The sequence below is a fragment of the Spinacia oleracea genome, chromosome 6, assembly GCF_020520425.1.
Source record: "Spinacia oleracea cultivar Varoflay chromosome 6, BTI_SOV_V1, whole genome shotgun sequence".
NCBI classification, from domain to species: domain Eukaryota; kingdom Viridiplantae; phylum Streptophyta; class Magnoliopsida; order Caryophyllales; family Amaranthaceae; genus Spinacia; species Spinacia oleracea.
In genome coordinates this window covers 9743678-9861830 of record NC_079492.1, presented here as the reverse complement: position 1 = coordinate 9861830, position 118153 = coordinate 9743678, and the positions used below count along the sequence as shown (strand labels likewise).

The 118153-nt window shown below is 37.3% G+C and overlaps 5 protein-coding genes across 15 annotated transcripts; 1 reads left to right on the top strand and 4 right to left on the bottom strand.

Annotated features, from left to right (window-relative positions):
• Window positions 1-22447: 22447 nt before the first annotated feature.
• Window positions 22448-34712, bottom strand: LOC110797261 (uncharacterized). Its single transcript, XM_022002354.2, has 3 exons — window positions 34438-34712; window positions 33204-34296; window positions 22448-22678 (listed from the first exon to the last, which is right to left on the bottom strand). The coding sequence occupies exons 1-3, from the start codon at window positions 34710-34712 to the stop codon at window positions 22448-22450; spliced, it is 1599 nt and encodes a 532-aa protein (XP_021858046.2).
• A 2893-nt stretch (window positions 34713-37605) lies between these two features.
• Window positions 37606-51699, top strand: LOC110797269 (RNA polymerase II C-terminal domain phosphatase-like 4). 10 transcript variants are annotated; one of them, XM_056831530.1, is made up of 10 exons: window positions 37606-37870; window positions 39589-39696; window positions 40202-40350; window positions 44471-44571; window positions 44997-45109; window positions 45562-45742; window positions 47151-47440; window positions 50028-50216; window positions 50299-50337; window positions 51042-51238. In XM_056831530.1, the coding sequence occupies exons 2-10, from the start codon at window positions 39598-39600 to the stop codon at window positions 51063-51065; spliced, it is 1185 nt and encodes a 394-aa protein (XP_056687508.1). In that variant the 5' UTR covers window positions 37606-37870; window positions 39589-39597; the 3' UTR covers window positions 51066-51238. The 10 variants fall into 10 exon arrangements, with proteins under 10 accessions (XP_056687508.1, XP_021858054.2, XP_021858056.2 ...); XM_022002362.2 differs by having other exon boundaries at window positions 37608-37870; window positions 45000-45109; window positions 51096-51699; XM_022002364.2 differs by having other exon boundaries at window positions 37609-37870; window positions 44471-44535; window positions 51096-51699.
• Window positions 51700-56067: 4368 nt separating this feature from the next.
• Window positions 56068-64203, bottom strand: LOC110797267 (cysteine-rich receptor-like protein kinase 6). 2 transcript variants are annotated; one of them, XM_022002358.2, is made up of 10 exons: window positions 63776-64203; window positions 62645-63051; window positions 61387-62083; window positions 61015-61091; window positions 60261-60416; window positions 59997-60118; window positions 59357-59567; window positions 58440-58677; window positions 57248-57398; window positions 56068-56563 (listed from the first exon to the last, which is right to left on the bottom strand). In XM_022002358.2, exons 1-10 carry the CDS (start codon window positions 64159-64161, stop codon window positions 56234-56236), a joined length of 2775 nt encoding a protein of 924 aa, XP_021858050.2. In that variant the 5' UTR covers window positions 64162-64203; the 3' UTR covers window positions 56068-56233. The 2 variants fall into 2 exon arrangements, with proteins under 2 accessions (XP_021858050.2, XP_056687399.1); XM_056831421.1 differs by lacking the exon at window positions 63776-64203 and having other exon boundaries at window positions 61387-62102; window positions 62645-62767.
• A 13043-nt stretch (window positions 64204-77246) lies between these two features.
• Window positions 77247-85937, bottom strand: LOC110797268 (cysteine-rich receptor-like protein kinase 15). Its single transcript, XM_022002359.2, has 10 exons — window positions 85767-85937; window positions 85371-85648; window positions 84180-84604; window positions 82606-82673; window positions 81077-81208; window positions 80560-80690; window positions 79579-79789; window positions 78608-78845; window positions 78318-78468; window positions 77247-77723 (listed from the first exon to the last, which is right to left on the bottom strand). The coding sequence occupies exons 1-10, from the start codon at window positions 85840-85842 to the stop codon at window positions 77406-77408; spliced, it is 2028 nt and encodes a 675-aa protein (XP_021858051.2). The 5' UTR covers window positions 85843-85937; the 3' UTR covers window positions 77247-77405.
• Window positions 85938-90075: 4138 nt separating this feature from the next.
• On the bottom strand, window positions 90076-93333 carry LOC130462674 (uncharacterized). Its single transcript, XM_056831422.1, has 4 exons — window positions 92615-93333; window positions 92396-92430; window positions 90990-91373; window positions 90076-90852 (listed from the first exon to the last, which is right to left on the bottom strand). The coding sequence occupies exons 1-4, from the start codon at window positions 92668-92670 to the stop codon at window positions 90401-90403; spliced, it is 927 nt and encodes a 308-aa protein (XP_056687400.1). The 5' UTR covers window positions 92671-93333; the 3' UTR covers window positions 90076-90400.
• Between the last annotated feature and the right edge of the window lie 24820 nt (window positions 93334-118153).

The window sequence follows — 118153 nt, the reverse complement described above, 5'->3', positions numbered from 1 at the left end:
AGTACCTTTCCGGTTGAGATCTATATCTTTGCGATCTACGCGGGGTAACATTTCTAGATTGACCATGATTCTCACCAGATTCTTCTAAAGATCTCTGGGTTTCATCCTGAATGTCGTCTTGAGCATTCTCTAGAGTTTGTTGTTCGACTCGAATTTCTTCGAGGTCTACTTTTCTCCCACTTGTCATTTTGGAAATGTGATCTTTCTCCAAAAAGACACCATCTCGAGCAACAAATACCTTGTTCTCAGATGTATTGTAGAAGTAATACCCCTTTGTTTCCTTTGGATAGCCCACAAGGATACATTTTTCAGATTTCGGATGAAGTTTGTCTGAAATTAATCGTTTGACGTATACTTCACATCCCCAAATCTTATGAAAAGACACATTTGGAGGCTTTCCAAATCATAACTCATATGGAGTCTTTTCGACAGCTTTAGACGGAGCTCTATTTATAGTGTGTGCAGCTGTATTTAGTGCATGTCCCCAAAATTCTATTGGAAGTTCGGCCTGACCCATCATTGACCTGACCATGTCTAGCAAGGTTCTGTTCCTCCGTTCCGACACACCATTCCATTGTGGTGTTCCAGGAGGAGTCAAATCTGACAGAATTCCACATTCTTTCAGATGGTCATCAAATTCATAGCTCAGATATTCACCGCCTCTATCAGACCGTAGTGCCTTAATCTTCTTGCCTAATTGATTCTCTACTTCACTCTAAATTCCTTGAATTTGTCAAAGGATTCAGACTTATGCTTCATTAGGTAGACATAACCATATCTACTGAAGTCATCAGTGAAAGTGATAAAGTAGCTGAAACCACCTCTAGCATTTGTACTCATTGGTCCACATACATCTGTATGGATTAAACCCAATAGTTCAGTTGCTCTTTCTCCAACTTTAGAGAAAGGTTGCTTTTTCATTTTGCCAAGTAAACATGATTCGCATTTACCATAATCCTCTAAGTCAAATGGTTCTAGAATTCCTTCCTTTTGAAGTCTTTCTAAGCGTTTCAAGTTAATATGGCCTAATCGACAATGCCACAGATAGGTGAGATCTGAATCATCCTTTTTGGCCTTTTTGGTATTTATGTTATAAACTTGTTTGTCGTGATCTAATAAATAAAGTCCATTGACTAATCTAGCAGATCCATAAAACATCTCTTTAAAATAAAACGAACAACTATTGTCTTTTATTAAAAAGGAAAATCCCTTAGCAACTAAGCAAGAAACTGAAATGATGTTTTTAGTAAGACTTGGAACATGGAAACATTCTTCCAGTTCCAAAACTAGCCCAGAGGGTAACGACAAATAATAAGTTCCTACAGCTAATGCAGCAATCCGTGCTCCATTTCCCACTCGTAGGTCGACTTCACCCTTGCTTAACTTTCTACTTCTTCTTAGTCCCTGTGGATTGGAACGTAAGTGTGAGCCACAACCTGTATCTAATACCCAAGAAGTTGAATTAGCAAGTATACAGTCTATAACGAAAATACCTGAAGATGGAACGACTGTTCCGTTCTTCTGATCTTCCTTTAACTTCAAGCAATCTCTCTTCCAATGCCCCTTCTTCTTGCAGTAGAAGCATTTAGATTCAGAAGTGGGTTGACTGACCTTCCTCTTTTCAGACTTGGCGCCAGTTTGCTTAGTTGGGTTGGCCTTGTTGCCACCTTTCTTAGCATTCCTCTTCTTTCCAGATTTCTTGAACTTGCCCCCACGCACCATAAGCACATCTTGCTTATCACTTTTGAGCGTCTTTTCAGCGGTCTTCAGCATACCGTGAAGCTCTGTGAGCGTTTTGTCCAGACTATTCATACTGTAGTTCAGTTTGAACTGATCATACCCGTTATGAAGAGAATGGAGGATGGTGTCTACAACCATTTCCTGAGAGAATTGCTGATCCAGCCGACTCATATTCTCAATGAGTCCAATCATTTTGAGAACATGTGGACTTACGGGCTCGCCTTTCTTAAGCTTGGTCTCAAGAATTTGCCTATGAGTCTCGAATCTTTCGACTCGAGCCAGATCTTGGAACATGTTCTTCAACTCACTGATGATTGTGAAAACATCTGAGTTGATGAACGTTTTCTGCAGATCTGCACTCATGGTGGCGAGCATTAGACATTTCACATCCTTGTTGGCATTAATCCAACGATTGAGGGCTTCCTGAGTGACCCCGTCGCCTGAGGCTTCGGGCATCGCCTCTTCCAGGACATACTCCTTTTCTTTCTGCATAAGAACTATTAGCAAGTTCCTTTGCCAGTCAAGGAAGTTTTTCCCGCTCAACTTCTCCTTTTCGAGAATTGATCGAATGTTGAATGAATTGTTGTTTTCCATAATTAAAACTACAATTGAAAAGAATAAACAAATAAATAACCATTCACAGTTTCTCTTAATAAACTTAAATTCTAGCATACATGCATAATTCAATGTTCATTAAACATTTTATTCAAGTTATGTGTTCCGGCAGGTGTGAATAAAATGATTCCAAGATCCTAAAATCCATTGAAGAATTAAGCACAGTTTGTCGACTCAATCCTAAAATATTTTAGGTGAGCAAAAACCTTTTGCTAATAGTCTAGAAACTATTCTTGGTTGATAGGCACGTCTAAGAACTTATTAGGTAAACCTATCGATTTTGCCACGACATAAAATGACTCCTTACTTATATCGTTGAGTTTCACCAAAACTAACATGTACTCACAATTATTTGTGTACCTTGCCCCTTTAGGACCAATAAGTAACACCTCGCTGAGCGAAAACTATTACTAGATTGATGTAAAGGATATCCAAGCAAGTGTATATTTTGGCATGGCACCTTTTAACTCAATTTTTAAGTTTGGAACTTAAGGCTCTTACTATGTTGGTTAGATTTTAAGTGAACTAAAATCCTTAATCATGCAACATAATCAAGCCACAATCTCATGTATAATTAAGACATATTTAAAGCAATAAATAACTTAAAGCATGCATAAGATAAATGTGATCTAGTATGGCCTGACTTCATCTTGAAGCTTCAACTTCAAAGTCCGTCTCGAAAATCTCCGTGGGAGGCACCATTTTCTTCAAATAGGATAAGCTATAATTAAACTAATTACAACTATTTGATGGTACGCAGACCATATTTGAATTGAAAAACAATTTTGGTACTTTAGACCAATTACATTCAAATTAATGGTACGCATACCATATTTTCTATCCTATTTGGGCCATACTAGTCACTTCATAACCTGCAAAACAGTACATATATAATATATACCATTCACCCATTCATTATCATGAATGGCCCATATAGCTGGTTAGTAAAACACGTTATGCATCACATAAATATTTGCAGCAATTAATCAAGGGCACCAATAATCTACAAATTATTCAGTCCTTATTAATTCTAATCAAGTTGTTTTAACCTTAAGGATTTGTAGACCTAATCAAGAGTTTATGACTAAAAGGGCTCCCACTTAAACCAATAAATTCATATGCTTTACTAATTTTAAACATAAAAGTGTATTTCTAGTCTAACCGGAAACATACAAATTTAATTAAAATTTAAAGCTCATATAAATTTATAATTGAATCCGCTTATTTAATTTATTTTCAGTCGTATTTAAATTAATTCATGATTTTAATTTTAGTAAAATAATTAGAATAAATGAAATTTATTATAATTATAATATTCAAAATTAAAATCCAAGAAAACAATTTAAATTATTAATTTTAAAATTAATTAAAATCACGTAAACTGAAAATTTCAAATTAAAATTTTAAAACGATCTAATCGTAACTCAAGGCACGCACCATCACCACGCAACGCACAGCCATAGGCCACACGCACGCAGCCATCGCTGGCCATGTGCGCGCAGCCTATGTGCTGCGTCGCATCTGCTACTGCTCACCATCGCAAGGCGCGTGCCAGCGCTCGTCGCAACACGCTCGCTGCTCACCATCGCTGGGCGTAGCACTCGTCGCACGCGAGCTTGCGCTCGCTGCGCGCGAAGCTTCGCACGTTGCGCGCGGCAGTTGCGTCGTGGCGCAGCTCGCCTGCTGCCCACACGCGACTGTCGCTGCCTTGCTCTCGCCCTTGCCCACTCGCCCATCGCACACAGCACACGACACAAGGCAGGGCTGCTGCCTTGTGCTCGTGCACCATAGCCTTGCTCATTGCATTCGTACCGCATGGGCGACGAGCTCCCTTGCTCGTCGTCGCATGCCCGCACTATACAACACCCCTTAAGGGTAACACGTAGCGTCCATTGCTTTGTGCGTGCAAGTTATATGAGCGAATTGCATAAAAATTAAAAATTTTATTTTCAAAATTAATGACAAATTAATAAATCATATTAATTTCATAATTTTAGGGCGAAAAATCGAAAATTTATTAATTAGTTGATTTCCGATTAACATGGATTCAAGTCTAGGTCATAAAAATTTAAAATTTAACATAAATTTACAATTTTTATGGTGGTTTTTAATCATAGGTATCTAATTAAATTACTAACTAATTATGAAAATCAAATTAATTCTAAATTATTCCAATTTTCAACAAATTAATCATAATTACAAATTAGATTGCATAATTAACAAGGCTAGGCATTCAAACTTGTTAAACATATACAGTAGGTCAATAAAAAATTCAAGATTTAACAACAAGAATCGCAAATATTTAATTTAACATCTTAAATTTACAAAATTTTGCGTTCGAAAAACTAAAACCTCCGAAAAGTCATAGTTAGGCTTCGAATTTGAGAATTCTGGGTTCGGCCGAAAAATAACTATTTTTGTAAAAATTTTAGAATGCCTTTTACATGCGGAATTGACACAAAAATCACTCGATTTGGATGAGTAACGAAGACACTGCCGAAAAACTCCGTACATATAATTAAATAAACGCAATTTGCAATTAATTAACAATTACGAAAATTAATCACCCCTTTTAATTCTTGCAAATTTGTAATATTTAACCATGTTTATGCAATTTAGATTATGAAAATAATAAGAGGCTCGTGATACCACTATTAGGTTATGATACATATGATAATACATAAATCATGCGGAAAAACCATAAAGCCAGGAAAGCATATTATTTACACATAATCATTTAGCATAGTATAGATGCATACACTTTGTAGCGTGCCTTCCCTAGCTGCGCCCGAACCGAACAAGAACAAGTCTTTAGGACTCCAAATGTCGTCCCTCCGTAGATAGTCCACAGTACGTCCGGATCCGCCTCAAGATTGACCAACTAGAATCGCCCTTAAGGTGCTAGGAATTTTCGGCTATTGTTGTGCAAGTGTATGGCTGAATTTTCTTTCAAAAACTTACCCTTTGAATACTTCAATCGTATCTGTAAATAATGACCCTAGGCACTTATTTATAGAGGTATGGAAAAGGAACTGGAATCCTATTAGGATACTAATTAATTTAATTAGAATCCTGCTAGGACTCTATTTAAATTAACTTTATCCAATAGGTTTAGGATTTAATCTTTTATCGAATCCCGATAGCTTTAGGATTCGCACACGAGCATCGCACGAGCACCGTACACCCGCGCAGGCCTTGCGGCCCATGCTGCTGTCCGCGAGGGCCCATGGCTTCGGCTGGGCCTGGCTTGCGTTGGGCCTGGTCGAGGCTTTGGCGTGTGTTGGTGATGCGTGTGGCTTGCTGAGCGATGGCCTGGCTTCGTGCTGGGCCTTCGTCTAGCGAGCCTCGTCCGATGCTAATTCATACGATACGCTTCCGATTAAATTCCCGATTTCGGAATTCATTTCCAATACGAACAATATTTAATATTTTCGATTCCGGAATTATTTTCCGATTCCGATAATATTTCCGATTCTGACAATATTTCCGTTTCCGGCAATATTTCCGATTCCGGCAATATTTCCATTTCCGATAATATTTTCCGATACGTACCATGTTTCCGTTTCCGGCAACATCTACGACTTGGATAATATTTATATTTCCGATACGATCCATATTTCCGTTTTCGGCAATATCATCGTTTCCGGAGTATTCATTTCTTGCTTGTGACGATCTCAGCTCCCACTGAAACCAAGATCCGTCGATTCCGAATATCCATAGATAGAGTATTTAATGCCATTAAATACTTGATCCGTTTACGTACTATTTGTGTGACCCTACGGGTTCAGTCAAGAGTAAGCTGTGGATTAATATCATTAATTCCACTTGAACTAAAGCGGCCTCTAGCTAGGCATTCAGCTCACTTGATCTCACTGAATTATTAATTTGTTAATTAATACTGAACCACATTTATTAGACTTAACATTTGATGCATACTTGGACCAAGGGCATTATTTCCTTCATTTGAGTCACGAGGCGAGACTGAGTGAGCCTCGTTTGGTAGGCCTATAGTGGACCTTTAACTTTAGTAGGCCTAGGGTGGACCTTTAGCTTTAGTAGGCCTAGGGTGGACCTTTAAATTGTCTTACTTTGCAAGCGTATTTAGTCGTTTCTTAAAATGTGCAAATAGCGTTGATTCAAAATGTTGTTTTTACCTTATTGAAATTTAACGAAAGAATTACATCGAAAATAATTTTTTGCTTCTTTTCAGATTCCAGTTTCTGGGATTTAATTGGAAGTTGTGATTTAGACTCGAACATTCATTAATCTTTATGATTATAACCCGTGTATGAATACAAGGAGGTGGCCTAGACTCAAAATAATGACGTGGCGTAAGCCTATAATACTTGACCAAGCAACTCTCAGACTTAGGGTAATTGGACCATAACTTTCGTTGGTTGACACTTTAGATTTTAACCCTTGGGTGTTCATTTGTCATGCGCCATTTTGCTTAATGTTGGCAAGGTAGTTAATTGGGGAGATCGAATTTTATTTTTGCAAGACTAGAATCATTAGTGCGGCTTCCCTCTTAGTGTGTATTGCTTTACTCCAATGGTAGCCTTATGGCATGCCTATTCGGGTATTTTCATGGTTCGTCACGTTGCGTTCATGGAAAATCTTTCAGTCCGTACTTAGGAGTATTTAAAGGAGAGAGTGGCTCGAGAGGACTATGATAGTCGTGACCCAATGTGATCATAACCCTTGAGGCCATTAATTTTTGCTAATGGTATTGACACCTTAGGCTCACTTTTGGGGGTTGTGCGACTATGGGGGAATGATTTTCAGAATGTGATTGTTTCCATTTTGCAAATACTATGATATATTCTTTTTATTGGTGAGAGAGAGTATTGAGGCCGTATATTCTTAGCAAGGGATGACAATTACATATGGGTGCTTATTGATTTAAATGTTAGGAAGGGAGACTCAATATGGTTTAACCTTTTAACTTGCAGAACGACACCAAGCATTAGGACCGATTCTATGGATAAGACAACTAAGACTTAGGATTTAGATTGTACTTTGGCATAGCCTAGTCTAGACTCGGATTTATTTTTTTTATTCGAACATTATTTTTCCTTGAAGACTCTATTTGAACATTATTTTTTGAATACTTTGCCCATGTGACATTCAAGGTCATTTAATTAGCATGCTCGGTTTTGGTGCCGAGCATTGTCGTCGTAGGAGGCCTAACAACGACACAAAGAGTTATTTATTATTATTTTTTTAGTCGCTTTTAGAATCGAGTGCCTATACGCCCTCGCAGCACTTTTTACGAATGGTTTTTTTTTTGCTACATATTTTTTGCGCGGGCACCGAGGCTGTTGTGCCTGACCAAAAGGCCAAGCAGCAACTTCAGCGCCCAGTGGTGGGCGTGAGAATATTTGGCGCCCAGCCAGGGGCGCTGAAAATGCGTCCCTGACTGGTACTCGTATTCTTGTTTGCGTATACTTTTTTGTATATGCGACTTAATTTTGCGTGCTTGCCTAATAACGCCCTTTACGCATTGTGCAGCGTTTGTGGGATTCGTTACGGGCCATCCCGAGCGTCGCTTATTTTTTTGGCGATCGTTCGGGTTTGCGGAACACGTATTTTAGTATAACTCTTTGGCCAATTGGTTTATGAATGTTTGGGCAATTTTTAAAGGTCGTTGGTTTTCTAGGATTGTTTGTCACACACAATCACATATTTCGCTACACATAACTAACATTACTGTTAGGTTATGATACATATGACATTTACATAAATCATGCGGAAACAACCATTAACCCAGGAATCATATTATTTACACATAATCATATAGCATAATTAGATGCATACTCTTTGTTGCGTGCCCTCCCTAGCTGCGCCCGAACCGAACAAGAACAAGTCTTTTAGGACTCCAAATGTCGTCCCTCCGTAGATAGTCCACAGCACGTCCGGATCCGCCTTAAGATTGACCAACTAGAATCGCCCTTAAGGTACTAGAAAATTCGGCACTTTTATGAGCAAGATGTGTTTTAATTTTCTCTCAAAAACTCACTTTTGAATACTTTGAAACTTGTATTTAAATTATGACCCCTAGGCCTTTATTTATAGAGTTATGGAAAAGGAATCGTAATCCTAGTAGGATGCGAATTAATTGGAATTAGAATCCTACATGAATTCTATTTAATTAATTTATCCAATTAGGAATAGACATTTAATCATATACTGACTCTTGCAGATTCAGGAATCACGCATGAGCACAAACTCACACACACACGGCAGCCACAAGGACTGCCCATGCGTGCGAGCTGCAGCCCACGCAGCAAGGCCCACGCATCCGTGGCCTTGGCGCGCGCTGGGCTTGTGGCGTGCGTGCTTGCTGGGCGACGGCCTGGCTTCGTGCTGGGCCTTCGTCCGGCAGGCCTCGTCCGATGCTAATTCGTACGATACGCTTCCGATTAAATTTCCATTTCCGGAATCTATTTCCGATACGAACAATATTTAATATTTCCGATTCCGGAATTAATTTCCGTTTCGAACAAATATTTAATATTTCCGTTTCCGGAATTATTTTCCGATTCCGGCAATATTTCCGATTCTGACAATATTTCCGTTTCCGGCAATATTTCCGATTCTGGTAATATTTCCATTTCCAATAATATTTTCCGATACGTACCATGTTTCCGTTTCCGGTAACATCTACGACTTGGATAATATTCATATTTCCGATACGATCCATATTTCCGTTTCCGGCAATATCATCGTTTCCGGAGTATTCATTTCTTGCCTGTGACGATCTTAGCTCCCACTGAAACCAAGATCCGTCGGTTCCGAATATTCATAGATGGAGTATTTAATGCCATTAAATACTTGATCCGTTTACGTACTATTTGTGTGACCCTACGGGTTCAGTCAAGAGTAAGCTGTGGATTAATATCATTAATTCCACTTGAACTGAAGCGGCCTCTAGCTAGGCATTCAGCTCACTTGATCTCACTGAATTATTAACTTGTTAATTAATACTGAACCGCATTTATTAGACTTAACATAGAATGCATACTTGGACCAAGGGCATTATTTCCTTCAGTCTCCCACTTGTCCTTAGGGACAAGTGTGCATTTCCTAATTCCTTTGTCGCTCGATGCTTGCTCTTGAACATAAGGTAAGAGTTGTCATCCTTATTATGTCCAGAGGTGTTCCTCGGTTTCAGAGTTCAACTGATCAAATAAACAGATAATCATAGCCTATGATTCATCCGAGCACGGCCATGCATTTCACAGTTTCTAGCTCTCCGAGTGGCCTTGTACAACTTTTAAGCATCTCATCCCGATTTATGGGAGGACAATCCCAATCTTGCGATCTTGAGATTAGACTTCGTTTGATAGGTGATTACCTGAGCGTTGCCTTTATAGCCTCCTTTTACGGTGCGACGGTTGGTCAACGTCAAAGCAACCAGTTCTCAAACAAGTAATCTCAAATCACTCAGGTATTGAGGATTTAGTGTCTAATAATTTAATGAAATTTACTTATGACAGACTTTCATCTCTTACAGTAAAGTTTCATAGGTCTTGTCCGATACTAGTCTTCCCAAAGTAAGTATCTATGCAAATGATTATGACATTGCCATGTCCACATAGTTCAAGAAACAGAACTACTAGTCATCTTGCATTCTAATCGTCTAACGTTTTCTATGCGTCCAATTTTATAGAAAACTCCAATTAGGGACCATTTTCAACCTTTGACATTCAAGTTCACTTGATAGACATTTCTTAGTCACAGGACTGGTCCTGACAGTCTATCTTGAATATATCGTCAAGTTGAAGGGACTCATCATTTAATAAACCACAAATTAAATGGAAAAATGAATTTCTTTCATTTATTGTGAATGATTAACCAATAATGTTTTACAAAGATTTAAACTCTAAAACTTTAAAACATTAAACAGAGACATCAAAGCCATTCTCCAATATGCTTGATTCCCATAGCTGCAGTGTGCGAGTTGTGCTTCGCTTGCGGCAGAGGTTTAGTTAATGGATCTGATATGTTGTCATCAGTTCCAATTTTGCTTATCTCGACTTCTTTTCTTTCAACGAACTCTCGTAGAAGGTGAAATCTACGAAGTACATGCTTGACTCTCTGGTGGTGTCTAGGCTCTTTTGCCTGTGCAATAGCTCCGTTATTATCACAATACAGGGCTATTGGTCCTTTAATGGAGGGGACTACACCAAGTTCTCCTATGAACTTCCTTAGCCATATAGCTTCCTTTGCTGCTTCATGTGCAGCAATGTACTCCGCTTCAGTTGTAGAATCCGCAATGGTGCTTTGCTTAGCACTTTTCCAGCTTACTGCTCCTCCGTTGAGGCAGAAGACAAACCCAGACTGTGATCTGAAATCATCTTTGTCGGTTTGGAAACTTGCGTCCGTATAGCCTTTAACAATTAATTCATCATCTCCACCATAGACCAGGAAGTCATCTTTGTGCCTTTTCAGGTACTTCAGAATGTTCTTGGCAGCAGTCCAATGCGCCTCTCCTGGGTCTGACTGGTATCTGCTCGTAGCACTGAGTGCGTACGCAACATCCGGGCGTGTACATATCATAGCATACATTATTGAACCAATCAATGATGCATATGGAATCCCACTCATTCGTCTATGCTCATCAAGTGTTTTTGGGCACTGAGTCTTGCTTAGAGTCATTCCATGAGACATGGGTAGGTAGCCTCGCTTGGAGTCCGCCATCTTGAACCTATCAAGCACCTTATTGATATAAGTGCTTTGACTAAGTCCAATCATCCTTTTAGATCTATCTCTGTAAATCTTGATGCCCAATATGTATTGTGCTTCTCCTAGATCCTTCATCGAAAAACATTTCCCAAGCCAAATCTTGACAGAGTTCAACATAGGAATGTCATTTCCGATAAGCAATATGTCGTCGACATATAATACTAGGAAAGCAATTTTGCTCCCACTGACCTTCTTGTATACACAAGATTCGTCCGCGTTCTTGATGAAACCAAAGTCACTGACTGCTTCATCAAAACGTATATTCCAGCTCCTGGATGCCTGCTTCAATCCGTAGATTGACTTCTTTAGCTTGCATACCTTTTTAGCATTCTTTGGATCCTCAAAACCTTCAGGCTGTGTCATAAACACAGTTTCTGTTAAAACGCCGTTTAAGAAAGCAGTTTTGACATCCATCTGCCATATTTCGTAATCGTAATATGCAGCGATTGCTAACATTATTCGAATAGACTTTAGCATTGCAACTGGTGAAAAGGTTTCATCGTAATCCACACCGTGGACTTGCCTGTAACCTTTTGCAACCAATCTAGCTTTGAAAACTTCAAGTTTCCCATCCTTGTCCTTTTTCAGTTTGAAAACCCATTTGCTTCCAATGGCTTGGTAGCCATCTGGCAAATCGACCAAATCCCATACTTGGTTTTCAGACATGGAGTCTAATTCAGATTGCATGGCTTCTTGCCATTGCTTGGAGCTAGGGCTCGTCATAGCTTGCTTGTAAGTCGCAGGTTCATCACTTTCAAGTAATAGAACGTCATAGCTCTCGTTCGTCAAAATACCTAAGTACCTTTCCGGTTGAGATCTATATCTTTGCGATCTACGCGGGGTAACATTTCTAGATTGACCATGATTCTCACCAGATTCTTCTAAAGATCTCTGAGTTTCATCCTGAATGTCATCTTGAGCATTCTCTAGAGTTTGTTGTTCGACTCGAATTTCTTCGAGGTCTACTTTTCTCCCACTTGTCATTTTGGAAATGTGATCTTTCTCCAAAAAGACACCATCTCGAGCAACAAACACTTTGTTCTCAGATGTATTGTAGAAGTAATACCCCTTTGTTTCCTTTGGATAGCCCACAAGGATACATTTGTCAGATTTTGGATGAAGTTTGTCTGAAATTAATCGTTTGACGTATACTTCACATCCCCAAATCTTAAGAAAAGACACATTTGGAGGCTTTCCAAACCATAATTCGTATGGGGTCTTTTCGACAGCTTTAGACGGAGCTCTATTTATAGTGAGTGCAGCTGTATTTAGTGCATGTCCCCAAAATTCTAATGGAAGTTCGGCCTGACCCATCATTGACCTGACCATGTCTAGCAAGGTTCTGTTCCTCCGTTCTGACACACCGTTCCATTGTGGTGTTCCAGGAGGAGTCAATTCTGATAGAATTCCACATTCTTTCAGATGGTCATCAAATTCATAGCTCAGATATTCACCGCCTCTATCAGACCGCAGTGCCTTGATCTTCTTGCCTAATTGATTCTCTACTTCACTCTGAAATTCCTTGAATTTGTCAAAGGATTCAGACTTATGCTTCATTAGGTAGACATAACCATACCTACTGAAGTCATCAGTGAAAGTGATAAAGTAGCTGAAACCACCTCTAGCATTTGTACTCATTGGTCCACATACATCTGTATGGATTAAACCCAATAGTTCATTTGCTCTTTCTCCAACTTTAGAGAAAGGTTGCTTTGTCATTTTGCCAAGTAAACATGATTCGCATTTACCATAATCCTCTAAGTCAAATGGTTCTAGAATTCCTTCTCTTTGAAGTCTTTCTAAGCGTTTCAAGTTTATATGGCCTAATCGACAATGCCACAGATAGGTGAGATCTGAATCATCCTTTTTGGCCTTTTTGGTATTTATGTTATATACTTGTTTGTCGTGATCTAATAAATAAAGTCCATTGACTAATCTAGCAGATCCATAAAACATCTCTTTAAAATAAAACGAACAACTATTGTCTTTTATTATAAAGGAAAATCCCTTAGCATCTAAGCAAGAAACTGAAATGATGTTTTTAGTAAGACTTGGAACATGGAAACATTCTTCCAGTTCCAAAACTAGCCCGGAGGGCAACGACAAATAGTAAGTTCCTACGGCTAATGCAGCAATCCGTGCTCCATTTCCCACTCGTAGGTCGACTTCACCCTTGCTTAACTTTCTACTTCTTCTTAGTCCCTGTGGATTGGAACATAAGTGTGAGCCACAACCTGTATCTAATACCCAAGAAGTTGAATTAGCAAGTATACAGTCTATAACGAAAATACCTGAAGATGGAACGACTGTTCCGTTCTTCTGATCTTCCTTTAGCTTCAAGCAATCTCTCTTCCAATGCCCCTTCTTCTTGCAGTAGAAGCATTCGGATTCAGAAGTGGGTTGACTGACCTTCCTCTTTGCAGATTTGGCGCCAGTTTGCTTAGTTGGGCTGGCCTTGTTGCCACCTTTCTTAGCATTCCTCTTCTTTCCAGATTTCTTGAACTTGCCCCCACGCACCATAAGCACATCCTGCTTATCACTTTTGAGCGTCTTTTCAGCGGTCTTCAGCATACCGTGAAGCTCAGTGAGCGTTTTGTCCAGACTATTCATACTGTAGTTCAGTTTGAACTGATCATACCCGCTATGAAGAGAATGGAGGATGGTGTCTATAGCCATTTCCTGAGAAAATTGCTGATCCAGCCGACTCATATTCTCAATGAGTCCAATCATTTTGAGAACATGTGGACTTACGGGCTCGCCTTTCTTAAGCTTGGTCTCAAGAATTTGCCTATGAGTCTCGAATCTTTCGACTCGAGCCAGATCTTGGAACATGTTCTTCAACTCACTGATGATTGTGAAAGCATCTGAGTTGATGAACGTTTTCTGCAGATCCGCACTCATGGTGGCGAGCATGAGACATTTCACATCCTTGTTGGCATCAATCCAACGATTGAGGGCTGCCTGAGTGATCCCGTCGCCTGGAGCTTCGGGCATCGCCTCATCTAGGACATACTCCTTTTCTTCCTGCATAAGAACTATTTGCAAGTTCCTTTGCCAGTCAAGGAAGTTTTTCCCGTTCAACTTCTCCTTTTCGAGAATTGATCGAATGTTGAATGAATTGTTGTTTGCCATATTAAAACTACAATTGAAAAGAATAAACAAATAAATAACCATTCACAGTTTCTCTTAATAAACTTAAATTCTAGCATACATGCATAATTCAATGTTTATTAAGCATTTTATTCAAGTTATGTGTTCCGGCAGGTGTGAATAAAATGATTCCAAGATCCTAAAATCATTGAAGAACTAAGCACAGTTTGTCGACTTAATCCTAGAACATCTTAGGTAAGCAAAAAGCCTTTTGCTAATAGTCTAGAAACTATTCTTGGTTGATAGGTACGTCTAAGAACTTATTAGGTAAACCTATCGAATTTGCCACGACATAAAAGGACTCCTTACTTATATCGTTGAGTTTCACCAAAACTAACATGTACTCACAATTATTTGTGTACCTTGCCCCTTTAGGACCAATAAGTAACACCTCGCTGAGCGAAAACTATTACTAGATTGATGTAAAGGATATCCAAGCAAGTGTATATTTTGGCATGGCACCTTTTAACTCAATTTTTAAGTTTGGAACTTAAGGCTCTTACTATGTTGGTTAGATTTTAAGTGAACTAAAATCCTTAATCATGCAACATAATCAGGCTTTTGATCTCATGCATTTTAAGACATATTTAAAGCAATAAATAACTTAAAACATGCATAAGATATTTGTGATCTAGTATGGCCCGACTTCATCTTGAAGCTTTGACTTCAAAGTCCGTCTTGAAAATCTCCGTGGGAGGCACCATTTTCTTCAAATAGGATAAGCTATAACTAATTACAACTATTTGATGGTACGCAGACCATATTTGAATTGAAAAATAACTTTGGTGCTTTAGACCAATTACATTCAAATTAATGGTACGCAGACCATATTTTCTATCCTATTTGGGCCATACTAGTCACTTCATAACCTGCAAAACAGTACATATACAATATATACCATTCACCCATTCATTATCATGAATGGCCCACATAGCTGGTTAGTAAAACACATTATGCATCACGTAAACATTTGCAGCAATTAATCAAGGTCACCAATAATCTACCAATTATTCAGTCCTTATTAATTCTAATCGAGTTGTTTTAACCTTAAGGATTTGTAGACCTAATCAAGAGTTTATGACTAAAAAGCGCTCCCACTCAAACCAATAAATTCATATGCTTTACTAATTTTAAACATAAAATTGTATTTCTAGTCTAACCGGAAACATACAAATTTAATTAAAATTTAAAGCTCATATAAATTTATAATTGAATCCAAAAATTTAATTTAATTTCAGTCGCATTTAAATTAATTCATGATTTTAATTTTAGTAAAATAATTAGAATAAATTCCATTTATTATAGTTATAATATTCAAAATTAAAATCCAAGAAATTAATTCAAATTATTAATTTTAAAATTAATTAAAATTACGTGAACTGAAATTTTCAAATCATTCAAAACGATCTAATCGAAACGCAAACACCCTACGCGTTGCACGCCCATGGGCCGTACGCACACAGCCATTGCTGGCCATGTGCGCGCAGCCCATGCGCTCGTCGTATAGCTGCTGCTGTCTCATCGCAAGCCTCCGCACAGCGCCCCATCGCACGCGAGCTATCGCTCGCAGTGCGCGCGCGAGATCGCTCGCTGGGCGCGCTGGCTCTCTCGCTGGCGCGCGAGATCGCTCGCTGCGCGCGCCGGAGCCATCGCTCGCTGGGGCGCGAGATCGCTCGCTGGCGCGCGAGATCGCTCGCTGCGCGCGCGCGAGCCATCGCTCGCTGGTGCGCGACATCGCTCGCTGGGCGGGCGACGTCGCGCGCTGTGCGCGCGAGTGATGCTGTGCGCAGCGCTCGTGGCACGCGAGCTTGCGCTCGCTGCGCGCGAGGCTGCGCGCACTTGTGCGAGGCAGCGCGCGTTGTGGCGCAGCTCGCTTGCTGCCCACACGCGACTGCCTTGGCTCGCCCCTCGCCCATGCCCATACGTTCATTGCTCGTGGCACACGACACAAGGCAGGGCTGCTGCCTTGCGCTCGTGCACTACGCCCTTGCTCATTGCATTCGTGCCGCACGGGCGACGAGCTCCCTTGCTCGTCGTCGCATGCCCGCATTATACAACACCCCTTAAGGGTAACACGAAGCGTCCATTGCTTCGTGCGTGCAAGTTATTTGAACGAATCGCATAAAATTTAAAATTTATATTTAAAATTAATGACAAATTAATAAACATTATTAATTTCATAATTTTAGGGCGAAAAATCGAAAATTTATTATCCAATTGATTTCCGATTGATATGGATTCAAGTCTAGGTCATAAAAATTTAAAATTTATCGTAAATTTACAATTTTTATGGTGGTTTTTAATCATAGGTTTCTAATTAAATTACAATTAATTATGAAAATCAAATTAATTCTAAATTATTTTAATTTTCAACAAATTAATCATAATTACAAATTAGATTGCATAATTAACAAGACTAGGCATTCAAACTTGTTAAACATATGCAGTAGGTCAATCAAAAATTCAAGATTTATCAACAGGAATCGCAAATATTTAATTTAACATCTTAAATTTACGAAATTTTGCATCCGAAAAACTAAAACCTTCGAAAAGTCATAATTATTCAAAATTTTAGAATGCCTTTTACATACGGAATTGACACAAAAATCACTCAATTCGGATGAGTAATGAAGAAACTGCCGAAAAACTGCGTACATATAATTAAATAAACGCAATTTGCAATTAATTAACAATTACGAAAATTAATCACCCCTTTTAATTCTTGCAAATTTGTAATATTTAACCATGTTCATGCAATTTAGATTATGAAAATAATAAGGGGCTCGTGATACCACTGTTAGGTTATGATACATATGACATTTACATAAATCATGCGGAAACAACCATTAACCCAGGAATCATATTATTTACACATAATCATATAGCATAATTAGATGCATACTCTTTGTTGCGTGCCCTCCCTAGCTGCGCCCGAACCGAACAAGAACAAGTCTTTTAGGACTCCAAATGTCGTCCCTCCGTAGATAGTCCACAGCACGTCCGGATCCGCCTTAAGATTGACCAACTAGAATCGCCCTTAAGGTACTAGAAAATTCGGCACTTTTATGAGCAAGATGTGTTTTAATTTTCTCTCAAAAACTCACTTTTGAATACTTTGAAACTTGTATTTAAATTATGACCCCTAGGCCTTTATTTATAGAGTTATGGAAAAGGAATCGTAATCCTAGTAGGATGCGAATTAATTGGAATTAGAATCCTACATGAATTCTATTTAATTAATTTATCCAATTAGGAATAGACATTTAATCATATACTGACTCTTGCAGATTCAGGAATCACGCATGAGCACAAACTCACACACACACGGCAGCCACAAGGACTGCCCATGCGTGCGAGCTGCAGCCCACGCAGCAAGGCCCACGCATCCGTGGCCTTGGCGCGCGCTGGGCTTGTGGCGTGCGTGCTTGCTGGGCGACGGCCTGGCTTCGTGCTGGGCCTTCGTCCGGCAGGCCTCGTCCGATGCTAATTCGTACGATACGCTTCCGATTAAATTTCCATTTCCGGAATCTATTTCCGATACGAACAATATTTAATATTTCCGATTCCGGAATTAATTTCCGTTTCGAACAAATATTTAATATTTCCGTTTCCGGAATTATTTTCCGATTCCGGCAATATTTCCGATTCTGACAATATTTCCGTTTCCGGCAATATTTCCGATTCTGGTAATATTTCCATTTCCAATAATATTTTCCGATACGTACCATGTTTCCGTTTCCGGTAACATCTACGACTTGGATAATATTCATATTTCCGATACGATCCATATTTCCGTTTCCGGCAATATCATCGTTTCCGGAGTATTCATTTCTTGCCTGTGACGATCTTAGCTCCCACTGAAACCAAGATCCGTCGGTTCCGAATATTCATAGATGGAGTATTTAATGCCATTAAATACTTGATCCGTTTACGTACTATTTGTGTGACCCTACGGGTTCAGTCAAGAGTAAGCTGTGGATTAATATCATTAATTCCACTTGAACTGAAGCGGCCTCTAGCTAGGCATTCAGCTCACTTGATCTCACTGAATTATTAACTTGTTAATTAATACTGAACCGCATTTATTAGACTTAACATAGAATGCATACTTGGACCAAGGGCATTATTTCCTTCAATTACATCATGAGGCAATAATAATATGTCATGTAGTTTATGATAGGCTTCTATGGGTAGTATTTGCGCCTGGCTTGGTACCGCTTCTATCGTAGATCCAACACATGCCCCAGTCGAGGTAGTGCCTTCAACAGACGAATTTCGCCCAAGAGGCCAATCACGATGTAAGCCAAGGGGGCATGCACCAATGAGAGGGACCTAATGGGCGAGCGATTGGGTTTGGGATGGGTGTACTACTAGCGAAAGTGCCGAGTGGACAACATTCGATGCGTTTGCACCCCCCGGTTGACGATGGGTATCCTTAGTCCCAACTCCCGAGATGAAACATCCCAAGGGAGCCAAGATTCGTTATGCGGTTCTGTCCGTTCACATTAATATGCTGATTGTCGTCCCAACTTGATAGGGAAATAAACGCGGGGTAGGATCGTTTCACCCTTCGGCTATTTTGATTACCTACGAGCACGAGTATTTCCTTCACTATTCCCCAGCAGAGTCGCCACTGTGAGGGGGTCGAAAAAGCACGAGGCTAATGCGTGACCTTGTCCCTCGTGGGTGTGACGTTTCTTTTTGTCAAATCAAGTGTAATTGGATTTCCTGTGAGTTTACACCCAATTGACTAGTAATATAGGAGTCGCCATTCAGTTTTTAACGACAATGAGAAAAACTGACAAAGCCCGGTTATCGTGACATAAAGGGAGTGCAATTATGTTTGACCACGACGGCCGTAGGTTCCCTTGTGATCCCTGGTGTGGGGATCTCTCAACATACACCCGCAAGGTAGAGATTGAGGGTTCGGGGGACTGTAACTACCGAGAGGAGTACTCGCTCTATGATAACTCCAGAGGCAGGATATCCTTACTAGCTCAGCATAAATAATTGAAGGGACATGTGTTAACTATTAAACTAATCTGAGTCGATTTTAACAATATGCAACACATAATACTAGATCGATCGCGATTATCTGATTTAGATTGTATTAAGGGACCTAGCATGATAATCCAATTTCCCGATAATATTATCTTTATTAGGCGTGATAGAACAAGCAAATTTAATTAGTTTAACAGTTCATAAAAGGCGAGGAAAGCAATTAAATCGTGAAAAGGGACACATTACGACGCACCCTTGAGAGGTGCGTCACGGTTCTCAGAAAACTAACCACTTTGACTTTGTTATTTCTCCTTTTATTTAACGAATCTCAAGTTACGGGACAGGATACGTTTTGTTCGATTTTTGGATCGATTGCGACAGAACGCGTGATCAATTTTGCAGCATGAGGCTTAGGCTTAGGGGTTAGAGTCAATACTCAGAATATGAATTGTGTGTTGTTTCTTTCACGTCGAACTTGGGGCTATATTTATAGAAAAGAGTTCGTGGAAAGATAGAATGGTAGAACTCTAATCCACGAGGAATTAGGAAAGAACACGTCCCAGGTATTTTCAGCGCCCAGGGCTGGGCGTCAAAGATTTCGGCGCCCAGCTCTGGGCGTTGAAAATAGGATCCAGGCAATTTCAGCGCCCAGGGCTGGGCGTTGACATTGATGTTTGGGCCGTTTCTTTGTCAGATTCGGACTCTTAGAATCCGGAGTGTATGAGACTTAATCGAGTCTTTTAGTGCGTATTAATTTTATGACGGGATGCGTCTGGGCCCGTTACGAACTCTAGGCTCGTTAGGATTTTGATTAATACGTAACTCTTATTTTCGAATCATATTAGGAATAGAATTCCTCTTGTAATTTCTATCTCATTTAGGATTTATGTTGGAGTGCAACACCTAATTCTGACAGGTTTCTATCTTTTATAACTTGCCACTTTTAACAACTACCCATTACGGCAGTTACTATTTTTAGCAGGTTTCCATAAATAGCAGGTTTCTATAAATAGCAGGTTTTCGGGTGAAATGAAAAGGGTGATTGAGATTCGTTATTTTATAGGAGATGCTTTGTCAAGTGGAAATTTATGTTCTCATCATCGAACCTTCCCTTTCGGGAATGGGGACAAAAGTAGGTGTCTACAGTTTGTTCTTTGATATTCTTCTGCATTGCTCTAAGGCCTATGTTCGGTTGTTCACCTTGTTGCATTTTATAGGAGCCTACTTCGTCGGCTACGAAGAAACGTCCTGCGTCTTCGACGGCGGCTCCTAAGCCGAAGCGCCCATTTTTCAAGAAACTGGGCACTGCTGATGTTGCAGCGAAACCGTCGCTGGTGACGATGTCCGCCCCATTGTCTGAAAAAGGAGTCCCTCTCCCTCAGGCCTCTTGCCCTCCTCCTGAGCACAAAGAAGCATCTCCCCATGCAGCTGCTGAGGGAGACTCCGCGTTCAAAGTGGCCGTGGAGGAAGGGGTCGCTGACCCGGTTGCCGCCTCTGGCGCTGCTGCGAAGGTTGGAGGGGCTTCTTCGTCCTCATCCAGAGAGGAGGAGGACAAGGGGTCTCAAGGTACTTCTGCCGGGGACGCCCCCATTCCTCCACCAGCTCCCTCGATTGGTTAGTGGTCTAGTATTTCAGGCGTCATGATTGGTAGTTTTAGTACTACATTTGACATTTTGATGTTTGTTTAGTTGACATGTTCAAGCGGATGCAGCGTGCTGAAGTGGCGAACATTCCTTCATCAGGTGGATATATTTCAGAAGAAAAGGACAAAATCCTTTCGGACGTCTACGCTGCAATTCCTGAGGAGTATGTGAGCTCGCTTCCTGGGATTGATCTGGGGTATTTTGGGGCCATGCAGTCCCTCGTTCTTGATGTAAGATATACTTTAATGTTTTCTTCTTTCTTTTTTTTCTTTTTTTTTGTGTGGGACTAAGTTCATTTTTGGCTATGGCAGCTCTTCATCCGTTGTGCCAAGAGTCGACATTATCGCTTTGATATGCATAAGGAGATGTTGAAGCACAAGGACCAGATTGAGAATCATGAGAGGTATCCTGGGAAGAAGGCTAGACAGATCAATGAAGATGCGGATATTAAGATCAAGTCGGAGACGGACGCTCTGAAGAAAGCTGAGGAAGACGCCCAGGAGTATGAGAGAAAGTTGATGGAGCATGAGGAGAGGTTGGCTGCGTTGAGGAAGGGGTATTCCTCAGTCTTGGAGCGTGTAACCAACTTCTCCTCCAAAGTGGATGCCTTAGAGAAAAAACTCAAGGCTACCCAGGAAGAGATTGAGACCGTGCGGGGGGAAGCCGCTAGCTCTTTCAAGCTTGGGGAAGAGTCCATCTTGGAGAATGCTCGTCGGGCATGGGACCAATCAATGGACAGGAAGGACTTCTCCTGGTTCAAACGTCGCATCTCGTATCAGATGGCCGTCTCGAATGCTAGACGCCTTAGCCTAGATCCTCCCGAGTTCTTTAGTGAGGGGGAGGATGAGGACGCGGAGGAAGAGGAGGTGAATTCCCCGGAAGGCCAGGATGTCCAGGACGGGAACTTCATAGCTCCTCACTCATAGGGGATTTTTAATTGGTGTTGAGTGGCGCCGTGAGCGCTTGTAATAACATTGATGCCTTTTGGGCATTATTTATTTGGTTTTGTTGCGCCTTGTGCGTATGTAAGAATATTTAGTGCCTCCTGTGCACTTTGCTTTTTATTCCAGTTCAGTTTATTACTGGTATTTCAAGAACATGCTTTTTGGTCCATTTGTGGACGGTTACCCCAGTGTTTTAGGTGATCAGCCTAATTTGGGGCGCTAATCTAGGCCACTTCTCAGGCTGTCAACCGATTAGTCTCTTTGAGACGCCTTCAAAGGAGAAGGTGTCTTGTGCTCTTGTTTGAGCTTTGTTTTGCGCTTTTTACGTCTTTGTTAATACAGGTCACTTTTCAGGCCGTCATTTATTTTGGCCACTAGTGACGTCACCCCTTTAGGGTTTGTTCAATGTGGGGGTGTTTCACCCCTTAGTTTTTGAGTGACTTTATTGAGTCATTAGTTCATCAGGTAAGGAAACATTATCATAGAGATTATCATTTCACTAAGTAGCAAAACTAAATTGGCCGTTTTGTAGGCTCTGGCACGATTGTTAGGCCGTTTAGTAGGCTCGAGTTACATAATTTATACTACTCTAATGACATTCTATTTTTAGCCACTTTTTTCTATCTTGGCTGGTATATTCTCATTGGCAGCAGGTAGTTCCTCCTCGAGTTTTCTCTTGGTCCTCACTTCGCCCAAATCTTTCTTCCATGATGACAGGTTGAGGGTTGTGAGGTAGCAGTCTCTTGCTTGCTGTTGGTCTCCATGTATAGTTCCTATTGCCCCATCATCACATACAAACTTCAGGAGCATGAGGTGGGTGACAACTACTGCTTTAATCTTGTTCAAGGTGGAACGTCCCAAGATGACATTGTATGTTGTCAAGTCTTTGACAATAAAAAAGTCTACTCCCATCTTTCGTCCATCTTTTCGATCCCCAATCCGAACCGGCAAGTTGATGACTCCCACGGGATGTATGAAGGAAATAATGCCCTTGGTCCAAGTATGCATTCTATGTTAAGTCTAATAAATGCGGTTCAGTATTAATTAACAAGTTAATAATTCAGTGAGATCAAGTGAGCTGAATGCCTAGCTAGAGGCCGCTTCAGTTCAAGTGGAATTAATGATATTAATCCACAGCTTACTCTTGACTGAACCCGTAGGGTCACACAAATAGTACGTAAACGGATCAAGTATTTAATGGCATTAAATACTCCATCTATGAATATTCGGAACCGACGGATCTTGGTTTCAGTGGGAGCTAAGATCGTCACAGGCAAGAAATGAATACTCCGGAAACGATGATATTGCCGGAAACGGAAATATGGATCGTATCGGAAATATGAATATTATCCAAGTCGTAGATGTTGCCGGAAACGGAAACATGGTACGTATCGGAAAATATTATTGGAAATGGAAATATTACCAGAATCGGAAATATTGCCGGAAACGGAAATATTGTCAGAATCGGAAATATTGCCGGAATCGGAAAATAATTCCGGAAACGGAAATATTAAATATTTGTTCGAAACGGAAATTAATTCCGGAATCGGAAATATTAAATATTGTTCGTATCGGAAATAGATTCCGGAAATGGAAATTTAATCGGAAGCGTATCGTACGAATTAGCATCGGACGAGGCCTGCCGGACGAAGGCCCAGCACGAAGCCAGGCCATCGCCCAGCAAGCACGCACGCCACAGCCCAGCGCGCACAAGGCCACGCATGCGTGGGCCGCGCTGCGTGGGCTGCTGCTCGCATGCGTGGGCAGCCCTTGTGGCTGCCGTGTGTGTGTGAGTTTGAGCTCATGCGAGATTCCTGAATCTGCAAGAGTCAGTGTATGATTAAATGTCTATTCCTATTGGATAAATTGATTAAGTAGAATTCATGTAGAATTCTAATTCCAATTAATTCGCATCCTACTAGGATTACGATTTCTTTTCCATAACTCTATAAATAAAGGCCTAGGGGTCATAATTTATACACAAGTTTCAAAGTATTCAAAAGTGAGTTTTTTGAGAGAAAATTCAAACACCCATCTTGCCCCAAAAGTGCCGAATTTTCTGAGTACCTTAAGGGCGATTCTAGTTGGTCAATCTTAAGGCGGATCCGGACGTGCTGTGGACTTTCTACGGAGGGACGACACTTGGAGTCCTAAAAGACTTGTTCTTGTTCGGTTCGGGCGCAGCTAGGGAAGGCACGCAACAAAGAGTATGCATCTAAACTATGCTAAATGATTATGTGTAAATAATATGTTTCCTGGGTTAATGGTTGTTTCCGCATGATCTATGTAATGTCATATGTATCATAACCTTACAGTGGTATCACGAGCCCCTTATTATTTTCATAATCTAAATTGCATGAACATGGTTAAATATTACAAATTTGCAAGAATTAAAAGGGGTGATTAATTTTCGTAATTGTTAATTAGTTGCAAATTGCGTTTATTTAATTATACGTACGCAGTTTTTCGGCAGTTTCTTCATTACTCATCCGAATTGAGTGATTTTTGTGTCAATTCCGCATGTAAAAGGCATTCTAAAATTTTGACAAAAATAGTATTTTTCTGCCGAACCCAGAATTCTCAAATTCGAAGCCTAACTATGACTTTTCGAAGGTTTTAGTTTTTCGAATGCAAAATTTCGTAAATTTAAGATGTTAAATTAAATATTTGCGATTCTTGTTGATAAATCTTGAATTTTTGATTGACCTATTGCATATGTTTAACAAGTTTGAATGCCTAGTCTTGTTGATTATGCAATCTAATTTGTAATTATGATTAATTTGTTGAAAATTAGAATAATTTAGAATTAATTTGATTTTCATAATTAATTGTAATTTAATTAGAAGCCTATGATTAAAAACCACCATAAAAATTGTAAATTTACGATAAATTTTAAATTTTTATGACCTAGACTTGAATCCATATCAATCGGAAATCAATTGGATAATAAATTTTCGATTTTTCGCCCTAAAATTATGAAATTAATATTATTTATTAATTTGTCATTAATTTTAAATATAAATTTTAAATTTTATGCGATTCGTTCAAATAACTTGCACGCGCGAAGCAATGGACGCTTCGTGTAACCCTTAAGGGGTGTTGTATAATGCGGGCATGCGACGACGAGCAAGGGAGCTCGTCGCCCGTGCGGCACGAATGCAATGAGCAAGGCCGTAGTGCACGAGCACAAGGCAGCAGCCCTGCCTTGTGTCGTGTGCCACGAGCAATGAACGTATGGGCATGGGCGAGGGGCGAGCCAAGGCAGTCGCGTGTGGGCAGCAAGCGAGCTGCGCCACAGCGCGCGCTGCCTCGCACAACAGCGCGCAGCCTCGTGCGCAGCGAGCGCAAGCTCGCGTGCCACGAGCGCTGCGCCCAGCATCACTCGCGCGCACCAGCGAGCGATCTCGCGCGCCAGCGCGCGATCTCGCGCGCCAGCGAGCGATGCAGCGCCCCAGCGAGCGATGGCTCGCGCGCACCAGCGAGCGATCTCGCGCGCCAGCGCGCGATCTCGCGCGCCAGCGAGCGATGCAGCGCCCCAGCGAGCGATGGCTCGCGCGCACCAGCGAGCGATCTCGCGCACCAGCGAGCGCGGTAACGCGCGCGCGCTGCGAGCGATAGCTCGCGTGCGGTGGGCGCTGTGCGGAGGCTTGCGTATGGGACAGCAGCAGCTATGCAACGAGCGCATGGGCTGCGCGCACATGGCCAGCAATGGCTGTGTGCGTACAGCCCATGGGCGTGCAACGCGTAGGGTGTTTGCGTTACGATTAGATCGTTTTGAATGTTTAATTTGAAAATTTCAGTTCACGTAAATTTTAATTGATTTTAAAATTAATAATTTGAATTAATTTCTTGGATTTTAATTTTGAATATTATAATTATAATAAATGGCATTTATTCTAATTATTTTACTAAAATTAAAATCATAAATTAATTTAAATGTGACTGAAATTAAAATTAAATTTTTGGATTCAATTATAAATTTATATGAGCTTTAAATTTTAATTAAATTTGTATGTTTCCGGTTAGACTAGAAATACAATTTTATGTTTAAAATTAGTAAAGCATATGAATTTATTGGTTTGAGTGGGAGTGCTTTTAGTCATAAACTCTTGATTAGGTCTACAAATCCTTAAGGTTAAAACAACTCGATTAGAATTAATAAGGACTGAATAATTGATAGATTATTGGTGACCTTGATTAATTGCTGCAAATGTTTACGTGATGCATAATGTGTTTAACTAACCAGCTATGTGGGCCATTCATGATAATGAATGGGTGAATGGTATATATTATATATGTACTGTTTTGCAGGTTATGAAGTGACTAGTATGGCCCAAATAGGATAGAAAATATGGTCTGCGTACCATTAATTTGAATGTAATTGGTCTAAAGTACCAAAGTTATTTTTCAATTCAAATATGGTCTGCGAACCATCAAATAGTTGTAATTAGTTATAGCTTATCCTATTTGAAGAAAATGGTGCCTCCCACGGAGATTTTCAAGACGGACTTTGAAGTCAAAGCTTCAAGATGAAGTCGGGCCATACTAGATCACAAATATCTTATGCATGTTTTAAGTTATTTATTGCTTTAAATATGTCTTAAAATGCATGAGATCAAAAGCTTGATTATGTTGCATGATTAAGGATTTTAGTTCACTTAAAATCTAACCAACATAGTAAGAGCCTTAAGTTCCAAACTTAAAAATTGAGTTATAAGGTGCCATGCCAAAATATACACTTGCTTGGATATCCTTTACATCAATCTAGTAATAGTTTTCGCTCAGCGAGGTGTTACTTATTGGTCCTAAAGGGGCAAGGTACACAAATAATTGTGAGTACATGTTAGTTTTGGTGAAACTCAACGATATAAGTAAGGAGTCCTTTTATGTCGTGGCAAATTCGATAGGTTTACCTAATAAGTTCTTAGACGTACCTATCAACCAAGAATAGTTTCTAGACTATTAGCAAAAGGCTTTTGCTTACCTAAGATGTTCTAGGATTAAGTCGACAAACTGTGCTTAGTTCTTCAATGATTTTAGGATCTTGGAATCATTTTATTCACACCTGCCGGAACACATAACTTGAATAAAATGCTTAATAAACATTGAATTATGCATGAATGCTAGAATTTAAGTTTATTAAAAGAAACTGTGAATGGTTATTTATTTGTTTATTCTTTTCAATTGTAGTTTTTAATATGGCAAACAACAATTCATTCAACATTCGATCAATTCTCGAAAAGGAGAAGTTGAACGGGAAAAACTTCCTTGACTGGCAAAGGAACTTGCAAATAGTTCTTATGCAGGAAGAAAAGGAGTATGTCCTAGATGAGGCGATGCCCGAAGCTCCAGGCGACGGGATCACTCAGGCAGCCCTCAATCGTTGGATTGATGCCAACAAGGATGTGAAATGTCTAATGCTCGCCACCATGAGTGCGGATCTGCAGAAAACGTTCATCAACTCAGATGCTTTCACAATCATCAGTGAGTTGAAGAACATGTTCCAAGATCTGGCTCGAGTCGAAAGATTCGAGACTCATAGGCAAATTCTTGAGACCAAGCTTAAGAAAGGCGAGCCCGTAAGTCCACATGTTCTCAAAATGATTGGACTCATTGAGAATATGAGTCGGCTGGATCAGCAATTTTCTCAGGAAATGGCTATAGACACCATCCTCCATTCTCTTCATAGCGGGTATGATCAGTTCAAACTGAACTACAGTATGAATAGTCTGGACAAAACGCTCACTGAGCTTCACGGTATGCTGAAGACCGCTGAAAAGACGCTCAAAAATGATAAGCAGGATGTGCTTATGGTGCGTGGGGGCAAGTTCAAGAAATCTGGAAAGAAGAGGAATGCTAAGAAAGGTGGCAACAAGGCCAGCCCAACTAAGCAAACTGGCGCCAAATCTGCAAAGAGGAAGGTCAGTCAACCCACTTCTGAATCCGAATGCTTCTACTGCAAGAAGAAGGGGCATTGGAAGAGAGATTGCTTGAAGCTAAAGGAAGATCAGAAGAACGGAACAGTCGTTCCATCTTCAGGTATTTTCGTTATAGACTGTATACTTGCTAATTCAACTTCTTGGGTATTAGATACAGGTTGTGGCTCACACTTATGTTCCAATCCACAGGGACTAAGAAGAAGTAGAAAGTTAAGCAAGGGTGAAGTCGACCTACGAGTGGGAAATGGAGCACGGATTGCTGCATTAGCTGTAGGAACATACTATTTGTCGTTGCCCTCCGGGCTAGTTTTGGAACTGGAAGAATGTTTCCATGTTCCAAGTCTTACTAAAAACATCATTTCAGTTTCTTGCTTAGATGCTAAGGGATTTTCCTTTATAATAAAAGACAATAGTTGTTCGTTTTATTTTAAAGAGATGTTTTATGGATCTGCTAGATTAGTCAATGGACTTTATTTATTAGATCACGACAAACAAGTATATAACATAAATACCAAAAAGGCCAAAAAGGATGATTCAGATCTCACCTATCTGTGGCATTGTCGATTAGGCCATATAAACTTGAAACGCTTAGAAAGACTTCAAAGGGAAGGAATTCTAGAACCATTTGACTTAGAGGATTATGGTAAATGCGAATCATGTTTACTTGGCAAAATGACAAAGCAACCTTTCTCTAAAGTTGGAGAAAGAGCAAATGAACTATTGGGTTTAATCCATACAGATGTATGTGGACCAATGAGTACAAATGCTAGAGGTGGTTTCAGCTACTTTATCACTTTCACTGATGACTTCAGTAGGTATGGTTATGTCTACCTAATGAAGCATAAGTCTGAATCCTTTGACAAATTCAAGGAATTTCAGAGTGAAGTAGAGAATCAATTAGGCAAGAAGATCAAGGCACTGCGGTCTGATAGAGGCGGTGAATATCTGAGCTATGAATTTGATGCCCATCTGAAAGAATGTGGAATTCTATCAGAATTGACTCCTCCTGGAACACCACAATGGAACGGTGTGTCAGAACGGAGGAACAGAACCTTGCTAGACATGGTCAGGTCAATGATGGGTCAGGCCGAACTTCCATTAGAATTTTGGGGACATGCACTAAATACAGCTGCACTCACTATAAATAGAGCTCCGTCTAAAGCTGTCGAAAAGACTCCATACGAATTATGGTTTGGAAAGCCTCCAAATGTGTCTTTTCTTAAGATTTGGGGATGTGAAGTATACGTCAAACGATTAATTTCAGACAAACTTCATCCAAAATCTGACAAATGTATCCTTGTGGGCTATCCAAAGGAAACAAAGGGGTATTACTTCTACAATACATCTGAGAACAAAGTGTTTGTTGCTCGAGATGGTGTCTTTTTGGAGAAAGATCACATTTCCAAAATGACAAGTGGGAGAAAAGTAGACCTCGAAGAAATTCGAGTCGAACAACAAACTCTAGAGAATGCTCAAGATGACATTCAGGATGAAACTCAGAGATCTTTAGAAGAATCTGGTGAGAATCATGGTCAATCTAGAAATGTTACCCCGCGTAGATCGCAAAGATATAGATCTCAACCGGAAAGGTACTTAGGTATTTTGACGAACGAGAGCTATGACGTTCTATTACTTGAAAGTGATGAACCTGCGACTTACAAGCAAGCTATGACGAGCCCTAGCTCCAAGCAATGGCAAGAAGCCATGCAATCTGAATTAGACTCCATGTCTGAAAACCAAGTATGGGATTTGGTCGATTTGCCAGATGGCTACCAAGCCATTGGAAGCAAATGGGTTTTCAAACTGAAAAAGGACAAGGATGGGAAACTTGAAGTTTTCAAAGCTAGATTGGTTGCGAAAGGTTACAGGCAAGTCCACGGTGTGGATTACGATGAAACCTTTTCACCAGTTGCAATGCTAAAGTCTATTCGAATAATGTTAGCAATCGCTGCATATTACGATTACGAAATATGGCAGATGGATGTCAAAACTGCTTTCTTAAACGGCGTTTTAACAGAAACTGTGTTTATGACACAGCCTGAAGGTTTTGAGGATCCAAAGAATGCTAAAAAGGTATGCAAGCTAAAGAAGTCAATCTACGGATTGAAGCAGGCATCCAGGAGCTGGAATATACGTTTTGATGAAGCAGTCAGTGACTTTGGTTTCATCAAGAACGCGGACGAATCTTGTGTATACAAGAAGGTCAGTGGGAGCAAAATTGCTTTCCTAGTATTATATGTCGACGACATATTGCTTATCGGAAATGACATTCCTATGTTGAACTCTGTCAAGATTTGGCTTGGGAAATGTTTTTCGATGAAGGATCTAGGAGAAGCACAGTACATATTGGGCATCAAGATTTACAGAGATAGATCTAAAAAGATGATTGGACTTAGTCAAAGCACTTATATCAATAAGGTGCTTGATAGGTTCAAGATGGCGGACTCCAAGCGAGGCTACCTACCCATGTCTCATGGAATGACTCTAAGCAAGACTCAGTGCCCAAAAACACTTGATGAGCGTAGACGAATGAATGGGATTCCATATGCATCATTGATTGGTTCAATAATGTATGCTATGATATGTACACGCCCGGATGTTGCGTACGCACTCAGTGCTACGAGCAGATACCAGTCAGACCCAGGAGAGGCGCATTGGACTGCTGCCAAGAATATTCTGAAGTACCTGAAAAGGCACAAAGATGACTTCCTGGTCTATGGTGGAGATGATGAATTAATTGTTAAAGGCTATACGGACGCAAGTTTCCAAACCGACAAAGATGATTTCAGATCACAGTCTGGGTTTGTCTTCTGCCTCAACGGAGGAGCAGTAAGTTGGAAAAGTGCTAAGCAAAGCACCATTGCGGATTCTACAACTGAAGCGGAGTACATTGCTGCACATGAAGCAGCAAAGGAAGCTATATGGCTAAGGAAGTTCATAGGAGAACTTGGTGTAGTCCCCTCCATTAAAGGACCAATAGCCCTGTATTGTGATAATAACGGAGCTATTGCACAGGCAAAAGAGCCTAGACACCACCAGAGAGTCAAGCATGTACTTCGTAGATTTCACCTTCTACGAGAGTTCGTTGAAAGAAAAGAAGTCGAGATAAGCAAAATTGGAACTGATGACAACATATCAGATCCATTAACTAAACCTCTGCCGCAAGCGAAGCACAACTCGCACACTGCAGCTATGGGAATCAAGCATATTGGAGAATGGCTTTGATGTCTCTATTTAATGTTTTAAAGTTTTAGAGTTTAAATCTTTGTAAAACATTATTGGTTAATCATTCACAATAAATGAAAGAAATTCATTTTTCCATTTAATTTGTGGTTTATTAAATGATGAGTCCCTTCAACTTGACGATATATTCAAGATAGACTGTCAGGACCAGTCCTGTGACTAAGAAATGTCTATCAAGTGAACTTGAATGTCAAAAGTTGAAAATGGTCCCTAATCGGAGTTTTCTATAAAATTGGACGCATAGAAAACGTTAGACGATTAGAATGCAAGATGACTAGTAGTTCTGTTTCTTGAACTATGTGGACATGGCAATGTCATAATCATTTGCATAGATACTTACTTTGGGAAGACTAGTATCGGACAAGACCTATGAAACTTTACTGTAAGAGATGAAAGTCTGTCATAAGTAAATTTCATTAAATTATTAGACACTAAATCCTCAATACCTGAGTGATTTGAGATTACTTGTTTGAGAACTGGTTGCTTTGACGTTGACCAACCGTCGCACCGTAAAAGGAGGCTATAAAGGCAACGCTCAGGTAATCACCTATCAAACGAAGTCTAATCTCAAGATCGCAAGATTGGGATTGTCCTCCCATAAATCGGGATGAGATGCTTAAAAGTTGTACAAGGCCACTCGGAGAGCTAGAAACTGTGAAATGCATGGCCGTGCTCGGATGAATCATAGGCTATGATTATCTGTTTATTTGATCAGTTGAACTCTGAAACCGAGGAACACCTCTGGACATAATAAGGATGACAACTCTTACCTTATGTTCAAGAGCAAGCATCGAGCGACAAAGGAATTAGGAAATGCACACTTGTCCCTAAGGACAAGTGGGAGACTGAAGGAAATAATGCCCTTGGTCCAAGTATGCATTCTATGTTAAGTCTAATAAATGCGGTTCAGTATTAATTAACAAGTTAATAATTCAGTGAGATCAAGTGAGCTGAATGCCTAGCTAGAGGCCGCTTCAGTTCAAGTGGAATTAATGATATTAATCCACAGCTTACTCTTGACTGAACCCGTAGGGTCACACAAATAGTACGTAAACGGATCAAGTATTTAATGGCATTAAATACTCCATCTATGAATATTCGGAACCGACGGATCTTGGTTTCAGTGGGAGCTAAGATCGTCACAGGCAAGAAATGAATACTCCGGAAACGATGATATTGCCGGAAACGGAAATATGGATCGTATCGGAAATATGAATATTATCCAAGTCGTAGATGTTGCCGGAAACGGAAACATGGTACGTATCGGAAAATATTATTGGAAATGGAAATATTACCAGAATCGGAAATATTGCCGGAAACGGAAATATTGTCAGAATCGGAAATATTGCCGGAATCGGAAAATAATTCCGGAAACGGAAATATTAAATATTTGTTCGAAACGGAAATTAATTCCGGAATCGGAAATATTAAATATTGTTCGTATCGGAAATAGATTCCGGAAATGGAAATTTAATCGGAAGCGTATCGTACGAATTAGCATCGGACGAGGCCTGCCGGACGAAGGCCCAGCACGAAGCCAGGCCATCGCCCAGCAAGCACGCACGCCACAGCCCAGCGCGCACAAGGCCACGCATGCGTGGGCCGCGCTGCGTGGGCTGCTGCTCGCATGCGTGGGCAGCCCTTGTGGCTGCCGTGTGTGTGTGAGTTTGAGCTCATGCGAGATTCCTGAATCTGCAAGAGTCAGTGTATGATTAAATGTCTATTCCTATTGGATAAATTGATTAAGTAGAATTCATGTAGAATTCTAATTCCAATTAATTCGCATCCTACTAGGATTACGATTTCTTTTCCATAACTCTATAAATAAAGGCCTAGGGGTCATAATTTATACACAAGTTTCAAAGTATTCAAAAGTGAGTTTTTTGAGAGAAAATTCAAACACCCATCTTGCCCCAAAAGTGCCGAATTTTCTGAGTACCTTAAGGGCGATTCTAGTTGGTCAATCTTAAGGCGGATCCGGACGTGCTGTGGACTTTCTACGGAGGGACGACACTTGGAGTCCTAAAAGACTTGTTCTTGTTCGGTTCGGGCGCAGCTAGGGAAGGCACGCAACAAAGAGTATGCATCTAAACTATGCTAAATGATTATGTGTAAATAATATGTTTCCTGGGTTAATGGTTGTTTCCGCATGATCTATGTAATGTCATATGTATCATAACCTTACAATGTATTATGCTTCCTCCAAAACCGATGATAGGGTAGTGTATGCTTTCAATGGTCTTTGGATCGTGAGCTAGACGGTTGAGGCACTCCATGCTCATTATGTCGGACAAACTCCCTGTATCTATCAGGATAAGCTTGACTCTCATATTGGAGATTTTGATTTCGACCACCAGAGGATCATCATGTGGGGTGGCTACTCGTCCGCCATCCGACTCGCATATCTCAATCCGAGGGAACGGGTCTACAGGTGACTTTCCTGACAGCATCACTTGTCCTAGGCGGCGAGCGTAGTCTTTCTGTCCCCTCATAGTGGGGCCCCCAGCAGCTGGCCCCCCAGAAATGACGGCTACAAATCCTCCTTCGTTGTGGTTTCCCTCTATAAGTGAGACAGGGGACTTGTTCTTCTTGTATTGGCTCTTTCCCGAGCCGTGAGCATTTCTCTGTAAGTAATTTTTGAGGTGTCCTTTAGAGGCGAGGCCGTCTAGGGCTCTCTTTAAGCTTCTACAGTTCTTGGTGTCATGCCCTATATCCTCGTGGAACTGGCAATACAGCTTAGGGTCTCGACTCTCAGCAAGTGACTTCATAGGAAAAGGCCGTTCAAGATCAAACCGTGTCCCAACGTCTTTTAGGATTGTGAGGAGATCTGTGTTATACTCAAAGTATTCTCTCTCTTGCGGACGCTCTCTCTTGTGCCCAGGAGAGTTATCATGCTCTTTTGACAGGGCCCAAGTGCCATTTACCCATGGAGCCTTTCGGTCTATCTTATCCTTCTTTCTTGAGGAGTCTGTTGCTTCACCTGTCTTTCCATCCTTGGACGCGCTGCATATTTCCGTTGCGTGAATGAATGCTTCAGCCTCATCTAGAACTCCGGCCATAGTTCGCACACTCTTCTTAACTAAATCAAACTTGAAGGACCCTTTCTTCAGTCCCCTGATAAAGTTATCAAAAAAGACGACGTCGGGTAGGTCTGGGATCTGCCCAGTCTCTAGATTGAATCGTTTCACATAACTTCTTAATGATTCATCTTTCCCTTGTTGAATGCGTCCTAAATGCATGCTCGTTTTCCTTTCTTCCTTGTGTGCCATGAACCTAGTGGAGAACAGGGTTTGTAGTTCATTGAAGGAGGCAATTGATCATGGGGGTAGTCGCTCAAACCATTTGGACGCCACCCCTTTAAGGGTGGCAGGGAAGTATTTGCACCAAGTGGCTTCATTTGTTCCTTGAACATACATGTGGTGACGGTAAGCAACTAGGTACATATCTGGGTCAGTAGTACCGTCATAGGCTTCAATGGTAGGAGTCTTGACCTTGGGTTCTTCCGGGGCGTTCATTATGTCCTCGGAAAAAGGAGTGCTCATGGGCCTCAGCGTCAGACTATTAAGCCCTTGTTGGATGTGGTAAGTAGGTTCACGGCGGCTGGAAAACATGCGGGGGCGCAAGCTTACTCTGTTAGGCGTCATCTGGGTCTGTCCTCCAGCAGAGGGGTAAAATGGAGGGTCTTCCATCACTGGGGTGGACCCAGTGTCTGACAGTTCAGATTCAGCTTCGTAGTGCTCTTGACGTCTCGAGGAGGGTCACAAGACAACTGGTGGGTTTCCCCTAGACGGCGGTCGCGCGAGTTGATCCCTTCGAGGCAAAAAGGTTTGGAAGCCGCGGTCGATCTCTGAGCGCTCGGCCACAGGACTGATTCCACAGCTGGCTTGCGGACGAGAGCTTTCTCCGGCCCTCCACACATTGGATCTAAGAGGCATTCTGCTTATCCGATTAACGCCTAGACTGAGGGGCCTCTGCGGGGCCGTCCTTTCAGTGCCGTAGATCAACATGTTCTTTCGAATTTTGTCCTGCATGTGGTACTCATCTGTTGTCGAAAGGTTTGATTCATTTGCTGTTGAAATCCTGCTAGAATCTCGCGCAGCAATCCCACTGAGACTGGCAAGTCCAAATTCTCGTCCAGCACGACATCTCGGACGCTGGGGCTTAGGTGGCCACCCGGCGGAGATACTTCCAGGGTTGGTTCTTCTTCTACGATTACCTCAGCTTCCTGCACCCGACGTGGTGTGTTTCCGGCAATTGCGACTCGATTGGCTTCCTCTATGTGACGCTGACTTCTTTCACGAGGCCGTCTCTCCTCTCCATCATTATGCTCTTCTTCGGACTGCGGTTCGGCCATTATACTGTACCTCCCCACAGACGGCGCCAAATGTTGTGGGATCTTTTACGGTGATGACGTGTCACGCGTTCCTCGGAGGTATCAAGTATGAGCTGGCACGAACTTCTGGCAACCTGAAAAACAAGAATATTCCCGTAGGAATATTCCCTCCGATGCTTAAGTAAGTATATGCTAGAGAGAGAAGTAATTTTAGAGAGAAGGCAGAGCAAAGGTAGTTTTTAGGTAGGTGGGAATGAATTGATTGCCCTTCTACCTAGGGATCTGCTCTATTTATAGTGCTAGGGTTTCTTGGGAATTGGTCCCTCATAGCTGCATGATTGGGTGCTTTGTAAGATTGGGACACGTGTCCGCTATATTGGAGACTTGGTTTAGGCCTGGTGGGCCTCTTGAGCGTTTGGGATTTTTGGGTATAGCGGATCAGGATCTTCCTGAGCAGACGGGTCTCATGACCTACTGATGGGCCTTGGACCTGGAGGTGTATGTGAGTTTATGAGAGGATTCGCGGTGGGCCTTTGGGCCTTCTTTCTGGGCTATCATAGTACGGCCAGGTGGCGCTCTCCAGGCCACATCAAAGATAAAAAGTAAATAGATTAGAGCTGAGTTGCATAATATAGCTGATAGCTTTCAGATATTAAGTTTGGCGAAGATAATATTGAAATCAAACCAAAGAACGTAGTAGTATGAATTATAAAAGTTGGGACGGAGGGATATAGTTGGTTATCTGCTTTTCTATTTCTGCAGCACTTTCAGATGCAGCATGTGACTTGAATTCAAAAATGTTGATTGGTTTTATATTTTCTATACTACACCTTTCTTGGGTTAAATGCAAAAATAAGACCAACAACTCATTTACAAATCAGTTGTGTACGTCAAAAATTGAATGGCAATATCTAAGCAACCCATTAATCATCAAATTTGCTCTGTAACAGATCGATAGCATCGACAACCAAAACAACCTCCAATGGCATAATAACCCGCCTAATACTCCATTATACGATCACTCAGAACCCCAAAAAAAATAAAATAAGCAGAATTACGTAATTGAAAAAGGAACGTAAAGTTTAGATGTATATACATACAAAAAGGGTTAAGAGAAATAAGATAAATTTTTATTGGAATCTATCTTTATCATATTAATTATCTACCAGTTTAATCATGGCAAGACTCTAATTTTTTTTTAATAAACTTAAAATATTTTATATGTGATGACATGGAAATCCTACGTGGACGCTCTAAATGCTCTCCAAAAAAATCCCATATATATATATATATATATATATATATATATATATATATATATATATATATATATATATATATATATATATATATATATATATTAGATTCCACCTGTTTGGTAAAATAAATTTAGAATTTAATCCTACCGATAATATACTCTCCTACTCTTTATTCTCATCTTTTTTTGTTTTACACCTTCCCCTACTCCTTCTACTTAAAGATGTAAGGAAAAAAACTAAAATTCAATCTAATATAAAAGGCAGACATTATATTTTGATATATGGCACCATCTCCACCACCACAATCGCTCGCTTTGCTTCAACTCGAACCATCACATTCTTCTGTCACTAGTCGAAATTTTGTTTTTGGTGGTTGTTTTTTTACAATTGAAGCTACAAATCTAGACTTCAATGTCCAAAATTTCGACGATTAACAATATATCTAGGTATTTTATTCAAAGATATGTTTAGTTAAATTATTTTTCAGTATTCTAATTTCGTCATTTTGGGTTCTTACAGGGGTGTTGATGGTGGCGTTAGGTAGTGTTGGCGATTTGATGGCGAATCGACAAGGTAGTAACTTTGTAGTATAATTTTTATGATATTGATTTTTTGGGTAGTAACATTAGCTAGGCTGTCATGGTGTTTGTTTGATCGAGTTTACACTATCGATTTTATTTTCATTTAATATAATTCCATATACCCACCCCCTTGAGTACGAGAACTCGATACCATAGGGGTTTTGGAGGTGGGTTCCCAAATTTTAAATTTTATAAAAGTAGTTAACCAAACATCAAGTATGGGGTTGGATGATTTCAAACCCATACCTGATTCTAAAATATGCTGAACCAAATACTCCATCCGTATTTAGTTAAGGGATACACTTACCTTTTCCGACCGTATTTAGTTAAGTGTATCTCTTAAATAAATACGGAGGGAGTACACCCTTAATGAATTGAATTTCCATTTGTCTACTTGGGCAGGCCCAAATTTGTAGCACGGTTTCGAATATAGGCTATGCAAGTGTGAAATACAGAGTAACATCTTCTTCAACCTAATTTCAGTTTTCTGGCGGAAAAACTTTCATACAATCAGCAAGTTTGCTTGGGAAACGTGAATATTAGATTGAAATCTCGTTTCCCATTCGTTTCCGGTTTGAATTCAGTTTCAAACACGTCTCCATTTTTCTGAAACGGTTTCGGCGCGTTCCGAAACGCGTTTCCCGGTTTCCCCGTTCCAGGACGTTTCGGAAACGGTAAGTCGTGATTTTTTGGCGTTTCCGTGCTTCGTAGGCTATAAGTTGTTGAATTAGTGGCCCTAAATTGTAGAATTTGTGATTTTAATTTTTGAATAATGCTCTACAATTTTCGCATGCAACGTGTTTGATGAAATGCTCACAAGAATTTTGGATAGAAACTGAATGCTATTGCAAAATCAGATTATAATTAGTTTTTGTGGGAAATTTAATGGGGACATGGTGTTGTTTGTGGGAATTTTAATGGGGAGAACTGCAGCCCATGAATAATCCTCAAAGATTTGCATTCTTGTAAAAAGAGGACAATACTTGGGTAGTCGGATGGTTCATCAGATTCTTGATTAGCCATGAACATGAAGATGATGAAATGATGCCTGCCACTATTTATGAAGTGTTTCTGGTTATACTTGTTGACTAATGATTGCTACTAGACAAAAGTGTTTAATTTAAGGTAATACCAGATTTACGTGTTTACTCCATTGTGTGTCCCCTTCGTAAACACACACCGCTATGAATTTAGGGGTGTGAATCATATAACTATCTTTCATATACTAGATAGCTTTGCCAATAATTGAAATGTAGTGGAGTGCTTTACTTCTAGGTTCTTGGAATGACACGTCTAGGGAGGAACAGAAGGGGACACAACTTCAATTAGTTATTACATTGGTTATTATGGTTTTTATGATGATCGGGGTTTGGTGTTGGATGAGCGTTGCTACAGTTAGGGGTGCTCAAATCAGGGAGAAAGAAAGAATAGGAAATTGTTCACTCATTATACTTGAGTCATTTATAAGAGAGAGTGATGTAAATTGCAAAAGTGAACTCCGTGTCAATCCACGTAGTGCGATTTTGTGAACTTAGGAGTTTAGTCCCTCTGCCCCTCGGTTAGTTTATGTTTTTTTTTTAACGTCTGTTTAGGCTTGTTGTTGACTTGTTGTTCTGCTTTGGTTTTGGTTTTAGATGCTGGAGGTAGTCTGGTTAGCGTTCTATTCTGAGTTGGGCGTTTAATGTTGCTTTTGGTAAATCGGTAAAAGGAAGAGTTGGAGTGGAAGGCTTAAGCTTTGTTTTGTGATTGATGTGTGCACATCAGTTGTTGTTGTTGTTGTTGTTGTTGTTGTTGTTGTTGTTGTTGTTGACCTTGTTGTACCTTCTGCAGACTGTTGGTTCTTCATTTGAAGCCAAATTCTGTTCCTTGTGTTTGCTTCCTTGTGGATGTTAATTTCTACTCTTTCTTTCTTAGGTTGTTGAGGCAGTCATGTTTAGCTTTTAAGCGTAGTTTGTTAAAGCAAGATTACAATAGTGTACCTTGTTCTTTTTCCTTCAAGAACTAAAGAGGTCTCCTCTCTTGATTTTAATATTTTATTATGACCAATGGTTTTTTTGTATGTTATTTATATGGAGAAATGGTTTTATTTGTTGCTAATTTGTACTTCCAATTTACTAGCTTTCTTGTTTCGTGTTGTACATATATAGATCTACCATACACTACATAAGAGATTCCTTTCCTTATTACTTACCAAACATCAAGTAAGGGAATTGTACATAAGCGGTTCCTTTCTTACGATATACCAAACAACCAATAATGATAATAGTTAATATACCCTTTCCTCTTCTTATGTGTTTCCATTCCACTCCCTTTCCAACATTCAATACCAAACATGCACTTAATGTGTAATGAGTCGATATGGCTTTAATTTGTTTGAATTACTAAAAATCAGGTTCACTATATGTTTTCCGATGATTCTAGATGGGTCATTGTTTGTCATAGAGAGCCATGGCTGGGTTATGAGAACGACCTGAAACTAGTATTACCTATCGTTGTACAGGTATGCGCACAGCCTAATTTGTAATTACACCATATACTACTTTACTTATTTATTCACTTCGCGGATTGCGGGTATTGGCGTATTAGACTATTAGTGGTTGCTTGGCGGTTTACTCCCGCATAAGGAGCTAAAATTATGGCATATTTGTTTGTACTTTCATAGTTGATGTATCTTTTATGAACTATGTCTCCTTTTCTCACATTTAAGCATATATGACCAAGACATTTCTTATAAACACCTAGATGGGGTCGAGAGTGAGGGGTAGATGGCTTCTGTTGCGGAAGCTGAGAGCCTTTAAGAATTTGAGCTTCATCATGAAATGGTGCTCTGTGGTTTCTGTTAAGAGTTTTAAAGAATCTGGGTATCCTGCTTGTCAAATACATTTTAACGAGTTTGTTCTTCTACAATTAATGGCTTGAAGTCTGTTATCGTGTTGGATAGGGCTTGGAAATAGGAACCGTCACCTATTCTTCTCAGACCTCTCATGGCTCTGTGAATTTTGCAGATGAGTGTTGCAACTGATTCTCTTGTGAGCTCATCAAGTAGTGATGATTTTGCGGCATTGCTTGACGCTGAATTAGATTCTGACTCGTCTGATGGATCACCGGATCAAGATTGTTCAGATGATGAAGATAATAATGCAGAGGGTGCAAGGTATGGTTTATGATTTTGTTGTATGTTTATGGTCTTTTCCATACGTGATGTACACGAAAACAAAGAAGGGCTTTAATTTTTGATTCCTTGATGGCTTGGCTTCACTCACTTAGGTTCTGGGTTGAAGGGTTAGATTCATATTTTAGGCTTCACTAGAAAATAAAATGAAGGTGTATTCTTGAATTGGTTTTACATGGAATAGTACTTAAGGGTGGTACTAGTATTTGACTTTTATAGTTTGGATTGATTCTGGGAACGGAGGAACTAGTGTAACACCGTATATCTTCAGGGCTGTAGGAATGTAGGATGGAGTGGGTTCTTTGCACGGATTGCACCATATAAAAGCAAATCTAACCTTCTGGGTTGAGTTTTTGAAGGTACAAGGGGCCTCTTCTGGCACTCAAAATAATTTTCTGGAATTGATCTTTGGCAATTTGTTTATTGGGATAGAGTAATACTTTGGGGCTTTCTCTTAATATATGCTTTCCTGGATTTTCTTGGATAGTTTCTCTGTCAAATTTGAAGTGTGCTTGAAACTCTCTTTCTATCTCTTGATTTCTGTCATTCTTTCTGTTTGTGTATCCCTTGTGTTGCCTTCTTTCCTATTTATAGGAGCAATAATGTTCCTCCTGTGTACTTCTCCAGTCAACTATGCTACTTGATCCTTCACTACCTTGCCATGACCTTATGTTATTCATTTCAATTTTGGGTTAGACATGGGTTGCTGAAAACTTGAAAGAATCTACACAGTCGGGGTTGGAGTGTTGGACACTGTGTCCAAGAATCTACACAGCCCGGGTTGGACACCTGTGCGATGGGATGGGACCCATTAAGAGTCCTGACAAGACCCTGAAATTACAAGGTCAGACCTGACCCTCTACATAAATGGGGCGGCCTCTTAAAGGGTCAGGACTTTGTTAAAAAAGGGGCTGGGGTGGGCTCTAATTGGGTCATTCTGTTTTCTTATTTTACTAGCTCTTCCTACACTCCACTCTTCTCTCATCAGCTACTCTGCTGTGGTGACATTCTCTCTCCTTCTCAGGTCTTCTCTCTCTATCTTTCTCAATTCTTCTCCTCTCTAACACACCCATAAATTCTGGTAGCACCATATTAGTATGTAATTTCCTAAACATCTTGAACTCTCCAAATACAGAAATCATTGAATTCTCTCTATTTGATGTATTGCTATTTTTTTATTTGGAATTTGTTTGGGGTTGTTAATCTAGTTTTTTTTAATTGATTAGTCCAATAATTAATGTGTTTCTTGCTGTTCTTTTTCTTGTGCCACTAGTTGTTCAATGTTTTGTCTGAATGAGTTAGGGATTTACTTATGTTTTTAATGTGACTGTCACAAGATTCAGTTGAGAAACTTATGGGAATTTGATTGAATGCCCATTAGTGATGAGCAGTTGATTAAATACTCCTTAAAATTAGGAAAAATTGATTCTAAAAATACAACCTGTAATCAATCGGCTTAAAAAGGGCCGACTATATGTTTATCTAAGAATAACACAACCTTTTGAACCTATTTTCTTTTAAAAGGCTTCCCTCTATAATAGCTTGCTACAACATTTTTTAATCTTCTTGTTAATTATATATAGGAAAAATATTTAATTTGTGAGGTTGGTTTCATATTACCTATTGTAGCAAGTCATTTATGAGGGGAGCCCTTTAAAAGAAGACAATTCTAAAAGGTTGTGTTATTCTTAGTTAAATGAAAAGTCAGCACTATTTAAGCAAATCGCTTAAAGGTTGTATTTTTAGAAACAATTTTTCCTTAAAATTAATACTTGCCTCTGCATGAAGTAGGATTCAAAGCAACAGGTTTTGCTTTCTTGGCATTTCAGTAAAAGGCAACATTGTTAGTTAATGTATGTGATTCCACTATGATGACACTTAATATAGAGATGAAATATCCTGTTGGAAATCATACTGGTGGAGGAATTTGGTGTTTGAATAACTACAACACTAGAATAAGAATAAGGAAGCTGACGGCTGTCCTCTCTGTTGAATTTACAGGTCACAAGTGTTAAATTAAAAAGCAAGAAATAAACTTGGATTTTATTCCCAAAAAATGGGCCTTGTCGGGTCAGGATTAATGGGCATTGACCTGACACGCTGACAGGCTAAATCGCACTCCTATCAAAGATAAACCTAACATTCACCAACTAAAAATATAGCAAGGGAAGCAGGGATCGTATCCACAGGGAAACAGACGTTCTTTCTCCTATTAAATTACTAATCTAGACTACTGGTAACAAGAGTTGGATTGGTTTGTGTATTAAACTAAAACAAGTAATCAAATCGGAAAATAACAATATTAAAGGAATCTAGGGCAGCGGTTCACCATAAATGCAGACCGGGATTGGACAACGGACAATAACAATCAATTAACAATCATAACTAGGAAAACATGCATCTCTCGAATCTTATGAATTCCTTAGGATAGAACAACTAGCGGGCTCTCGCTACGTACTAGAAATAATTCCTATCTAATAGCCACAGACCAAAAACATCAGATTTATACCTCTCGGCGCATAATCTAAGGTTAATCAAACTCAAATCAAAATAGTCCGGCCGAACAGAATTGACTAGCAATGATAATAAGCTATAGAAATTATAATTAATCAATCAATAATCAAGTCCACATATAATCCTAATCATGCATTCATGGATCCCCTAAACCCTAGAAATTAAACTACTCACTCATGGTAATAATTAACAACGCAATTAACATAATGGAAAACATGATTAAAGCGATGAATTAAATTAGAGCAAGAAATAATACCGAATTAAAGGACAATGGAATAATAAAGCTTGAATCTTTGATTAAAATTAAAACTAAGTGTTTGGAGAAAATAGAGAGGACTAAAATAAACTAAGGGGTTGTTTGGTTGACATTTAAAAATGGGGGAAGTGGGAATTCATGGGAATTTATAGATTGGCTAGTTGTTTGGTTGACATAAAAAAGTAAAAATGGAGGAAGTTGGAATTCATGGGAATTTTGAATTCCTACCAAACATGGGAAGTAAGTTACCTAGCTCCCCCTTGGTCAATCAAAGTTCATGGGAATTTCTAATTCCCATATTGTCAACCAAACAACTTTGAGAAATTCCCATGAATTTAACAAGGGAACTAATTTCCCTTGAATTACAACTTCCTATGGGAATTAAATTCCCATGTCAACCAAACAAGCCCTAAGTAATTAGAGACTAGAATAATAGATGTCACTCCAAATAAAAGAGCTAAGCTTATATAGTTTGCCTAAATTAAAGCTAAAAAACGGAAATAAAACTCGCGAATATCTGCTGTAGGTTGGCGTCGCCCGATCGGGCGATTTGCTCGACAGTCGGCCCGATCGGGCCAAATGCCGCCCGATCGGGCGGTTTGCGAAAAGTTGATATCTGCTTCTGATGGGCGCCCGATCCGGACCGGGCGAACTGCGCCCGATCGGGCGCGTGTAGATGGCTTCAATTCTCTTTTAATTCCGCCCGATGGTCGCATTTCGCCCTCAGTTCACAGGGCGATTTGCAATCTTCAATATCCTTCGCCCATATCACCGAGTCTAACTCCAGGGGCTCAACCATAAGCATCTAAGGCTCCCGAAAGTCGACGATAGAGGTCCCGAACTTCCTCGGGCTCGTGTAGTGGCCTAAATCACCATGAAACGGGTCTAAAAAGACCAATTTCTCATAATCAAACCTGAAACTCAAGGCACACTCAATAACATATATTAGTACTAAAAACGGCTCCTAAGAGCTCATTTGACGCATAAAAGTACTAAGGGACGGGGGTAAAACACTATATAAAACACACATATCACACGCCCCATTTAAGACTTACTTACCATGACCCAACCCAACCCATTGCACAAGTCTAGTAACAATGTAATTAGCATATTGTTGCTTGTATTTAATCTGACAATGTTTTTCTTGGATGTAATGCCTTTTTAATGCTAAAGGCCTAAAGTAGATGGGTGAACTTGGTGATCTTGTGTAAATGTGTGTTATCGATTTATAAGAATCTGGTTTTCTTTTCCTTTTCATTTTTCTACTGCTACTTTTGTGCCTTAATTTTATGAATTAAGATTAGGTTCGTATAATTTCTGATTTCGAATCAGCGCTTCAATTCTTAGGATCAAAAGACGCAAGGTGTTGGAGATGGACACCAGAGTGGAGGTGCAAGGTTCAAATTCCAATGGCTTCACTGAAAAAGCTATAGGTTATTTTCTGATTAGAAAATTCAGAATTGAATAAGAAAATTGAAATTTGTTTATTAAAATTTGTAAATATGTAAAGGCTTTCAGGTTACATGCATGTTTTTGAAGGTCTTACATATACAATTTCAGCATGAATTTTTTTGCTCTTTTAGTCTTTTTTGTAATTATTTTTATTTTTTTACAAATATGAAATTTGAATATATTCATATTTTTCATTTAGTCTTCTATATTGATCTAGTTAAATAACACTTTGAATTTGTCAAGTATATCAAAAGTAGTTTTATGAAAATTACAAACGAGTTTGATGAATTCCGAGTTCAAATTTTGGTATATTATTGACAACTAATATGTGGTGGTTCATTAGCATTCAATCTCGTGGTGTTCTTTATACGGATTAGTGATTACTGAATAACATATCTTTATCCAGAAGAGGCTACAACAGATTCATGTACACATCCTGGTTTCCTTAGAGATATGTGCATTTGCTGTGGAAAGAGAATGGATGATGGAGCAGGTGTTGCATTTGGATACATTCATAAGGTACATCTATTTTGAGTAAGACATCTGATCAGCTCAAAGCACTAAAATGACGCTGTTCATATGTACGCTTAGCAGATGAACAGGAATATAACCCCTTTGTGCTATTCAAAAGTTAAGCATCAACTCTTTATTTCCCCTTGTTATTTAGTTGGTTTTAATGGCTAGTATTGTGATGTTGGATTAATTTAAAATCTTGGTATTTCATGTGTATCGTTACAAATGCATAAAGAGTAAAGATGGTACTTTTAGTTATTAGGGTTTCTTTTAGTGATTATAATGGGCACATTTCTTGCTTCATTTACCACTTTATGTTGTTGTTGTTGCATTTTTCATTATTAATGTACTTTTTCAGTTCCCCTCGAAAAAAATGTACTTTTTCAGCTGATTGGAGAGCTTGTTCCATCAAATTTTTTTTAATGGAATTTGAGATTATTTAAAATTGCAAACTGCAGGACTTGAGGCTTGGTAGTGATGAGGTTTCTCGGCTGCGTGATGCTGATGTGCGGACTTTGCTTCGCAATAAGAAACTTTACTTAGTTCTGGATTTGGATCATACACTGCTTAATTCAACTCGGTTAGAAGATATAAATTCAGAAGAGGACTACTTGAAGAGTCAGACAGACTCCTTTGAAGGTCTATCCATTTACACTCTTTCTTTATTGCTTTTATATAACATTTGGATTTATTGAAAATATTCTGTAATGATCTCTTCCTTTGCATACTATTGACTTGAATTTTGAGTTTTTTGTTTGCATATCATATTTTGGCCATGACTTCTAGCTGTTGCTGTTGGGTGTGGAATGTTTTCTGACTTTGATCCCCCCCGTGCTTATTTGATTGTTTGTAGGTTTTATTTTTACCCTGTATCTTGAGTTAATTAATTAATTAATTTTTGTTTCTTGCTTATTTAGAAGTTTCCCTTGATATATTTTTGTCGCAATGGAGCTCCTCTTGTGTGGGTGGGTGTGGGGAGGGGGAGAGAGCAGGGATCAAATTGGAGAAGGACTTTTTTGGGGCAGACTGCAGACCTGAAGCAACTGATAGAATTTGTGGAAAGATAAACAAAGCTGTGTCGAAGAGAAAAAATAGGGAGACCCAGAAACCTGCTCTTGGCTGATCTCTATTTCTATAGGCTCTTCTATTAAATTTCATGTACTTATGGCTGTGTTATAGTTCTTGAGAGTTTAGACCAGTGGACTGGGACTTTTGATCTGGAATTAGATGCATGAAACAGTGATCAAAGTATGGTTTCTGGTTACTTGATTTTGATCATGACCCGGTAGCTGGGTGTGGAATGGATGATGCTTTGTCACCAAAATAATAGTCAGGGATAGGAAAAAGGAATATGGTAGAAGAAGAATGATTAGAGTGAAAGAAGAGAAGCCAGAGTGGGAATATAAAAGGAAGGCAGAAACTGATAGGAAGAAACACGAGAGATCCTGACAGCACCAGCAATATTACGTTTTATTAAATTGTTTGTTCCGGAACATGGTGGTCTTCTACTAAGAGAGCGTCGTGTACAGGGAACAGCGGCTATATTTGTAAAAAAAGTACAGGACTTGGCCAAGTCATCACATGTGTAGAGTATGCCACCTGACGTTGCTGGAAGCTTGGAAGGAGAAGTGTTATAAGCTTTAAATGGAAGCCTAACTAAATGTAACCATTTTTTATATAAACGAAGACTTCATATTCTTGCACTAGGTAACCAACAATAGATAGGGAATTATTACGACCTTGAGAACTTGGAAAAAACCATGCTAACAAGTCCGTAAGTTATTGATCTTCCTAATCTTCCTCTTGAAATAAACGATAGGTTCTTGATTTTCATCTCTGTTTTGCGTAAATGCGTAGTTAGTTTTTAATTGTAATTTTATTGCTGACATGACTATCATAATGTATAGTTTGACACTTTGATCATTGTCTGTACAATTTGATTCTCGGATGGGCTATCTTCCTGGCGTATTTGGGACACCTCTAGCTGTTGGAATATTTCTATCGTTTTCATCATCTTTGTCTGATGCGTGTATTTTGCATCTGGCAGATATTTCAAAGGGTAGTTTATTTCGACTTGATAAGATCCGCATGATGACCAAGCTAAGACCATATGTTCGTACATTCTTGCAAGAAGCAAGTAACATGTTTGAAATGTATATTTATACCATGGGTGAGCGCGCTTATGCCATAGAAATGGCAAAGCTTCTTGATCCTGGAAATGTGTATTTTAATTCAAGAGTGATTTCCAAAGCTGATTGCACTCGAAGGCATCAAAAAGGGCTAGATGTGGTTCTGGGTAAAGACAGTGCTGTTTTGATACTTGATGATACGGAAGCTGTAAGTGTGCTACCTGCTCCCTTCAACTCATTATTGTTTTTTATACTCCAGCAATAGATGTCCTAGCCTTCTTTTTTGGTTATTATCATGTTATTGTTTCTTAGTGTCATTCTCCTTATAACTTCATGTGTTTTTGGATTTGTTTTGATCAATCTGTATTTGCTGTCAGCCTGTCGTAAAAGTATGAACCTGTCCAATTTCATATCTCAGTTTTGATCACAGGAATATTATGGCTGATATTTGCACCTATACTAAGGTGGGGTTAAATAGATGATTTAGAGTCCTCGCTATATGGATAATCATTATTCTAGGTGTCTGGCATGTTTGTGTAATTGTAGTTCAAGTAATCCGGACGTATTAGGACAGAAATGCCCTTTGTTTTGCGCTTTCCATTATGGTAGACTGTTGAAGAAATTTAACACAATAATTTTTAGTTCATCTGGAACCTTGCACTGCCCCTGCCTATTCGAGTATGCAGTGCGTGCATTGAAATAGTTATGTACAGAGTGTTTTCTTTCCAAGTTGTAATGTATTTCTGGAGATGGGAAAAAAGGTTGAAACTACGTAGGAAAATAATAGACTTTTTTTTTTACTGCTACAGAAATGTTGTCTGTAGGATCCCCATTTATGACTTCTGGTCATTATCTGATCTCTCTATTGGTTACAAAGTGCTTTCACCTAATAACACTTTATTTGCGTCCATTCTCTACAACATGATTCTCTTTTCTCACTAATCACCTGTTGGTGTTTTATGCTTCTTATGTTTCCTTTTTTGGCACACTAGATTTGGCTCTGGCATACTACATATCAATGGCTGGGGGTCTCTTAATCTGTGAATGAATTCTGAATTTGGATCATTCATCGCCAACAGTACTAGATGAGATCGAGAACTCAGGAAACATAATAGATTTTGAACCTCTTACTTGTTTCAAAAGGGACTTTGGAGATGGTCCCTGGGTCTTGTGGATTGAAATAAATGCATGTTTTTTAGGGGAAAGTGGTAAACTATTCGAATTGGGTGTCTGTGTATAGAGGGGTGATTTTTGGCTCAATGTGGCATTTTAACTGGGTATTTTGCTTGTCTAAGCTTAAGTGATTCATCATGATTTCCATTCACTCTTTTAAGGAATTTTTATTTTTAATAATGTCTTAGTCCTTCATTTTAATTAATACTTGGTTGAATCTCTCCATAGAAAATGGATGTTGGGTCAATAATTTGATTGTAATTTTGAATAACATGTATGTACTTAACTCACGTGGGTCGATTCTATGGAAAAATTGTAGGTCTTAAGAATTCAATAGTACGGAGTAGTAATCATCAATTATCATGCTTGAGTTTTCATTTTGTGCGCCAGAAAAATCAACATTTAAGGCAACACTATAGTTGGTTGATTTGTGAAATTGCGTCATACACGGGTTTATGATGTAATGGCTCTTAGACGTAGGATGGGGAAGGAGAGTAGAAAAGATAAAAAGGACTGAAAGATGAGAAGTAGAATAAGTTGCATATGATTTTGCAGAGGGCTTTTATGGTTGCAGTTTATGTTAGATTTGGGAAAGTTAGATTTGCAATTAGTTTATGGTTGCTTTTACTGATTGGAAAAGTTAGATTTACAATTTTGGATGCAGTTTTCATCACAAATGAATTTAAGGTTGCTTGGTGAAGTCTAGTTGGAATGGTCGATTGTGGTACATAGACGTAGAAAGTGATGTAAGAGCATTAGATGAGAATGAGGGTGAAGCTAATGATTCTTTACATGAAACTATCGATGTGTTTTTGTCGTTAGTCACTTGTAAATGTGCATGTGGAATTTGAAGAATAGCACCAGATTGCCTTGTGGCGTCTACGTTACTTTGGCACGTCACTTTAAGCCTCATACCCTGTCTACCTAATCCGGCACCGTATCCGGGGAAGGACAGTCGGACACAGCAGGTTCAGGCTTGTTTGGTATAAAATTAGGAAAGGAAATGAAAATGAAATAAATAAGAAGGGAAAGGGTAGTGTTAGCTATTACCAATATTAATTTTTTGGTATACCTTAGGAAATGAATCACTTGTAACAAATTGGGGATTGAGGAGGGAATGGTGGTAATGGTTACCCTTAGGAAATGGATTGTGTTAGCACTCCTCTCATACCAAACATTAGGTAATGGAAATAGTTAATTGATTCCATTTAATTTAAATCACTTAAAAGTTCTGTATCAAACATGCTCGAAGAGGAGAGAGAATGTGAGGATAATTAAGAAATTTTCAATTTTGTTTATCAACCATAGATCTGTAAATTGGGGGCGAAATTTACATATTTTTTGTTTCAAATATTGGGCCTTCTGTTAAGGATGAAGAATTGAAGATCGATCACACCAATGCGATTAATTTGTTTACTCATCACACGGGTAATCTTCTCCGGTGACGGTTAACTGATATGCTTGCTGCGATTTTGCGGTTTGCTCTTATTTATTTATTTATATATTTTATTTAATATGTTAACTGAAAAAGTTGAAACCCCACGCGACAGTCTTTCTTTCCTTTTTTACACTATTTGCAGCTGTACTGAAAGCCTGCAAATTTATATGTTGAAATATTCTAGGTTTGGCAAAGGCACAAGGACAATTTAATATTGATGGAAAGATATCACTATTTCTCCTCTAGTTGTCGCCAATTTGGCTTTAATTGCAAGTCCCTATCTGAGTTGAAAGGTGATGAGAATGAAGCAGATGGAGCACTTGCAACTGTTCTTGGAGTTCTTAAGAAAATTCATAGCAATTTTTTTAATCCTGTAAGTATTATCCTTTTTACTGGCTACGGTTACTTGTTTGGTCCACTTGAACGTACTTATTGACAATGAAATCTTCTGATAGGAGCATGGAGACGACTTTGCTGCAAGAGATGTGAGACAGGTAAAATATTGTTTTTTTTTTTTTGGCAATTAATAATTGTATTTAAAAACCAAAGGACCTTGAGTAAAAGGAACTCAAGGTATAGAGATTACAGCCCAAAACCTCCTTAACACCAACAACACAAGACCAGCAACAACTAGCTATTAACCACTAATACAAGAGCTTATCTCTAAGCTCATTAGATCATCTACAAGAAACTTTAAACAGGATTTCTTTTACAATGAGAGAGACAGATTTATTGGCACCACTAAACACAATGGAATTCATGTGCAGCCAAATAGAGTAAATTGTTTCAGAGAAGCACATAGTGTAAAGCTGAGAACTAGGTAAAATATTGTTATACCTTGTTATGTGCCATTTATGTTTTGATCTGATTATGGAGTAATTATTATGCTAATTGGCCGTAGGCAGTGTATCTGTCTTTCCATTTCTAGTATCTCCACCATTTCTACCCATATAAACATTCTATGATGCCATATTGTTGACAGTTGCATAGATGTAAGCTTATTTGCAAGTATTCATGTCATTGGGTCATCAATTATAAACTCTTAGTTAATACTCCGTACAATACATTCATCATGTGTAATGGCCTTACAAAGTCAATATGCTCAGTTAGAGTTTAAGGGCTTGTCAATGATGGAATTGATCTTTTCTGGCATCTCTTTGTAACATGAGAGCTAACATACATGAAAATTATGATGCAGGTGCTGAAGAAAATCCGGAAATGAGAGCTAACATACATGAAAATTATGATGCAGGTGCTGAGGAAAATCCGGAATGAAATCCTGAGAGGTTGTAAGATAGTATTCAGTAGAGTTTTTTCAACAGAATCCCAAGCTGAAAACCACCATTTGTGGAAGATGGCTGAGCAGTTGGGAGCAACATGCGCGGTTGAAGTCGATTCCTCTGTCACCCACGTTGTGTCGGAATATGCTGGGACGGAGAAGTCTCGTTGGGCAGTTCAGAACGGCAATTTTTTAGTCCATCCAAAGTGGCTTGAAGCTGCAAACTATCTGTGGAGTAAGAAACCAGAACAACAATTTCCTGTTGAGCTAACGAAGAGCAAATAAGTTTTTGTGGCCGCTTAGGTATGGCTGGAGATTGAGTAAAACGTAGCATGTACATTTTTTAGGTCGCAACACCAAGATGTCTTCCTCCACTCTTTTGGTGGGAGTTGATAATGGTGGCGCAGTAGGAATCATCACTTCAGTAGGGTATTTTGAGGATCCATGTACATGGACTAATTAGTTTAACAGAGACATTTATATATCACTTGTTCTCTTAAGTAGGTTATTTTCAGGTCCTATAAGTTCAGATGAGTTCCTATAAGTTAAATAATTTCAACTATCTTTTGTCGTGTCACTCTTTTTCTTACCGCTTTAAAACCATCTCCTTTTAAGCCATTGGATTGGCTATTTTCTTTTCCGGCTTTTTTTTTTTTTTTTTTTTATGTTGTTGCCACTTTAAGCCTTTGAATTAATTAATTAATTAAGTAGGTTGTAAAACCTTTGTTCTTTATTGGAGAAAGAAGAACCTTCAGCTCACGCATGGTTACTTGTAAGTCCATGTTGGAGGAGTATATTGCTTGATAAAAATGTTTACAAAGTCTTCTCAAGTGGGGAAGGTGTTAGGGTCTTGGTGATAAAACCACTGCAATGGAGTTGGTTCCAAGGACAAGGGAAAGACATGCAAGTCATGGACTTGTCCACGCTTTGAGATTCATAGCGCCTATAAAGCTTAGAAGGTGATTCCTGAGTTATCAGTGACCTTAAACATGGTCAAATGAATTGAACTTTTCTGGTAGTTTGCCAGAAAATGGTGTAGGATCGAGTGAAAAGTATTTGCTTCCCATGGTTTGCTGAAAGACCATTTTCTCGATCTTCTTTTCATTTTCAAGCTCATTTTGGACTTGTGCAGCTGCTAATGACTGGTTTCCTATGCGGAACTGATCCCCATGGTGGCAGCCATTCGTTCGAGCTATGCTTGAATGTCTTCGATCGACATAGTTCTAGTTGGTGCAGGGGAGAATTGAGGCTGGAAGATTGGAGACCCTAGAAAAGGAGAATGACGAACTAAGATGGGAGTTACTATTTCTGGAATTGGGGTAGAAGGTTCAAGACGCGTTAGTCTTTGGCCTACAAATCGGCACCAAGCAATGGAACCGGCCCTATGTATAAGACAATAAGTTTTAGGATTTCAGATTTTACTTGGACAGAAGTTAGTCTAGACTCAAGACGGTTCTTGGAAAGTGATTTTTCGAAAACTTGATTAGGTGAACGTTAAAGGTTATTTTAGCATGAACGATATTAAACCGGATATTAGTGTCATTAGAAATCTAACAACTGCTTACGAATCGTTTTCAGGCATTAAGTATGTTTAGAAGTCATCTGCGCGAACTGGACCAAGGGTGCCCAAGAATTTTCTCACGATTAACAGGCAAGCGTCACAATGTTTTGCGCTAAATAGCGGAGCATTGGTTTTTTCCAGCGTGTACAGGTTGTTTGTGGCTTATTCATGCAGTTTGTTTGTTTATTCTTTTTGGTCAATCTAATTTTCCTGAAGCTTATTTTTACTGTATTAAGCCCTTTGTTTGAGCGTTCGTGCACTCAAACATTCAGCTTTCAGGCACAAAAATGTAATTTGCGCGTACTGGCTTTGGGTTAACTTGTAAATACTATTTCAGGTTAATTTTCATGACTATATTTGATTGAACTTAATTCAGTGAAGATACCTTCGGCGAAGTTTTGTATATGCACTTCGTGGTGGTATTTTCAACTACACCAACGTATCGCTTAGAGCGAGTTCGTATTTAGCCATTTGAATTAGTCGCACAAATATCAAACTTCATTATCATTAAACGTCTAAACATCCTGAATACATTATACGAAATAGGCAGAGCGTGCGCTAGAAATAAGTTGTGCAAGGTTGAGCAATTTTCTAGCGCAGGGCATGTCGGCGCTGGATTTTTCTGGCGTCAGTCTGCTTTTTTGTCACTTTGTTATTTCGAGACAGAGACCAATTGAATATGCATGCTTTCGCTATAATATTCTGGCGCTCAGTGGAGCAGCGCTGGAAATATTTAGCGTCGTCCTGGCAGGCGTTGGAAATTTCTGGCGCCTATCCAGGTTTACGGAACACGTAATTCTGGTCGTTTTGATTCGCCGTTTTTTATTCGTTTCTTAACGTTTTAATCATTTTTTGTTGACCTTATTGACATTGTTGACCCTAAACTATGTGATGGTTGGTTAGTTTCACATAGCACATAATATTTCTACAAGAAACTAGCAACAAGCATGAAGTCAATTCATATTGCGCACTTAGTTTATGCAAAGTCTCTAAGGTTTATTAGGCTGAGTGCCGATGGTACAAAACCTATCGTCAATTCCAAGTAACCCCCGGTCGGGGTTGACGAGTTCATGAGCTAATTTTACCATAAAAGGCATATCCGTTATGAGTTGGAGTGACGCATACCAAGAATTGACCCAAGAGGCAAGCGATTTGGTTTGGATAGGTTGACTACAACGAAAGTGTCGAATGGACAATTTCCGAGGCGTATACACCCCCCGTGGCTATTAGGTGTCCTTATTCTCAACTTCGAAGATGTTAAACATGCGGAGGAAGCCAGGATTGATATGCGGTTCTGACCCGATCGAAAATGTTGCATTCAAGTTTCAGGTCGTCCCAACTTAATAACGAAATAACGCGGCGTAGAGTCTGATTTCTTCCCCTGGGCTTCGTCGGCGCACTACTTGCACAATTATGTCATTATACTCTCGAGTGGAGTTGCCACTACGAGGGTGGTCGAAAAGAAGAGTGTTTCCTTGGCTTCTGCCATTTCTCATCGTGCTTGTGGAGGCTGTAAATTTATTTTTAGGAATGATTTGGGTATAGTTGGTGAATCTAGGCTGAAGTTTGCCTTTTTTTTCTTCCTTCCCCGGGCTCAACGCCCTTCCACCCTTCTTGTCTTTCTCTTTCTTTGAGCTAGCTCCGGGCTTGCTCTGACTTAATTTTGACGCTTTTTGTTCTGACGAACCTTTTTTCTTTTCCGCTGCTTTGTTGAATTCTTCGGTTCTGATGAATGCATTTGATATTTTCAGCACTTATGCCATTGTGGTTGGGTTTTTCATTGAAGGCTTATCACCGAATTTCCCCTCCAGGAGGGCATGCTTCATCGCGAAGATTGCAACATCGGGCTGCAGGTTGGGGATGTTTGTTGATTACAACATGAATCAGACCATGAAGTCCTGAAGACTCTCGCCCCTTTATTGCTGCACTGAGGTAAGCTCGGCACTGGTCCGTTCCCTTCGATTATTTTTAACGAACTAAACACGAAACTTATGTTCCAAATCATCAAAGTTGTGAATCGATCCTTTCGGCAACGATTTGAACCAAGTGCCTGTTACTCCTGTTAATGTGGTCTGAAAGTATTTCCACCACGTTGCTTCAGTGTGATTAGACTGGTACATGTGCTGCTCGAATGATCTCATGTGATCTTGTGGACCGGTCGTTCCATTGTAAGTCAAATGCGAAGGTAGCTTGACCTTCAGAATGTTTTCCATGACCAGCACGTCAATGATTAGGGAAGACTTCTACGTCATAACCTTCTTTCCTAGTCTCTTCCTAATCCCTCTGCTCCCCGAGGTTTTTGCACGAGAATCCTTGGGAATACGTTGAGGGCTAGGAGTTCAATCTCGCCTTCTCTTATTCCGCCTAGTAGCTCAGTTACATGACTCTGGCTGGTCTGTAAGACGGCTTGAGTCACCTATCCTTTCGTGCACCGACGACTTTTGCCTGATGTGCACGCTGCTTCGGGTCCGTGTTTGGTGGCTAGCGATCGTCCCATTACTTCGGAAAGTTCTGGGAGTGGGTTCTCTGTACCACTCCGGGTGTTTTGGGGCCACCTCTTTTGGAATTACGACTGCTCTTCGTCCACTCTGTCCCTAGCCGGGTTCCTGCCATTGGTGGAAGTGTTTGGGGTTACCTGGACTAATCCCCGTCTAGTTGCGGCTCTAGATTCAGTTGTTGCCGTCCTCCGGTGAGTAAAACGGTCATTTCTTGCATTTTTCTCTTTGTCTCTGTGCAAATAAGTTCTGCATTATTGTCAGGGCCGCGGTTATTTTTTCTCTCGTGTGGACTGTAGATCTAGATATGAGTATGCGTTGTCCTACTCGGATTTGATTGGATATGCGCTTGAGATTCTGATCCGGTATCTGAATAGTCGAGATGTTCCATTTTTCAAAGAAAATGGTGGATTTTTTCAAAGCTTTGTAGTATCTTCCCCATAGACGACACCAAATTGTTCCGGGTATGAAACAATGAAATTCGATTGAAAGCCCTTTCGTAGTGCGCAAAATCTAGCTTGTTCTTGAGTGTTGATTGTCTAAGAATACCTGCACACAAGTAGGATTAACTGGTCTGAGGGTGTTACTGGGTTCGGGAGAAAAGAAAGTTCTTTAGATTAATGTGTGTGAAGGCAATAAATGAATGTACCTTGGAATGTGCACTAGGGCGACATATTTATAGTGTTTGTGTTGTAAATGCGGTCGAACTTTATTACAAATGGGTCGTGGGCCGCTTATAGGAGGCGTAGATCCTTTAGATGGTGAGCTGATTAATTATGTTGTATTAGCCAATTGGGCATTTGGGCGACAGGCTCAATGGTAGCCAATTGAACACCCAAACAGTATTAGAAGATAAAAAAATGAAACAAAAATAAGTCTAGACGGTGACTTGATGAGTAATATACAAACACAAACAATGCCATCAAAAATATTGTTTGTGAAACAAAATTGAATGAAACATTGATACAACAAAATCCTGCTGCATAAGGCTCCAAATTATTGAGGTAGGTTTTCCATCTTCAACAATTAGAATACTAATTACAAAGCTAAACCATCTACCTTGGATTCATCTCACTAATTGTTACTTGATTATGTGTGTATGGCATTGAGTCACAGGAGGTTGATGTCGATGTTGAACGTTGCTGATTCGGCCTCATCGCAAGTGTACAAAATCGAGGCCGTTGAGGTGTCGAAAGTGTACTATTAGTAGAGTTGGTATTGAGCATGAACACGATTGTTGACATGTTTGGCCTTTCATCTGCATTCTCTTGTACACATAATAACCCTAAATGTATGCTTCTTAAGACTTCATCAATCGAGTATGAATCTCTCAATGTTGGATCCATGAACTCCAAAGGTTTTTCGTCTTTCAAACTTCTCCAAGCCTACAATTAATGGTAAATGTACGTCTTATTATATTGCTTGATATTGAATTGAATATGAAATACTGCCAATTTTTTAAAATGATCTTTATAGTTTTCGTTTTTATCTGTTTCATAATGTTTATTATACTTGAGTATGAATCTTTCAATGTTGGATCCATGAACTCCAAAGGTTTTTCGTCTTTTAAACTTCTCCACGCCTACAATTAATGGTAAATGTACGTCTTATTATATTGCTTGATATTGAATTGTATATGAAATGCTACCTGTTTTTTTTAAAATGGTCTTTACAGTTTTCGTTTTAATCTGTTTCATAATATTTATTATATTTGATTTATTCTACTTTTAAGCATGAAAAATTACTTACCTTTCACTCACTTTCTCTCAATTTACTCATTTTTTTTCACTCAACATTTACAACTTTTCACTCACTTTCTCTCAATTTATTCACACAACATTTACAACTTTTCACTCGATCACTTTCTCTCAATTTATTCATTTTTTTTCTTACACTAATCTACCTTTTTACTCATCTACCTTACTTTATCCATATTTTATTGTATTACCCTTCTTTTTTACACTTTTTTTTTAATTTTATTTTAATATTTGTGCAAATAGTAACAATAAAGACCATCTTAAAATCGAAATAGTATTAAAAAAAAGGAAAAGTAATTTTCTTCTACTCACGCATGTCAAGAGATCTCCTTGTCCGGATTGAAGGAACTTGTTATTGATCCTTTTGCCGCTTACAATCTCTAATAGTAACACGCCAAAGCTGTATACATCTGATTTTATGGAAAACTGTCCGTACATTGCATATTCTGGTGCCATATAGCCACTAGAAAAGATTGAAAAAAAAACAACTTAAAATTAGAAGATATCTAGATTAGGTACCATGTACGATATTTGAAAATTATTATTTAACTATCTCTTTTACAAAATATTTAACTGAAATACTTATCTTTAAATCTATATATTGCGTAATTAATAAATCTCGAACGTACTGATTTTATCATATAATATACAATTTCTGCCTACTACGTATTACTACCTCAGTTTCAAAAAGATCTTTACACTCACTATTTGCACGGACTTCGGTGCAATATCTGACCGTTAATATATCCAATTTTGTATGGCTAAAAATCATAAAAACTTGATATTCATAAAATACATTTCGAGACAAATCTAACAAGATATCTCATGCATTATAATTTTTGATAGATAAAATGGTGAGAATTTATGGTCAATGTTTTGATTGTTGGATACATTTTGCAAAGCGTAAAGAACTTAATGAAACAGAGGTATTATATATTTTATACGTTTAATATGATGATTTGACCAAAATATTTGATATTCTTAATATATATGTTAATATGACCAAAATATTAAGTAATAATATTTTCTATTATTGATATGATAATATGCCTAAAATATTACCAAAATTGTATAATAATGTCATATTTCATATCCTATAATTATTTCTATATATAAACATTCATACAAAAGGAAATAAAATAAAAAAGAATAAAGTATATACTTCATTCGTTTCGGAAATATTGCACCATGGTTGACTTTGACTCTTAGTGCAAGTAAAAATTATAAAAAAACTAATATTTAGAAAATATATATCGATACGAATTTAACATGACCTCACATGACTAAAATTTCTTCACGTACGAATCACAAAAAATGGCCAAAGTCGTAGTGTAAATACTGTAAAAAACAAATGGTGAGATATTTCCGGAACGGAGGAAATATGTTCTTTGACGGGAAAATTTTGCACCAGGAAATGACATGTGTCATTTCTGATGTTTGTTTTAGTATAATGTAATAGATGACGGGAAACCAACGAAATAGGACTAGAATTAGTACGACTTACTATGTTCCAGCAATTATGCTTGTGCCCTCCTCTGTTTGTTCAGCTTCGAAGATCCTCGCCAAACCAAAGTCTGCAATTTTAGGGTTCATATCAGCTTCAAGCAAGATATTAGCTGCTTTTAGGTCACGGTGGATTATCCTAGGTCGAGAGTCTTCATGAAGATAGAGTAATCCTCGAGCAATGCCTGTGATAATGTTGTAGCGTGTAGGCCAATCCAGTTCTGCTTGTTTTCTAGGATCTGAGGCACATATAATAATAAGTTATATACGCAGTATTATCTCCGTTTTGAAATTATCTTTACAGTTTTCGTTTTGGTTCGTTTCATAATGTTTTCTACATTGTGCTTAATTCTATTATTAAACATAAAAATTTACTATTTTACCCCACTTATCCCACAACATTTACAATTTACATTCACCTTCTCTTACTTTGTTATTTTTTTACACCCACCCACTTTATTACATAGAGATCCATCTTATTTTTTTCATATTTTATTACATTCGTACACATACTACAACAATTTATATATGTAATGACAACTTAATTACGACGGATCAAAAATTCGGACGTAAAAGTCTTTTGTGACGGGGCTAACAACCAAACAATGACGGGAACAACCGTCGTAAATGTCTTTAATTTTACGACGAGTTAACGACGGGATTTTCCATTAATGATGGCCCCCTTTTATGACGGGTTCGCGACAGGAAATCCCGTCATTAATCAACAATTATTGGCTTTTAGCGACGGGAAATATTTCTTATAGTGGCACTTTCCCTAATTTGTGTTAATATTTGTGCAAATAGTAATTGTAAAGATAATTTTAAATTGGAGGTAGTATATCTAGGTAGGGTTAGACACATATTAAAAGGTGCACCCGTCAATGATATATATTCAAGAGAATCTCAAAGTAAACGTACCAAATAGAAAACAGTTGAGGCTTTTGTTAGGAACATATTCATACACAAGAAGCTTCTCCTCTCTTGTTAAGCAAAATCCCAAAAGCCGAACCAGATTTTTGTGTTGAAGCTTGGCTATCAATACAGCCTCATTCTTGAATGATTCTATTCCCTGTTCAGAGATCCTGCATAGCCTTTTAACTGCTATGTCTTTTCCATTCGGTAGGACTCCCTAAGACATGAAGAAAAGCAATCACAAGGGCGCGATCAGATCAAACATAACAATGAAAAAAAATCTTTTGAATTAGAGAATCGGAATCAAGACGAAAAGGAACTGGTAAGTAAAGAAGATCTTGGATGACAACTCAATATTGAATGGTCAAAAATTCTGTCGCGAAAGCCCTTTGCTACGGGGATAACAACCAAATAAGGACGCGAATAACCGTCGCAAATTCCTTTTACAATGGGCTAACACCGGAATTTTCCATCAATGACAGTCCCCTTTTATAACGGGTTCGCCTCAGGAAATCCAGCCACTATTGACCTTTAATGACGAAATTTCTCGTCGTTGATGGTACAATTTCTTGTAGTATATATATGCTGATTTCATAATTGATTCTTGCATATTATTATATCTCAATCGGTAATTAAAAATGGTTACCTTGTAGACATTGCCAAATCCGCCTCCACCAAGCTTTTGATCATTTGAAAAGTTGTTTGTTGCAGCTTGAAGGGTGTTCAGTTCGAACATCAAAGAATCAGTAGTTGTGAAATCCTCAAGCCCTAGAGAACCGCAAAATGAGAAATAGATCATCATAGAATAATTAGTTCCGACTTAGGTTAATTCTCATTCCCATCATTTATTACAGGCTATCAAACAGACTGTTAATGGGTAATAACCTTTAAAACAAGAGAGGGGAATAACCATTTCCAATGTCTAGAGATAGAGACTCCGATGCCTTCTTCGCTTTCTTGGCCTTCTTGCGAAAGTGATTCGTGCATAAAGCAATTAGCAACGCCACCGCAACTATTGGCACAACGATTGAAACCGCTACTCTCGTAACAATAGTTGTGTTATTTCCTACAGAGGAAAGACATTTAAATAATTATAGGTCTAAGTTGTGTCACTACAAGAATTTATATCTTTAACGACAACCTAATTACGACGGGTCAAAAATCCCGTCGCAAAAGCCTTTTGCGACGGGGATAACAACCAAACAATGACGGGAATAACCGTCGCAAATGTCTTTTACGACGGGTTTATGACGGATTTACGACGGGATTTCTATTAACGACGGCCCCCTTTTATGACGGGTTCGCGACAGGAAATCCCGTCGTTAATCAACGATTATTGGCCTTTTTGCGACGGGGATAACAACCAAACAATGACGGGAGTAACCGTCACAAATGTCTTTTACGACGGGTTTATGACGGATTTACGACGGGATTTCTATTAACGACGGCCCCCTTTTATGACGGGTTCGCGACAGGAAATCCCGTCGTTAATCAACGATTATTGGCCTTTCGCGACGGGATTTTCCGTCGTTAATAGTACAATTTCTTGTAGTGTGTGTTGCGAAGCATAAAACTCTACATATAATAATATTTATAGAGCAGAAGAAGTATATATATAAACAACTATATAAGATATTAAAAATGGCTAAAGGACTAAAATTTACCTGACGGTAGTGCTAGTGATGACGGGGGTATAGACTCTTGTGTTGTTTCATTTGTTTGCATTGGTGTCGAGAACAAACTGATCAAGATTGAAAAAAAAAGAAACAAATGACATTCGAGCGCGCATTAGATCAGTTCAATAAGTTTTAATTGAGTCTTATAATTGACTCTTTTAAATTTACTCTCTCGAATTAGGTCTGATAATATCAGTTTAATTATGTATAATCAGTTTTAACAAATTCAGATAAGTTCTGGTTTCTTCCACCAAAAATGATGAACCCAAAGTTAAAGCTCAAATTGTGGGTTATTACAATCATTTACTCCATATCCTGGAAATATTTTTGGAAAAACAAAAAAGATAAAATGTGCGTTACCTTGTCATGTTGGGAGAAGGGCAAAATGTAAGCACATATGACGTTCGGTAGCTCTCGCATCTGAACGTCCTAGTGATCAAGTCGGAAGGAATAATATGCGCCCGTGGGCACGAACTTCCAAACACACTTGTCGATTCTATGTAGTCACTATTCTGGCATAACAACCCTGTTCTACAACAATCTTGAGTCACAGAACAAGGATTTCTACACCCCATCGCACTCATATTCCCATTTGTTATCCTGTACCTTGACGGGCATGTGGTTTCGTCAAGGTCGAACACACAACCAATTATCGCGCAAAGGTCGTCTCTAGTCACACCTTGTGGAGCTACCATCATAGGCAGATTGTATCCTGCATTGATGCTGACATCGTACATGTCCTGGTTCTCAATTTGGCCGATACGAAACTCGGCGACTGTCACAGGATGTGATAACGACGTGCCTTGGCACTCGATCATACCGGTACCACAGTCGCCGTTCTGGCAAGTGAAATTTCCAGAGTTATCTACTGAACATAAGGTCCTTCCCCATATGCTACCCGCCCAATTCGACTGGATGTTTATGGTGTTGGATTCCCCTCGGAGGAGACGAAATCCGCTCGGAACACGGAATTCGGAAATGTAATCTCCGTTAGTCGAAATCGCCGGCCATACTGTGTAGTCGCAGTTATTCATTATTGTTATATTCGTCTCTTCTCCTGCAACAAAAATTAAGATCTTGGACATGAACAACAAAAATTAAGATCTTGGACATGAAAATCAAAAAGTGATAGACCGTGATAAAGTTCACAAGTTACGACAATTAAAATGTATTACAGTTTTATGTGTCGCTCTTTCTATGGTGCCAAAAGGTGTCACATAGATCGTGACTCATCAAGTTACTTTTACTATAATGCCACATTTTTACTTTGAAAATATGTAAATAAGATACTAACTCCGTTTCAAAATGATCTTTACATTTTCCGTTTTAGTCCGTTTCATAATGTTCTTTACGCTTTGTTTTATTCTATTTAAACATGAAAATTTACTACCTTACCCTTCTTACCCCACAATATTTACAATTTTTCCACTCACTTTCTCTTACTTTATTCTTTCTTTTTCTTACACCCAACCACATTTTAACACATTTATCGGACTTTATCCATATTTTATCATATTCAACCAAATTTTCTATTTTTGTCTTAATACTTGTGTAAATAGTAACTGTAAAGATTTTTATGAAACGGAAGTAGTAGTAAATAAAAGATAGTTTTACTTACCAGCGGTATGGGTAAAGTTAGCGCGAGGGGGCACAAACGACATGTTAAAGAAAGGATAAATCTCGTATCGGGCGACACAGCTAGGCTGCAAAATTACTCCACCTTGATTCATCCTAAATTTACCAGCAGCACTCATCAAACATGTATTACAATCACCTGAGATCAAATCCGGTGTACAATGCCCTAAACCATATATCGTCTGATTATAATTGCTCGTAAAATTCACAAAATCTGCCGCAAATTTCTGTAGAGGTCCGCCAATTGCAGCTCTGACCGCAATCACATTAGCCATCATGTTCCCCATAATCCCCATGAACCGAGTAGCATCGCCTGTTATCGCTTGCGGGCTTGAATAGATGAACGTCGAAGAAACATCCACTTCGTTGAAAAATGATCGGTCTGAATACCTATGTTGAGAAGAGTAACGTACATGTGAGTTGAGATAGGAGATTGACTAAAATATAATCAAGTTTGGTGGACAATTCCACCGATCACCAATTGATTTTAGGGTGGAATCCGATTTATACTACTTTCGTTTCATAAAGATCTTTACAGTTACTATTTGAACAAGTATTAAGACAAAAATGATAATAAAATGTAGATAAAGTAAGAGTAAAGTGAGTGAAAAATTACAAATATTGTAGAGTAAAAAGAGTAAGCTAGGTGATAAATTTCCATGTCTAAAAATAGAATAAAGCAAAGTGTAAAAACCATTATGAAACGAACTAAAGCGAAAAGTGTAAAGATCTAAAACGGATGTACTCCCTCCGAATCTAAATTTTTTTCCCGTTTGGAATTTTGAGACTATTTACTATAGAAAAGAATCTCATGAATTATTACCAATATATAAGAAAAAAATATAGTCATACGAGGTCTTGTTTGATTCATCTCAAAGAGTACTTTGCAGTACCAAAATTTTATAATTTTTAATAACACCTAGTTAGAGATACTAACGATGTAAAATACGCATTGACAAATGTGCCAAAGTGAAATGGGAAAAATATTTAGATAGTAATTAAGATTGATGAGTAACACCAATCACCCATTGATTTTAGGATAAAGCTTTATAAGATTTATTATATGAATTAAGTTAGTCTCTTCTTTTGTATGGCCCCGATGAGTTTATCATACCTGACTAAGCACTCCTCGTACCATATTATTGCATCCCTTCGATTGGGACAATATCTCCTAGGGAGGTCGGTCGTGGTTGCGGTGGTGACACAGTCTCGGCACGAGCTAGCGTTCAGGTCACCGCGACAGAGGAAGTGTCCGTAAATGACGTCGTTGGTGTCGCTGTTGCCGGAAACCGCTTGATGGTAGCCGTTTGGATTTGTGGCATTCGAAGACAGAAGACGAAATACGGTGTTGAGATTCGCTTCGTATAGACTATTGTTGGCGAAAATAGTGGTGTTTGGGCAGTGAGTTTGCAAGAAGTTTGGAACAGATAATGATTTGGGAATCGAGATAAAGATAATTAGAGTAAAAGTTGGGAGGATTAGTCTAATTAATTGATCCATTTTTTTTCTTCTTCTGGTGCTTAATCACAAGGCTTCCTTGGATATTAAAGTAACATTAAAGTCAATAACGCCATAGTTTTTTGATTAATATTATAATGTTTTGTTTGTTAGACTTTTGTTCTAAGGAAACGGGTCAAATTAAGTATTGTAAGAATATTCTAATGTATAGGACTCGACGAAAGTTGAACAATTTATCATTTTATAATTTAATTTGTCATCTTTTCTATTTTTGGGTGTAGAAGTATATATCGATTATTATTCACTTTGTTCCTTCTAATTTAAAAATCATTGTACAAATTGTAAAATAATTTTATTTTACATTGAGTGCGTGTAAGACCTATGCTTATGGTACTAAAAATTACTTCCTCCGTTCCACAATAGATCATTTTTCATTTGCGCACTATTCATCAATCAATTTTGACAACCTTTCTTTCATTGTTGTGTAAGAAAAAACATAGTCAAGTGAGATCTTGTTAAATTCGTATTAATTCAAGGATTTCAAATATCACACTACAAAATAATCATTTTATAGAGACGAGGAATTTCGTCTCTATATAGTCCAAATCCGTCTCAAAATGATGCTTAGAGACGGATTTGAGACAAAAATAGGGTGTCACTATAGATGGCGTCTCAAAAAAATTTGAGACGGAATTCTCGCAAATCCGTTACATATTTGAGACGGAATTTTTGAAACTCCATGTAAAATTCCATCTCAATTTTAATTTAGAGACGAAAATTTAGTAACCCGTCTCAAGTTTGAGACGTTTATTGTATCCGTCTCAAAATCCATCTCTAATTGATGCATAATTTTGTAGTGTCAACTTTTTATAATTTTTACTTATACGCATTTAAAGATATTAATGTTCAAATAAGCGCGTTGGCATACGTGCAATGAGAAATAATGCATCTATTGTGGAACGGAGAAAGTATAAATAAATTTATTTTTCACTGGACACATGGGAGACCTATTGATTACGGGACCGTGTGTAGGAAAAATATAACTTTTCAAACTTTATAGGGTTCTGTCCTAAGATTAATTGATTATAGGATAAAGTAGCCCATTGAGTTTATATGTTAGTCATTATCGCTCCCTATTTTTCATTTGCAATAATTAATCTCAACTCAGATGGGCGATATGTAGTATGGTTTTTAATAGTGTGTGAAATTTGTAGCATTAGTCAAACCTTGTAGTTGCAAAGTAATCCAGCTTCATCTTTTTTTAATTTGCTTCCCAATTTATGTCCGCAAGTCTTTGAACCTATAACAGTCAACATTGGCAAATACAAAATTGAGGTTAAGTCTAGGAAAAGTCTAAGTCCATTAATTGTAGTAGTTGATTATATAACTAACAATTAATTAACAGGAAAATGGAAATTATTTGTAGTTAATAAATACTTTGATCACACGTACTTCTACTCCATCGTGTGGGATGTTGTCCAAAAAAAAAACAATTCATTCTATAGGAAAGATTAGTCCTCCAATGCGCGGAGACATTTTATATTTACAAACTTTTATATAAAGCAGTCTTACACAAAATACCGTCTTGGTGTCATATAAGTTAAGCAATTGAAATAATTAGTTAAACAATATAATGAATTAGTTAAGCACTTGGACTTATTAGTTAAGCACGGGAACCAATTATTTAAACAATGAAACTAATTTATTTAAGCACTGAAACTAATTAGTTAACCAATGAAACCAATTAATTAAGCAATGAAATCAATTAGTTAAGCAACCAAAGTGGTCTTTTGTGTAAGACGGTCTTACACAAAAGTTGTCGATATTTATTCCCTGCATGACATTTTATATTCCCTGCATGACCCTGCGTCCAAAAACAATATATTGAAGGTAGATATTCTAGAACTCCAGTGATCAAGCAGGTTGTCCAAATTGGTCCAGTATGTCAGGAAAATCACAAAGCAATTCTTACTGCACCTTATACTGTTGATGAGGTGAAGGCAGCTCTTTTTTCTATTCCAGGTGTTAAGGCACCAGGACCTGATGGGTTTGGTTCTTACTTTTACAAGGACACTTGGCACATTGTTGGTAAGGAGACTATTGATGCTGTTTTGGATGTGTTACATCATGGTAAACTGTTAAAGGAAGTGAACCACACAGTTGTAACTTTAATTCCTAAGACTAAGTGTCCAAGGAGTGTAGGTGATTTCAGGCCAATTTCTTGCTGCAATATATTGTATAAGTGTATTACTAAAGTCCTGTGTGGTAGATTGAGACAAGTGCTTCCTGATCTTATTTTGGAGAATCAAGATGGTTTTGTTCATGGTAGATATATTGTTCACAATATAATGGTAGTGTAGGACCTAGTGAGGCACTATGGTAGGAAAGGTGTGAAACCTAGTTGTCTGATGAAGATAGATTTGCAGAAAGCCTATGATACTGTGGATTGGCAGTTTCTGAGAGAAATGATGGAATACTTGGAGTTTCAAGTGCAGTTTGTTAATCTAGTAATGGAATGTGTCACTACACCTATGTTTTCTTTGATGATCAATGGCTCAATGCATGGTTTTTTCAAATCCCAGAGAGGTTTGAGGCAGGGTGATCCCATCTCCCCTCTTCTTTTTGTTATCTGCATGGAGTATTTGTCAAGGATTTTGCAGAAGATGAGTGCCTTGTCACAGTTTCAGCTCCATCCTAGATGCAAAGAGGTTAGGCTCACTCACCTATGCTTTGCTGATGATTTGATTTTGTGCTGCAAAGGTGAATATCCTTCAATTTATCTGCTCTTGCAAGCTTTTAAGTTGTTTTCTAACTCTTCTGGTTTGAAAGCCAATCATCAGAAATCATCCATATATTGTCATGGAATGTCTGATGGTGATGTTCAGAGGGTGGTGGATGCTTCTGGTTTTGTTAGAAGCACCTTACCATTTAAATATTTGGGAGTTCCCATCTGTTCCAAAAAGATTTCTGCAGCTCAGTGTGGGGTTTTGGTGGATAAGATGACTGCTAGGATCAAAATATGGAGTTCTAGGAACCTTTCGTACACAGCTAGAATGCAGTTAGTTAATTCCGTTTTGCTTAGCTTGCATATGTACTGGACTCAGATATATGTGCTCCCAAAGGGTGTTCTTCAAGATAGTGTGAAGATTTGCAGGGCTTTCCTTTGGAGTGGCCATGCTTACAGTAGTAAACCAAGCAGCATTGCCTGGGAAAGAATTTGTTGTGACAAGCAGAGTGGTGGATTGGGATTTAGAGATGTCCTGTTATGGAATATTGCTAGTATTGGCAAATATGTTTGGGCTTTGGCCACTAAACAGGACAATGTCTGGATTAAGTGGGTTACCCCAGTTTACTTAAAGGATGGAGAATGGTGGGATTATCAGCCTAACAATACAGCTAGCTGGTATTGGAAACAGGTATGCAGTACTAAAGAGAAGCTAAAACTGGTGTTTACTGAAGCAGAATTTGGTGCAATGTCTAAATATTCTGTGAAGCAAGTCTATAACAAGCTGGCAGGTAATAGACCTAAGGTCCATTGGGACAGATAGGTGTGGAATAGGCTTAATACCCCAAAGCACAGGTTTATTTCTTGGCTAGCAATCCAATCCAGGTTGCAAACTACAGCTAAAATGGCTAAAATTGGTATCAGCAGCTCTGCAAGTTGTTTAATTTGTGGACGGAATGATGAGGATCATCATCATCTGTTCTTTGATTGTTCCTATACACTACTAGAAATCACGGTGTTTCTCGATGCTATCCCCTCGACGCTGTGAGTGACCGCTGGCCTGCGAAAATAGTATGCGTAGTTTCTCGATAACTAAACCCGTCGAGAATACGAACGTGCCACGCACGTGACTAAAAATTCTCAAAGCGCGATTTTAAAAAATTTCCAAATTATTTGGAAACCGCTTAACCCACGTACATACGTAATAGAGAGAGAAAAACCTCAAAAACAAAACCCCTAAAAAACGAACCCAGGGCAATTTCCATCAGATCAATTAGTTTTCCAATAATCAGTTCTCACCAAGCTTCAAATTCGATCTTCGTTCCATCTCATCTCTTTCGTTTTGCCTATCACTCTCGCTTTTTGTTCCAAGAAATCAAGAAATCTTATGCGGAAATACAATCTTGAGCAGGTACGCGGTTTTTTTTATTGTTTTTTTCGTCGAAATTTGATTTACATATGGTGATCCTAGCTAGTTTAATAATGTGTACTTGTTTTTATTATGATTGAAATTTTGAAAAAAAATTGAACCAGAGGAGGTAAAATTTGACGAGAATTGGGTTTTAAGTTGGGTTTGAGTCTGAATTTTGAGGATGAATTAGGATTATGATTAGTCGTTTGGCGTTTTTGGAGCCGTATCCATTAAGAGAGAAGTTCGTAGGTTCTCGCCTTCCAAGTTAAGTTTATGATGCTCTGCTTACAATTATCGCATGAGTGCCCTTTGTACCTGTTTATATGTTAATAAGTTCAGCATTTGAGGGGGGTGGGGGTGGGGGTATTCTAGTGAAATAATGGCAAATCGTTAATTGTGAGGATCGAGACGATGTGACTATTTGTTCCGAAAGAGGAGTTAGCTGCTCGACAAAACTGATGTTTGAGAAAGAGCTGCAATAGAATATAGAATCTTTACATGTTTCTTTAAGTACTCTAAGCATTATTGTAAAAAAAAAAACTATTGTACATGTTTCTGTACTAGCCTCACAAACAGCTATAGATGCTTAGAATTGACAGGCTGATCAATTTCTAGTTGGTGGTGTGTGTTACTTCACTGGACTGACCGACCTACTTTGTTCCTCGATAATGAATGTTGTATAACAGAATTTTTTAAATGTTTGATTTTTAGAGATAAGGAAATAGCATATGTGGTTCCGTCCTTGTTTACATCCTCAAAGTCGTTTGTGTTATCCTTTTCTTTTCTTGTAGTTGAGCTGCCTGAGCTGGTCTGTGCTTCTTAAATGATTAGATATCAGCATGCATCTGTATGTTTTCCTCCAGGATAATGTGTATTGGCGTTCATGGTGATTTGGTTATCATACATGATACATGTGAATCACCCTCAATTGTCATGGGAATCATTGTTTAACATTTGATATTTTACTAGGGAGGCCATCTGATTGGTAAAACGAAGTCATACTTTGTATTAAGTTAGAAATTAGAAGTACTTGTATTACTCTTGGCTGGTCTACTAGGTGTTGGTCAAATTCTCGTGTTGCTCACTAGAAATAAGAAGTTACCTTCTAATGAGAATTGCTTGCAGATTTATAGTAGTCAGTTTGAGCAAAGACACGTAGTCAGATATTTGAACATAGTGGAAATGGATGCTTCGTAGTTTTTAGTTGTTGGTTTAGCGTAACATTAAAGCATGTAAGTATGACTCTTAAGTTTTGATACCTCAGAAGTCAAAACTGTGCTTATCTTGCAGAATGATGTTGTTGATTTGTTGATTGGAAAGCAATTAAATGATTGTGCAATAATCATGTGTGTATTTTATTTTTAATTGATCTTTAGTTGGCTTTCCATTTTCTATGGATCTATGCTGGTGAATGTTTGTGACTTGGGGCAATGTGGTAATATAGGTTTGTTTAATATTAGCTCTTTTCTTGTGTGATCCTTTTTACTTTATTTTACTGTAAAATAAAATTTGAAGGAAATTTTGACAAGATAAATCCCCAGCTTTTGGAGTCTTCTTAAATTCTTATAATAAGAACTTTAATATTGTCAACATTCCACTACCACTAGCAACCTTATTTGGAAAAAGCCACTCACTGTACCAACAACTAGTGAACCTAAGGTTGCATCGAAAGGGCCATCAAGGTACAACCCTACTCTAGACAAGACTTTTAAGTCACCTAATATCCCAACTGAAAATCCCACAAAAGTCCCACAGTCTAGGCTGTCAGAACCACCCAAGCACCCTTCCACTGTTTCTCTAACTTCTCAGCTACCATATGAACTTGCTAAACAGTCCACATATTCAAAATCTGTTGCTTTTGATGCTAGTATATTAGAAGAAACACTTGATACTCGTACTGGGAGTTCACCAACAACACCCGAGGATGAATATGCAGACCATATAAGTGATGGAAAAGCAACAGCAAAATCCAAAGAATCATGTGATGGAAAAGAAAAAGAGATCTTTAAAGGATCTAGGTCTCGATGTCATGAGTCGCTCCCTGAATGGCTAAGTACAGTTGAGTATGATAACAAGGAGCAGGTTTTGACCATAGGTACATTCACTTCCTCTTATTTTAATGAATCAGATTTTGTCATATTGTATAGATTAGTTGAATTAGTTGCTAGCAGTATATCTGACCTGAACTTGTTTTGAGCAATTTCAGATTAGTTGAATTAGTTGCTTGTTGATGTAGCCTTCATATTGAGTTGTTCATACTGAGTTGAACTTGTTGTATATCTGACCTAAACTTGCTATGCTCTGTCAAATCTGACTTGTTCATACTGAGTTGAACTTGCTGTATATCTGACCTGAACTTGTTGTATATCTGACCTGAACTTGTTGTATATCTGACCCAAACATGCTATATCTCTGACCTGAACTTGCTTTATATCTGACCTGAACTTGCTTTATATCTAACCTAAACTTGCTGTATACTCTGTCAAATCTCAATTTCACAGCCAGAAATTAGACAGAAATTAAAATCACCGAGATTCTGGTTAAACTTTACTGAAATCAGGTTTCGCCTATGACCAGATGATTCATAAGCCTCACTGCAAACACGTTTATACATCCGACAAGTAAAACTGAATTTTGACAGTTGGACCAAGCATGTCGAAGGATCATACAAAATTATCCTAGTGCTAGAGTTTATCAAAAACCTAATCTGTGAATTTCTGTAAATTAAATTTGTAGTAAATCAAAGAGTAAATCTAATCTGTGAATTTCGAAATCGATCTTGTCTTCTTGTAAATGACTTAGATACTTCTCTCCTTTCAGCTACATGTAATAATTGACTAAGGTCTTTTATTGCAGAGATTCTGTAATTAACTTTATGCACTCCTACAGAGCTGTGAGTTATGAATCATTAGGCAATCAACAACTTTTCTGTAGAAAACCTATTTCTTGTGAAAATATAGAAATATAACAGGCTCTCTAAAAATACAGACACGATTATCTACTAAAATAAGATCTGTCAACATGAATGCTAAATTAGAAGTGATGCACCTCCTTCTCTTTTCTAATTCGAATGATTTTACTCTTTGATGTTGCCTTTTCTAGATGCTAAGGGTAATCAGCAACTAGTTAGCGGGTCTATTCAACCAATGGACGTCTGGAACACCAATGGAAGCATCAAATATGTTGTGCACTTCAATGAACTATACCAACCGATTAGGAAAGGTGGGCATATTTTAGTCAGATTCCTTGGAAGCATAGCAAAACAAGAACAATACTGCCCAGTTTCAGAAAAGACTTGGGGTCAACTGGACAACTATTATAAAGTTGAAATCATCAAATTGATTAGAGTATGTTTCTTCTCTCGATTTTGCTGATTTTTTAAGATTGAATTTGTGTTAACTCATATAGTCATTCATGGCTTCGTATTTTTTTAAGGACAACTTTGTGATTCCTGATGATACAAAGTATGAGGACCTAGCTCTCCAACGTGTTGATAGAGTGTGGAGGCAATATAAATATGAAATTAAGAAAAAGTACTTCAAACCGAATGAGAAAACAATAGAAGCCATTAAAAAGGAAGTGCCACCTGGAGTTTCCAAGCAAGACTGGGTGAACTTGGTCAACTATTGGGATTCATCCAAAGGGAAAGTAAGTTTTTAATATACTGTTCTACACTTCTACGTATTTTTTACTACTTCCATTACATCACTTAGTGCCCTCGCATCATGGTGTTTAGTATTATGGGGTTTCAAGCACAAATATAAGGCCCACTGGCAGGGACTTGGGGAGTCTTAAGGTTCGAACAAGCTGGTCCTGGAAAGTCTGTTTCTGAATAACTTGTCAGACCGGAGTACTCTGAGTTGGAATGAAAAATATGACCTGAAACTACAATCTCACAGAAATCTCGTTTTAAGAGAAAAGATGAAACATGATTAAAAAACAGTTGGAAACCTATAGCACGTCCTTTAGGATCAAGGTAGCACCACCAACCAGTGAGAATTCCCGCAAAACAGAGATTTAAAATCATGAAACAGCAAACCTTCAAAGACGAAAATTCTAGGGATACTGTATTTGTCTAATCGACCCAAAAATAAAGATATGAATTGATATTATTTGTTCCCTTGGTCAAGTCTATGTAACACCTGTGAGGAAAAAGGTCCTGGTGCGACTTTGCTCTGCTTCAATATTGTGGCTTTATGTTAGGTTAAGTATCCTTGTCAACAAAATCTTTTGGGTTATTGCCTTTCAGTTCGAATTGTCTTTTGGGTTTAGTTTATGTGTTTTGTGACAGCATATGAACTTCATAGCATTACTGGTTACAGACCTTACAGTACCTTACTATGTCGATTTCTGTTCTCTCAGATTTTTGTTTTTTTCGAATATGAACTTAGAAGAGACTCTGATTAAGTCTTCGAACTGAACTAGACTTCTTGAATTTATCGAATCTTTTTTTTTTTAGAGAAATTGAACTTATTGAACCTAAGTTAAACCTATTTATAATATTAAATTGAACTGAAAGTATTGGATTTGAACTAGACTGTTTTGACTCTTAAGGAGAAAATCCCAAAAAAAAGAAATGACCTACATATATGATACATCCAATGTAGATACAAAAGTTTTCTGGTATAATTTATTTCTCGCAAATTGCTCTTGTTTAAGTATAGGCAATGAAAAGATAAATACTGGTATAATCCTCTCAGGAACAAAAAGAAGAGTAAAACATTTTAGTGCATGGCTTCCTTGGCCTCCCATAGATTGGCATTTGGCAATAAGTTGCCAGAGAAAATATATATCGTCTGATCTGTGATAGAATACTCTGTATTAGATAGCATGGAACCATAATACTTCATAAATCACAGCTCACAGACTCACATGCTTGTGATAGATAGGCTAGTAAACGAGAAATACAACTCAATAGAATAGTCGCACGGACAACATTTACACGAACTGCTGCCAAGTAAATACTCCAGTGTAGAGATTAGCAACATGAAAAGGGGAGTTGGGTTCCAAGGGCAATCTCCACAGGTTAAATTAGATACACAGTAAGTGACTTGCAACAGTTGCATGCCAATAGAAATATATGTACAATACAATAATACAAGTATACATGTCAAGTGGCCAAAGCAAAAATAGCTGAAGAAACTTGAGAGTGCATACAGTAATTCGCAAAATAACATCACAGCTTCAAAATAGCAGAATGATACCTAGAGGCCAGATGCTTGAGGCCAAAGATACAGAGCACCCTTCCATTTGCAAAGTTGAAATCAAATCGGCAACAGGACATTTCACTGAAAGCTACTCTGCTGTCCCTAAAAAAATAAAGATAGCTTTTAAACAATGTCATATTGTAAGATCCAAGACATAGAGCAATATAGCTACTGAATAGGACATCTAGGTAATCTTCTCTAATACAGATAATAATATCAAGTTATTAACTTGTCATATCAAATTCAGACAAACCCTAGAAATGTGAATCAATGAGTGTCATTAATCTTTTCTTTACCATCAGTAACACTAACGAGTAGCGGAGTAACGACTGTCATTCTCAATCTATCAAGGTCGTATTCGACAAATGAATCATTTTGACTGGGTGAATCCATGTTAATATCGAGCTCAACTAGTCGCAGCAGGTTTAGAATAGTACTCATAAGTCTTAAATATGTATTAACCTTTGTTCTTTTATCTGACCTGATCTGCATATTTTTAGTGAGTATTTTTTGCCATTTCTGATTTAATCTAATCTGGTTTTTCTAGTTTGATATGAATTTTTTTATATATATGATCTGATTTTAAGAAGAAAATAAGTAATAAGCAATTAGAACAAGAGGAACTTCCTTCCAAAATAAAAAAGAACAAGAGGAACTGAATGTGTGGTCAAGATAGCTCTCAATAGATTTTGGTGTCCTCATAAACCAGTAGATAACATAACTGTTGTTGCTTTTTCAAATTTCTTTCCTGGTACATTCACTTCCTCAATATGCATTATCCGCTAGTAGCTTCGTTAAATCCTGATTTTGATTTTGATTTTTCACAAAATAATGATGTTTAAATACTTTGCAGCAATTGTCTGAGTATGGAAAAGAGGCACGAGCATCTCCGAGTCAATTGCACACTAATGGTGGTACAAGCTTTGCGAATACACGTGCTGATTATGTATAATACCATTAATCCAACTAGAAAAAAACTTATATCCGTGATATGTCTTTTTATAATATTGCATGTAACTTGTTTCTATGTATATATTGCTACTTGTAGGAAGATGAACATGGAGAAGATATGAGCCTAATAGAACTTTGGCTAGCTTGTTATAAGAAGAAGGATGGAACCTTTGTCGATGGCACATTCACCGAAGACTTTTTGGTAAAGTTCTGATGGTTATCCCTTAGCTTGTACTTTCTTTTGTATAATTTTATTCTCCCATTTATTTTTCGTATATGTTATGCAGGACGATGTTAAGGCAAATGCTGAAACTTTAAAGCTTCTTTATCCTCCTGGCTCCAAGTCAATTAAGGAGATCGAGAATGAGGCTTTCGAGGCTACGCTATATAATGGAGAAATTCCTGAAAAACCATAAGGTTATGGATTTGGTGTTCGTAAAGGTGACATTTATGGGGTGCGTGGTGCACTCAGAAAAGCAGGGTTTGGTAAAGGAAAAAGGAAGGTAATAGAAGTGGATAGCATCAATGTCGAGGTATCAAGCTTGAAGCAAGAGAATAAGGAACTTCATAAGAAAAATGAAGAGATAAAAGACAAGTGCGATGAGAATGCAAAGCTGATTAGGACAATGACATCGCTGTTTTCTCAAGTTTTAGAATCCATTCGCATTGGAGACGCTTCAACACAACTTATAGACGCTGCACAAACCGCCTTGCGTATGGCTAACCCTCCGGTATTATTGAAACCCTTTCACTTAGCATTTTCTACTGTTTTATATGACTGGTAATGTTAAATGTGTGATAGATGGACTGACTGTATTTAGTTAAGAATTGAACAAACACAGAACAGAAAAGAACATCTGCAGGAACAGAACAAATACAGAACTGAACTTTGCAACACATAACAAATTAAATGGACTGGTTGAACTCAGGAGAACAGAAATGAACTTCTGCATGAACAGAACATAATTGAACAGAACAGAACATCTAGAAATCTTGTTTGTCACATGGTTAGCAGGTGTAATTTGCAATGTTGTTTGCAACCTTAAAGCTTCTCCTAAAATCTTGTTTGTCACATGGTTAGCAGGTGTAATTTGCAATGTTGTTTAAGATTTGTTCTTCAAATATAAATTTGCTGCAGAGGTCTAGGTTTGTATTCTTAAGCTTCGGAATTTTGATAGACACGTTGAGGGTTTAACAGGTGAAGCTGAGCTACTGAAGCCCTCTTCATCCTATCAGTTATCCTCATACCACAATCCAACTTGGCTGAGCATTGCTAAATTGGGATTTTCTTTTTTGTTTCTGGAAAAAAAAAGAGGGTTTTTGATGAGTGTGTGAATTGGTTCACAAGAATTGGTTCTTACCTAATTAAGTTGAGATTTAGAATGTAGAAGCTAGCTGAAAAGACTAAACAGAGAATACTCTAGCACAACTATACGAAATAAGTCATGTTCATTTTAATTCGAAAGTTCCAGTCACAAGTGTGTTTTATTTTTACCGTAGACTTATCGTAGTTTATTTTTACACTTTTGGGGAAACTATTAATATATACTTACCGTTTTTAATATTTTTTTTAAGGTCAATGATGCATTTGAAGATGATGATGGTGGAAGAAAAGAATCTAAGGGATGATGCATAACTCCTTAAACTATGAAGCTCATATGTTGCGTACCCTTTTATTGCGTTTGTTGTGTTTGGTTGTTAGGGAGTGATCTGTACTCTTAACTTTTTCTGCTATTTTGTTGTTAAGATGCTTTGTTCAAACCTTTTGGTATTAAATTTGTGTTTTGGAGATATGTAGCTAGCTAATTTAATAGTTTGGACATGTGTAATTAAACTTAATTTGATGATATGATATGATTTGGAGCGAGCTAATACGTATTATTACATTATATAGATTAATAATCTTGTCATTTATAATTTTAAATGTGTTCGTGCTATATATATAGTTAATTGCATTTGTTTGGTTTGGTTTTAATTAATTAGTTTCAGGTTGATTTTGCTTTGGGATAACATGAACGACTAAAAAAAAAATATTAAATTAAATTCTCGACGCTTTGTAGTGTCGAAACATGATTCGCGCAAAAAATTGTTGGTAAACCCGCTAAAAATATTACTACGCAGATGACCGTCGAGAAATATTTAGCTACACCAAACACCGTCGAGATTCTCGACGCAGATTAGCGCCAAAGATATTCTGTAGACGACAATAACCGTCGAGATTCTCGACGCCCCAAAGCGTCGAGAATTTCTCTACGGCCAAATTCTCGACGCTGACATGGTGCGTCGAGAAAATTTTTCCCGACGCTGTAAGGCGTCGAATATTAGCCAAAAAAACGTCGAAAAATGACGCGTTTTGTAGTAGTGATAGCAAGCAATGTTTGGTTGCAATGAAGGCATGGTTGGGAATCAACACTACTGCTGTTGATTTACATCAGCTATATAGAAGCATCAAGCATGGAAGACACTCTAAATTCAGGAAGCAGGTATACTATGCAACAATTGTGGCACTGGTGTACTTAATCTGGAGATGCAGGAACACTAGTCTATGGGATCAGTTGGTTCCTGCTGTTAAAGTTACAGTTGGTACTTTGAAGCAAACTGTGAAGAGTAGAATTCAAGCAATCTTGCCTAAATATGTAAACAGGAAAGACAATAGTTGGTTTGTGAGCTTATAAGCTTTGTATTCCTAGTTGCTTGTTGTTTTGCTAACTTCTTGTTGAAATGGTCCAACCTAGTTGGTTTGTTTCTCTTGAAGTTAGTTTAGGTTGTAATTGTTTGAGCCTTAATATTATTCTCACTTGCTTAGCAAAAAAAAAAAAAAAAAGAAGGTAGTTATTCACAAATTTTCCTTAATGTACTGTATATATTCACAAGAGAGAGATACTCCGTATATTCTTTTATTAGTTCTACAACTGAATACATTCAATGTCAAAAAAAAAAAAAATTACTTGTACAAATGAATGTATTAATTTAAATCTACAAACTACTTTAATTAGTCGCGAGGATACAAGCATGATATCGACTGAGTTCCAGTATAAACATCATCTGTAGAGTTATGTTTTTGTATTTCATCATCTTCAGAATTAGTATTAGTACCAAAGAAATTTGGTGGCTTTGGTGTTGGTAGACAAACTACTTGCCCATTAAGGGCTGCTACAATCGAGCTCATTCTTGGCCTTGCTACGGCATCTTCTTGAACGCATAATAAACCAATATGAATGCATTTAGTTATTTCGTCACTCGGATAATTATTTTGCAATGTTGTGTCTACTAAATCTAAGGTCTTCTTCTCGTTCCACAATCTCCATGCCTGCTCAACAAGAAAAAAAGAGGTAATTAATTAATGATCTTTCAATAATATTGTTCCATTTTGGAATAAACCATGCATCATTGTAATGGAAAGTGCATATATAATGAGGAGAATGAAAGATATATTTAGGGGTCTTTCGATATCGTTTTCTGTTTTATATTTTTATAAAATAAAAACCAAATTATGAAAAGCATAAAGAGTAGTTTTCATTTTTTTTTATTACCGGTTTTTAGAATTGGCATGATTACTATGAGTATGATTATTTTTTAGTAGGATTTACCAAATTAAATAATCAAAATTGGCAGTAATACCGAAGGAGCCATTAGTTTTAAAATGAGAAAACCGTAAAGTGGTATTGGATCCACACAAAAACATATTTTGGTAGTTCTTTACAAAAATCAAAGTAAAAAGTACTACGTTGTTGTTTGCCAAATTGGAAAACTAGAAGATACATAGTTATTTGCAAAATTTTCTTAATATTTCAAAAACATTCTATTTGCAAAATTTTCTTAATATTTCAAAAACATTCTCAATTCTTGAATAAATCATCACTATGTAGGAAGAGCATATACTTCAACTAATTAAAACACTTACACGGTGTAGTAATGCCTCTTCAAGCTGCAATCGCCCGAAAAATCTATTTCTTTGACCACTTACGATCTCAAGGACTAAAACACCAAAACTGTAAACATCTGATTTTACCGAGTAATGACCCGTTATTGCATATTCCGGAGCCATATAACCACTGTATTAAAAATAAGACCTGATTAGTATGGAGTACTATGTTTTTCTAGATGAACAACGGTGGAAGGAAATCAATCATAATTCTATGACTAATTAAGTACCAAAAAGAAGGGAATATAATTGAAATTTAGATATCTTACTATGTCCCAACAATTCTTTTAGTGTCACCTCGAGTTTGATCGATTCCAAAAAGTTTTGCGAGGCCAAAATCCGATATCTTTGGGTTCATATCTTCATCTAGTAATATGTTACTTGATTTGAGATCTCGATGAATGACCTTAAGCGGGGAGTCTTCATGTAGATATAAAAGTCCTCTTGCAATACCAGCTATAATCTTGAACCTTGTTGGCCAATCTATTGATGCTTGATTTCTTCGATCTACAATACACCAATGCACACAACTAATTAGGCATTAAAGCGCAAAAAAATAATTACTTCATCCGTTCCTTAAATATTGCACCATGGTTGACTCTACGCTCTCCAATACATGACTTTGACTCTTAATTAATATCTCAAATTTTGTATATGACAACATTATAAAAAGTTGATATAGCATTTTAGATTTAAATATGTGGGTGAGTTGGTGTAGTTAGTATTTTTTTGCGCATAAGAGATCTAACAACTTGTATTGAAGTAGAAGGTTAAAATATATATTATATTTTAACACATATTGCACATATATTATACAAATATTGTACATATATTATTGTAAAGGTACATAAATGACATAGGTAACAATATATCAGTAAAATTGGTAGATTATATTGAACTTACATATTATCTTTCTCATTTTAACTAGCTAAAATAAGGCATTATATATTCATATCCATGTTTAAAAGAATTTATTGATTAAGTGATATCAATTGCCTCCTATTATTTGAACACAACTCAGCCACACTCTCAAATTATAAACTTAGTTTTCTTTTGAGAACAAAATTATATAGATCTAGTTTATATATATTATGCTTGTTGTAACTTTTTAGAAGAAAATTAATAAATTGATTTTCAGTCTACCTAATATAAAACGTTAGATCTTCCATTGAGGTGAGATATTTAAAGAACGGATGAAGTATTTGTTTTCCAGAACTTCATTATTAGGTTAATAAATTACCAAATAAAAATCTATCTAAACTTGAATTAGGAAGAAACTCATAGACGAGTATCTTTTCATCCAATGCCACACAAAATCCTAAGAGCTTGACCAAGTTCTTGTGTCGAAGTTTTGCAGCTAAAACGACTTCCGTTTTAAACTCAGAAGCTCCTTGTCCTGAGTTTTTTGAAAGCCTTTTGACAGCAATTTCCTGTCCCTTCTCGGGTTTTCCCTAATAGAGAACCAACAATAAGTTTTAATATCAACGAGCAATTAAAAATACACCAAGTTCAAAAAGAAAATTCATTTGAAGTCAATACCTAATTGATAAATTTGAGTTAGACTCTATTCTATTCACCTTATTTCTACTTATTTCGGGAAAAATAAGTTCATATAAGTTCAAGAAAAATATAAGCGCTATCCAAGTATAATTTATAACTAAAATCAGTTTTAATAAATTCTAATAAGTTAGATAAGTTTAGAAAATTTCAGTTAAGTTCAGATAGCTAAATTCAGGAAAGTAAGTGAAAATCCGGTAAATAGAACGAGGAATAGTCATCTATGAACTTTTATTTGCTATTTCAATTCAACTCTTTTGGCTAATTTCGAAATCTAATTTTAAGACGATAAATATAAAAGGTTTAGAAGGGATATGTGTATACCAATATATGTCTCATTATTATTACTACGTCCGTTTCAAATGATCTTTACCGTTATTATTTACACAACTATTAAGACAAAAAGATAAAATGTGTGTAAAAATATGGGTGAACATAATATGGATCAAATATTTGTAAAAATAAAAGTGGGTGAGTTTAAGAAAAAAAAAAGTTGAATAAATTAAGTAAGAGAAATTGAGTGAAAAATTGTAAATGTTGTGGGATAAGAAGGATAAGATACTAAATTTTCATATCAAAAAATAGTATAAAACACATTGTAAAGAATATTATGAAACGGATTAAAACATTAAGTGTAAAGATCATTTTAAAATGGAAGCAATACCTTGTAAACTACACCAAATCCACCTTCTCCGAGTTTATTTTCCACAGCAAAGTTGTTAGTTGCTAAACGGATCGTGTTTAGGTCAAATTGCAAGGAGTCCATTACATCATTTTTGATATCAAACACTTCCGCTGAACAATCATTAACACCAAAAATTAGATTGAAGCATGTCGATCCAATCCAAATGTAAAAATATGTTTTTACTTAAACCAGCTCTTATTTACAACATCAGAGTAGAATTAACTTAAAATAAGCTTAAAAGTTACCCTCATAGTAGTATACATAAAAGTTATATTTTTCTAGTGATAAATTTTTCATTTAAGTAAAAATCATTTCTTTAAAATCACTTATAATGCATAAAATTGATAATTTAACCTTTTAAAATATTTATCTATCAACTTTTTTTTTTATATAATATAAAGTTAGTCAAAACATATTACTCCGTAAAAGTTACCTATACAAAAAATTAGGTAAAAATTATACACCTTATGCATGCAAGACCTTTTGTTTTACTTACAATCATTATATGTTTTGATAACCTTCCTCCTCCTGCGTATACAAGTCCAAACTCCAAGCACCAGCAAAATTGATATTACTGCTGTTGCTAGTAAGCCTACTAAAAGAATAATGCGGTTTCTCTTTGAATCACCTGCATTTTTTATACACTATAAATAATCATTGTACATATAATTGTTGAGAGTTTAAACTATAGATTTCTCACAAGTCAAGTGTTCTTTGGCTCTGTTTGACACGTCTTTTAGGTGTATTAAATGATAAGATGCTTAAATTTTCGTGTTTATGATTTTTCTTATCTAAAAAATAACCGTAAGACGGCCAACATGTTTATATTTGACCACATGAATAGGAAAGTGAGAAGAAATTTGTGGAACGAAGGGAAAATAAGCAATTTAAAACTTCGACGAGGTTGTGGTTATTCCCCACCCCTCTGGAGTTTATCTGACACTACAAAAAATTGTACCATTAACGATGAAAAATTTTGTAGCGAAAAGCCAATAATCGTTGATTAACGACGGGATTTTCTGTCGCGAACCCGTCATAAAAGGGGCTGTCGTAAATGAAAAATCCCGTCGTTTACTCGTCGTAAAAGACATTTGCCTTTTACGACGGAATTTTTGACCCGTCGTTATTACGTTGTCATTAAAGATACAAATTCTTGTAATTTGGACATGATTTTGGAGGATTTCGGACCTCATGATATTGTAAACTAAACTTGTGTTTGTTTTTATCTCTTACCTGCTATGCATCAAAAGAATAAAAACCTTCGATTAACGCATTGTGTGGTAACGCATTTCAGTCACCTTAAATTATTAGTTACCTGAAATTTTTATTAACTTATCATTTTAGGAGTGTTTGGTAGAGAGCTGAAATAATATTTCAGGTGGTGAATTGGACTGAAATTAGAACGTTACTCAAAGTAACGTCTGGAATTCAGTCACTGAAATGCGCTTAATATGAAGTAAATTGTTTATGACAATCTGAAATTATCACCCTTCATCACATTGCTGCATCATCACACGATGTTATTTGACTCCAATTATATACAGAGTATATGGATTTCTTGACTGTCATGCAACACTTTTGACATTTTTTTTGACATACTATTAGCAAATTATGACTTTGATGCTTTCAAATTATACTGCTAATTTATTATGTTTGACATTCCTTGATTACCTCCATCTTGCCTTGTTACGGATTGTTACGGAGTATTCAATACGACAATAACGTTTAATAGCCCATCCTATGTGACAAGATTAATAACTTAAAAAAGTAATTAACATTGACATAGAAGTATATAAAATATATGGAGTATAAATGTTAACTAAAAATCAATAACTTAAACAATAAGTTTTACCAAACAATTTACCTAATCAGTTAACTTATCAGTTTCAGCACCTTATCTATTTCAGTCACTTCCTTATCAGTTTCAGGTAACTTATCAGTTTCAGCCTCGTTTCAGTTAGTTTTGCCAAACAGAGCCTAAAACTTTGTAAATGTAAAGCTACGAAGGTGAAATTTTGAACTTACTCGTCGAAGGTGGTTCCGCAGAGTCATTTGGCAGCTCAAATGTTGGTAGAAATGGTTCACACACCTCCCTAAATATCATCAAGCAAAATTTGGTAAAAACTAGAAAAAAAAATACTATAATTTTTTTTCTACACATATGACAAAACTACGTACGTGCATGATTGAAGAGGAAGTATTTTCGGATATCTAATATGTATGGTAACACACATATCAGAGTAAAAGACAAATAGCTAAAAGATAAAATAGGGAAATAAAGAAGTACCATTCATGTTAAAAAAAATGTACTATTCATGTTAAAAAAAATATACCATTCTGTAAAAAAAAGTACTCTCTCCGTATTTATTTAATAGATACATTTGGCCAGGCACGGGTATTAAGAAGAAGAATTGAATGAAATAAAATAATAAAGCAAGTGGCGTTGGATAGATATTTTAATAAGTAAAGAAGTGGGGACCATGCCATTTTGAAGGGTGGGAGGTGATGTGGGTTTATTAAATTATTTGTTTAATAGGATGGTGGGTCATAAGGTAAAGTAGATGTATTATTTAATTAGATGATGAGGTTGATAAGTTACTCCGTACTAATTATGGCAAGTGTATCTTTTAAATAAATACGGCCGGAAAATGCAAGTGTATTTCTTAAATAAATACGGAGGGAGTATCATTTTTGTTTAAAAAAGTACCATTCAATTTTATTTTATTTTGTCTTTTTCCTATTTTGTCTTTTGCTATTATATGCATTTGCAATTAGGGGTGTGCAAATACGGGTTCGGTTACCCGTTAGCAATTTATTTCGGGTACCCGTTATTTTCGGTTTTTAAAAATGCCGACCCTAAACCGTATCCACAAGTATCGGTACCCGCTTTTTCGGGTATCGGGTTTTTTTCGGTCGGTTCGGTCGGGTAATAGTTCACATTATTTTGTTAAAACTTCCCGTAAAAACTTTAATCATGTAGAGTTGAAGATAAAAAAAAGCACCTATAAACATGTTTATGAACTCTTAATATCTGATTCATACGACATAAAAGTTAACAAAACAAGAACAAAACAATACAGCAAGTTCGCAAAGAAGCAACTAGAGCAAAATTATTCATCTTTAATAGATTACCATGTGCATAATTCAACATCAACAAGACCATTAATTAATTTCCAACATTAGCAACTACTAAACAACAGGAACATCAGTACATCACACCAATGTAACGAACATCTTGTTAATTTCGGTCAATTCGGTTACCCGTTTTTCGGGCCGGTTATCCACATGTTCGGTTCGGATTTTTTTAAAATGCAAAAAAGCCGACCCTAACCCTATTATTTCGGTTCGGTTATCCGCTTTTTTGGTTCGGTTTTTTCGGTTTTAGAGTTCGGTTTCGGTTTGCCGGATTTTTTGCACAGCCCTATTTGCAATCACAAATCAGATATTCGAAAATACTTCCTCATAATTAAACTTGTGTACGATAACCGGTAAGTCACATGTTCAGATCACCCCTCTTACGCCACATTTATATTTTGTAATTGAAATTGTCAAACCTACTTTTTTATTTTTTGATTGAGAGAAAGGTCAAACCACTGTACCTGGCAATACTTGGAATCGGGCAGAAGGTAATTGTATATGACGTTCGGGTTGTAGGACAACTGAAAGTAGAGTTAACAACATCTAACGCATAATTGTAAGCCCGTTGACAACCCCGTCTAAAAATCAGCGACCGAACGGAGAAGTTATCACGTCGACAATCATTCTCATTTGTACAACAAGTCTCATCCGTACGATACACGTCACACGAGCTTCTACACCCAATTATACTGTCATTGTTGGTCACCCTAAGTTCTTCGGGGCAACCAATGTCGTTGTAAAATACGCAACCAGTCAACGCGCAACGGCTGGTGTTGCCGCCGTGGGGAACTATCGCTACCGGGAGGTTGTAGCCGGAAACAACGCTAGCGTTATAGAAGTCTTGGTTACCACCCGGTTGCGCGGTTATCAAGTCGATAACGTTTACCTGTTGGAAATATTCCCAAAATTATAATTAGTGGGTTAATGGATCATGGGATCATGATTAATCATGTTTCTCAAGGTCAAGGGTTAGTTGTTGTAATTTATACTCCACCTCCCTTGATACTTGTCCCACTTTCCTAATAAAATCGTCTGTTAATTCTCGTCTCTTTTATATAAATGACATATTTTTACTAATATTATATTACTTCTTTTACTTATTCAAAGAACTACTTATATTTCTACTTTCCATAAAAAAAACATTGAGAAATTTAACCCCACACTCATTCCTCAAAATATTTTGACATCTACCACTAACTATATTACAAAAAAAATCCCTCAGTATTTTAAAAAGACATACACTTTCCTTAAAGGGCTGCATTTTAAAAAGAGATACACTTTTCTTTTTTGACATGTTTTGGTTCTCACTTCCCATTATATTAATATTTCTCTCTTTCTTGTGGTCCCTACATCTTACTCACATCATTCTTTTACTATAATAAATAATTCACTTACTACCTCACTTTCATCTTATTTTAATAAATTCAACTCACTCTCTTAAACCTATGTGCCGGTCAAATTGTATATATCTTTTTTAAATACGGAGGGAGTACCCCACTGTCAACTACCACCTAATTAGTTAATAAATCAATTAAATTGCCGAAAATTATGTGTCGGTTAAACCTGGTCGAGTATTAACGAACGAAGAGAGTAACTTTTATATGAATGAAATGAATTAGTTTATTTTTCTTATATTATAAATACTACATTACCGGGGACGTGTGAGATAAGCCTTGGCAGTCTATCCTGCCTGTGCCGCAATCACCTGTTAGACAAGAGAAGTTTCCGGTCACGTTGTTGGTGCTGCAGTCGGTTCTACCCCAAACCCGGCCCGCCCAACTTGGTTGTACGTTGATCACCCTCGAATCACCATTTATCAAAGAAAATCCGTTGGTGGAGTTTATGTTCGAGGTAGTCCCGTTGGTTGTTAGTATGACCGGCCACACTGTGAAATCGCAGTTGTTTTCTATTGTCAATGTTATCGCCTCTCCTAATAACAAAAAAAAAAATTAAAAAATAAAAGATGGGTAGCCGTTTCAATTTTAAACTCGCAATGAATATTGAAAAATGTAAGGAAAAATAACATTCGCGGTTTAACTGAAAAATACCTGGATATAGCTGGATCAGCATGATGAATACGAGGGAAATTAGGGGCAAAATTGAAGCATACTTGGCCATATGCATATGACGTTCTTTTTATCAAGGAAGTTCTGTTTTAATATAAATGGAATTCGCAAGATCATATCGTTATAGTAGTAAATATCGGCAATATGGGCAATACATTCGGGTCATTATATTTGACTACTATTGGAGTGTTGGGTTGAAATTTATGGATTATAATTTTCTTCAGTCTACATTGTAGGGGATTAAATATTTTTCGGATTAGTTAGGACTTAGGAATATATTAATAAAAATATGAGATGGTACACATTAATTTGTTAAGTTTGTTTTTAAGTGTATGGATTGTATAGACCCTTTCTACTACAAAGTTTCTGGAGGTAAACCCTTCATAAAGACTTTTTTTTATTTTAAAAAAAGGTCCCCATAAGGACTTTGTTCTAGATATATATGTACAAATACAATTGTTAGTTCGCATGTGTCTTACAATTGAGGATGGGCATGGGTCAACCCAGATCCACCCAAATGGGTCAATCAGTTCCTGTGTTTGAAATGAGTTCGTAATGTTTTATGAATTTAACCTCTTAGGGTGCGTTCTATTCACCTGATTTTCACTTATTTTTTCTGAAATTATCTTATCTGAACCTATCTGAACTTATTAAAACTTATCAAAACTTATTTTAGTTATAAGTTGTACTTGGTCAACTCTTATTTTTCCTGAACTTATCTTATCTGAACTTAACTAAATTTTTTTGAACTTATTTTTCCTGAAATAAGTAGAAATAACGTAAACAGAACAGGGCCTTAGTCTCTAAAATTTTTCTAGCTTAGACTATTAATTTGACCATCATGTACCATCACATTCATATATAAATTATACTTCGTACATATTATTTCCCTACAATCTAATGTGAAAATTATGCCTACAACTATTAAATCAATGTATTTTAATAATTGAATGGGTTCATGAGTCGGTTCTGAACCGAGTGATGAGTTTGAGGATAATAAATCTAGAACCAAACCGGTTTTAAACATGTGGATTTAGATCTTTTCCCATATCCAATGTGTCTCAAATAATTGGTCTCAAACCCTGAAAAAATGGAGCAGGTCTAATTAGTTTTGGATCTTGATCCCGCCTGGTGGGGTCCTGAAACCATGGCCATCTCATCTCTACCCTTTAAAAATTGGGAGCTAAGTTACTGTTATTTATGAACAGTAACTCCCCATAAATTAATTATTTTTTTTATTTTTTTTAACTAATTATCCTAATTTCTCTTTAACTAATTTGTCAACTACTTTTATCAAGGGCAATAGTCTTATTGAGACTTAATCTAAACACTTCACTGCATATTTCTTTGGTACTCACTCAACAGCTCAACTCATACTCCTTAATGTAATAAACTCGCTCTTAAGTACGAAGTTATTTAGAGCTGGGTACATGTACCAAGTGTCTTTTTTGTACTAACTTTATCGATTTTGTTTATTTTCACAAGTTACTCTTGACTGAACCCGTAGGGTCACGCAAATAATACGTGAACTGATCAAGTATTTAAGTGAATTAAATAATCTATTTATGAACATTCGGAAACGACGGATTTCGGTTCCAGTGGGAGCTGAAATCGTCAAAAGGCAAAATATAGAATGCTCCGGAAATGATGATATTACCGGAAACGGAAATATATATAGATCATGACGGAAATATAAATATTATCCAAGTCGTAGATGTTGCGGAAACGGAAACATTGCATGTACGTATCGGAAAATATTGTCGGAAATAGAAAGTTGGAAAATGTTTTATAAAAAGCAAGGAATTATTAGGGTGTTACACTTGCATTTTTGATATATCTAGCTCAAATGACATTTCTTTTTTGGAAATAATATCTCTAAGCAGTATTTGTGCCATCAATGATTGTATTTTTATTCCACAAGGTGTGGAATCTGATGAAATCATCACAAACTATTCTGCTGTATATTCTGATATTTAATTTAGGCAAATTTGTCAAAAACTACCTTATAAAATATGATTTTTGCGAAAAACTACCTTATAAAAAAAATGTTGTAATAAACTACCTTATAAAATTTTTATGTTGTAAGATACTACCTTTGGCCATATTATGAGCATTAATTTAAAATTACGACGTTGACTTTACTAGGTGCATATTACGCGACATCTAACGGGAAAGACGTAATTAAATGGCACGTGACATATATATGGTAAAGTCAATCCCGAAATTTCGATCAAACGTTCATAATTCGGGAAAAGGTAGTATCTTACAACATAAATTTTTTATAAGGTAGTTTATTACAACATTTTTTTTATAAGGTAGTTTTTCGCAAAAATCATATTTTATAAGGTAGTTTTTGATAAATTTGCCTTTAATTTATGTAGTAACTCATTTTGACCCAAAAAAATATTTCTTTTGGAGGAAAAAAAATTGTGCTTTAGTAGTATATACTTCGTATAAAGATTAGCATGCATTTGTTCACCGAATTAAGTCAGTGATGGGATCAGAGCTGGTCACAAAGTCATGTTATGTATGATGATATAGTACGGTAACCCTAATTGTCAACTTCATTTTTGTCACAACTAGGTTACCATTTGTGTTTAGAAAAGTACCATTTAATTATTTTTTTGTCCTTTTTCCTATTTTGTCTTTTGTTCTGATATGTATTTGCCCATACATATCTAATATGTATTTGTACTTCCTCCTAGGTTAGGTCCGTGCAATGCACAATTTTTATTAAATACTTCTTACTTTGTTAGTCCAACACTAACTTATTAAAATAATGTTTTTTATAAAAAAAAAATTCAAGTTTTGTTCTACCTTCGTTTCATTAAATATTCTTTACCCTTTGTTCTACATTTGTTTCATTAAATTCTTTACCCTTTGGAATATGTGTTCAAAAATTAAAACTTTGAGCATAAATTCTCACTATTATATCTATCAAAATTATCATGAAATATCTAGTTAGATTCATCTCGAAATGTATTTTATAAATATCAACTTTTCATATTTTTGTTGCCATACAAAATTGGATATATTAACAGTCAAATATTGCATTGGAGTCGGTGCAAATGGTAAGTGTAAAGAACTTATTGAAACAGAGGTAGTAATATGTTATTGAAAAATTAAGAGAAAATAATGAAAATTAAGGACATAACATAAAATTTTAAAAGTTAGACTTAGAATGGAGCTGACAGTTTATGTATGCATACCAAAATGATCGGTTTATATGTCAAAAATCTACTTTTATTTTATGTACATAATTATAATACTTGTAAAAGATTCACGTTGGTTAGATGTTCTAGACAACCTCTTCACATAGGGGTGCAAACGAGTCGAGTCGAGTACTACCTTGTTCATGTTCATGTTCATTTGACTTGGGCGAGTTCGAGTCTGAGTCCGATCCCTAGCTTTCAACCGAGCTCAAAAATTTGTTCAAACTCGGTTCGTTTAAGAGATTTTGTGTTCGTGAACGGTTCATGAACGTCTCTCTTATTAATCGAGTCGAGTTCATAAATGAGTTTTTTTCTTAAACGAGCTTAACTTGTGCTTTAGAGTGTAACCATTTGAAAACATAATTTTGAATGTGCACCAATTTATCCATTTAAATTCAAAATAATTTTATTCAATGATATATATTTATGGATGTTAAAGTCATAATACGACTTTTATCTTTAATAAAAATTTATATATGAAAATTTTGATTGTGAACACAAATAAACGAGTTTGTTCAGGAACATAAATAAACGAGTTGTTCGTGAACTTAAATGAACGAGCATATGTATGTTCATGTCCAAGCTCGTTTATTAACGAGCTTCAAAATTTGTTCAAGCTCGGCTCAGGTATTAAATAAACGAACATGAACGAGATTTAACCAAGCCCGAGCCCAAATCCGAGTGGTTTATTGAGAGTCTCGACTCATTTGCACCCCTATCTTCACAGCTATTTCTTGCCTATTTGATAGTGTACCCTCTGAGCGATGAGGAAAATATTAACAATTCGGATCATATTATCAAAACACTTGTCCATTTGCACAAAAAGTTTAGTTTTAACTAAGTTATATGATATAAGATAAGATTGTATATGACTTAGAAAAGCTACAAAGCGTAAGATATCTAATTTGTAATATAAACAGAGATGTATGCCCACAAATAAGAAACACACCAATAAATTTTTCCGTGAATAATATTTTACATGGTATTAAGTTTGGTTTTTTCCCGAGGGTAATTGGATTTGGAGAACAAGATGATAACACATTTATGGAATTCGTAGATTAAATAGTCCATGTAATGAATACCTTGACAGCATGGTTGAAGAAGAGGATACGGGAGTAGTACGTATATAATATGTGGGACTTAATGTTCCAAAAATCAAAGTAGTCCGTAGTTGACAAACATAAATTGATTGCAAAGAGAGAAAAGTGAAAAGTTGCAGAAATGAATCCGATCCATGTTTTAGTCTGGATTCGATCACCACTTGATTGGTGATGATTCCTTGATACTTATACGATGAGAGACAACAGCATTGACATATATATGTTTTGTTTGTGCAATTTTCAACTCTAGGAAAAACAATCGAAGAAGATGTCTAAGGGGATTCCAGATCGAACATGAAAAATACTACGGATTGAGATACATTGACAAACCTAGATTGTTAAAGATAGTTTCCCATGAGCTAACCTTGAGATCATAAAGTCCATTCTTTTTTGGAACGATAAGCTTGAGCACTCCATTCTTGAACCCTGAATGAATCCAATGAAAATTGTATTGTTGTATATCCAGTAAAGTGATATCAGCAGTGTAGATCATAGGAAAAGTTTCCTCATCTTTCAACTTGGGTTCCGAGTCGTCCAACAGCTGGACTACTCCTACTCTCATAGTACTGTACTTATAGGAAAAGAAGGGACCTTCGCGGTCATTCACCCCTGGCATATCAAACCTCAAGTACAAACCATCATCATCTTCCGTCAAATACCATGGCTTCCGCTGTCCATTTGGTTCCGACTCATTGTTTGGCCCACCCGAGTATGTCAGCTGCATCGTCGTTCTTGAGTTTCCACCATACATTATGTCTACAAGATAGATTCAAAATAGACTCATAAATATAGATTGATTTCCAATTTCCAATTTCCAATTTCCAATTTCCAATTTCCAATTTCCAATTTCCAATTTCATCATCAGTCGATAATGATTGTGTAACGTAACTCACCCTTGATTTTGGGAACAATAGCCTTGAGCACTCCATTCTTCATCCCTAATTGAATCCCATCCAAATTGTACTTGTACATTTCCAGTGAAGTCACCTTAGCAACGTAAGTAATAACACAAGTTTCCTTATCTTTGAACTTGGGTTCAAAGTTGTCCACCTCCCCGACTCCTTTTACTATCAGAGTGTAATTGTCCTCCGGGTAGATATTGGTATGTTCTTTGCCCAACCCTGGCATATCCACCCTCAAGTACAGAGCATCATCGTCTTCAGTTAAATAACATGCCTTCCGCTGGCTAACAACTTTTAGGTCATCGAAGGATACGACCAGCTGTATTGTCGTTGTTCTTTCACCACTTGAAAAGGACGAGCTTCCGTCATACATGTCTACCAATAATTCAATTTAGATTCATTTAACTGATCCATATATCTTCCATATATAAAAGGCCGGTATGTTGATATTAAGCTTAATTACTACTACTCCTTAACATAATTAACTTGATGCATCAACAAAAAAATTTGCAACATATGACAACATGAATAATACCTTCTATTATTTTATATATGTTGTGACTAATCGTTAACAACAACTTGACTGATACTCCGATCTTCAATTCGATTTTTACATATATATCCTTTTTAGTTTAGATTCAACAAACTTGACAGATGTATTTTGTAGGCATACACATTGTCTAATTTTCTATGTTCTTCCAAACCCTAAAAACAATGATCCATTTCCAAGTAAAAGGCTAAAGTCCCACAAATTACTAGCAACAAAACCAAAAAAGGCATTTGCCTAACAAATTTAACCCACAAACTGTTGTTAATATAACTGCTCAAATAGAATAAACGTATAAAGATAGGTTCGAATACTTTACTATCTCAGACTACGGAGTTGCGCCGTGGTAAATTCGTGCACCCGAAATCAAAGGATGAAATTGCTCAAAATAATCTTAGGTCGGAGAAAGAGGTTTTTGTGGTTTTATTGATGATATGAATCTCTGATATGTTAGGCTATATATATATATAATTAATAAGAAGGTTTTAATTGGTTCGCAAGATAATGAAAAATAGGTAACCAAGACCTACTAGAATACTACCCCGTAGCTTCTAGCGTGAGATTTTCACAAACTCAAACTCCTTTTTTTTCCCCATATACTGCAGTTTCCTCCGCAGGTAAACCACGGCCAAACTAATAAGCCACGCTACACCAATTTTACCAATTATTATACTTTGCATATTCCAACAAAAACATCATCATTAATTCTTCAATCTATCATGTTATCAAAATCTCAAATCCAGAACAATCTAACTTATACTCCACTTGTTAATTAAACAACAGCAAGATTCAATAAAAACAAACAGCAAAAGAAGTGATTAAAACAAATCTTTGAGTATAGGGAATTTACCAGCATGTGAATCCGGATGATGCGAATTTCCAAAACTGCAAAAGTATTAACACAAATCAATCCACAAAAAAACTATTAAACCTACTAACTTGCTTATATTACTTAATTGCCTCTTAATTGGTTTCGTTCCAAGTAATCTAAGTTTCGACAAACGTAACTGACATGGGTGTAACAAAAGGTAAACAGTAATTAAAAAAAAAAAAAGGGAGTAGTACTTACTGTTCAGAACTTGAAACCGGGTGAGGCGGCAAATTGCCTGATTCGGGTTGACCCATAATCGTCGATTCTTTCTTCTTTATTGTCACCGGTAGCACACCCTTTTTTCATCTCCAGCGCTTTCCGGTGGTAATTGGAGTGATCCTCATTGGAGTAACTGGGGCTATTAACGGGCCTATACTCGGCTAGAAGTACACCCTTTGTTTTATACATACATCACCCCACAAGCATTACAAAGCGTACGTGATCCCATAGGCCCCTCCCGCCACTGTGGCGTGTTCTCGACCCCACAGTGGAGACATTTTCTCGTCATCGTCTTCTTCTCCGGCGAGACAGATTTCGGGATTGACGGAGATGTGGTGGATCGCCTGGAAGAGTAGAATTGCTCCGCCTTAGACAAGAAGCTGACGTACTCCCTCAGTTATGGCTTCTTTGCTTCAATTCGATCTCTCGGACTTGGGCGGTGTGGCGGAGGTAGGGCTGCGTTCTTGAATATCAAGATTATCAACGCTGCCGTCGTAAGAATTTCTGACAACGGACCGTGGGCGGAGATTGTGGTTGGTGTTTTGCTGGAGTGGGTTTCTTGACGTTATGACATATACCGGTCGTTGTAATTTCACTCTGATGACAAATGCAGGTGAATGAAATACGGAGTTTTAACAGTTTACTGATCGAGGTGGTACCGCCACATTGGTTACTTTCAGCGTTTATCCAAGGAGAAAATTCTAAGTACTTCCTCTATATTTGTTTTTTTTTTATATAAAAAAAATTATTACATCACTTGAAGGGGGAATAATAGCCCAAATTGTATTGCTTGATTTATCGTACACCACGATAACTATTACTCATTTTTTAAAACTTTTATCTAAATTATTGTAACTTTTAATATATTTTAATCAACTTTTATATTATAAAAAAAATGATAGATAAACATTTTAAATGGTTAAATGATTAATTTTATACATTATTATGATTTTGATTAAATAATTTTTCTTAAAATGAAAATTTTAATCACTAAAGATACGTAATAGATAACTGTTACGGTTTTTTCATGAAATACCCCTTGTTTTTTGCGTAGTTCACTAAATGGCCATCGACTGTCAATAATACATGAAATAGGGATATTTGGTGAATTTCAAATTTAGGCTAATGGAGCACTAATGACACCTTAAAAGTAAGGGTATATGGGGTATTGAGTTTTGTTTTAGGGCCATTTTTGTATTATTGAAAGTCGATGGGCATTTGATGAATTGCGCCAAAACTTAGAGGTATTTCACACAAAAAAAAAAAAACTCTGTAATTTTTACATATATAAGGATATCTTTAAAGTATTTTGAGTTAACTTTTACAATTAAGAATTTGTTGTACATGCACCACATGTAAATAAGAATTTGTGTAATGGCCAATATACGTATTATTGGATAAATAAATATCTATCTCTAATTTCTATTTGTAGAAAGTACAAAAAATTATATTATGAACATATGTATTGTGACTAATCCAACAACATTTTTCCTAATAACAATTGGTTTTATATATTTGTAAAAAACTCAAGTCAAAATAGTACTTAAATAGTATATATGTTGGACAGCTTGATAGCATGATGTTGACTCCACAGAGTCAACACAACATCAAGCAAATGATCAACTTCATCATTACAATGCTGGACTTGCCAACACCAGATTATTCCCCACGTAACTGAATTGTAACAAACACTGCCAACTAGATTATTGCATCACATTTTGTTAGTGCCTTCTGATTGATCGTAAGAAGAGTTGCTGCTCTTTGATTGGTTAAGGCATGATATCATCCTTGTAGTATATATATATGCTCTTAGGTTTATTTCCCTAAATTACTTGGCACAATTCTAGCTTGTAATCAAAGAAACAATGACAGCATTTCTATTCTATTTCTTCCTAAGCTGCTCAGTTTATAGCAGCTACTAAACACCACACTACAAAAAGTTGTATCATTCACGATGGGAAATCCCGTCGTTAAAGGCCAATAATCATTGATTAATGACGGGATTTCCTATCGCGAACCGTCATAAAAGGGGGTCATCGTTAATGGAAAGAGCCCGTCGTTAACCTATCGTAAAAGACATTTTGCGACGGTTGTTCCCGTCTTTGTTTGGTTGCTAGCCCGTCGCAAAAGAGCTTTTGCGACGGAATTTTTAACCCGTCGTAATTATATTGTCGTTAAAGATACAAATTCTTGTAGTGACATCTGTGTTCATCATTTTCTGTGAATGATCTTCCACTATTTTGCTGATTTCAACATCAAAGTCAAAACAATGCATTTAAAGAAATATTTTACAAGCTACTCATTGATACTACGTACTAGGGCAATTCGAGCGCTCGAACTCCGAGCAAAAACCGATTTCCGTAGGCGGTGACTTATCTTTAAGTGCCCATAATCTCTTTGTTTCTCGTTCAAATAAAGTTACAAGTAGAATCATTGTTAATCTCTGTCACCTTTTTTCATGTTTAGAAATGTCAATGAACCGTGGCGGAGCTAGGGGGCGGGTGGAGGCAGCCCCCCGGATTTTTTTTTTTAAAAACGGTTGTATATGAATTGAAATACTATTTAATGGAAGAAGAGACCATAAAATGCTCTCTAGTTACTTATAAATGTTGGCTCGTTAAGCTTTGATTAATGATATTATACTTGTACGTAGGACGTATGAAATAAGCAACATTTGGTTGTTAGATTCAGTCAAAGAATTGAAAACAAAAACCGTTTGATTTACATATATGTAGCATTACGGAGTATACAATTATACATATGAGTGTATGACCCCTATTCCGGCCCAAATTTTTGGCTGCATAGCTATGCATGCAATTCTGCATGCATATGAGCTTCAATGCATCGTTTTAGTAGTTTCAGCCTTCTTTTTTTAGTGCATTATTATGTTTCCTTTTTTAAAATAAAAAAAAAATTAAATTAAATTTTTTATTACACATGTTTTCCAAAAAAAAAACATCTCATTATTTTAGTAAGCTGGAAGCACACATAAGAAACAAAAAAATGGACATTTAAAGTAATTTAATGAACATTCATGTTCAGAAAATGAACATGACATTTATTTTCTATCTCCATCCTATATTTTAGTGGTTGTTGCCTCTTCTCTTTTTAGGCTTCTAATTTTTCAGCTTCCTTCCTTTCGGCTTCCACTTTTTTCGCTACAACGATCTCTATTCTCTTTCTTTTTCTTACTTATTTGTAGATTATTTTTTGGTTGCTCCTGCCTTCAATTCTTCTTCAATTCTTACAGCCTCTCTTAATACCATATCTTCCATTTCTAAATCAGCATTCTTCTTTTGTTGTCGCATTCTTATTGAACTTTTTCTTCCTGCAGGAAAATCATAATGTTTTTAATTGAATATTATTCTGTATAAGTTGAACATAAGACTTGAGAAACTGAACATCACGCAAAAGTGTTCTTATTTATGAAAATATCATAGTTTAATTAATAACTTGAATTTAATTGAACATGAGACTTGAGAAACTGAACATCACACAAAAGTGTTCTTATTTTTGAACATCATCTTTTATAAATTGAATTTTATATTTTATAAGTTGAACATGAAAAATTATAAACTGAACATGACAATATTTAGACAACGCCACTTTTGATATTTTAGTAAAGAATAACAAACATCTTCTTTTTACTGTTGCTGCTTGCATTTTAGTTGACCATGACTCTGTACGTAATACTTTATAAATTGAACATGAGACTTGAGAAACCGAATTGTACATCACACAAAAGTTTGAATATATATTAGTTTTATAAGTTAAATTTAGCTGAACATAATTTTGTATAAATTGAACGTAAGACTTGAAAAACTGAACATCACACAAAAGAGTTGAACATATCATAGTTTTATAGGTTGAATTTAGTTGAACATGATAAATTATAAACTAAATGGGGATCACTTTTTAGTGGCATATTCATCTCACGAGGAAACACCCAAAAACAAAGTATCCTTACACTCATCCACTACCTTACACAAAATTCTCAGTGTATATTGTCAAAGCAAACGCCATCAACAATTTTATAACTCCTGAAATTTCAATTCCAATACAAATCACACTAATTTGTTTAATAAGTTGAACTTAGTTGAACACGGTTCTTTATAAGTTGAACATGAGACTTGAAAAACTGAACATCATGCAAAAGTGTTCTTATTTATAAACATATCATAGTTTTAATAAGTTGAATTTAGTAGAATAAAATTCTTTATAAGTTGAACATGAGACTTGAGAAACTAAATATATTGTTATTATTAATTTCATCAACAATATTAATTTGAACATCTACTGTTACAATTTGAACATGACAAATTTTATACAACACCACTTCAGATCATTAAAAATAATGAACATCTACATATAAAATCTGAACATGATTAAATTTCAAAGACACAGCAGGAAAATTTGGCATATATACCTTTACAACTTACACACATAAGCTAGATTACTTTCGTAGAGTTCATCATTTCCAAGGCCTTTAACTGTAGGCTAACTATTTTTAGGTCTGCATTTCAAGAGGAAAGTAAGTAAGCTAATCGTATTCACAAAAAAAGTGAACTAATATTAGTAAACTAATCGTATTTAACATATACGTAGTATTAGTTTTATATGTTAAATTTAGTTGGACATGATTTTGTACATAATTCTTTATAAGTTATATAAGTTAAATTTAGTTGGACATAATTTTTTATAAGTTGAACATGAGACTTGAGAAAATGAACATCACACAAAAGTGTTATTATTTGTGAACATCGTCTTTTATAAGTTGAACATGATAAATTATAAACTGAACATAACAAATTCAGAATTAATATTCAGAAATAACTAACACAACCACCAAGAACGACAATCCTAACCACAATATACTAACAACAACAACATTATCAAGTTACCATGTGTAGTTCATTCTACAATTCTGAACATCGAACTTTATAAATTAAACATGCAAGGTGATAGATCTTAAAGGCTGAAACACTAAAATTCACTGGAATTGAAGAATGAAACTAACAAAATCCAAATAATAAAATTAATCTACAGAAATCAGAAATTCCTATTATAATTTTTGCTGAAACTGAAATTTAATCAATCAAAGAGAATAAGTTAAAAAGTAGAATCGAAACATTAAAAATTATACCAGTTTACCGCAACTAATTGAACTACTCCATCTAAAGGAATCAAAAAAAAACATTCAGATCTAAATAAAAATGGACGAAATAACTAATTTCGAACTAATATATTTTGTATATTAACACTTAAACGCAATTTAACTAAAGAAAAACACAAACAAAAATGAAAATGAAAAGAAATAATACCAGGTTTCTTTGGCGTTAGCGACGACGTTCGGAGAAGCGTTCGTCGATGTTCGGAGAAGGCGTTAGCGCCGGTGGCGGAGAAGGCGGTGGCTCGCTTGGGAGGTGGCGCGGTTGTTTGGTCGTAGCTAGAGAAAATCGACGGCGGCGACGGAAAGTGGAGGGGAGGAGGCTGGATCGTTTGGGAGGAGATAGAAGGAGTGACATCAATGGAGGAGAGAGAGTGAGAGGTTTTTGATGATTCAGAAAATGGTGAGAGGTTAAAGGAGAGAGAAAATGGGTATTTTATATAGAATAGGCATGTGATTTTTTTCCCAGAAACACGGTCGTTTAATTGCATATGCACGCATAGATGGGTGCATAGCTATCTATATATTAATTATTGGACATCTGGTCAAGGTTTTTTTTTTTTTTTGTTTTTTTTTGTTGTGAAGATGGGCAAGCTTAGATTAATAAAACATCAGAGATACAAAAAAGTCTAAAATCAGGGAACATCATAAACCACACATTGTAATCTAGCCTTCCTAACAGATTGAAGGTCTTTTAGGTAAACATCTCTACAACTAAGATACGGTTGTCCATGCCACTGCAAACCACCGGGGTCCAACTCTGCTGCCCTCCTTGCCTTTGCCATGCTATCTGCCAAAGCGTTGGTGTTCCTACCCTCGAACCGAAGCTGAATACCACAGAGGTGTTGCTTCAGTACCCTACGATCCAACACAATGTTAATGTACGGACCCGACAAGCAATGATGAGAGTTAATGAGGTCCACAACTTGCTTGCAATCCGAAGAAATTAATAATTGAGTCCATCCTTGAGAGTTTGCACAGACCAGACCCTATCTAATGGCCAGCAACTCCGCCATTAGACTGGATTCTGCTCTTGTACAGCCCGAGAAACCATTCACCCAAAGCCCATCTTTGTCTCTTAGTACTCCTGCAAAACCAGTAGCATTAGAAATACTCTGCCAAGCTGCATCCACATTCAACTTAAACAAAAAAGGGGTGGGTGGGGGGGGGGGGGGGGGGGGGGGGGAGACCACGATTTTGTCGGTCTCGAGGGAGTGGGATTCTGGGTTTGAACAGGGGGGTGGTCGGTCTGGGTAGAAGAAAGCTCTAACAAGGCGGTTTTTGCTTTTTGGATACAAACAGGGGCTGACATGTTTTCCATTGAGAAAACCCACAAATTTCTCCTTTTCCAAATAAACCACAACAAAAACGGAAACACCTCATTCCAAGGAGAGAGGTTCCAAGGGGAGGTGTTTTGAATATTATGAGTTAGCCAAGGTTTAAAGGGGAGGGAAAGTTGGGTGTTAATGTTATCAACCATTGACCAAACTTCCATTGCTCTCACACAAGATCTTAGCACGTGATCGGCATCCTCTAGCCTGTTTGGGCAAAAGGGGCAGCAATTCGAAATCCCCAACCCCCTTTGCGCCAATAATTTCCGGGAAGGAAGAAGATCCGACCACGCTTGCCACATAAAGAATTTGATTTTTGGGAGAGTAGGGGAGTTCCAAATACATTTCAAATCTTTAGCACTATTTTGTTCAAAACAAAACAAATAACTGTAAGCTCTTTTCATCATAAATTTATCATTTTTGGCATAAATAGAAATTGGCTTATCAATTTGGGGGTGATGGGAAAAGGGGAGCAACAAATTTGGTGGTGAATGGTGGACGGCAGACAAAACCCCACATTTTCCAGATTCCAACCATTGTCTGATATACAGTGGCTAAATGTCAGATGGGCCTGACTTTCAGAAAGCGGGCCTTGGATGGCAGCCCTTAAAGTACTATTACCCACCCACATATCCTCACAAAAGTTGATCTTTTCCCCAGTTCCCACAACCCATTTACAAGCTTTGGTAAAGCAATGCCACGGCCCTTTGAAACCTCTCCAAATAAAGGACCCTTTTCCAAAACTAAAAGGTTTAGCTGAACTATAGAGATATTTGGTAGCAATGGTCCTGGCAGCTAGATTATCCGGGAAAGAAGAAAGCTTCCAAATTTATAATGAAAGAATATCCTATGCCTGGGGCCTGGGCAAAGAAACAGTCCATCCCTTGACCTTCTTTCTGCAGCCAGGAAATAACCTGATCTTTGATAACACAGCTTTGAGAGAAGAAGAGAGTTCACGGAAGCCAAATCCCTAATCCCTAACCCCCCAACCCACTTTGGCCTACAAACCTTATCCCAAGAGAGGAGGTGAATACCTTTTTTTTTGGATCAGTTTGCCACAGAAAATTACTGGCGATGGAATTGATTTCATGCAAAATAGACTTATGCAGCGGGAAACATTGTATATAGTAGCTAGGGATGGCAGAGATAGTCGATTGAATTAAGCATATTCTCCCGGCTTTAGACAAGTGGGTGGCCTTCCAAGTTGCTAACTTCTTCCTACCAGAAAAGATGGAATTTCCGACCACTAATAGTAGTCGCTAAAAGGGTAAAAGTAGTCGATAGTTCATCTTCTGACTGAAAGTAGTCGGAAAAGGTTAGTCTCTTTTACCCTGGTCGGAATTTGCTAAATTACGACTGAAAAGTAGTCGGTAAATTTTACCGACTACTTTACCGACTACTGTGCAGTAGGTATTTTAGCGACTACAAGTGTGGTCGTTATTTTAGCGACTACTATTGTGGTAGTTATTTAGCGACTACTATTTTGATCGTTATTTTAGCGACTATAATTTTGGTCGTTATTTTAGCGACTACATTTGTGGTCGTTATTTACCGATCACAATAGTAGTCTCTAGAATAACGACTACAATAGTAGTCGGTAAAAAGAATATTTAAAAATAAAAAAAATGGAAACCAATAATTGGCACCAAATATTAAAATAAAAAAGATTAATTTAATTGTGTTACATTGAAATTGTCCTTTTTTTTTCATTCTCCGTTTCTAGTTTCAATAATAAAAATTATCATCAGATTTAACATCAATCATTTCTTTATCTGCTTGCATCTGTTTCAAAGATATAATTTCATTCACAAAATACACTGAAACAAAACTAAAACACAATCAAATTTTTATACCCTTAATACAAGTACAGATGATGAATCAAAGAATACAAAAAATCCAACAATTTAGATTTGTCTCTCTTTCAATTTCTTGATCTCATATCTTCACACCAGTTCGTGTTCTTCACCCTATACTCCACATAAGACCTAATAAAATACCGATCGTATTTTCCGATATCCTCATCAGAATTCGCTCAAATTTTAACAAAAAAATAATCAAATGAACCCACCAGATCTAAAAGAAACAAAAAAAAAAACCAATCAAATACCCGAAAAAAATTAGGATCTGGATTTTTCTCTCTTAGATCTCGTGTACGGCGGAGGAAATTTTCTTGATAATTGCTGTGAAATTACTCAATTCCACTCGTTAATTGTGTGAAAGATAATATGGGATTTCATAAATCCAAATGCCATTGCTTCCGAAGATAAAGTCTGCTCCTCATGTAAAGAGTTTCATTTTTAGAACAAGAGATTGAATAGGAGAGAGAAGGAAGAAGGAGGTGAGTGAAGGAAGAAGGCGTTGAGAAGGAGGAGGTGAGAGAAGAAGGGTTTGATTTTAGAACGGCTGGGAGGATTGAAGGGGGGTTAATGTTTTCTGCTTATATATGGGCTAGGTTTAATGTGGAGAAAGCCCAAAGTGATTGAATTCTTTTAATTTTCGAAAGATAAAAATCCCCAAACAGTCGGTAAATGTATAACAGTGGTCGGTAATTTACCGACTATTCTAAAAATAGTCGGTAATTTACCGACTACTCATAAAACAGTCGTTAAATTTATAAAAGTAGTCGGTAAATTACCGACCGACTACCCTAAAAATAGTCGGTAATTTACCAACTACTCTTAAAATAGTCGGTAAATTTATAAAAGTACTCCCTCCGTCCCGGAATACTTGACCTGTTTTCCTTATCGGGCCGTCCCTTAATACTTGACCTGTTTCTAAAAATGGAAATATTCTAACAATATTATATTATTTCTTACTCCACCCCTATTAACCCACCTACCCCCTACTCCATACAAAAAATAATTAAAAATTCAACCCCTACTCTCCCCCAACCCCACCTCTTAACCCACCTCCCACTAACTACATTAAAATAATACCCCACTATCAACTACTACCTATTAAATTAAATAAGTCAATTCAAGCCCCTTAAACTCTGTGCCGGTCAAACCGGGTCGAGTATTCCGGGACGGAGGGAGTAGTCGGTAATTTACCGACTACCCTAAAAGTAGTCGGTAATTTACCGACTACTCTTAAACCAGTCGGTAATTACCGACTACCTTAAAAACGGTCGTTAAACAATTTTTTTACGACTATTTTTATATTAGTCGGTAATTCCAGTCGGTAATTAACCGAATTCTTGTAGTGGATCACTTTCTCGACCACAAAGCTCATTTGGTTTTTTGAGGGTTTTCTATGCTGCAGCGGGTAGCCTAAATAGGTCCCCAAATCCCCACTCTGGTCACACCTAAATCTAGAAACAAAGGCATCAATACTCGTTTGGTCAGTGTTAGGGGAAAACATTAATTTTGACTTAGAAAAGTTAATAGATTGACCCGAAGCATGGCTGAAAATGTCAAGGGTATCACACATAGTCTCAAGAGTCTTATTGTTTGCTTCCCCAAACAAAACTAAGTCATCGGCGAATAGAAGATGGGAGATGAACAATTTTCCCCTACCTAGGGCGAAGGGAGACCACTTCTTTTCCTCACATTCTTGGTGGATCAACTTAGATAACCATTCCATACACATTATGAAGATGTACGGGGAAAGGGGGTCTCCTTGCCTAATACCCCTAGTAGGGGTAAAGGTAGGAGTGGGCTTCCCATTCACAATAACCGCAGAGGATGTGGAACAAATACAACTCATAATTAGGGAGACAGACTCATGAGAGAAATTGAGACCTCAGAGGCAGTTACGAATGAAATCCAACTCAAGCTTGTCGTAAGCTTTTTCTAAGTCTATCTTGAAAGCGAACCAGCCCTTCTTACCCCTCTTCTTATGCATAGCATGGACTACTTCGGTAGCCATGATAAATTTGGTTTCCGGGCCCTTATTTGGGATGAAAGCGTTTTGGTTTGGAGAAATAATAGAGCTAAGGAAGGGCATGATCCTATTCACTATGATTTTTGTGATGACCTTATAGAGGGTGTTACAAAGGCTTATGGGCCCAAATTGCTTGATAGACTCTGGGTTGTCCACTTTAGGGGTTAGCACTATTTTGGTCATATTGATCGAGGGTGGGGTTATCCCTTGCTGAAACACATTGGAGATAAAGCTACACAAATCATCCTTAAGGATAAGCCATTGGGTCCTGTAAAAATGGGCGTGAAAACCATCGGGGCCCGGGGCTTTGAAAGGGCCAATACTAAACATTGTTGTTCTGATTTCCTCACTAGTAGGGAATGCGTTGATAGAGAACAAAAAGGAGATGGTTTGGTCTTGATTTTCATGGTCTCTTATCCAACTAATATCTGTTTTGGAGGTAGTAAATAAATAAGAAAAATATTTGGCTACATGGTTTTCAATATTTTGCTGACCTGAGATATTACTCCCCACCTCATCCTTTAACTGGATAATCCTATTTCTCTCCCTCCTTTTCAGCACTGATTTGTGGAAAAACCTGTTATTTCTATCCCCATTAATAAGCCAATTCGTCCTGGATCTAATATGCCAAAAAGACTCTTCTTTTTTAAAAACTATTTCCAACTCTTCCCTAAGGGCACTATCAAGATCAAAAAGATAACTAGACCTTGGATTTTCACAGAGTGCCTTCTGCACTCCCCTAATTCGAGCCATTAAATTTTTTTTTCTGCTTTCGCAGACACCCGAAAACATTTTTTGACCACATCCAAATTGGGGAACGAATTTCCAAGATCTTGTTATCAAAAGAACCAGAAGTATTTGGCCAATGGTGATTTATAAGGTTTGAGAAAGAAGGGTCAAGGGTCCACATTGGTTCAAACTTAAAGGGTCGAGTGGCTGTGTTTTGTCGAAGAATAGTGGTTTGCAGCAAAATCGGGCAGTGATCAAATTTCAGACGGGGGAGGTGCATAACATTAGAATCTGGGTATAGGGAGAGCCAATCAGCATTATAAAGGGCTCTATCAAGGCGTTTAAAAATCGGATAATTTTTCCGCGGTTTGTCCAAGTGAACCTTTGGCCCACAAAGCCTGCATCAATCAAGGAACAATTCTGGATACACTCCAGGAAGGCCCGCATTTTATGGGTTTTAGGCGGTGTTCCTCCAAACTTCTCAGTCCGGCTAATAATCTCATTAAAGTCTCCAACAGCTAACCAAGGACCAGTAAATGAATTTGCAAAATCACACAACTCCTTCCAAGCCCATTTTCGAAATTTAAACCTAGGACTAGCATAAATAGCAGAAAAATAAAAAAAAATTGAGGAAGAACTTACCTGGACCACTCCATTGATCATCTGGTTACTCTTAGAAATTGTCGTGAAGGTGACATTCTTGGAGTTCCAGAGGACAAAAATGCCTCCCGCAAAACCAACGGTTTCCACCATCTCAAAACTATCAAAAGGTAGACATCTCAGAATTTTTTTGTGTTAACAACACCTGTACGCAACTCGGTAACTACCACAATATCAGGTTTGTGGGCTTCAATTAGGTGGTTGAAATTTCCCTTAAAGGTGGGACGGGAGATCCCTCTTGCATTCCAGGCCAAAATAGTCATGAACTTAGGGCATGGTGGAGTCGAGAGGAGCCTTTCCCGTGCATCCCAATGGGCTATCTCCCTTACATCGACCTCCTTCCACGTTTCCGGATCGAAAAGAAAATGGTCTTGGCATGTGATTTGGATCCTTGACAATCTGCTGTCCCGACTGTAATACCTCGTATTTTTCTGTATTTTATAAATATATTTTATTATATTTATAAAGTATTTTTATGATTTTTAGAATTTAAAACGCATTTAAATGTTATTTAAATGTATTTTATTTAATTATAATATTAAACGAATTTAATATTTCATGTTGGGAATTTAATTGGGTTTCAAAAGTTAAACAATTTTTAAATGAATCTAGCCCAATTCAATTCCAAGTTCAAGTCCAAACAAATTAAATAAGCCCATCCTATGTTTAATGAAGCCCGAAAGGGAATCCTAAAGCCTAGCCCATCTTTGGGTTTCCTAAGCCTATAAATATAGGTGCTCACCCTCAAAATCGTTCCCTATTATTCATTAAACCGAAAAGTAAAACCCTAACCCTAAATTCTTCTTTCTTTCGTCGAACTTATGGTTGGCCGTTTTTCTCATACTTCCGTTCGTTTTCAGAAAAAGGTTTCTTCTTCATAGTTGTAGATCTTAAAAAGTTCTTGAACTATGCCTCACGAATCGATCGATTCCGAGTTATATATTAGAAGTTATGAGCGTTCTAAAATCCTGCTGCAGTATTTCAATTTTCACTTTTCTCTCCTCTCTCTTTTGCTCGTGCTCACACAGCCCCTTGCTGCTTGTGCCTCGTGCCTTCGTGCGCGCAACCCTCACCCCTCTCCTTGTTTCTTGCTGCCCTCGTGCCTTCATGCACTCAGCCACTCGCCTCACACACTCTTGCTCCCTCTCGCAGCCCGTGCACTCGTCGTGCCCTGTTGCTGTTGTGCTATTGTTGTTGCTGTGTGCGCTGCTCTCGCCCAGCCACACGCCCAGCCTTCGCCCCTCTTGCTCGCGCCCCAGCCGCGCCCCTCGTCCCTCTCGTGCCGCACTGCTGCCTTGCTCTTGTTCCTTCGTCCACGCGCGCGCACACACGAAGTGTGTGTGTGTGTGTGTGTTCTTGCCCGTGCATTCAATTCTTTCGCCCAATCACAATTAATTCGTGGTTGTTCCGTGCTATAGGCCGGATTGGTATAATTCTCTTCTTCCTTGCCTATTCTATTTCAATTCCGTATTTAAATTATATTATTATTATTGGTTTCGACTAATTAAAATGCTGGGATCGGTTATGAACACCGAATTTTGAGGATTTGTATGTTTAAATTATTGAAGAATGTTTTGAATTGAAATATTATAATTTTCAGATTTGAAGTATTCAATTTTTATTAGTTTTAATGGTTTTAATTACAAACTATCATTGGAGTTTTAATCTAAGCCTTATGGCGATTGATTAGCATAATTAGATGGTGAATTTAATTATGATAATCAATTATATTTTTCAGAATATTGTAAAGACTTAAAACGTCGACTTTTAATGGTTTTATTCATGAAAATAAATTAATTTCACGCTAGGGTTTTAAACGATTGATTGAGACTATTATTTTATTAATGAACGATTAAGTTCTAATTAATTCAAGTTTTTTAAAACTAAACAAAGTTGCTGGAAATTTAGTAAACATGGATAATAATTAAGTTTCTCCATTGTGTTTATAGGAGTTGATTTCTAGTAAGTTGTGATTCGCACAGTGGCCCCTGTACTTAGGTATTCCAGGTACGTACAAGTCTAGGGCGACCACATTAATTGTCAAGAGACATTACATGATTGTTATTGATGTGAATTATATTACGTGAACTTGGTGGATTCATGTTTGTTTTGGTGAACGATCATGTGGATTATTATATTGGAATCGTTGAATTATTGGTTGAACAAGCATGTTGGGATTATTATGAGTATGGATTTCATTGTCAATCATGTTGTTCAATATTTATGCATGTATGGTTTGTTTCACATGCAAGGGATGAATTATTTATTGTTATGCTATTGTACGGGATGTCTAGCATACTTTTGAGCCAATTATTCGTGCCTCGTTGCACTATTTATTTAACCATATGTGAAGGGTTCGCTCACATAAGCCACCGCACATGTAGGGTTCAGTTGGGAATGTTTTGTATGAAATGAATTAGGATTTGTCGTGCAAGGGAACAACCCTCATGTTAACAGGCATGATGTGGAATCTCACCTTTGGTGAGAAGGAACTTGATAGTAATTTCACTACGTCTTGATTTATTAATCACAAGTCCTAAAGGAATTAAAATGAATTGTCTTGGTTGTCGTTTATTAATTGTATGTATGAATGTATGTGTGTTCGAGTCTCGAGTTCACCCTTAATAAAATATTAATAAACGTAAAGTACAACCAGAACAAGCTTCAAAACTCTTGGAACGTATATACCTTGAGTATGAACAATGGGGGGAGACTTGCCGGAAATCTTGATCTCCTACTAATGATACAAGACGTTGTTTCATTCATATTATGCGCAGGAATTCCGTCGGTATGGCCCGACACTCGGTATGTCCCGATATTATTATTTATTATTTGGTGTATGGTTGGCTCCCATCACCCTTCCTTTATGGAATATTCTTTTGGTCCGTTCGAAGCTTATTATAATTAAATTGTGAGTCAAGAGTCGAGTCAAGCGTCGAGTCTTGTATTCATGATTTACTTGCCATTATTAAATGGCTTTTGCATGTTCATTAGTACCTAGCGAGTGTTGCATGATTATAGTTTTATTTCACTCTATTCTTGTAAGTACTCAGCTTTTGCTGACTACGTGCTTTATGTCTTTTGGTCATGGCCTTTGCCTTAATGACCCTATGATGATCCATCATTTGCACTTGCTTTGTTGGGGAGTAGAAAAATATAGCAGGTTGGTAGATCGAAATCATGTGGCTTGGGATGATTGAGAGAGTTGCATGCTTTCGTACTTTGAAACTATTTTATTGATACTTTAATTATGTTTCAATTCGTTGAACTTTTATTACTTTGGTTTTTGGGCCGTCATGGTTCCAATTTGTAGGAGGCCTCAATAATTTATTATTTATGTTTTGAAAAGTTAGTTGACATTAAATTCCGCTGCGTAATTCTGTTAATAGCCTTAACCGTTATCACGGTGGCGGGAATACTTTAGTAATTCCTTATTTAAGTTGGAAAATGATTTTATAAAAGCAAGGAATTATTAGGGTGTTACACCGACCCCTTTTCGGTTCTGATTTCATTATGATCGCTACCTGTTGGTACTCGAATGCTGTTCTCAGAAGTTTCAGTTGGTTTGACCACCCCTTCAAGGTGAGGGAGAGGAAGGGTAAGGTCAACATACAGATTTCTCTCAAGGGAGGGAGAATTGGAGCTGGGTCGCAGTAGAAGGCCATTTCCGGTGGGAGGATCTGGTTTGGCGGTATTGTCGCCGGGTGTCTGGTGAGTGACCATTTGAGAAGAATTGGAGCCGCCCCCTTCATTTCCTCCAGGTCTGAGAAGTTCGGGAGGTGGGCCGGAACAAGTTTGAGCAATTTCGGATCTTGGCTCCTTACTTTTTGTGGCGGCCAAGTCTGAGGAGTTCCGTTAGGTGGTTTGGTACTGTGTGAAGTTCCCTTAGAATTCTTCGAATGACCGTGGGACTGATTTTCTTTGGTGGAAGGTTGGGGTATTTGTGAGGGAGGTAGTAATCCACTTCGTTTGGAGAAAACTCCGGTTGTGTCCACAGCGGTGGTTCGGTGCAGTAAACGATCTCCTCTTCCCGAGAGAAAAAGAGGTGGATTGGGTTCGGCGATTTTGCTGGCGGCGGTGGTAAATAGGTTTTGTAGATGGAGTGGGGAGCTGGTAAGCGGTTTGGTGGTAGGGGTGCATAAATGTTTGGATCCCAAAGAACCGGTTTGCGGTGGTTTGACATTGGCCGGCGGCGGTAGGGCGATGAAACTAGAGAAATGGGGGAAAGTTAGGGATGGGATTGTCGTTTGGGCTGGAGTTTGTGGGCTAGGGTTTTGATTTGTCTGATTAGGTGGGAGTTTGAGGGAGGTAGATGTAGGGGGTTTTTTTGTGCACAACTTGTTTCCCGTTCTACAAGAGGGGCGGTTCTTTAGAAAACCACAGAATTTTTGTACCTCGAAGGAGTCGCCACCAAACATTGTTTAAAGTCTTGTTTGGAAAGACCGCAAGTGACTCTATTTTGGATAAGGCTTTGAATCCTTGAAACGGATGGGTGAGATCCGGGCACGGGAACAAAAATGCTTATTCCGCGAGCTTTAGAAATATTCAAGTACGTTGGCACAACATTTTTTCAAAAATATACCCTAGATTAGACTATGTGGGTTTGAATTTAGAGCAAATAGAATCTCTAATTGTATGGTGGTCACTTTGCTTTAAAGATTGATTTAAGGAACCTAAGGCCAGCTTGTCCAAAAAAATATCTTTGTTAAGCGTGATGTTGAAGGAAATAATGCCCTTGGTCCAAGTATGCATTCAATGTTAAGTCTAATAAATGCGGTTCAGTATTAATTAACAAGTTAATAATTCAGTGAGATCAAGTGAGCAGAATGCCTGGCTAGAGGCCGCTTCAGTTCAAGTGGAATTAATGATATTAATCCACAGCTTACTCTTGACTGAACCCGTAGGGTCACACAAATAGTACGTAAACGGATCAAGTATTTAATGGCATTAAATACTCCATCTATGGATATTCGGAATCGACGGATCTTGGTTTCAGTGGGAGCTGAGATCGTCAAAGGCAAGCAAATGAATACTCCGGAAACGATGATATTGCCGGAAACGGAAATATGGATCGTATCGGAAATATAAATATTATCCAAGTCGTAGATGTTGCCGGAAACAGAAACATGGTACGTATCGGAAAATATTATCGGAAATAGAAATATTGCAGGAATCGGAAATATTGCCGGAAACGGAAATATTGTCAGAATCGGAAATATTATCGGAATCGGAAAATAATTCCGGAAACGGAAATATTAAATATTTGTTCGAAACGGAAATTAATTCCGGAATCGGAAATATTAAATATTGTTCGTATCGGAAATGAATTCCGAAATCGAGAATTTAATCGGAAGCGCATCGTACGAATTAGCATCGGACGAGGCCTGCCAGACGAAGGCCCAGCACGAAGCCGGGCCATCGCCCAGCAAGCCAAGCGCAACAACCACACGCCAAGCATGCGACCAGGCCCAGCGCAAAAGCCAGGCCCAGCCGAAGCTTGGGCGCGCGCGCGGGGCTGCGACGAGTGGGCTGGCGCTGTGCGTGGGCCGCAAGGCCTGCGTGCGGTGCTAGCGTATTACTCGAAGTGTGTTACTCGAATCCTAAAGCGTATAGAATTCGTTTAATGATTAAATTCCTAATCCTAAAAGATAAATTAATTAAATAAGAGTTCCACTAGGATTCTAATTTAATTAATTCGTATCCTAGTAGGATTCCAATTCTCTTTCCATACCCCTATAAATATGTGGCGTGGGTTCACAATTTATAACGAGTTTTCAAGTATTCAAAAGTGAGTTTTTGAGAGAAAAATTCAGTCACATACCTTGCCTAAAAGTGCCGAAATTATTAGTACCTTAAGGGCGATTCTAGTTGGTCAATCTTAAGGCGGATCCGGACGTGCTGTGGACTATCTACGGAGGGACGACACTTGGAGTCCTAAAGACTTGTTCTTTTTCGGTTCGGGCGCAGCTAGGGAAGGCACGCAACAAAGAGTATGCATCTAAACTATGCTAAATGATTATGTGTAAATAATATGTATTCCTGGCTTAATGGTTGTTTCCGCATGATTTATGAATTGTCATATGTATCATAACCTAACAGTGGTATCATGAGCCTCTTATTATTTTCATAATCTAAATTGCATGAACATGGTTAAATATTACAAATTTGCAAGAATTAAAAGGGGTGATTAATTTTCGTAATTGTTAATTAATTGCAAATTGCGTTTATTTAATTATACGTACGCAGTTTTTCGGCAGTTTCTTCGTTACTCATCCAAATCGAGTGATTTTTGTGTCAATTCCGCATGTAAAAGGCATTCTAAAATTTTGACAAAAATAGTTTTTTTTTCTGCCGAACCCAGAATTCTCAAATTCGAAGCCTAACTATGACTTTTCGAAGGTTTTAGTTTTTCGAATGCAAAATTTCGTAAATTTAAGATGTTAAATTAAATATTTGCGATTCTTGTTGATAAATCTTGAATTTTTGATTGACCTACTGTATATGTTTAACAAGTTTGAATGCCTAGCCTTGTTAATTATGCAATCTAATTTGTACTTATGATTAATTTGTTGAAAATTAGAATAATTTAGAATTAATTTGATTTTCATAATTAATTATAATTTAATTAGATACCTATGATTAAAAACCACCATAAAAATTGTAAATTTATGATAAATTTTAAATTTTTATGACCTAGGCTTGAATCCATGATAATCGGAAATCAATTGAATAATAAATTTTCGATTTTTCGCCCTAAAATTATGAAATTAATATTATTTATTAATTTGTCATTAATTTTATATATAAATTTTTTAAATTTTATGCGATTCGTTCATATTACTTGCACGCACAAAGCAATAGACGCTACGTGTTACCCTTAAGGGGTGTTGTATAGTGCGGGCATGTGACGACGAGCAAGGGAGCTCGTCGCCCATGCGGCACGAATGCAATGAGCAAGGCCATGGTGCACGAGCACAAGGCAGCAGCCCTGCCTTGTGTCGTGAGCTATGAGCAATGGACGAATGGGCATGGGCGAAGGCAAGGCACGGCAGTCGCGTGTGGGCAGCAAGAGAGCTGCGCCACAACGCGCACTACCTCGCACAAGCGCGCGCAGCCTCACGCGCAGCGAGCGCAAGCTCGCGTGCCACGAGAGCTGCGCCCAGCGTCGATGCCTCGCGCAGCGAGCGCTGGCGAGCGCGCGCAGCGAGCGCTGGCGAGCGCGCACAGCGAGCGCTGGCGAGCGCGCACAGCGAGCCCTGGCTCGCATGCAGCAAGCGCTGGCGAGCGAATGCAGCGAGCGATGGCTCGCGTGCATCGAGCGCTGGCGCGCGCGCAGCGAGCACAAGCTCGCGTGGAGCCTTGTGAAGGATAGCAGCAGCAGCTATGCAACGCAGCGCATGGGCTGCGCGCACATGGCCAGCGATGGCTGTGTGCGTGTGGCCCATGGGCGTGCGATGCGTAGGGTGTTTGCGTTGCGATTAATTCGTTTTGAGATTTTAATTTAAAATTTCCAGTTTACGTAATTTTAATTAATTTTAAAATTAATAATTTAAATTATTTTCTTGGATTTTAATTTTGAATATTGTAATTATAATAAATTTTATTTATTCTAATTATTTTACTAAAATTAAAATCATGAATTAATTTTCAATACGACTGAAATTAAATTAAACTTTTGGATTTAATTATAAATTTAGATGAGCTTTAAATTTTAATTAAATTTGTATGTTTCCGGTTAGATTAGAAATACATTTTTATGTTTAAAATTAGTAAAGCATATGAATTTATTGGTTTGAGTGGGAGCCCTTTTTAGTCATAAACTCTTGATTAGGTCTACAAATCCTTAAGGTTAAAACAACTTGATTAGAATTAATAAGGACTGAATAATTGGTAGATTATTGGTGCCCTTGATTAAATGCTGCAAATGTTTACGTGATGCATAATGTGTTTTACTAACCAGCTATGTGGGCCATTCATGATAATGAATGGGTGAATGGTATATATTGTATATGTACTGTTTTGCAGGTTATGAAGTGACTAGTATGGCCCAAATAGGATAGAAAATATGGTCTGCGTACCATTAATTTGAATGTAATTGGTCTAAAGTACCAAAGTTGTTTTTCAATTCAAATATGGTCTGCGTACCATCAAATAGTTGTAATTAGTTTTAATTATAGCTTATCCTATTTGAAGAAAATGGTGCCTCCCACGGAGATTTTCAAGACGGACTTTGAAGTTAAAGCTTCAAGATGAAGTCGGGCCATACTAGATCACATTTATCTTATGCATGTTTTAAGTTATTTATTGCTTATAAATATGTCTTAAATATGCATGAGATCAAAGCTTGATTATGTTGCATGATTAAGGATTTTAGTTCACTTAAAATCTAACCAACATAGTAAGAGCCTTAAGTTCCAAACTTAAAAATTGAGTTATAAGGTGCCATGCCAAAATATACACTTGCTTGGATATCCTTTACATCAATCTAGTAATAGTTTTCGCTCAGCGAGGTGTTACTTATTGGTCCTAAAGGGGCAAGGTACACAAATAATTGTGAGTACATGTTAGTTTTGGTGAAACTCAACGATATAAGTAAGGAGTCCTTTTATGTCGTGGCAAAATCGATAGGTTTACCTAATAAGTTCTTAGACGTACCTATCAACCAAGAGTAGTTTCTAGACTATTAGCAAAAGGCTTTTGCTTACCTAAAATGTTTTAGAATTGAGTCGACAAACTGTGCTTAATTCTTCAATGGTTTTAGGGTCTTGGAATCATTTTATTCACACCTGCCGGAACACATAATTCGAATAAAATGCTAATGACTTGTTTAAATTGCATGATTGCTTTCATTTTCAAGTTATTATTCATGATAAATGTTTAGACTTTGCATGCTTCAATGTATGTTTTAATTATTGTTTATAATTAAATATCTTGCACTGCAATAAATCCTTTTAGAAAGGTAACAGTAAATTTCCTCGATTGGTAGTGAATCCAAGAACGATTCACGGAAATGAGAGAAAGTGAGCAATTTAAAATGTACGTTTCTTATAGCGACTTTTATGGTTGTTTTCGAATATCAAAGTCGAATGGCAAACCAATTGGTGCTTGTGAATTCAAAATACACTGTAGTTTTGAGATCATAAAGCATTGAGTTTAATACGCTCAGCTTTACCAATGGTTAACAACCTAATATCTTTGTCCATTTAATTCTCGAATGAGTCTAGTCCCTAGACATTCGAATAGATCGATGCTTAGAGAACTTTAGAAGCTTCTGGTAAGATCATCTAGTTGAAACTTAATATTCAACATAAATTAAATGGTAAGAACCTTGTTGGGGTGACATTAGACATGTCTAACAAAGTATAAAAGTCAACACTAAAGAATTCAATTCTTAAGACTATAAGAAAGGGTACAAGAAATAGGAAAACGAGGAACAAATGAAAGGAATTTACGATTCCGTTTCTACCTATAAGTTTATGTTTAAAGAGAAGTGACCTAGCAATCAAACTTCCTTGGTATCATATACCGATTGAGGTTCTTACTTCAGTAATAACTCAAACAATGGAAGCTAGGATACACTAATGACCTACAAGTGGGAAATGAAGCATGGCAATGCTACATTAGTTGCAGGGTCATCTAGTTTGTTTTAAGTCCTTTCAAAGGCTGGAACTTAATGGCTATTTTGTTCCATAATCAACATACCTAAGTTTCTGTTTTCAAACACAGAAAGACTCACATTCAAGAAAAACAAAAACAATGTTTGTTTGTTTATTTGAATGAAATGGTCAATTACAGGTTGAGTCCATATGCTTGATTAAAACAAACAACTCTTTAAAGAACTTTACTAGGTTCAAATCAACCCCTTGATTTGAGTTCCACTAATCTTTGGCATTGTTGCTTAGACCATATCAACAAATTAACATTCAAAAGCTCTATTTTGATGGACTTTTGAAAGTTCATTGATTTCTAGATCAATTTAAGACGACTAGTCTTACTTGTTGAAAGTAACAAAAGATATGAACTATTGTTAGAACGCCTAGACAATAGAGTTCAAAGCTAAAGAAAGGTTTTATGACTTTATTATTTCACACAGATTTGAGTGAATATAGGTTTATTTACTCAATGTGATATAAGTTTGAATCTGTTTGGCTAGTTCAAAGATTCAGAAGTATAAATCCCACTTGGTAAGAAATCATAAAGATCTAGGTTAGATCATGTTGATGATTACTTAAATCAAGAATGATCATCAATGATTGTGTAGTAAAATTCACAATCTAGCTCCATAAGATATGGCATATCTAAGTTGGAATGATCGAAGTCGATTAGTACTTGATTCGATCAATGATGGATCATAAAGACTTTTCCTTTAATTTCTAAAAACAAAATGCTCAACTACCACCAAACTAAACTAAATTCGTCAAAGCTATAGAAAAGAAGTTTCAGAATATCTTTTCGATAATATATATCTAGAGAGTTGCTAAACTCAGTGGGAGCTTAGTGTTTGTTATTCAACAAACTAAGGCCCAAGTATAGATATATGTTTCATTGTGATTTATTCAAATGAGACACAAGGGTATTGTTTCTACCACGAATTTTTGAGAACATAATGTTTGTTTGCTCGAAATAATGTCCTTTTGGAGATTCGTTTCCAAAATGACAAGTGGGAGAAAATAGACCTCGAAAGTCTTCGAGGCGAACAACAAACATAAACGGACATTCCGGAGGCTTTTCGAAGTGCTTCAGAAAATCCGAACTTATCCTTTAAAGACTTTAGAAGTGGCTTTAAAGAATAGACATCTCTTAGAAGACTTTACAAGTCTATTTAAGAGAATAGAATATTCAAAGGACTCTCAAAGTGCCTGTTGATATTCTATTGTTTGATGTTCTATACCCAAGTAGGCATAGAGTTCAAGTCACTGGAACTATGAGATTCTTCTATTAGATAGTAAAGAAACATAGAGTTCTGGTCAATGAAACTATGAGATTCTTCTATTAGATAGTGAAGAAACCTACAACTTGCAGTCAAACTATTATCATGTAGATTAATGAGTTTGTGACTTGTAAGAAAGCTATGACGAAACCCAGATTCCCTAAAATGGTTAGAGGCCATATATAGACTCAAATGTTTTAAATGGTTAGATGCCATAAAACATACTCAATGTTTTGATGACAAAATTGAAATTTTGTTGATTTGCAAGAATAGTTTCACACCTATTGGTTGCAAAAGTTTGTTTTAAGGATAAAAACCATCAAACATGAAATTGTGTTCACACACAAAGCTAGATTAGTTGCTAAAGGTTACAAGCAAATTCACGATGTGGATTGTGTTGAAACCTCATGCAAAATCGTAATGCTTAAGTCTATAATTCAAGCAATGATTGCATATTGGTACATATGGCAATTGGATGACAAAACATCTTCCTCAGTCAAATGATGGTAGAAACTATGTACATGGTATGTCATAGGATTTGTGGATCCAAATAAATGCTTGAAAAGAAAAGCTGGTTTATAAAATCTAAGTACAGATTTAAAGCAAGCAATTGGGAATTAGAAATGTATTTTAGTGAAGCTAATAAGTATTTTAGTTTCATAAAATGTACATGATTCTTATAGATATATAAGAAGTTTAGTGGGAGTACATAAAACTTAATTGGTCCTATGTGTATCACACACATATCTCTCTATTGTGAAATAACATTCAAATGCTAATGACTTAGATTTGAAATTATTCATCAATGATGGACCAAGGCGAAACTTAGTACATACTGGGTATTAAGATCTATTTACAAAGATCTTATGATATTGTTTTGGATTAAGTAATGGCATTTACTAAATCAAACACGAAAGTCTCCATTGGAGATATTCGACCCATGTGAATAAATCTAAGTAAAGGATGTTTGAACTATGTATAAGCATTTACTAAGTTAAACATCAAAGAGTCTAAATGAGATTCATAACCTATATTATATGTCAAAGAATTTAGCCGAATTTAGTATCTACTGAAACTAGATAAGCTAAAGTTACATGAATAGAATTCAATTGGGAATTATTCTGCAAAAGAATTTATCATGTATGATATAATATGAGGATCGCCAAAAACGTATCGTATGACTTTAGGCATGACGAACATATACCAATCTCTATTGATCTAAGTGAAGATCAACTAGATTGAGATCAAGAATACTCATGGTACTTGAAAAGGTACATAGGAATAGTTCTTGATTCAAGGAAATAAAGATATGCTAAATATTGATGCTACACGCATAAACACTGGCAAAGGATCAAGCAAGACCCTTTGGAGTTAACCATTGATAAGGACGAGCTATAGAGCATCGTGTTTTGAAATGGCAACATGGGTTGGAGACCATGAGTTGTTGCGTGGGAAATTAAAATAATAATTTCTATGTTCTAAGATATAGTTGGAGAATCTTCCACATATCTATGAACTGCCTGGATAGGTAAATCCAAACAAAGCATCACTAGCAACCTATACAGTTGAAGTAAAAGTAATTATTGCCTAAGAAGCAATAAAACAGGGTTGTTTAAAGTTCTTCACTGAACTTGGGTAGATCACCTATCTGCTGGCTTGATGGTTCTTCATTGAAAAATGCGTAGAACCACTCTTGAAGCAAGAAAAACGTCTGCTAACTTGATGGTTCTTCATTGCAAAATGAGTAAAACCACCATCGAAGTAAGAAAGACTAGATCACATAATAAACAAACTCGAAAAGATCTTATCATCATATCTCGAAGAACATTCAATGAAAAGGATATTAAGATTAGCAAAGCATGATAACTAAACCTATGCAACAAGTGAGAAGAAACACTCACGTTGTAGCACTGGAAATCAAGCATAGCTTTGAATTCCATGAATTGTTTTAGAAGATGGGTTTGAGGCCCATGGTTATAAAACATTGGGGTTGAACATTTATCATATATGAAATGTATTTTCATATTCCATTTAATCTAGGTTTAGTATTAAATGATGAGTCCCTTCAAATTTGACGATATATTCAAGATAGACTGCCAGGACCAGTCCTGTGACTAAGAAATGTCTATCAAGTGAACTTGAATGTCAAAGGTTGAAAATGGTCCCTAGTCGGAGTTTTCTATAAAATTGGACGCATAGAAAACGTTAGACGATTAGAATGCAAGATGACTAGTAGTTCTGTTTCTTGAACTATGTGGACATGGCAATGTCATAATCATTTGCATAGATACTTACTTTGGGAAGACTAGTATCGGACAAGACCTATGAAACTTTACTGTAAGAGATGAAAATCTGTCATAAGTAAATTTCATTAAAATTATTAGACACTAAATCCTCAATACCTGAGTGATTTGAGATTACTTGTTTGAGAACTGGTTGCTTTGACGTTGACCAACCGTCGCACCGTAAAAGGAGGCTATAAAGGCAACGCTCAGGTAATCACCTATCAAACGAAGTCTAATCTCAAGATCGCAAGATTGGGATTGTCCTCCCATAAATCGGGATGAGATGCTTAAAAGTTGTACAAGGCCACTCGGAGAGCTAGAAACTGTGAAATGCATGGCCGTGCTCGGATGAATCATAGGCTATGATTATCTGTTTATTTGATCAGTTGAACTCTGAAACCGAGGAACACCTCTTGACATAATAAGGATGACAACTCTTACCTTATGTTCAAGAGCAAGCATCGAGCGACAAAGGAATTAGGAAATGCACACTTGTCCCTAAGGACAAGTGGGAGACTGAAGGAAATAATGCCC

Bases quoted from the DNA above. Each gene is read 5' to 3' on its own strand.
- LOC110797261 (XM_022002354.2), bottom strand. From the start codon at position 34,712: ATGGAAGACCCTCCATTTTACCCCTCTGCTGGAGGACAGACCCAGATG. The intron at 34,297-34,437 runs GTATGTTCAAGG...GTTCTCCACTAG, and splicing joins GTTGCTTACCGTCACCACAT to GTTCATGGCACACAAGGAAG. The intron at 22,679-33,203 runs GTTATGATACAT...ACCTTGAACAAG, and splicing joins GAAGCATAATACATTGTAAG to ATTAAAGCAGTAGTTGTCAC.
- LOC110797269 (XM_056831525.1), top strand. From the start codon at position 39,598: ATGTTTTCCGATGATTCTAGATGGGTCATTGTTTGTCATAGAGAGCCA. The intron at 39,697-40,201 runs GTATGCGCACAG...TGAATTTTGCAG, and splicing joins TATTACCTATCGTTGTACAG to ATGAGTGTTGCAACTGATTC. The intron at 50,338-51,095 runs GTAAAATATTGT...ATTATGATGCAG, and splicing joins CTGCAAGAGATGTGAGACAG to GTGCTGAGGAAAATCCGGAA.
- LOC110797267 (XM_022002358.2), bottom strand. From the start codon at position 64,161: ATGGATCAATTAATTAGACTAATCCTCCCAACTTTTACTCTAATTATC. The intron at 60,119-60,260 runs GTTATTCCCCTC...GCGGTTCTCTAG, and splicing joins ATCTCTAGACATTGGAAATG to GGCTTGAGGATTTCACAACT. The intron at 57,399-58,439 runs GTAAGTCGTACT...AATCTTTTCTAG, and splicing joins AGCATAATTGCTGGAACATA to TGGCTATATGGCACCAGAAT.
- LOC110797268 (XM_022002359.2), bottom strand. From the start codon at position 85,842: ATGCATATGGCCAAGTATGCTTCAATTTTGCCCCTAATTTCCCTCGTA. The intron at 85,649-85,766 runs GTATTTTTCAGT...TTTTGTTATTAG, and splicing joins GCTGATCCAGCTATATCCAG to GAGAGGCGATAACATTGACA. The intron at 81,209-82,605 runs GTAAGTTCAAAA...TAAAAAATGCAG, and splicing joins TGCGGAACCACCTTCGACGA to GTGATTCAAAGAGAAACCGC.
- LOC130462674 (XM_056831422.1), bottom strand. From the start codon at position 92,670: ATGGGTCAACCCGAATCAGGCAATTTGCCGCCTCACCCGGTTTCAAGT. The intron at 91,374-92,395 runs GTAAATTCCCTA...AATTATTGGTAG, and splicing joins TCATCCGGATTCACATGCTG to ACATGTATGACGGAAGCTCG. The intron at 90,853-90,989 runs GTGAGTTACGTT...TCTATCTTGTAG, and splicing joins TATTGTTCCCAAAATCAAGG to ACATAATGTATGGTGGAAAC.